This window comes from Plectropomus leopardus, chromosome 24 (assembly GCF_008729295.1).
Source record: "Plectropomus leopardus isolate mb chromosome 24, YSFRI_Pleo_2.0, whole genome shotgun sequence".
NCBI classification, from domain to species: Eukaryota; Metazoa; Chordata; class Actinopteri; order Perciformes; family Serranidae; genus Plectropomus; species Plectropomus leopardus.
In genome coordinates, this window is record NC_056486.1 from 5,916,515 (window position 1) to 6,059,231 (window position 142,717).

The 142,717-nt window shown below is 39.9% G+C and overlaps 2 protein-coding genes and 1 pseudogene across 2 annotated transcripts in view; 2 read left to right on the top strand and 1 right to left on the bottom strand.

The window, feature by feature from the left end:
- The window catches only part of LOC121963006 (angio-associated, migratory cell protein), a 7,481-nt gene extending 5,634 nt beyond the window's left edge, over positions 1-1,847 (bottom strand). The window contains exons 1-4 of the mRNA XM_042513364.1: positions 1,676-1,847; positions 472-612; positions 272-391; positions 1-133 (exon numbers count right to left, since the gene is read on the bottom strand). The exon at positions 1-133 is cut by the window's left edge and continues 7 nt beyond it. Coding sequence (XP_042369298.1) covers positions 1-133; positions 272-391; positions 472-612; positions 1,676-1,766 — 485 coding nt within the window. The 5' untranslated portion in view covers positions 1,767-1,847. The remainder of the gene's footprint in view (positions 134-271; positions 392-471; positions 613-1,675) is intronic.
- Positions 1,848-13,632: 11,785 nt separating this feature from the next.
- Positions 13,633-92,273, top strand: LOC121962721 (annotated as a pseudogene).
- A 4,407-nt stretch (positions 92,274-96,680) lies between these two features.
- On the top strand, positions 96,681-108,730 carry LOC121962744 (ribose-phosphate pyrophosphokinase 2). Its single transcript, XM_042513031.1, has 7 exons — positions 96,681-96,976; positions 100,643-100,826; positions 103,969-104,067; positions 104,524-104,648; positions 104,845-105,018; positions 105,341-105,500; positions 107,595-108,730. The coding sequence occupies exons 1-7, from the start codon at positions 96,855-96,857 to the stop codon at positions 107,685-107,687; spliced, it is 957 nt and encodes a 318-aa protein (XP_042368965.1). The 5' UTR covers positions 96,681-96,854; the 3' UTR covers positions 107,688-108,730.
- The last annotated feature ends 33,987 nt before the right edge of the window (positions 108,731-142,717 follow it).

Consider the following 142,717-nt stretch of genomic DNA (forward strand, 5'->3'; position numbering starts at 1 on the left):
TCTCCCACTTCGAACGACCAGATCTCCTCTTTGGTTTCTACTTTCCACACTTTAATCATGCCGCTCATGTCACCCGAAGCCACCATGGAGGAGTCGTGACTGAACATAGCGCACGTCACAGAGTCTTTGTGACCTGCAGGGACAAAGACAAACAAGTGCTTTTATAGATGTAGCTTGAATGTAGTCTTATATTTCTATTCTTTGTATTTTCTCAACTCATAAAAGACATAAACTAAACAAAAGGTTGTGAAGTTGACGTGAACGCTCTCACCTGTGCACTCCAACAGAACTTCTCCATCGCTCACCCTCCACACAAAAGCCTTATCATCCTCTCCTCCGGTCACAGCCATGCTGTTGGTCGCAGGATCCAGACTCACGCAAAATACTGAGCCTGGACGGAGCAATGGTCAGTGTCATTTTAAGGTTTGAATCTGCCTTATATGAGAACAGATAATCGAGGCAAAATGCTACCAGTGTGTTTGGAGAAGGTGAGCTCGCTGTCATCCTGCTCTGCCTCCGCTTCCATCTCATCCTCGGTCTCCCAGCCTTCGTCATCACCTGCATTTGCGGCATCTTCGAAGTCAACATCCTCCAAGTCATCAGCCAAGTCATCTTACAGTGAGAGAGAAAGACATTTTATTTGAGGCTCTTTCTAAGAATCAAAATGAATTATGTGTAAAAAATTAAAAAGACGATTAGGCAAGTAAAAACAAAAATTAGAATCTAACCAAGAGAAATTAAAAATAAGGGACAAACTTTGACAAATTAAATATAAGTAAGGTCACATAAATTAGACAGTGATTGCAAATTGATAGACTGAATGTAGACAGATTCATAGAAAATGTTATAACAGTATCAGGCCCTGAGCCTGGTGGTGCGAGAGCAGAAGTTATGATAATTAAAGTAAAGTTGAGGATCCTCTGTGTCATATTTCTCCGTTCAATTAACAATTAAGATGAAAGGTGATTATTGAGCTGAAAAATGTCCCACAAATCCTGACATATGCCCCTGAACATTTGTCAGACAGTAATTGTCAATTTAGATTATCATTTGAAAATAGTTACGGTCAGAGTCTGTTCTGGATTCATGAGTAGGGAAGGGGTGGTGCAAATAATTTTTGAAGTACTTGGGAATAATTATGTTTTATATTTTGGCTTAGGGGAGGGGCATACAACTTTAAATGGCTGTATTTTGCATTCATGTTAATGTGTAATTGAATAACAAAGAAAATCTTCCAGATGTTTTCTGGCAAAAATGACAACAACTATATTGGCAAGAAATATTATTTTTTTAAACACTTTTTTACAAGCCATTTCATTGACATTTTTTTTTATAATTTTATTTTTTATTTTTTGCTGATTTTCAGGTTTTGTTTTTTTTTTTTTTTTTTTCACTAATTTCTTGCTAATTTTTGGATTTGGATTTTTTTTTTAAAAAGAAGAAAAATCAAGGCAATTTGCTCAGGTCTCTTTTTTTAAAATTTGACATCTAATTTAGCGTAGATGGAGGACTGTGCAATTCAGGGAGGCTCAAAGAAAAAAAATGTGTACATTTAGGGAGGGTAAAAAATACACAAACGAAGTCACGCAGCTCTCTGATACATTAATAACACTCCCTGACCAAACAAATGTCTGACCCGACAATACCTGTCAAAAGTGACAGTTTTTCAGTCTACCTGGACAAGGCTCCGCCTCGTTTAGATCGATGACTTCGATAATTTCTTCATCTCCGTGGAGCTCAATTTCATTTTCCTGCGTGTTATCCATGCCGTTAGCCGGCTAAAGGCTAGCAAAACAACCGAAAACTAGTACAACCGCGCGAGGAAGGACAGCCACCTAACTCACTTTAGGCTAACTTAGCTAGGCGACTAGCAGAGTCCTAACGAGGTTAAAAGTTACACTTTCACTCGTCGGTGTTATGTTAATCTGAATAAAAGGCCGTTAAATATCCAAGTAACTGTGTCCCATGTTTTCCTCACATGCCGCGGTGACTGGAGAGACAGACGCGTAATGATGATGCAGAAGACAGCGTCACTCCCTCAGCACCGTTGACTTCCACTAGATGGCGGTGTTCTACAAAATGACCATATGGGATAATAATAATAATAATAATAATAATAATAAATAATAATAATATAATAATAATAATAATAATAATAATAATAATAATAATAAATAATAATAATTATAAAAAATCAATATATTCATTGATATTTTACATACTGCTTTACAACCGCTTACACTTTATATACTATATACTGTGTAAAAACATATTATGATATACTATTATATACTATTGTAATATATATATATTATGTTATATATATATATATATATATATATTTTTATATTATATTATATTATATTTATATTATATTATATTATATTATTTATATTATATATTATATATTACACTGACATAACAGCTCCACCAGTCACAGAGACACGTAAACCCCTTCATCACGTTAAGGTGGCGATTGTGGGATATGATATGAACAATATAAACATAAGTTGTATCGGGTTTTTTTTAAGTTTAAGAAGTGGTATTTTATTTATTATTGTGTAGAAATGTATATAACATCAATTTATTTATTATTACATGCTGCTTTACAACTGTCAATACTTCTACAAACAACACAATATGATGTTGCATCATATAATATAATAATAGTAGATATAGTAGTGGCAGTAATATTATCAATATGAGTATTGTTATTACTATTATTATACTATATATATAGTAGTCATATTAGTATTATTGTAATTTGTATTAAAACTATAAAAATTTCTCTATATTATTACTATTGAGTAGAAATATATATTTTATTATATATTATTTTATTAATATTATGAATATTAATAATACTACATGTGAATGAATGAATAGTAGTATGATGGGGGTTCTTGATCAGCTTCTGGTGGATCTTTGTAAAATCCAACAGGGCCTGGAGACATCAACAGAGAGCTGCAACCACAGATGCTGATGTTGGCAGCAGCGGCCTGTCAGAATCTGCAGGTGAAAGCCGCCGCTGTAGGTTGATGGCAGAGGCTGTTGGTGGAGTTTTGGGTGCGTTGGCTGCAAGTTTCTCGTAGAGGCTGTGGGTGGAGGTTTGGCAGCAGCAATCTACCCAAATCTGCTGGTGGAGGGAGTGGGTGCAGGTCCCTGGAAGAGGCTGCTGGCTGAGGTCTGGCAGCAGCGGTCAGTCAGGATTTTTAGTTGGAGGTGGCGACTGCTGGTTGTTCGCAAACGCTGTCAATGGAGCTAAAGTGGCATCTATGGCTCAGAATCTACAATTGGTGGCGGTGGCGCCAATGTGTTAAAGAAAATTTTGGTGGAGGATTGGCAGGGGTGTTTCAACATGAATTTCAGGTGTAGGCAGTGGTCTCAGTGTGTTTGCAGAGGCTGTGGGTGGAGGTTGGCAGCAGTGGTCAGTTGGACCCTTCAGTTGGAGGTGGCATCTGCTGGCTTCTTGTAAATGCTCTTGATATAACTAAAGGGGTATTTGTCTCCCAGAATATGTAATTGGTGGCAGTTGTGTCCATTTGTTTGAAGAGGCTGTGGGTGGAGGTTTGACCGTGGTGGTCTATGACAACCATCAGGCGGAGGCGGTGGATGCAGGTTGCTGGCAGAAGCTGTGGGTGGAGGTCCTGCAGCAGACGTCAGTCAAAACCTTCAGTTGGAGTTGGCGGCTGCTGGTTGCTCGCAAAGGCTGTCGATGGAAGTAAAGGGGCAACTTTGCCCTCAGAATTTGCAACCGGTTTTGGTGGCGTCATGTTGTCTGAAGAGGCGTTGGATGTGGGTTGCTGGCAGACGCTGCTGGTGGAGGTCTGGAAGCAGGGGTCAGTCAGAACCTTTAGTTGGAGGTGGCCACTGCTGGTTATTCACAAAGGCTGTCGATGGAGAAAAAGGGGCATCTGTCTCCCAGAATCTGCAATTGGTGGTGGTGGCGCCGAGTTGCTTGAAGACGCTGTGGGTGGAGAGCGTGGCGGCTTTTACAGGCTTTTCATCAGCCGCCGAGTGCTAATGCTATTTTAAGACATGCTACATTTTGATTTTGAATACACAAATTCAGATAATAAAAAATTTAGAAACATGAATCTTAAAGTAAAATATCTCAGTGCTATGAACTCTGTGGTTTTAAAAACAAAGAAGCATGCTCTGCGGTGCTTTGCAGTGGGACTACAGATTATTGATTTAACCAACCAGTCTCAGCAAGTGGCAGGAAACCACATCACAGATATGTTTACTATCATTCATTTTATTATTAATAATTGATTTATTAATAATTTCTTATGTGGAACGTCTGCTGTTGGGTTACAACTACCGCTACCACTACCTTTTCACTATAATGTCTCACTAATTTTTCACTTTCCATGTTTAATTACACTTTACTACCTTGACCCAGTCATACCAAACCGAAGCACTACCAATTACCACTATAAGCATAATAATAATGATAGTCAGTTACATCATCAGTGGCAACATGTAGATAATAATTTGGCTCCTTATTTTCCTTTAGATAAAGTCTCTATTTTGGTGTTGAGTATTTTATCCAGAAGCACCCCAGGAAGCAAAACTCTATTTAAAAATTCTTGGCCTCTTAGTACTTTTGAATTATTGCTGTAAAGTATGCCTCATAGTGTGACTGTAATAAAAACTCTGATCATGATATGTTTCCTCATCTTACCTTGTGATTATTCTGTGTTGAATCTTGCCGGGAGAACAGAAATCTCTTGTTCCCTCCATAATTAACACTCAGTGGCCCGCTCTGTAGTGAGGAGTGCATTGGGAGTTCAGACACTTCTGAATCATCACGCCTTACTACTGTCGCGTGTAGTGTCAAAAAACTGTAATTTACACATCTATTATTACGGGAACAAAGGTTAAGCATTACATTCTGGGATTTTAACTAAAATAACATCATAACGAAATTGTGCTCCTTTTAACAAAATATTATAAATGCAGTGTGGATGAACAGCTGCATTTGTAATACAATAACATTACTCAAAATCAGACTTGCTCTTTTTTGACAGAGACTTTATCATAAATGATTTGACACATCACACACGTCTAATCATGATTTTAGCAGATGTACAGTCATATGATATGTTTAGAGAGATTTAAGAGACTAATTTACCTCAAATTTGGGGGAGATGTTAAAAGCAACACAGCAGCAGAGGGCCAGTTTTCAAATTTTCAGGTTTTTTTTTACCATTGACCAAACATTGACTTTTGTCTGCCAAACATGTTACTTTAGATTAGCCGATTTGATGTCATAAATGCATAACATTTATGACATCAAATCGGCAAATCTAAAATAACATGTTTGTTAACGTTAGTATACCTGGCGTGCTTTATGCTTATGCTTGCCTGCTACAGCTTATAGATGCATATACTAAAATGTGCATCTACTAAAAGTAAATGATGGGTACAAGGAACAAAATAACAAAATACATATTCTTTTACAGTAAATTGTTGATACTGTTTCCAGCTTTCCACCATTTCTGATACCCTGAAACATCATGCAAACATCACAACTCGGCAACTTGTTCTGGAGACTCCCTGAGAGAAACTGCCCAGTGTCGCCATGTACCTTTATTCCTGTTTGAATGAGTGAAATAATAAATAATTAAAAAAAATCTATAAAATAAAACAATAATTCTAAATATTTTTTTCTTAATAATTTCCCTGGTTATTTGATAATTCACTTATTCTCTCTTTCTCTTTTTAAGATAAATTTCTTGTTTCCTCATACTAACTTTTGCTATTTGTGTGCCTTTTCATTCCACGTTGCTAAAAAGTTGAAATCAGCAACAACAAAAAAAACCTACAAAAAAGAAAAAGAGAGAGAGAGAGAACAACAGAAAATTACCTGAAAAAAGTGCTGAAATAAAACAAAAAATAATAATTATAACCTTATTTTAAGTGTTCAGTTATAATAATCATAAATACTGTTTGCTTTATACATGTTTTCCTGGTTGTCCGCTGATGATTCTCCCTCTTTTCAAAGATTATTTTCAGGTCATTTTCTTGTCATTTTTGCTATTTGTGGGACATTTCATGCCAAGTTGCTGATTGCCTTCTTCCCATGTTTTTGAAAGAAATTAAAGCAATTTTCCAACATTTCAAAGGTTGAAATGCTTGTGAAAGTAACAGACTTTAATCATGTTTATTTCTGCTGTAAAGGTGAACATTTGAACATCTGCAGATTGACTCGCTCTTAGAGTCAGCCTCAAGTAGCCATCGGAGGAAATGCAGCATTTGACACTTTAAGTTCCTGACCTCTGACCTCCTCTGTGCATTCAGGTACAACTGTGAGACTGCAAGCACCTGAACAATATTAGAAGCAGAACAGTAGTTTATTTTAAAAGGAGCCCTCCTCTCTTCTTTCATCTCTCCATCAAAAGTTCCTCAGTCTGAGATATTTTATGAACACTTAACCTAGTTTGTCTACTTCAGGTTTTTGGGGGTTTTATGTCTCTTGCTATATGCTGCTGGCAGGGCTCTGGGTGCACTGCATGCCCAAATAAGTTTTACTGGCAGCCCAGGCCCTCCTTTTCAAGCCGTCCCTGGAAAAATACAACCATCTTATGATGTGGTAAGATGTGGAAACATCAGGGTGTACGTTATTTAGACATTTTAAATCTGCAGTGAGTGAGAGATTTATAAACTCTCTGTGAGTAACGCTGGAAGGAGAAGTTGAACTTTCAGGATGGAAAGTTAGATGACATTAGTTACGACGCTGGTTATAGACGCTTCATTTCATCAGTGTGTTTCAGCAATTTTTGTTATGGCAGTTGAGCCAGCAAAGGACTTCATTCAGCTCCTGTTCGCATTGCCTAAAAGCCTTTAATATTGTTAGATTAATTTGGCAACATTAATCAAGTTTTTGGACATTTTTACCACAGTGGGTAGCAGCTGATTAAGACCGATGATACAAATACTGATCCAAGAGCTTATATTTTCCTATATAATTAAATTAACTAATTTGCATACCAAAACATGGCACTGTTTTTCTAAGAAAACGCCTTTAAAACAGCTCTGAGACCATCATGAGACACTCAGTCTCCATTAAAACCCAGACTTAGGAAATTCTTTTCATCCTAGCAGCTCCTTGAGGCACTGAGGGTTCACAAATAAAATTCAGAAAATGTCCTCATAAGTAAAAATAGACTGGTCACATCAGGACGCACGACACGACTGGATAAAGTATGAGGAGGCAGATACATCTACAGGTTTAATCCTGGTCAGGAGCATAAACTGTATTTACTGTCTGCTCAGGAGGAACAGGAAATACCATATATGCAACAGAGCTGGTTTGACCTCAGAAAACATGCGATTCAATCCCCTGAGCAACCAGGACATCCCATAAAAAAAATCAATCACTGGCTGAAAATAAGCTGGGTTTTTTTGTGCTCTTTTTAGTTATTTAGTGTGTCTTTTTCTTTGTTATCAAGATCTGTTGTGATGTTATGGACACATAATGATTTTCTTCACATTTTACTGATTATGCTTGTGTATTTTTACTTATTGGAACAGAGTGTGAGATTTAAGGGGATTTAATGACATCTAGTGGCAATAATTGCAGATTGCGACCAGTTGAGTTCTGGTTGGAATTCCTTCAGTGTTTAGGAAGTTTTTACTGGGAGCGTAATTATCCACAGAAGTGTATTCCTCCCCAAAACAAGTGGACCCAGTGATTTAAACTGGTAAATACATGGAATAAAGTAGTTTCAGGTTACAAATTATAGTTTATTCAACGCTGTTTGGCATGTCAGAGCCAGGCCTTTAGCCCTGCACCTCCTAATGTGTGCAGCCCTTTTTCTGATAGTCTAAGATCCAGACGTTACAGATGTTTTAACTGGGATATCCTGACGGATCTTCTAAAGGTAACACATTTTAAAGAAGCAAAATACATGAGAGAATAAAGAAAAAGATGACATTTGAAAATGTTCACACACTTTATTGTTTTATTTTTTGTTTTAGTTTATTTGTGCCGGTTTCTCAGTAGCTCATTTTCTGGTTCATAATAAATACAATAGAACAGATAAATAAAAATGGAATTCAATTCAACAATAAATAGGACGATATAAAATAAAATAAAATAAAATAATATATTGTGAGGGCCTAGGGACCTGAATTTGATATGCACTGCAAAGTGGGATTTTAAATGCAGTACTTTTATTTGATTTTTTTAAAAAATTATTTATTTATTTGATGTTTCCATTGTCGTTTTGGTACTTTTGTAAAAATAGCAGCTATTCTTCCATTACTGAACATCAACCAAATTACAGTCAAATTTATAATCCTAAAACAGGGAACTGATTTGAATAATAAATATGTGATTGGCAAGTCTGGAAATCTTTTAACCACTAATTCAAAGGTGATTATGCTTTCAAGTTTAACAGCAAACTGAAGGACTGTTCAGCGCTGATAGTGGAGTTTTTTTTTTTTTTTTTTGCTCTGAGAGCTTTCCACTTTGGTTTTGTCTTTAGCCTAATTTTACCCAGACACTCTGGAACAGCACATTGGGTGGGCTTCTCTCTGCCGTCATCAGGACAGCAGAGGCAAAGAGCGACCCGTCATAAAAACATTTCTCGGTTTATCACTCCAGCAAGCTGGTTTATGTCTGCAAAGCAGGACACTCTGGGGTGCTGTTGCTATACAGGCACACACACACATGGAAACACACACTCTGTCTGACCAGGACGTGGAGCCATATTCATCTACTTTGTGTGTGCGTGTGCACCTTTACACACATGCACACACACACAAACAGTATCAGTAATAAGGCCTGGGAGCTGTTGCTGTGTGAGAGGTAATTACTCCATGCAGCTCCGCGAGGCTTTGATGGAAAGTTTTAGACTAACTGGCTCGACTGTAAGTAGCCTTGACTCTGCTTCTTTTTAACAAGAACCCTTTATGGCTCGTTTTGCTCTCTTTTCTCTCTTAAACGCTCCAGTTTCATGGTATCCTGGAAAGATTTTATGTCTCGTTTTCAAATACAACACAAGAAAATGGCTTAATTCACATAATAGTATCGATTAATGTCGGAGGCTGTTGTTGCACAGCCCGTCACATGCTGTCAGAAGCACTGTGAGACGTTTGCTTTCTTGCTGGCAAAGCAAAGCTTCTTTATGACACTGAGGTCTGCCTGCTTTGTCTGCATGCTGCGTCTGACTCATGTGGGAGCGCGTTGGGTGAGATGACGGCTTCCCTTTTCTAACCACTAACAGCCAGTTGTGTGTGCACTGCAAGTGGTCTGGTCCACAGCCTGTGTGTGATGTGTCTGCTGTGGTAGCAGAGCGGTAGTTTGTGCAGGCCGTACACGCTCGCCTGTTGACTTTCTAGCCTGATTGCTGCTCCTTTTTTAAGCCAGTGGCCAAAAACACAAAGTATTTTTGGAACATCATCACTCAGGATCTGTGTTTTTGGCCGGAGTCATGTAAGGTTCTTTGGTTCAGATGCTTTTAAAGGCATCATGCTTCAAATAAAAAGACTTACAGCTACCTAAACGGGACATAAACATGAAATGGAAGGAGGTGACTCCCCTGGATGCAAAATAGTTAAACTAACATAATCAGCGATTTGGCAACCCGAGTGTGATGTTCACTGAATTGCAAATGTGCTGCTCTGGGCAATATAAGCCAATCTAATCCCTGCTTTGACATCACTGCTCTGGACACATTCACTCACACACGCACGTATACACACATTTGAGTGTTTTTTATGCATGTCTGCGTCAGCAAAAGCTAATAGACAAACAATACGGAGGTCCAAGACTGACAGAAAAGTATAAACTTAATGCCTTTGTGTCACAATGATGGAGATTGTTTCTGAGAATAGGATGAGAGGGTTGTGTAAGCTTGTGTTAGAGTTAACATTAAGCTTTTACATGAAAACACACTTCAAAGCTTTTTATTATTGTTTTCAGTATTAATTTTTTCTTTTTTTAGATATGCCAGTGCCGTCCACCCCTTTGGTCCTGACAAATATCTCTCTACCTGATGAACTGACATTACAGTTAGTGCAAGTACTCATCACTGATTGATTTTGATTTGATTTTTTGATTTTACCTGCAAAATGTTACTCAAGTGAACCTGTACTGACCACGAAGAGACTGAAAAAAGACCACAAACAGACAAAAAAATAATACAAACAGACAAAAAAATGACGACAAAAAGACACAAACTAACTTCAAAGTGACCTCAGGAGACACAAGTACAAGCAGACTCATAATTGTCAGAGAAAGAAAAGAGAAAATGACCTCTAAGAGACATAAATTCAATACAAAGAGACACAAAATAACCTTAAAAAGGCATGCAATTATGACAAAGACACAAAATCACAATAACACACAGAAAATCACCACAAAAAGACACAGAATGACCTCAAAGAGACACAAAATTGCCACAGACACAAAATCAGTACAAAAAGCACCAAATGCCCTCAAAGAGACATATATCACTACAAGAAGAAACAAACAAACCTCAAAGGGACAAAAAATCACTACAGAGACACAAAACTATCTCAAATAGACACGAACAACCACAAGGAGACAGAAAATGACAATTTAGAGACACAAAACGACAAAAAATACACAAAATGAACTCAGAGAGACATAAACCCACAGACAGATGCATAACACCACCAACTGATGCAAAACAACCATAAAGTCTGTGTGTCTTGTGCCTGTGTAGGAGAGGTGATGGGGCCTTTTGTATATCTGTGCGTCGGGCCCCGTTGTCTCATAATCCGCCCCTGATTGAAAGTGAATATGGTGTCCAGCACATAAACAGAAGGATTACAAATGGAGCCCGTGGCCTCTATGATATGTATCTTATGTTTGTTTTCATAAACAGCACGTACAGTTCAGAGGGAGATGGTCTGCAGCCGTACAGGGTTTAGCCCTAAAGAGCTTACTCAAGCACAGCAACATCAGAGATGCCTCCAAGACCGACTGCCTTACGTAACCGATGCTCATCCACAGAAATTATAATCCTCTGTTGCTATGGATACGGCTGTCCCAACGGGCCTCCCCTGTACTCCAAAAGAGGAGCGACCTCGATTAATAAATGCAAGCACAAAGCTGGGACAGAGCTAAAAATAATAATAACTGAAGAAAAGGGTCTTTTGACAGTAATAAAAGTGGTGAAGTGACGGGGGGAAGGTCAGGGCTCAAGTATGTAAGAGTGCACCTGCTCTGCTGACGTTCCCTTGAGCAAGATGGGAAACTGCCAGAGGACCCTGACCTCTGATCTCCCTGTAGAGGAGTATAAGGGAAAAGATGGTGTTTGCCTTCTTGCAGGAGAAATGATAATGAACTATGTGAATATTAATGTTTTAATGATGTTATTATAATCATGATAAATAGTGTGATAAAAGCGATAGTTCTACCTTTCTGAGGGGTTGCTACGTGGAGAGACTGTGGAGTAGCTAATGTTAGCTCTTTGAAATGTCCTAAAATCTAAGAAACTCCAAAAATTCGAGAAATGTCCCAAAATCCTACAAATGTCCTAAAATCCTAGAAATGACCTTAAATCTGAGAAATGTCATAAAATCCGAGAAATGTTCTAAAATCTGAGAAATGTCCTAAAATCCTAGAAATGAGTTGAAATGTTGAGCTTTTTCCACTCCAGGTGGTTAAAGTACAAATGTAAACTTGTCCAATCAGACTGAAATATTAACAGTTAAATACGTTATTGTAACAACTATATTGCTTTTTATATCATTAATAGTATTAAATAATCCTGGTCAAAAAAACACAATTGAACAAAGTTAAAGTTAAAAATATACTAACAAATAATATACACTATATACTGTAAAAAGCCTAAGGATATTACAGTGACACTAAAGCACCTGACCTTTGACCTAGATGAGGGTTTGAAAATATGAAAGCAATGTTTCACTCTAGCTACAAATCTTGGCAGTGATGAAGTTAAATCATGTTTCAACCACTTCCTCTCTTAGGTGGGTTGCCCTGGCCCATTCAGGTCCAGAATCAAATCCAAAATTTCTTTGAGAATGTGAGTGAGCCAGAGGAGCCTAAAGGTATGAGAGCAGATCAGAGCTGTGTAGTCTACCTGCGCTTGGTGAGTAACACCCTCTCTCCGCCTGCAGACGTAACCTATATAGAAACTGGTTAGCATATTACAGTAATCAAGTCAGCTAAACCAGGCAGTGGTGTTGCAGTTTGCCTGTGGGCGGCTGCTGAGATGCAAAATCAAATATAAAGTAATGGAAATAAAAGCATATTGGATTAGAGAAGGCAGCGGGGAAGGCGTTTAATGTTGCAATGAGCAAGAATTGGATAAAAACGTTTGTTTCATTTTGCCACTACTGGTTATGGAAAGTGTTGAATAATGGAGGGAGGGTTGGTAATGTTGCAGTAGATCTCAGGCAGCAAAATGCTTTCTATCATTGGCCATTACAACACAAACGCTATAATAACAAAATGTGAAATGTGGAGTTGATGGGCATGAAACGCTCTCTGTAACTTCTCTCAGTTTCCTTTAAAATGGCCTGTTTGTTCCTTAGTAAACAATTATAGCAAACAGTTTTGCAGTCATAGTACAGAAAAATCACAACAGAACTACACTTCATTCAAATGAGCATATTCTCAGAACATTAGTCATAAAAAAGGACTAGAAGACACATATAGTAAATTTATAGTAATAACATAGGAGACACATAAATTAGGAGACAAACATATGCATGTTTAAAATACAGGATATACAAACATACATGTATTATAACTGGAGACAAAAACATATATGTATAGTCATTGGAGAAATAAACATACATTATACGCAAAACCATAACATAGGATATAAAAACATATATGTATTCATGATAAAATTATTACAAAAGTTGTACTCAGATCAACTTGAATATCTTGGACTACCACAGGAACATTTAAGCAATACAACAATGACACCACTGTATATAAACCAAAGGTTTATAACTAAGGTCAAAACTAGAATAAGGTAATTAAAAACACACCACTGAGGTACGCAACTGTGTGATAGCCTGTTATCATTATGACAAAGCATATTAAAGCCATAATGGTCACAAAGGTATTATTAGGTTACTGTAAACTAAACTCTGAGTAGCACAGACACACTAATTATTAGTGTAAGTCTATTGTATATTATTATGGATAAAAAAAAGACTAAAAGTCAGTATTAAGAGACAATAAACTTGCTATTGTTACACAATAAATCCCAAAATGAATAAAGTAGGAGTGTTTAGATACTTTATTTTAGAGGTAAAATGCCAAAATGCCAAAAAGCAAGACTAAGAGTACTCATTAAACCAGGAACTGGGGAAACGCCATCATAAGTAAGTAGTCACCTGAGGCAGCATAAAACCTAACGATAGAAAGATAAAAACGTATAGATATAAAGACTGATAATAATAATAATAATAACAATAATAAATAAAAAAGGGAAAAAAATACATAAAAACAATTAAAAAGAATGATAGACCAACCAGTAAAAGAGACTCAAATATATAAATGAATGAATGAATTAACAAATACATAAAGTTAAATTCAAAGCCAAACTAAAAAGTTAGGTAATAATGGTTCTCTGGTCATAAAATGCCACAGAGCAGGATAGGATTGTTTATTGTGTACCACATATATACAAACTAATATATGTATATAATAGAGCCGTTACAGGAGATGAAAAGCAGTTATTAAAGTTATTGAAAACAAAAAAAAACATTAGAGCTATTGGAATATCCCAGTGATAGTTCATATCATATAGGACACGCCCAGAGACATTTTCCTTATTCATGGCCATAACACACGCTTTCATCCACCACATACAGGCTGTATACTCGTAGATAATCACATTTTCATCAGGCTGAGCCCGCCCCTGGTAAATGCAGGGGCGCTCCATGTGACGCTGGGGCTGTTACAAAAATCCAGTATGGCGGAATCTGTCAGGAGATGAATTTTCTCGTCTCCCCTCTTCCTTGCGCGGAGAAAAACCCCGGAGTCTAACATGGGAGAGAAATAAAAGCCCCGCGGGACACATGTTGGGACGTTTGGCTTCCTCGTGGCCCGTATAGGTGAGCTGCTGGTGTGTTTGCGTCCTCGCGGGATGAATGTGTAGCCGAGCTGCGCTGCTTTGATGTTGATATTCAGGCAGGGATGCGATGCACAGACAGGATTCATCAAAACAATGTCCGGCTGAAGTTTCCACTCTGATCCGCTTCGGCGGCGGATCCCCGGTCATTTTTTCGCGTCCCTCTCGAGCCCGAGTCTTTTCGACTTCTGGTAGGAGCCATTTCTCATCCTAAAAGCATTAATCGAAACATTTCCACACGGTTTGTTGCACTGTAGCGGGCGGGAAGTGTGAAGGCAGCGGAGGGGGGGAATAGACAGGCGATGTTTATTATGCCGATTGTTGCTGAGCTATTTTTAGTGCACGGCCGAGCCTTAGGCTTTAATGCAATATACGTAGTGCAAACACGCCTCTGTCGCCTTGTATCCGTGTTATTGGCGAGAAAAAATGCGTAAAATGAAGGTACAGGCCTGCGTAAGTGTGTGTTTGAGTTTTTGAGTGTGTGTGAATGGTTCGGGATGGGCGGTGGTAATTCTCTGCATGCGTCAATCTTTTTTTTGTGAATGGGGGCGTACGGGTTGTTGGAGCTGTTAAAGCAACATCAAAGCAGCATATTACGGCTTGTTTAAAGTGCTGTTATGCAGACTAAATGGTTTGTAGCAGGAAACATTAGACAGAGGTGATGCATTTTTGTCGTTAGATGTGTTTTGGAGTTGGGACTGGAGTGCATTAGGACAGCTGAGTGTACCCACCTTTTTGTGACAGTCATAATTAATGCATTATGTGCTTAGATTTTTGAGAATTACAGCTAATTTCCCCCATAACTGTTTTTTTAACCCATTTTTTCCAGATCTGTGTTTTTATTATTCCTCCACTTTGGGCTTCAGGGCTTGTCTCCCCAGATCTGTCACCCTGCATCAAGCAAGCTCTTTTTAGGGACAATGGCCTAGGACACACACACACACACACACACACACACACACACGAATACCCCTCCCGAGACAGATGAGATGCCCTGGGAGAGTGGCGTTGCATGAAGCCCCCCTGGAGTGTCAGCTACTCCCCATGACACACACGTTCACCCCCGCCCCACCCCTCCTCGCCTTTGCTTTTACATCACAAAGCGCAAGTGTGCGTGCACTGTGCAGTGACCGACTTTTTTGGGGGCAATTTGTCCTGCGGCTGCACTGTCTGGCCCTCTTGTCTTGAGACCCACCCCCTCTAAATGCACACACACACATGCCTCCATGCTGCTTCAGAGGACCTCTGCAAACAACACACACACAAGGGCGTGAACATGCACGCTAACCCCACGCCACCACCGCCCCCCTCGCCCCCCTCGCCCCCCTCACCCACCTCGCCCTCGGGCAGTTTTACCCCTTTCTATTTGTGGTGGTAGAGTCGACTTGATGCTTTGGGCTCGAGCCGTGATTACGTCTGACACTCCTGCTCCAGGCTTGAGGAATTCAGGCTACTTTCCGAAAACAAAGAAAAGAACAATCATTTATTTTCAGAAAGGCAAAAGGACATAATTTCTCTCCAAAACAATAAAAATAATCAAATGTTTCTGCTAAAATTTGCATGTTCACGATTCTAACAGCACATTCTAGAAGCATTAGTCATAACATAGGAGATACAAACAATAATGTATCATAATGTTTGTCTCCTGTGCGGTGATACAAACACATGTATCACAGCACAGGAGACAAACATAAATGTATCATAGGAGACAAACACAGTGTGTATGTTTCATCATCATAGGAAATACTAGATTCTAGTATCACAGTATTTTTCTGCAAAATCTTGTATTGATGCAAAGACCCTAAGTATTGTTTTTATTATTATAAAACTTATTCATATTGCAAATGCAAATTAAACTTTTGGTAGCCTATTAGACCGATTGCTTTTTCAGTCCACATGATATATTTTGCTGCATTAAAAATTACTGAAGTAAGAAACTTAATTTTTTTTTCTTTTTTCAAATCAAAGTTTTTATTATAGTCTTAATTATTTATAGGACAGCACAAGCATGAAAGGGGGAGAGAGAGGGGATGACATGCAGCAAAGGGCTCTAGGTTGGAATCGAGCCCGTGGCTGCTACGGCGAGGACATAGCCTCTGTACAGGGGGCGCCCGCTCTACCAGGTGAGCTAACGGGCGCTCCATATAAGTTGTGAGAAACTTCTTAACAGATAAAACAGACACTGGCATTTTTTTCCTGTGGTTAGATGATTTAGAGTTGAAAAAAGGTAATAAAGCTCAATTTATCGCAATATATATTATCACAATACTCAGCATATCACTAAATGTTTAAAATTGCATCCATCACGACTAAAGTATTGTAATAATAATGTAACGTGGGGCCTCTGGTGATTCCCACCCCTAGGAGTTACAAACACACATGTATCATAACATAGGAGGTACAAACGTATGTGCATAGTCACAACTTAGGAGACACAGACACAGTATGTGTGTAGTCATTAAGGAATTCAGGATAATCTCTGAAAACAAAGACAAATACAATCATTTATATCCAGAAAAGGCAAGGACATAATTTATCCCCCAAAAATAAAATAATTAAATGTGTCTGCTAAAATTGACATGTTCATGACTCTAACAGAACTGTTCCGCCTGTTTCAACAGTCAAAGTCGTACCTTTTCCATATTTTTCTTGATCTAGTCAAAAAGAAACTATGTCTGGGACAGGCAATTTATTGCCCGATTGGTTTACAGGTTCTTGCAGTGTAAGCACGACGTCGAATTTGAGGTCGTATTGAGTTTTCAGCGGTGGTCTTGGATCTTCTTTGCAACAGTATTTTACTTTTAAAAGTTCAGAGTGTATTTCAAGGGGCTGAGTTCCATAATTGGCCAGAAAACAGGAAATATAAGCCTCATAGGCATCTATAAATTTTAAATGATACTTTTTTACAAACATAGTGAATTTCATGTACTTTTACTAATGTCAGAAGACAAGTCTTTGGTTGCTTTTTTTCAGTCATAATCCTTAGTTGCAGGCCTAGATTATATAATGGCTTTGATGGACATAAAACTGTATTTTTTCACAGTTATTTTAACATTTGTGAATGTGCAGGCCATATCAGCTCCATGCGAGTCCGACAAGAACCGTTGTCATCTCCAAAGTAGTGTCAGGGAAAGATCAATACTATAAATAACTGAAAAATGAGCTCTGTGTGTGAGATGTTAACAGGGAAGCACCTCAACTCATACCAATATCAGTGCTCTCTTTTTTACACATTTAAAATCGTTGTTCCTCATGCTCCTTTTTTCCCCCGTATAGGTTGCATCTAGACAGCGAGCTGCCACTCTGATTGGAGTAGCCAAATCTAAAGCCTCATGGGGATTGGCTGCTGCTGCTGGAGGTTTGCTTCCCATTTCCAGCCTTGAGGGATTCTTGACGGACCGAGTTTTGGATCAGCTTGAACACAAGCATTCAGAAACCTGACACACTTCACAGTTTTGGCAGGATAACAGACTGCCACCCTGTAAATCACATCTGCACTTGCACAAACACACATCTGTTCTGCAAGACACACACCAAGCCGGGCGCTCACCTGCCGCACTGAGTGGACACCCACCTGACCGACCTGTCAGCCATGACCTCACACAGCCACCAAGGTAAGATCTCTGGCATCACCTTTGTACTTCTTGTTTCCTTGTCCATCAGCATGAATCTGTTTTTTGTAGGTGGAAATAAAGATATTTTACACACTTCTTTGTGCTAATAACAAATGAATGATACAATATTGCAATGTGACTAAAGAGTTTATTTTGGGGTAATTTCAAGTTTTATGTGACCACAGATTGCATAGTAAGATTTTGCTGATATTGGCCTCTTATCAAACAAACAAATATCAAAATCTGCAGTTGAGTTTTTAGCTGTTTTTTTATGTTCTGGGAAATTCATTTTGGATAATATTTGGATAGTCAGAATCATCTGAATTAACTTTTTTTTATGAAGTTTTGTATGAAGGGGATAAAATCTCTCATTTATTTTGTCTTATTTTTTTCCTTTAATCTGACCCGGTAGCATCCAAACTGTTGCAGAAAATCTCCGAATCTGCCTGTAATTTAAGACCAAGATTATTCATTTACATCTCATAGTTTCAGAGAAACACTTGGGCATAAGAAGCCTGAGCCAGAGGTTAAGGATTCACTAATGCTCCCTAGATTTTATCAGTCTGAGTTTTAGTAAATACTTTTTGCATTTCAGGACAGTTTACAGTCTAAAAAAAACTTTAAATACTTGTAATGTGTTGACACAAGAAGTGCATAAATACCACTGTGCAATACTGACAAAATATGCAATATTAAGCTGGAAAAAAACATTGTTAACACTTGTTTAAAAAGTGGCAGAGCGGCAGACAGTAGATGACATCTTGCAGCATCCTCTCTGCCGATGCACTAGCTGTTACGTGTGGAGTAATGAGGATTTAGCTCCTCGATACAGTCGCATTAAGGGATATCTCTCTGCAGCTGCCATGTTAATATATATATATATATATGCACATTTTGATTTTGAGCACAGACAGATCGCGGCTCGCTAAAACGCAATAAAACATTTTAATCTGGTCTTATGACTGTTAATTGGCTTGATTCAATATGAATGAGCTCCAGAGGGCGAGAGGAAAAAGTCCAGAGCGCAGGCTCATTAAGAGAGCCTACTTTCCTCTTTGACACCCAATCAAGCTCAGTTTAGAAGCTCGGGTTTTGGCTAGCTGATAAATTATTCGGTAAGCAGCTGGCAGATGAAAAGGTTAGCTCCCTGGCCTGGTTGGTGTGGTACCTGACAGAGTCGACTGTGTTTACTTTGTACACCTGGGAGTGTGTGCACTATAAATACCACAGCTGAGGTAACCACCGGGCCCCGAGGGATACGAACGAGCTGCAGCCTCAGCCGGCGCCCTCAGCCCTCCAACATCTCCATCACTGACACATCTGAACACACCGCGGGCGGCACAGCGGATATTTAGTACTCTGCCGCACACGTGTATGCTGAGAGGAGACACTTTGTCCACAGACGTCTCGCTGCAGTGTCATCTCACTTTCCCAGTCCCCAAGCAGAGCCAATTGCATTACATTGTTAGATCAACCTGGGATTAGTGTGGCTCAACAGTTAACACTAGACAGCCCATTTTAATTCCTTTACATGTTCACTCATCTCTTCGCCAAACACAGCTGACAAATTGAAACCGTGCTAAGCCGAAGAAATGACTGACAAAAGCAAAGTGATATGTTAATGGTCAGAGGTGTGTTTATCACCTGGAAATAAATTTATTCAAGACGCATTCAAATAATATTTGGTAATCTGTTTCTGAGCATGTTTTAACTGCACTATTTGAGTTTTTATAATCAAGTCAGAGAACAAAAATGTGCATCTTTCTCTGATTGTTTAGGAGATAATTTTATGGCAAATCCCTACTTTAACAAAGTAAAAGTTCCTCCCATGCTGACACTTTTTTTTGCACTTTTTGATGAATTTATTTTATTGGCAATCATTAAAATAAAACTCCGATACAGATAATCGTCAAAATGCCAAATATTGGCCCCAATAATCGTCCAGGCAGATAATCTGTTGACCCCGAGTGTGGATCAAGCTTCAAAAACAATGGATCCTACATTTCCCATAATGCATCTCAATAGCATCTTTCATTAAAACAGCCTTCCTCGACAAGCAAACTAAACTCGTGTAAAATTGGCAAAAAAAGCCCCAAAAAATCAAATTAAACCAGTCATGCAGACTCATGCAGTCTTTTTATAGATCAATAATTGCTTTTAATTTCTAAAATGTTTTGGAGATGATACCTGTATCATTATTTTATCACAATATGACTCTGTTGGAAGAAGACAAACAGAGGTATTGAATCAATGCCCAGATCTGCTCACAGCCAAGGCAGGAAACTTCACTCTTTCCTGGCCAGGGGCTGCAGCAGCTGATGGAGCAGATAAACTAACCAGCTCCTGTCAAAATATAATAAGATTTAGCCATTTTTAATTTCCCACGCTGCTCTCCTCTACCTCTCATCTGCTTCCCACTAGAGGGCCAAACTACCCAGAATCTGCTTGTCACCCGCGTTAACTCACCCCTCACCAAAACAAAAATAGCTGTGATCTTGTTTGAGTCCAGGAGAGACGATTCATAGCAGCAGCCGCTGTTTCTCACTGTCTTGTTTGCCTCTGAAAAGCCTTCAGAGGAGACGATCTCGGTCCTCAGAGTGCTGCCAAGTGTGGGCGTCAATTTGAGGTGTTGCTTCTCTTGTTTGAATGACAGCTCAGAGACACACTTGTTGGATGTCGGTGTACAGAGAGAGACAGAAACAGGCAGCCGAGAGACATTTAAAGATATGAAATGTGAAAAATGTGCAACAGTATGGCCTTGTGGCGCTTGTCGGGCTCCTTTTTTTCCCACTGAAATGTTTATGGCAGTGATATTTACAGAAGTGAGAGTGTGCAGGGAAAGAAATCTGTTGTTTTAGAGACACATCAATTGTTCTTTTTAGAAATGGATGCAAAGAAATTGATCTTGTGGCTTCAGGTTGCGTGGGGGTTGTCCGCCACTGACACTTTTTAATTGAATATGTTTTATATTGAGTGTAATTAAACAACATTGGCTTTGTTCTCGGGGTGAACAATGAGACTTTCAGATCCACGGCTTTGTTGTGCTCTTGTATTTTCAGTGCGATCCAAAGCTGCCAACTCTTTTTTTTCGGAGCTTGCACTTATTTCCAGTCATGTACCAGCCCTCTAAGTAAAGCCTTGAGTGTGTGTGTGTGTGTGTGTGTGTGTGTGTGTGTGTGTGTGTCTGCATGTTCACAGTTCATGCAGCAGCTCCGGGAGCGTGCGTGTGTGCCTGCCTGCTTGTGTGCCACTTTTGTAATCTGTAAATGAGCTTACTAGCACGCACGTTTTTTTGATCCAGGACTTACTCATTTTCTTTATTACAGCAGCAGTGGGATTTTTAGATTAAATATCATTTACCATAAATCTCTTCCTAGAAAAGTGAAACGTAAAATGCTTTGTCTGGGGTTTATGTTTCCCAGAACAAAAGGGGGTCAGGCTGGCAGGGCCCTTCGCATCAGTCTTTTTTTGCGGGCATATCAGCAAACATGCTGGAGTGTTTGCACAGGAGTGATTACTCTGTGTACCCAGAGCTTTAGCACATTAGCCGGCGACATTTGTTTTACACTTGTGCTTAGCAATGAGCTAACATATTGACCATGTTTGGTTGAACAGGGCGGTTTCTGTAAATGTCACGCTCAGGGTGGATTGCACTTGTCGATAGCAGTTTGGCTAAATATGGCGGATATTCAATAAAAGCTTGAACACGCTGCAGCACAGATTCAAAACGAAACATGTTCATTAATTAGCGCCACCTGCTTGCCAAAAATATTTGCGAACTAATTTGTCTATGAATCAAGAAAACGGTTATAATTTTCAAATGTTTTCATCTACTTGAGAGCTTATCATAGCAAGTTAGAAGCTGAACATCATATTATGTTTCTGTGGTTACCGCTCTGTTGAACTTTGGTTTTGAGCAGGTACATAAGTGACAAACTTGCAGCAAAATCATTTAAAGCATGTTTTGTCAATTAATAATTGTCTTCTGTTTGTGATTCATTGACTCTTTGAAGGTTCATTTTGCTGTACATTAGCATTTAAACAGACATGTCTAAACTCTGAGTCTGACACTGCTGTGCACCACATAGGGCCCCTGAGGTGAAGACGTTTTCCTGCGGTTAATAAAGGGTGACTTAACAGTGTGATATGTAGTGTTACAGCCATTTTTATTGTTTTTGCAATTTACTTAATGTATCCTGATTTTAGTGCTTTGTAAGCAAGTCTTTGTTATTGATATATGCTTTTATAAATAACAAAGATTACACAGTTTTTAAGCACATTAAAAAAGCTGTTAAATGCAGAACTAAATGAGGTGCAATAAGGGATGCATTGCTTTTTCCGGCTGATGCTTTATTGTTGGGTTGCTATGATACAAAACATCCAAAGAAGTAAAAATGTTGGCACAAGGTATAGTAAAGTAGTAGTTCTGGTCCAAATAAATGCTAAAGCACATCGGAGAGGGGACGGACTCACCAGTTTTTGTGGGTTCAGTGCTCTGGATGTCTTGGTAAAAAGTGACAGTTATAAGCGGCTGCAGTGTTTTAACAAAAGCTGAGCATTTTTCAACTCTTGTCGACTAGGAAACAATAGCAAACGTGCAACACTCGGTGCAGAATAGACACTCAGTAACTGGTCATGCAGCTGGCATTTGTAGCACAGTATAAACATGCACGCTCTTTTGAAAAAAAGAAAATACATAAACGTAGCAGTGGCGGTGAATGCTCACCATTCCCTGAGGTTAGCATGTTTGCAGTATTGTGGTTATTGGTTTGTAACATACTTTTGTGTACATAAACAATAGTAAGTATATTTTCTGACCCCCTGAGCTGTCATGACCACGTCACCTCCTCAAAGTCTCTGTCAGTCTGAGACGCAAAACCATGGTCGCCTGTGCCAACCTCAGCTCTACCGGGATCTGCAGGCATAATGAACCTCTCAAGTATTTGTTGTTTTGTTACTTCACGTTGTGAAAACTCATTATGTGGCATTATGTCACATGCATCGTCTTCCCTAGATAACGCTTGAATTATCTAAATGGTAACAACAGCTTGCTAACAAGCTAATGTTAAGCAGGTATAATGTTTTTGTGAGTATAAAATTTAATTGGAAGCCATACAAATAGTTAATGAGATATTTTATTGTGGATCCAATAGGTGGATTGACTGACTGACACCACTAGTATGACTCACAAAAAGCCCAAACCATGTTGGACCAATAACTACGCTGTCATCCATCTGTAATGGTACCACAACCACAGTGCTTCATATAGTGTGTCCCAAATTGCACATCAGGCAGAAGACTCATGACCGAAGACAATAAGTATTTATTACTTATTGTCTGGGTTGCTCTTCGCTGTCATGAACGTTATTATCACGACTGCATTGATTCGTGGGATAGTTAGCCCGGCATAGTGTCTAGTGTTTGCATACTGTAATATCTCACCAAAAATAACATGCAAGTCATGAACTAATGGTTTCATACGAAGGTTTCAGAGAAACTAAAAAAATCTCAGGAGCTAGAACTCTTGTGCTGAATAGCATGTTTGAATGGACTTTTGGTCACAGCCAGGATCATCATGAACTGTTTCCCATGATTCTCTGGGGCCCCTCTGTGGTTGTGGTCACTTGCCAAGTACCCCTTATCAGTTCCTGGGGACGATCTGGGTGTCCAGATAAAGAGGGGGACCACACAAACCATAATCCGGAGAAAAAGAAAGGACAGTGACAAAAAAAGATCAACATGTGTAGATGTGTGAAAAATGTCCTCAGTGATAAATTAAAGATATGATGGTGCAGTGGAGGTGAAACACATGTCAGAGAAACATAGAACCTTTTTAAAAATTTAAAAAAAGGGGGGAAAAAATGACCAATATGTATATATATATATATATATGCATTTACTGGACATTTCCCTCCCACTTTTATATAATTTCCTGGTAATTTTTCTGTAACTTTTTACCAATTTGTTAACAGTTTTTAGGTCATTTCTTGCTAGATGTTCATTTCCTTCCTCCAGTATTATTGAAAGAAATCCAGTGTGCTCAGGCTTCAAAGGGCTGAGCTTAAAAATGCAATAAAAGACATATTTTTTTTAGATGAATATGTTTATTTTTACGAGCACAACTCCAATGTTTAGAGTGCCGTTACCATTCCAGACTCGAATCTAATAACGTATCTGTCATATTTACATGGAAAGAAAAGAGTTAAATCCAGATGACAGTATTTAAATCATGTTATATTTAGTGTTGTTTTCCCCTGTTGTTCTTGGAAGGATTGCTCCTTATTCATCATTCACATTGTTCGTTTACCGTCGTAGCAAGCCAAACTGCTTCACCTCAGATGCCTCATTGTGAAATTGATGCAGGCAGGATGAACTGTAATTGGAAATGAAGACATAAGTTTTAAAGAGGCGAGGCAGGCTCCTCAGGTGTTACAGCGTCTTAATAAAGAGGGAAGGTGATGCCACGAGCTGGCAAAGATTTGTTTTTGTCTTAGTCAGAAGTGCACCGGCTTTCCAGGAAAGTCTGCAGTGTTTACCACTGGAGCAAGAACTGGGTCTGCACATGAGTCATACACACACACACACACACACACACACACACACACACACACACACACACACACACACACACACACACACACACACACACACACACACACACACATACACACACACACACACACACACACACACACACACACACACATATTGAGGCCAGTAAGTGGTTAGTAAGTAAGTGCCAGGTACTGCAAGTGATTATTTGTGAATGAGAGGTTTGAACTTTACATTGTCGTATGCAAAAAAAATTCAATATTACCACATTTCCACAAACGCTATGAAAAGCACGTCTGCAGCAGGATGCAAACTGTTCAGATTAGATTTTTTTACTGCTTTATTTTGCAGGGTCTGCGTGGGTGTGAGCGCCTTTTATGGTTCTGAACCGGTGAACTTGACACAGTGCTCCTTTCCTCGAAGGCTCAGTGGTATCTAGGTTACAAGCGCAACCGTTTCGAGGTTTATACAGCCTTGAAAAACAACAAAAACAGTGAAAAAAATAAAGTAAAATAAACACTAATGAGTGAGGTCAGGAGATTGCATCGTTTGGGCTGGTACCCAAGATTAGCCTCTTCAGGCTTCAGGCGCTGGTAGATTTATTTTATGGACACTGGTTAAAGAAAATACCATCGCTTTTGGAGTCGACACAGCTCTGTTTGTACACCCGCCAGCTTCCTGTACTATTTCTCGATTGCATGCAGTTTCTTCACTTGAAACTAAATTTATACACAAGCTGCTGTCCCAGTCAGCAGATGCACTAAATCAAGATGTACAGTATGAGGTGACAGTAAAGCTTGTATGGCCACATGTTTATTTCCTGGTATTTTCTTCCTATTAAGCAATTTTAGGCATCTAGTAGGTAGAGTATATGCATAGAAAGAGAGGTATCTGAGAAGTTGATCTTAAAAATCAGGGAAAAAGGTAAGTAAAGTAAAAGGTCAAATAATATTTTATTATTAATTTCAAGAACCTGCAATCGCAAAATACATGTCATAGTTTTATATGTCAGTGTAAATGTAAGTTTGCCTTCAAATATTCAGGAAAAACTAAACAAAAATGTCTTTATTTGTTAACAACCACAGTAACCGGTAACAGTTTTCACTCTCAGCCATGCTCGGTATTTCCATTTGCAACAGTATGACGTCATTATGTCAGTTGGACTATTGCTGTTATCACTATATGAATTTTTCCTATCGTATTAGAAATTATACCAGTATACTGGGAACAATATGATACGGCACAATCCTGACTCATAGTTTTATTTACTTACCTTCATCAAGGCAGTTGATTTCCCAGATTTATTAAAGTAAGATAAGCTTGTGAGTTTACAGTTTAACTTTCTCTTAGAAAGTGAATAAACTCCTCAAAATGTTATACTCTTCCTTTTAAGTATCATCATTTGTTTTTGTCTGAATACCAGTTTGAAACCGGGTCTGCAGCAGATTGTCTTTGTGTGTGTGACTGTGTGGCACTTTTACTATCTGGTCAGTGGGGAGTTTTGGCAGGAGTGGCGAGGGACTGCTGCTGACGTTAACAGTACTACAGACACTGTGGTGACACACACATGTAAATACCCTGGTGGAGGTGGTTCCCTCGCTGGTGGGAGGAAGTTGACACAAAGGACACAGAATGCTGTAACACATTGCACATTACAAGCGTGTGTGTACTTACTAATACACACCGCTTTTACTGAGCTTTAATAAAAGGGACCCAGACGTGTTATAGATATCAAAGAGGACCGATTATCCTCATTTTTTAGGTTCATAATTGTATTTTGGGTTTCTGCTAAAACATGTTAACATGTTTCACTGTTCAAAAACACTTTAATTTACTCATACTGTCTGTAAAATGATTCGTGAGATCATCACATAGCCTAAAATACTGAGCCTGATCCCGACCGAGCCCGACCAATGCCCAGTTATTCACATTTCATGAATGAGACCCTACGAGTATAACGGTGCTTTCTACCCTGACAAATCACCTAGTAAAGCTCAAAACAGGAGGAATATGATCGAAACCGGTGAAACTTTAGCAACATGAGCAACCAAGATTTCATGTTTCCCTAACATTATCATGTAGCTATATGTAGTGTCGTCTGCATAATGTAAACACAAGTAACAGAGCAGATGACCAATGAAAGAAATCATCGCCAGCTGAGAGCAGCTTGTCTTTAAAGCGGAAAAAACATTTGAAACCGAGTATTCAGAGCAGTCTTTACTCACAGGGATTAATAATACATACTTTTACCTTATTAATGAAATCTTTAGGCCACATTTAATATTAATATCTGACAAAAACAGAAAATAAGGAAAAGTCGCCTTTAAAGCTTGTGACCTCTTGGATTTTCTAGCTCTCTCTCCCTCTCTCTCTCTCTCGAAGTCTCATACTTTCAAGGTTATTGTCATGGCCAAAATCTAATCTTGTAGGTTTATTAGGGCAGCCTCTAATAAAACTCCTGCACCATCACTCTGCTGCTGACAGCCCTGTATTTTACACTATCAGACATGGCTGGGACAGAGAGAGGATTTGGCATTACCATTAATGTTTACTTGAAAGTTCATATTTTGTGATTTTGGATTGTTATTTTTGACAGCCAGCAGCTTTGGGTTGCTTCGGTTTAATGTGACGGCCCACTTTTGGGTCTCAGCCCTGCATTTGATAAACACTGCAGTACAGTGCGCTCACAGATCTCCGGATGCCTATAAGTCCATATTATGGATTTGCTTTTTATTACACCTGCCAGATACTATTAACAGGGCAGCAGTGGCATAGAGATTTAAGGAAGAGACTTGGGACTGGAAGATCACTGGCTCGTACTGTCTGCTAAATGGAAAAAAGTGAATGAAAGTGAGGAACCTCAGGTGCCCTTGAGCAAGACACATAACTCCTGACTGGTCCAGTAGAGCTGCCACAGTGAGGCTGTGGTTTCTGTAGGCATATATCAGCTATTAACCCTCTGAAACCTGGAGCAACATCACTTTTCTTGTGCTGCTTTCAGATGCCTTTTACAAGCATTTAAGGTAGAGCTGTCAGTGTTAACGCGTTATTTGTGATGTGATTTGAGTCCGTACATAATATGTGTTTTGTTTTGTTTTAAATTGCACTAATCGGTGACTGACATGTCTGTCTTTAGAGGCTGTACGGGGCTGAGTTGTAAAGCCAGTGTCATGAAACTAGAAGACCTGAGGAATCCAGTGGTATCAATCATGTCGTGCTGCCTTGTCAGGAGGGGGGGGGGGGGGGGGGGGTGATTTTTGTTTACTTTTTACTTTTTTGTTTTGTTTTGTTCTTTTTTAAAAAAAATGGATAATTTTGTTGTAATTTTTACTATTTTTTTTCTAATTTTTTGGGTCATTTTGTTTTTTTCATTGCTCTTTGCCTTCCTCCCATGTTTTTGACAGAAATCATGCTAAATTGCTCAGGTTTTTTAAAACTGTGAAAAAGGAAGCTTCTTAATCAATCATCATCTCAAAATTTTAAAGTACGTAAAAGCGTCTCTGCAGTGGTTGCCTACAGAGACATGAATACAAGGCCAAAGTGTACGATGGTTCATGCATTAAATTTACATTTCTCTCATCCTACTCTCCATTCTGGACCCGTTCAGTGACCCCTTTTTATCCTCTTATCCAAATGCACGCCATCACACATCACAGCGCTCAAATCCAGGGGTGAAGGGGTTAAAAGTTTTCACTGCAATAAAGAGGGCCCGGCTTATCCCTGAGTCTATTTTTAGCAGCACACACACAAGATATGCGCACGTGCATGCATGGCGAACAAACAATCATTATATTTGGTCTCCCGTGTTGATTCTCCTCTTCACGACTGAGCGGTTTGCTGCCGTGTGTCGTGCGGCTAAAAATGGAGCACGGGACGAGTGCATGCGTGACATAACCTGCCTCTTTTGTGTGGCGGTCAGTGTGATACGAGCATGAGCCTCATCAAGGGTAATTTTGAGCCTTATTGTCACGTTTTTGTCTGCCATCCACTTGTGCCGACATGTTTCTCTCCTACAAAAACCAAATTACGAAATTGTGGCAGATTGCAAAATGCACTTCAGCGGCGTGTTCCCACCATCGCTGAACCGAGCCTAGGCTCCTGCCAGCCAGACAGTGCGTCAGTTCTGTCCTCCCATGTGCCACCAACTTGGCTGAACATGACTAACAGTCCATCCCAGAACAAACCCAGGGGGGGTCTCTTGTGCAACGAGCGACCCCCTCGTGCACAAGCTCTGCTTTGTCCTTGTGCAAATGGAGCGCAGCACCCATCTCGTCCTGCCACACCCATTCCCCCACAAAAACAAACATCTAATCACGGCCTTTTAGGCTTGTTTTTAATTGGTATTAGGACAGAGACAGCACAGAGGGAACATGAGCTAATGAAAGGAACGGGACGCATCTTTTGTCCCTGTGTCTTTTGTCTCGTCCCAGCCGAGAAACGGGATACACTGTGTTCTGCCAACGAGCTGTCAGCGGCAATTACGGTTTACACTGCCTCCTCGGAGCCCTATCCTTGTGCCTTTTGACATGTCGCTCCACAGTGCTTGACACGGAGCATGGATGACTGGCCTAGGCACCAAGAGACTACCGTTATGCAAGCAGACCAAAGTGCGATCACTGCAGGGACTAAACACACAAACACTTGAGAAAGTCACAAAAGATATAACAGATCTTAAACGCTGTACCTGTTACTCTGTATGCATAGTAGCTGCAGAGCAACTGTCATCTCTCATGTTGTGGGTGTTTGTTATTGTGAGGCATTAGGCCCAGCAACCAAGGCTTTATAGTTGCATCACAGATCTCCTAGCAACCATGTGTGGCACCATCATGGACGTCCATTCAGAATCGGCTGTTCACAAATAATCATTAAAATGCATAAAAAACATTTTGTGCAGTGTATGTGGAAAGTGGCATGTGCAGATCAGTTCAATTGTTTATGCATTTATCCACTTTTATATCTAATTGTTGCTGCGCGGAGTCGCTGCAGTCCATCCCAGAATGCACTGGGCAAAAGTCTCACAGATCAACTTATGTGGTTAGAAATGGCGTTGTGGCATTGTTTGATTATGTCGCTTATTCACCAGCAGCATGCATTATACTGAACCAACAAAAACTTCAAATCTTAAGGAAAATTAACACAGAAAAATGTTTATACTGCAGTTTTAGATGCAGGAAACCCACCAGTGATTTAACTGGTAGTTCAAGTTGTTTTTAGTTTTATATAGATAAAATACTGCTATTTAAAGGTCCAGAGTGTAGGATTAAAGGGGATATATGGGCCGAAATGGAATTTAATATAATGAGTATATTTTCTTTAGTGTTTAATCATTTAAAAATAAGAATTGCTGTTTTCGTGACCTTAAATGAGCCATTTATATCCACATAGTCAGCAGGTCCTCCTCTACAGTGCCCGCCATGTTGCCCCTTTGCAACAATGATCAGAAAAACACTGATCAGTGTGCATTCCTTTTTTAAACCTTCTGTGTCGCCTCTCTAAATTGTGCTTTTTCGGGTTCATGAATGCATGGTTCTTGCATAAAATGTTAAACTTTTGTTGCAGTTTGGCACTTTGTTGACATGATAACGGCATTTAGGGGGCCTGAAAATGCAGACTTTTGAAATCGGGGCCCTTCTGTCACCATGTAAACTGGCAATGCAAGGATCCTGTGAGGAGGGTGACGTTCTGGCCACACTTCATGCGTCAGCATTTCATGTCAGACAAATAGCAATACATGAGTAACAATGGCGGACTCCAGAGCTGTGTTTGTGCTGCTGACTCTACTGAGTTAATGAACGCTCCTCTGCAAAGTGTAGATTTTTTGCACCATTTCTGTGATCAGCGAAGAGGTTTTCCATCGTCTTCTTGTTAGTTTATACTAGACGCTCTGTAGAAGAACGGCTTTAGCGCAGGTGAGTGGTGTTCTTCTATGGTGTCCTTACACTGCCAACTAATGGCCCGGCATGCATACTGCAGCATTTTTGGTTGCTTTTGCGGATCCGTGTACACTACGATCGTTCTCACAACGCAGATTTTTTTAAAAAAAGGCAAAGGAAAAAGTTTTCCATTTTTAGTAGGGCGGTTCTCATCTAAACGTGGCCTAATTCCCCCTTCGTCTAAACTTGCACTCCTTAAATCAGGAATAAGCTAACTAATCACACACAAACCCAACAGTCATTGTCATGTTAAATTCATAAATCTGACATTGCCATAAAACAAACCTTTTGAGTCTGAGTCTCACTTGAATGCATGTTTTGGTGACTTAAATGGTGCATTTCTCGCTCCAACGTCAGTCTCCTCATTGGTCCACTGACCTTATGACTGTAATGCATTTTGGACGAGTAACAGACACCCGCAGTCTAATTACCAATTCCCAACTAATTTGTGATTTTATATCAAATGGCAGCATTCACGGAGTAGCACAAAGAAGCACTTAGACATCGCACCAAATTGCATTACCGCTGTGTTTTTCGGACGCTCCCAGCATGAAATGAGGGTCAGATGGTCGCTTCCGACTGTTCACAGGGCGCAAACTGTTGGCGGCTCACACAGGGGTCACCCATTCTCTTTTATCAGCGGCCATGACGTCAGCCGGTGCCCTCGGGGGAAGCAAATTTGCGACCCAGAGGAAAAGGCTCTTCAAGGAGAGGCGTGTTTGATTAATCGTATTGTTCCTGTCTGGTTCACCTTGCTTGCCGGAGTCACCCTGGACGAAGCAGCCAGAACGGAAGTGCGCTGAATGTAATGAGGCCGGAGCATCCTTCCTCTCTTTCTCTCCGTCACTGTCCCTCTTTGTAACAGCGGCACAGACAGACATCTCATTTCTCCCCGCACAACAAAAGGCCTCTGTCAACATACAGTCCGGGGTCAAGTCTCGCCTGCCTCTCTGTCACAAAACTACATTTAGCGATGCAGCAGACGGAGCTTTCCACCATGTAGCTCCTGCATCCCTCGCCATTCACATCATAACATACATGTTTCCAATGAGCGGTAGCTGCATTAGCTCGAGTTGACTGACTCTCTGCCTGAGGCTGGCCGAGGCTATTTATAGCTCCCTGTCTCCCGATGCTTGCCCAGTGGGACCAAGAAGAGAGGAGGATGGAGAGAAGGAGAGAAAGATAGAGAAGGAGCTGGAGGGAGGAGGGGGCTGCTGGGTAACTAGGCTACATTCAAGATTGATGGACGCTGTTGCCAAGGTATAGGGCACTTCTGTGAGCGCGCGTGGTGGTTATGTATGTTGTTGCTTCATTACGTCCCTCTACACAGGGTTCCCACAGATCCTTAAAAGTCTTAAAAGGCATTGAATTCATTAAAGATAAGGCCTTAATTTGTATTAAATTGTCAAATCAACCTTTCAGAAATCTTAAAACATGTTTAGGACATGGAAAGTAGGATTTTATGGATCCTTTTCCTCATACATTGCATTTTAACCCTTTGAAACCTGAGCAAAACATGTGAAGAAGACAATGAGCACCAAAAATGACTCAAACTAAGCAAGAAATTAGTGAAATGAGTAAGAAAAAAAGGATGAGAGATGAGAGAGAAAGATGAGAGAGAGAGAAGGGGGAATGACATGCAGCAAAGGGCCGCAGGCCGGACTCGATGACGGGCCCCTGCAGAGGCCTCAGCCATATTCACACTCTGCCTGGTGAGCTAGAGCTCGCCCCTAATATCTATTTTTTTTATAATTTGCCTCGTGCCTTTCGCATTAACTTTGGGCAGATCAAGGTCAAGAAACAAACATTTGGCTTATGTTGTCCATAACCCTCATTTTTTGTTTGTTCATTTTTTTTGTTTTGTTATTTTGGTTATTGTAAAATCTGTCTTAAATTCAATTCAGAATGGCATTTAAAAAATCTTAAAAAGTCTTAAATATATTGTGCCACAAACTGTAGGAACCCAGCTACACACCTGCGCTCCCTCTCCACGTGCGTCTCAGGTATCAGCGGTTTGGACTGGAAGCTCACACACTTTGTCTAACCAACCGCAGACAAAGACATCCGTCCCCCCTAATTCCCCACACTTGAGTTGGGGATGTGAAAGCGCAAAAGCTGGCGTAGAATTACTGCGAGCCACAGGTGTCATCACACACCTCATTTACATTGCAAAATCCGGTAGCGTGTGTGTCATTTGAATTGGCTCGTCAGGAGATATCAACTATCATTCATGTGTTTGTTTTCTCTTAATATTTCCTCGCCTTTTACATAAAGTCTGACATGCACAAGACCACAGATTTGACCTGCATGCCGTCTCCAAAATTTGAATTCAGTCGCACTGGCTTTGAGGTTGTTTTTATTATCTTGATACACCATTGGGTGATATATGGCAGCTACTGGTGAAAAGATTAACCCTCACAAACCTGAGCAAATTGCCTTGATTTTTTTCAAAGACATGGGGAGAAGGCAAGGAGCAACTTGAAATGAAATTACTCAAAATTTGCATGGAATTTTATAAGTAAAAAAAACAAGGAAATGACCTGAAAATAAGCCCAAAAAGGGTCAAAATAAGAATTAAAAAACTGGAAATTAACTGGAAAAAGTACTATGTACACTTGCATATACATGTTAAAAAATACTCATGATTTTATCTCTCTTCTAAACTAATTTAAGGACATTTTCGCATCACTGTTTCCTAATGTATTGCAAAATTTGGAAACAAATGGGCACCCGAAAATAAGCCAAAAAAACAAATACAAAAGAAAAATGCTCAACAAGAAGAAAATGTTGAAAATTAGCAGAAAGGGTAAAAACAATAAAAAAGATAAAATTAAAAAAAGGAAAAAGAACGAAAAAAAAATGTGAATATACATGCACATACACATATTTAAAAGAAACTTTATAAAATTTTATGTGTTTTCTAAACTAATTTTTAACTAACATTTTCTTGTCACTGTTTCCTAATTTCTTGCAAACAAATCTTTCTTTGCTGTGAGATGTCTCTTGCTCCTTGGCTTTTTTCCCCAAGTTTTAAAAGATATCAAACCCATTTTTTAGGTTTCAAAGGTTTTAATGCTTGCTAACAGCACAAGAAAGCTGATTTCAGTCCAGGTTTTAAAGGGTTAAGGTAAATAAACACATGTGCGGGACCAAACATGAGGAGTCCACACCCAAAGTCCTCACAGGGATCAGCGCATCATGGGGTGCAGCCATTCATGCAAGGTGGTGCGAGACGAACACACACACACACACACACACACACACACACATAATCAAGGCATCCTCCAGCTTCATGGCTAATTAAGTGTGTGTGTGTGTGTGTGTGTGTGTGTGTGTGTGTGTGTGTGAGTGTGAGTGTGCGCGCGCCAGTCTGGTCCAGAGAGAATTCCAGAAATAGATCATGCACAGTGAGACGCTCGCCTGTTTTTTCTCTCTTTTATTCCTCCAAAGGGATTTTACATGGGTTTTCATCTTGCATCCAAAGGAATAATTGCATGTTTGTGCGCCTCAGATGTCTTATAGCCTTGTGCTGGGTATATAAATATACGGATCAGGTGCTCATGATTGCTAAAAATACATGCATATATGGGGAATGTGTGCAAGAAGTCGCAGATTTGTGCTGTTGTGATGCATGTCAATTCCATGCTCTCCTCCTTTTTTGCGCCTTTTTTTTGTTTTTTTCTCCATCGCCTCACCTCCCTCTCCTTACCTCTTTCTTCCCCCCTTCCTCCTCCTCCTCCACCTCCTCCTACTCCTCCTCCACCACCCCTCTCTGTCGCTCTGCTTTTTATAGCCATGTCTTCCCAGGGCTCGGCAGCTACAAAAGCCTTTTCATGTTGCCACTATAATTACAGCCTACACATTTGCACACACACACACACACACACACACACACACACACACCCACGGACACGCATGCACACAAACACGCGGATAGGAGCGCAGCAACAGAGCTGTGTCTTTGTGTCTGCATGTGTGTGCGCTCTCCACATGTGCTGTTATACACAAAAGGGTGAGCTATTTTTACCTCTCTCCCTCCCCTCGCCACCCCCCCCCCCCTCTCCATCCCTCTCTGCTGCTGCCAGCCACATTTGCTATGCTGAGCACAGGCAGTATCAGTCGAGCCCCAACATCCCTCCGCTCGCACACTGAACTCACACACAAGCACACAGGAGCCGATGAAGGCTGCTCCCTCGATATCCTTATTTTAGAGCACCTCTGCAGCCGAGCATCTCTGCACATTCACTCCGATAGCTGGTCATGGATCAGGCGGTCGCTCAGGTGGCGGTAGCCGCGCCGTGGCACATGCTGCAGATGACCTGAAGCCCGCCTGCCCGCCAGCTCGCTCGCTCACTCGCTCGGACTGTGGTCTCAACCGCCTGATTTGCAGGTTTAGTTGCTCGTCTCAATGTTGCGGACCATATTTGAAGCGGAGTGTGCTCTCTCTCCCACAGAGGGGATCCTGGGAAAGGAGCAGCCGCTGGAGGTTCTGAAGACATCGGCGCTCAACCACATCCCAACAGGTTGGACACTGTGTGTGTTTGTGTGTGCATGAGCTTCTGTGAGCCTGTGTGTGTACGCACCTACGTGATTTCACTGTTAACCACATCCTGTGTGACTTTGCATGCATAAGTGTTGTTCCTGTCCGATTGGCGTGATTTTTTTCTGTCCAATTATTGTCCTCACTGTAAAGACAGTTGACTTTTTTAATGTCAAAAACAAAGATGGGTTTTGTAAGTCTTAAAAAGAGTCCATGCTTACTCCTGTGTGTTTTATTTATGCAGTGCCATTTTGTTGAATGGGAACACAGCCGCCTGAATGTAGGCGCTCTGTTTGTGAGCTTATGTAAAAATTGTTGTTGTCTCAAGAGGAACGGCTGCCAAAAATATATAGCAAAACAAGCATTTGTGCATATCTTGGTGGTGTGTTTGCAGAAACTGAGATCGTCCCAAAACAAACCTCAAAAAATAGGTTTCTCTCTCCAAATCTCCATCTGCTGCAAATATTCAAAGTGTGCTGTATTTACAACACTCAAGCTCCAGTGAAAATGAAGATACAAATCATAGTGAGTGAGGCAGAGGAAGGAGCAGAGATGAAGCTGTTTGGAGGGAGGCAAGAGTACAGAAATGAAAGGGGCACAGATGGAGATGAGGTAATCTGAAGGAGAAATGAGTCTGAGGTAATATATGCATAATGCATTATCTAAAACCATAATGAGGAAGCTTAAATTGTTCTGTGTGTTTCATTTTTCCACCACAGAGAACCATTTAGATTTAAAAAAAATAATGGAAATAATAAAACTTGCTCCCCGTGCTGCTCTTTAACTCTGTGTTTGTGTGATGCCACAGAGCAGCAGTGAGCAGCGAGGTGCCGTTAAACACCCGCCTGTTGCTTTGAAAGAACAAATAAACAACAGCTTCTTCCTCATTTTGACCCAAAGTATCTTCATCCTATCCCGAACCTCACTGAAGCCTCACATGTTCGCTCATGTTGTTGTCGGGGTTGTGTTTTGCGTGCCTCCGGCAAGGCTGATAAAATATTGAAATTCACTGGAGTGACTTCATCAGATATTCTTGAAATCTGTTGTCTTGGATACAGAGCTGCCGGGGGCCTCCACGTTGGTAGCGTGTGTGACCCGGACTGTTTTAGAGAGTGCACCTGTCGTAGAGCATTTACGCTGCAGCCCTCCACTACAGCCTGGAACTGTTTCCTCATAGAAAATGCAAAACCCAATTGTTAAATACTTTGACATCTAATCTTTATGTAATCAAATTCTGGTGGATGCATTTAGGCACAGAACATGAAGTGTTTTCTTTGGGGATGCAAAGTAGAGGTCGCTGCACCTGCAGGGAGCTTCATGCCTCAAAGTAAACACCTGAGTTTCACGCAAAGTAGTGCTGATTGTTTTCAATGCTTCTTTTGACACCTTGAACTTTTTATAATTTATTTGACTACAAACTTTTTCTCATGACAAGGAAGGAGAAGCGTTAGTTCATGAATCAATGAACAGAAAATTAACAATTATTTCGGTCCATCGGAACATCTAATTCTTTAATCAGGCAAACATGTAAATCAGTCGCTGGTTCCAGCTCCTCAGCTGTCAGATTTCTCTCTTGTTATAAATTAGATTTTTTTGCGCTGATGGTCTGACAAAAATATAATAGTGCCGTCTTTGGATGGGCATCATCCACTACTTTCAGACATTTAATTGACTCAAAAATGTACTGCTACAGCTGATAAAAGATCAATTAGTCTGCTGATAACCGTCATGGTTGATCATTGATCGCTTAACCACTGAGAATATATTTTAACCGGTTATGAATGTTGGTCTGCAGTTAAATTTTTCTACTTTTCAGTTTACTGTGCTGCTCTTCGACCGGGTCTGGTGGGAGCTAGCTAGTGGCACCGCTCATTTTACAATTACTGCAACTCTTGACTCACCAGCGTTGCCGTGGAAACACTGTGCGCACTCGCCCTGGTGAATTAGTGGCACAGTTTTAAGTTGCAAACCCGCTTCTACTTTATCACTGTTAGTACCGGGGTCGTACACACGTTGCGTTTTTTGCATGCTCATTTCTTGTTTCAATGGAGAAACGCGGCAGGCTCATTCATAAGCTGCACCGATATCGTCACGACGTGTACGTGCTGATGAGGCCTGTTTTTCAGGGCGTGGCAGCTGCGCCCTGAGATAAACAGAGTTGAACGCAGCATTGCATGTCATGTGATGAGGAACAACCAATCACATCCGGCAGACATCATTACTTTCTTCCAAAAATATCAGACTGAGAGCAGTGGGCTCCGTGTATCCGCGTATTAACATGGCCAGTTGACTACGTCTCAGCAAAGACAATATGCAATAAAATAAGTCAACACATTTTCATCACAAAATATTCCAATTTCACCACCTTTAAATGGATAGGGATTCAAACTGCGCTTAAACGCTCAATCTCACAGAGTCAGTGGAGCACTTGACTTTGAGGAAAGGCCTTTTGTATTTCACGTTATTTTGTTTTTATCTTAAAATTCAGCGGTTTAGTCACAGGTTTGTTTTTACAGTTGTTTTGATTAATAGTGAGGATGTTTTTAGTGTTTAATCTTGTTATTTATTTTTAGATTTTGCACCTGAGATCTCTGAGAAACACTCTCGTTCTGCTCTGCATGTAAATGTAGAGCAAAATAACAATAAAGCTAAACTGAATTGAATTGGTTAATCAGTTTTAGGCTATCAGAAGCAACTATTAATCTTTGGTCTTTAAAATGGCTTTGTGGAGTGCAAAAGCTTTGCATTTCATAACATTGTAAAATCACAATTTCCGTGAAGCACAGGACTTCAAATTTTGTCTGACAAACAGTTCAAAAGTGTGTTTCATGTGATCAGTTTGCTTTTCGCGGCCAGTGCTTGACTACAGGACTCACCGATCACTGAGGCCGGACATGGTTAAAAAATACAGAACCATACTCTCAGACCTGAACACGTTCCTGCACGTACTGCACCTCAACCTTCACACGTCGTCCCCCTCTACGTCTCACGTGTTATGTCTCTGCCTCGCACTCACCCGTCTCCTTCCTCTTAAGCTGCGGTGCTGCAGACCGTTGCATGATGTCATTGAGACCGAGACAAGTCAGAGCTTGCTTTTGGCGCAACAAGACTGGCTGCACCTCTGCACGTCCCTGCGTCACGCCCTCCTCGTTCCTTTCCCTTCTCTGCCAGAGTTCTGTCTGGTATTTTAAGAGGTCACAGCGATCACAATCTTGCTGTAACCAGGATTATCATCTCCAAGAGTTTTGCATGGAGGCAAAACTCTAATTCACAGCAGCTGAGAGAGGCAGCGGGAGAAAGTAACGTAGGCGGATGTTCACGCAACCCACCCTCAGAGACCAATCAGTAAGCCGACCGCAGCTATTTTCCACCATCAACAGATGTGCTACTTGTTGCCTTTCATCCCGTCCCGCTGCTAAATTCACTGTGAAGCCCTGCGCAGAATATCTCCTCTTCTTTGTCATCTCTTTGACAAAAAAAAGATCTCAGGCACATTTCACTGAGGCCGCTCTAAACAGCAGCGCACTGCTCAGTATGACATCTATTAAGCCTAACGAGTGCGGAGCTCAGGCAGTCGGACCGTGGGATATACAGTCGGCGAACCGAGTCTCAAATCAGAGACGGCAGCCCTCTGCATTGTCTGGTATAAATAGATCTGCAATTGGAGCCAGAAGAGTTGTGGAGTGCGCCCGAGGGGTTGTAAACAGATTGTGATTTGTTGCGGGGAGATGGAGGGAAGAAAGGTGGGAGGGAGCTAGTGAGCAGGCGAGGACGCAGAGCAGGGCCGGAGGAGAGGGCGAGGAGGAGGATGGAGGGAGATAAGGAGAGGAGCCTGCTCAGAGGAGAGGAAGAAAAAGCTCCAAAAAAGAGTGAATTAACCCTCAGTAATTGCATTAATACACACAGGGTTCCCACAGTCATGGAAAACCTGGAAAAGTCATGGAATTTCACAATTGGATTTTCCAAGCTTGGAAAAGTCACGAAATTTGGTGTTTGTAATAAGTTAAATGACATTAATGTAACATTACGCTGAATTTATTTTCTGTAGCTGATGACATAATGTAGCTTTAATATGTGTCTACGTGTCGCAACGTTTTTTGTTTTTCTTTTTGCTTTTTATTTATCACGAAAGTTTCTTCATTTCTCCCTGCGTTCGTCTCTCCCTTCATGTCTGCCCAGGGGGAAGGTCAAATTATTTTTAGGGGCATACACTTTTAAGTGGCTACATTTTGTATACATTGTACAGCAGATTTTTAAAGTGAACATGCATTTTTTCTATAATTGGTGTTATTTTTTTCTTGCTTCTTTTTTTATTCAGTATTTGGGGATTTTAGGATTTTTTTCCCTATTTTTTTCCCCAAAAGAACATCATGGGTTTGGAAGGCATTTATTTTAAAAATATTTTTTAAAAAAAATTAAAAAACTATAGAACTATAGAAAACTATAGAAAAGAATGCTGTCAATTAAGTATTTATTAAATTTATTTTGAATTTAAGAAAACTGGTTTGGAGGGCAAGTTTTCTTTAAAGCTCACCAAAACTGACACCATTCATCACAGCCAGAAACTTAAAAACAAAAATTCGCGAGCTCGATTCTGGCCTCGGCACTTTGCTGCTTGTCAACCCTCTCGCTCTCCACCTTTCACACTTGTGCTGTCCTATCAATTAAAGGCAAAAACGCCCCAAAAACATCTTTAAAAACCCAGAAATCATTTGATTTTTAAAATTTCCAGAGGTCCTTGAACACATCATTGAGGAAACTATGTGTGAATAGAGTTTGAATTTATATGTTTATCTTATATGAAAAATGTTGGGTATGTGGTGCAAGAAAAAAATATTTTTCGTCCTTGAAAAGTTATGGAAAAGTTTTGAAAGTTTGTCCATGTAAAATGTGTGGGAACCCTGTGCATAGCAGAGGAGAGGCACTTTTGTGCTGAGATGTTTAAATCATGAATTATCATTATGCAACCGTTGTGGAGATTCCCTCTCATGCTTAAAAAATGTTCCATATCAAACTGAAGGAAACTTTTAAGCGCTCAAAGGAAAGAAGAGAATAGGAGCAGACGTGTGAGGTCTCTGCTCTGTTTCTGCAGATTCTAGAGTTTGACAGACTGAAATTGAACTGAAGTACTTCAAACTCATGTTGGTCCGGGTGTCAGTTGTGTAACACTCCTGGAAGCTCCTCTGCTCTCCCCCGAGACGGCACGTTTGTCTTTGTTTTGGTTTTCTCAGAGTGCCCCCATATTGTCTTGTATCTGGCACAGATCAGTAAACTGAGGTACGTGTTTGACGTCACCGCTCATACACAAAGATGTGCTGATATCAGAGTTTATCTTTGTCAAGTGGCAGCCAACTTCGTCTAATGGGATTCTCAGTGCACCGTCATGCGCGGCTCTGGGCTGTTCAGTTTGTGTTGTGCGTGCTTTGACCTTTGAGAGAGCAGGATTTTTTCTTTTTAATGAACTATTGTGTTTTTTGTTGAGCTTGACCTGTGATTGGGCTGCTGCCAATGATTATTTTCATTATTGATTTATCTCCTAATTATTTTTCTCGATAACTTAATCATTCGTTTGGTCACAAAATAGTGAAAAAAAAAAACTTGTTCACATTGCTCAAATATGTCCAGGCAACAGTCCAAGACTAGAGCTTTGATCAGGCTCAAAAAAATTCAGGGAGAACCTACACAGACTCCATAGTTTCTGTGCAAGCCTGATTAAAAACACACAAAAACATATTTAAACATTTTTTATAAGCTTAAGTAAACTAGGGATGCACTGATAGTGAAATTCCAGGCTGATATCGATGTTTATAAGAACAATTTTCATGAGGAAAAAAGTAATGCTTGCACACTTACTCAATACCACACAAGTTTACTGAAGACAGCGTCTCGGTCCTGCTTGGATATTCTTCAGGTCAAACATTTCAATAAATGTGTGTGGCATGGTGTAAGTGTGCAGGCATTAGACCTTTTTCCTCATGTGCTGTTTTTTTCAACCTCTAAAAGAACGATTTTTGCCGATGGCTTTTACTGATGTTATTATGTTGTTTTTCTTGTTTATCGTGATTATGTTGTGTTCGTCCCAAACACGTTTTCTATTGTTCTTGGGCTATGACGTGTGCCCTTAGTCTCGAGCACTGCTTTTTAGCCTGAGCAAACTCAACCTGACGCAACAGAAAAACACTTTCACAAAAAAACACTTAAATCATCAATCGATTATCAAAATAGTGCCAATTAACATTTCTGTCAATCAAACAATGAATTAAACAACCAACATTTTGTCTCACAGTTGTTCTAATTTTAGCCGAAACAGTATGAAGGTAAAGTAAACGTTTTCCAAACTTACTTTCAGCAAAAAGATTTGTCACTAAAGATTGTGATTAAGGACTTTTCTTTAGAGGATTTGTTTTTTTATTTGCATTTCATAAAACCAGATATTAGAAATACAGCAGATGTGGTGATGGGTCAAGGACAGGGAAAAAAGAAACTTTAATAACTTTATTTAGCAAGATACAAATTTATCAGTTAAAATAGAATCACACAAAATTACCAAATCAGTACAATAATCATGTAAAAAGAAAACAAACAAAAATAACACGTCAGTCGAAATGTACACATGCATGTACACATATATGCTTAAACAGGAACAGGGTTCCCATGGTCATGAACAACCTGAAAAAGTCATGGAATTTCACAATCACATTTTCCAAGCCTGGAAAAAGTCATGGAATTAGTCAAAATTCTTCAAAGTTTTGGATAAGTCATGGGATTTTCTTCTCTATAATGAAATTATAACAATGATCTTCCCCTGATAATCTTCTAATCTAAAAATAGATTATATATCTGATATACGTTTTGTTTACTATCACTTACATTTCTACATATTCGTCCTTAGTTTATCTCTCCCTTCCTGTATGCTCGTTAGCTGAAATTATGTTTGAAAAGAATTTGAATCTGAAATGTTTAAAAAAAAAAGCGCCGGGCACGTGGTGCAAGAAAACAAAATCTGAAAAGTTTGTCTTTGAAAACATGGGACCCTGAATGACATAATTGTGTTTAAAAGAAACAACAAACCTGTATAGAATACTTATCCCTCGTTTTATTATGATCTCCAGTATTTAAATGTCTGGGGAGCCTTCCTGCGGGGAAAGTCCTTACTCGGCTTCACCTGAAACCATTTTGTGGTTTCATTTGTTTGGGAAATGCAGTCAAATTCCAGGCCAGGAATTTGAGCACACGGTATTAAACCACTCGGGAGAGAGAGAGAGAGAGAGAGGGAGACAGAGAGAGAGAGCGGTGGTTATTATAAGTAGAGGAGGGGGGAAACCAGAGGAGACAAGCAGCTGAATGGGACGCCTGCGAGCGAGTGGGAGAAGGAGGCAGAGATATTCGATGCACTACAAGCGGCGCAGAGGGTTTTCCTTGGCCTTAGAAGCAAGGAAAGCAGGTCGAGCGGGGAGAAGAGCAGAGAGGGTGAGAGGAGAGAGAGTGTGTGTGCGTGTGTGTGTGTGTGTGTGTGTGTGTGACGTTGGTTCCTGGAAAAGCAGAGGGCTGCAGAATAAACAGGCTGCATGCCTGAGACTGCCCTGTGATGTCACCACTGGGCAAACGAGGGATGAGGGGAGGAGAGAGACAGGAGAGAGAGAGAGTGAGGAGAGAGACGCCCATCAGGTTAAACAGGAGAGGGGATGAACGAGGAGCAAAAGAGGTGAGGAGCAAGGGGAGAAGTCAGATGAGCAGGAAAAAGGAGTCATTCCCTGTGAGAGACTGACAGAGGCAGGAAGGAGGTGCAGTGATAAAGAGGAGGCTGCTGAAAAGAGGAGGAGGAGGAGAGCACTGATGGGTACGTTTAACGCCACCACCTCTCTTTCCCTCTTTTGTGCAGCGAGCAATTAGCGCCGCCGGTGTGACAGAGATGCCACGAGAAGGTGTGTTTGTGCATTTGCGCGTGTCACCGCCAGTAAGTGCGCGAGGCTGTTTGTGTTTGTGTCAGGGACTCAATACCCGTGGAAGAACATTTTGTCCAGGGAGAGTGTGTGTGCGTTTGTGTGGATGAGTTATGGATTTGCATTAGCCACGATTGGAGCCGCAATGCTTTGACAAGTGCAGTTTTCTGTCATATTCTCTCTCATGTCCTCTTTTTCTTTCTTTTCCTAAAAGCTCTGATGTAAAATGATTGACTTGCTCTCATACGAATGATACAATGAATATATGTTATGAAAAAATGGCAAAAAAGAAGCAAAAGTTGCCCGTTTATAACAGACGTCAGCGGTCACAGCGCCTGTTTACCTTTGACGTCAGCCTGTAACTGACCCTGAAGTCTTAATATGGAGTCCTTGCTACTTTCTGCCTTCAGCCAGGACTCCCTAATAGTCAGCAAGACTCAGGAGCTCAAACTGCAAAGTGACTCATACTTGTAGGTAAGATCGTGACAGAACTGCAAGAAGCTTTTCTTTTTAAGCCAAAAAACCGAGAAGTTAGTGAGAAAACAAAATCAAATGTCGTCGAAAATGAGATGTTTTCTATAATTTTCAGATCCGACATCAAATACAAACTTTCTTTATAGAATGATTCACGATTGTAGGAGTCTGTCGACACTACAAAGCCTCCTCTCTCCTTCCATTCTCGTTTAATCAACTGCCGAACTGTAACTGTCGTCGCCTCTGAAACGAGCAAGGGCCAGAGAACAGCCAAACCGAGGGCGTCACTGCATTTGATTAAATATTGGGCACCTTTTTAGACAGATTCACAAATGGCAAAACGATAGATGCAGATGAGATGAAGTAGATGTCAGTCGGCACACCGAGTCCGGCATGGAAGTTAAGCAACCTGCTGCTGTGGAGGGATCAGCAACAAATTGTATTATAGCCAACCAAAAAAATGTCTCATAGAAAAAAAAGCAATATGAGCTCTAAGTGTATGCTGTATTGAGAGTATTTTCACCGCTTTACCTTAATGTCAGAAAGTGATTTCCAACTAGAAAATGAAGCAGTTATATCGCTCTCTTTAAACCAGACTCCATTGAGAAAAACAGTGATTTAATGTGCTTCGATCAGTTCGTTTATTTGTGCTTTGTGTGACTTATAAAAGGGTTTATTTGAATTCACCAAAGCAACACAATAAAACATAGAAAGCGAGCTGATTGAGGCAGCAGTAGACCAGCAGCTCTTGTGTTTAGTGAGTCGAAATCACTGATTTTGTCAGTGGAGTCTGGCAGCTTAGACATTAACGGCTTTCCTATTGGAAATCTGTCCTGTAAGGGTCAGTTATTTCATGGGTGTGTCACTATATTTAGGAATCATTCATTCACTGTCAGGTGTTGCGAGACGGAGGAGCACTGGCAGTTTTTTGACTGAAGTGTAGTGACTGAAGTGAAGTGTTTGAAAGTGAAGTGTAGTGTCACGCTATTGTGGTCGTGAAATATCGTTATTTGTATGTTTATGGACACAGACTGGAGGGTTCTTGCATGTTTCCATAGAAGACCAAAATAATAAGATTTAAACTGCACCAAAGACAAGTAGAAGAAGTGGGACTCTGTTTTCACCAGACCAACAGCAGTTGGAAAGTATTGAGGTTTTTTATTATGCCAATTTTTAAAATTGCAAGTGAAACTTTTGGTAGCCTTCTAGAAAAATAAAATCAATGGCATTTTCAGTTCACTGGATATATTTTGTTGTAATAAAAATGATTTAAGTAAGATAAAAACAGATACTGACAAAGTTTTTTTTCTTAATTTGCAATTGAAAAAAATAAATAAATTGGAATATATGGTATCATTATACTAAAAAAAAATATTTAAAAAATTATAGTTGTGTTGTATTGTGACCTAAGTATCATGATAGTATCTGGTGATTCCCACCCCTACAAACGATCCCTTTAATAGTGGAAGAAAGAAGAAGTCAGAGGTGAAAAGTGGAAAGAAAGAAAGCATCTTATGACAGGAGAATGTCAGACCTCGTGTCCTGAGGGTTGAAACTGACTAATTTTCCCTTTAGTCGCATTATAAGCAGACAACTTTGCCACTGACTCACTCACATGTTGTCATCCCCCACATGACGCAGCCCTTAAGGACCCTGTTGCATGTTGTTGCTGTGTTCTCCTATAGTGTGGATGGCCATAGCGGCGGGGGTGCATTTCACCTGCTGCATGAAAACACAAAAGAGGAAGTAGGGTATTTAAAAGCACCATATGTCTTTATTGGCGAGTGTTTGGATGCACAGTTATAGTTCATCTGCACTGAGAGTGATGTTTCCAAGCTGCAGTCCATTTAAAGGATCTTCTGCGAATGCTTTACGGCTTTATTTTTCAAACGTGGCACGTCCCGGAGAGTGATTTCTCATACATCAAGCTGCGGCCCAGCAGATGCAGGATACCTGCTCTCAAAACTTGGACTGGAAATGAAAAGATATCAGCATTTTTCCAATAAAAGTGCTTCTAGCAAGAGGGATGTGTCTGTTTTTGTTTCACATCCCTCAAATCAGCTTGTCATAGCGGGCCAGAGAGTGGCTGTTTGACAAGTGAAGCATATTTATGATCATTGAAGCTTTCTTAACCCTTTGAGACCTGGAGAGACATTTCTCCTCTGCATTCAGACGCCTCTAACAAGTGTTAAACCTTTGATCTCAAGGCTAATTGGCTTGATTTAGTGTTTGGCAACATGGGAAAAAAGTAATGAGCAACTTGGCAAGAAAAGGTCCTGCAAATTGCAAGATTTAGCACATTTAGAAGAATATTTTTAAAAGAACATGTGGAAAAAGTCCAAAAAATTACTATAATAACACATTTTAAATTAAGTTATGTTTTTTAAGCACAAAAAAACAGGGAAAGTAAAAATACAAAAACAAGGAAATTAGCTGACAAAAATGACAAAAAATTACATCAATAATGATGTAAGATCTTAACCAATGTTACAGAATTCTACTTATTTGTAAAGCATTTTTAAAGTAATTTCCCTGATGGTTTTTTAAGTTATCTTTCTTTTTTGTGCTTTTTTTTTTTTTTTTTAGCATTTTTTTGTTTTTATTAATTTCCTGATAATTTCTAGGTAATTTCTTCTTAAGCTGCTCATTGCCTTCTTCCTGTTTTTTTTTTTTTTTCAAGAAATGAAGCCAATTTGCTCAGGTTTCAAAGAGTTAAAGTAGCATTCTCACTTCACTTCTTTTGACTATATCCAAGTTAGTGTGCCATACTAAAAATAATCCTGAGAAATCTCTCCAGTGCTTCAGTTTGCCACTGGACAATGCTCGCTGTGTGTTTCACATGTACAGTATAAGTGTCTCAATGTAAGTGTGCATGTGGCTCCTCTATTAAGTGCGGCAGTGATGGTGTGTTTGCCTCTTTATTAACACAAAGTTCCAGGCAAGTATCTCTGGCTCTCGCCGCGCTCTCTGTAAACATGTAGGTAAATAATCAGCCAATCGACTCCTATTTATTCAGATTTAATGGGGAGGAAGCTGCGTGATTGGAGGGCTTCCTGTGCAGTGATTTGTGGGTGGCTGGTCCGGCTCAAGGCCTGCACCTCACGGGGTCAATGCAATCTTTGTCAGGTGTCGCTGGGCTTCATGTGTAACTGCAGCATCAGTCATGGGTTGTGTGTGTGTGTGTGTGTGTGTGTGTGTGTGTGTGTGTGTGTGCAGCATATATATATATATATATATATATATATGTATGTGTATATATATATATATATATATATGTGTGTGTGTGTGTGTGTATCTATATAATTTTTTTTTGCAAAGAGGCATCAGTGTCACGTTTTCATTGCTACAGATGTGTTATTGATTCCCATAACAAGATTATGTCATTAGCTCATTCTCAAAGAGGTCAGAGGTCAGGGTTAGCTATCGAAAAACACTCTACTATGAGTTCAAAAATAGAAGATGGATGCCAGCATGGGGGCCACAGCACCTTTAAGTGCCAGCTGATTGATTACTTTTGACAGATGCTAAAGATTTACGCCTTTTGTTTGGGATGGCGGGTCAAATAACAGTCAATACTTCTCAATTACAGACATCCATCATGTTGCACATGAAGGCGTTTTTTATTATCAGGTGAAATTTGATTTAACACTCTAATATCATTATCTGATCAGGTTTGGTGTAAATCTTGAAAGCAGTTGTAATTTTTTGTCCGTATACCGTTAATTATGAATTAAAAAGTCCTAATTTGTGTTTTACATACTGAGGTTGTGTCGGGTTCACATTTGAACTAATACTGGTTCCAGTTGGGGTACATGGAATTTGTTACTGGTACTAATGGTACCTTTATTGGGTACTTTACTTTCTCTTTAATAACAAAATTTATATTTTTGGACAAGCTGACATTGTAAATTAAAGACAGTTCTGCTCCTTTGCTATTTTCTAATCAAACAAGAGATCAGACGCCGAAGCTTTCACTGCAGATCAGCTCTGCGGCGATACGTTTTGGAGGAGGAGCCATAGAGCGCCCCGGTGATGACGTTTTTTTTTGTAGGCCAATCTGGAAGCTAACGTCGCCCTGATTCTCGCCTCATAAAGCCTGTGGGATTTTTCCATTGTATTTAGGATTCAGTCAGTCAGTCATTTTCTGTAACCGTCATGGGTCACGGGGGGGCTAGAGCCAGTCCCAGCTGTCATCGGGTGGAAGGCGGGGACAGGTCGCCAGGCTATCGCAGGGCCGACACATATAGATAGATAACCATACACGCTCAAAGTCGCAAACCAAACAACCTGAGATGCCTGTCTTTGTGCGTTTGTCCGGAGGAAGCCGGAGACCCCGGAGAGAACCCACGCAGACACGGGGAGAACATGCAAACGCCGCACAGAAGGGCCCCCGGTTGGTGGTGGGGGACCAGGGACCCTCTTGCTGTGAGGCAATAGTGCTAACCACGACGCCACCGTGCCGCCCTGTATTTAGGATTATTACAGAAAATAAGCTCTGCGTTTAACAAAGGTTTATGATACTTTGATGTTTTGTTCAGCAACATAATGAAGACCACTTTTGGGGGTTTTTGAAGCCTAAGTGCAGTTGCCAGAAGCAAAAAGCTATTGCCAGGCTATAATGAACTATGCTGCGGTCGCATCGCCACTGCTACGAGACCGTAAAGCCATGTTCACTGCTGCTTGATATGATGACATTTTGTAGGCTCATTTAGCCACTTGTTAGCAACCACCATTTTTGATATATAAAAACTTCAAAGTTTGCATATGGAGTATTTAGTGAAGTATTTTATGTCATAGAGCATCCAGATGCACACTCAGGTCCCAATGCTTGACATAGATGGATTTAACATTAATCTGTACCCTGTAGCACGGAGTGTGATGCCTAACCCTAATATGTAGTCACCATACTGTTTCTAAATAGTTGCAGCCATGTCGTTCCCTCTCTTGAGTTGCAGAAAAGCTGGTGAAAATGAGAGAACTTAGTAATTAAAGCCTCAAAGCTTTGAATCTCTAAATGACGATGCTCAGTTCTGAATCTCTGAGCAGGTACACTTAAAAAAAACCTTTTGAAGAGCTTTCATTTAATCCCATCCAGCTGCACAACGCCTCTTAATGCAGTTGTGCTTACGATGCAAACAGCAAGGTGTGATAATATACAGGTGCACTGTATGATTGCAACACCGTTCCAACATCTCCCTCCTTCCTTACAGTGGACATCAACTCGGCGCTGCCCCTGCGTCTCCCTCCAGCCGCCATCCCCATGGACCTGCGCGTGGACCATCACCAGCAACAGCAGCAGCAGCAGCAGGTGTCCTCGCTCTCGCCGCCCGGTCAGCAGTCGTCCGGCCCGGGCCAGGCCGGCGGGGGCGTGGTGGGGGCGTCGGTACGCGAGCAGCAGCTGCAGCAGGAGCTGCTGACCCTGAAGCAGAAGCAGCAGATCCAGCGTCAGATCCTCATCGCCGAGTTCCAGCGGCAGCACGAGCAGCTGTCCCGCCAGCACGAGGCCCAGCTCCAGGAGCACATTAAGGTAAATCATTTACATTTCCGGAGAGTTAGTTGATAAGAACATTGGTGGAATCAAGCAATTTTAGTTCAATTTTGAGGTACCTTTACTTTAGTATTTCCATGTTATGTCACTTTCTACTTTTACTACACTAGAATTTGCATTCAAACAGTGTAATTTTAATCTTACAACTTTGATTTGACGGCCTTAGTTATTAGTTTGTTTGCAGATTAACATTATTGATCAAACTATAAAATATGATGTATTGTTGTTGCTTTAGCTACCAAACTCTATAACGCGTAGTTAAAATTGGCCGAAACCTTGACCAGCTTATGCATGAATTCATTCATTATTATCATTAAATAATATATTCATTATTTTAAAATGGGCAATTCTTTGTAACGAGTACTTAAAGTTTATTTTAATGTTCGTACTTTCACATAAATTCCTTTTTAAATGTGGGACTTTTATTTGTACACTTTTACAGAGCGAGATGTAGGATATGAGTCAAGCCTTAATTTTTGTTTTAACTTATTACATGTCCTTAATTTTGGTTTTGACTCAAGGATATCAGTTTTGGTTAATTTTGCTTTCAATAGCTCAACACTCATTTTCCAAGAAATAACTGATTTAATTTGTTTTTTTTGGTCTGGTGCTCCATTAACTCAGAGAGCAACATTTCAAAGCGCTGTCCATTTGGAGGTGGTGAAATTTTATTGTTCTTTGTTGTAAATGTATTGTCTTTTATTGTAAATATTATTTTTTATTTCTCAATGAATATGACAACAAACTTAACCAAAAATAAACATCAAAAACTTCTCTCATTATTATTTAAATTATTTTATTTGATCTTCTTTAAAAAAAAAATGATGATATATTTTAAAATATATTTTAATTTTAATTTAATATATTTTTGATATATTTTAAAAATAGTGTAATGTGTTATCTATCACATAAACCGCCTCAGCCCTATGCACAACACAGAGCAGCCGTGTCTAGCTAACCTGTTGCATGAATACCTTAATGGCTTTGTTGTGGTACAGCGTAGTACTAGTACTACTACTAAACTGCAGAGTAGCAAAATTAATCTAAAGATCTAGTTGTGTCACTGGTCACTAATATTTGTATTTTGACAAATAAATTGGATTTAGACAAAATATTTTGAGAATATTTTTCTTCAAAATTGAGTAAAAGCTGCATTTTTACATGAAATTTTCTCAAATTCTTCATGTTGATATGCAGCATATCAGCTTCCTCAATGATGGTAAATTGGGTAAATTTGGTCTTGGTTTTCCAGGAAAAACAGTATCTTCAGTCATTAAAGCTGCACACAAACAGCAGCTAACATTGTACGTAAACAAATACAACCAAATCTAAGGTTTCAAATGAACTCCTCCAAGAGGCAACAGTCCAAAATCACAGCAGCAGCCTTGCAGCCCAAACCTATTTCAAACTTTACCAAACAAAGCCGAGGCAGCGCTTGATTTAGTCTGCCACAGGATTCTTCATTAACAGAGTGAACTCACCAACGCAGAGCAGCTCCGTCAGCTTTAAATCACTTTGTAAAGAGGGAACAAGGAGGCACTTTGGCTTCATTTGCTTCAGCTTCAGGGATGGATAACAGCAATAAAAGGATGTGTTTAGATCCAGGAAATGTGTGAAAGACGAATTTTTGTAGCGCTGGCGATGCGTTACATAACTGCACCCTTATGCAGTAGCCTTACTTTAAATATCCAGTAACACTTGCTGTATGTTCACAAGGAGCATGTTTGAATATGAAGAGCAAATGTTTGACTCTTTCAGCGGACAGAATGTTTTCAGAACATTATGACACTTTGACTTGCTTCACATGTCGAGCAGTATATGACATATAACATTTGAAGCTGGGATCACACGCCTGTATCATAGTGACCTGGAATTACAGAGCGAATCTAGATCAGCACGCCCACGCTCTGAAGCATTAATACATCGGGGCCCCTGAGAGCAGCGCGGAGCTCCTGTGGGGCTGAAATGTCATATAAAAATATTCCAGTGTTTGTTCTTTTTTAGAATATTACGGCTGTAATATGAATTGTAACGTACGCAGATTCAGCTGAACTATTTTCTTTTTTCAGGACTCAGAATAAAAAGTCTAAAAATGGATTGTGGGGGCAGGAGATTAGATTGCTGTGTGCAGGATTACATTAGTTTGAATGTAATGATTTTAATTCCTCGTGCAGCTCAGTTCATACTGGAGGTCTCTTTTCTTTCTTTCTTTCTTTCTTTTTCTTTCTTTCTTTCTTTCTCTCTTTCTCTTCCCTTGCTCTCTTTTTTCTTAACCCTATAACACCTGGATTAACATCAGAGAACAATGGTTTGATTTCTTCCAAAAACAGGGAAAAAATAATAAGTTACTCAGCAAGAAATGTCCTGCAAAATTAAGTATAATAATAATTAATAAAAAATAGTAAATAGTAACAAGTTAATATAAAATGATCTAATATATATATATATATATATGTAAAATTATAAAAAAAAAAATAAAATGTATGGCAAATTTTTGGTGTAATTTTTTTTTCTTTTTTTTTCTTATTTCCAAGTGATTTTCTTGCAACTCTTCACTAACTTCTTGCAAGTTTTTGGGCAATTTCTTCTGAAGTTGCTTGTCTCTCTTCCAGCCAGTTTGCTTGGTACTCAAATGGTTAAGCCTCTTTCCCATTGCACAAAAAAACTTAACATTTGGGGTTTTAATGTAACAAGAAAGCTAGAAATCGGCATTCACGCTCGGGACAAATGCCTGCAGTAGTCACGGGTATTTATATACTATATAAATACTATACTATATTATATTATGATTAAAAAATTGTCACAAGCCGTCTAATGTCACAAATCTCTCCATCACCTGATGCTAAAGCTCTGAGGCGCAAGGTGTCTCTCCAGCCTCATTCCCACGGCACAAAACCCCCACAAACACCTGCTAACATCTGGCTTTTAAATGCAATGAGAATGAGCACAGTCTGCATTCACACCCGGGTCAAATGACTCTGGCTTTGATTGGTATTGGTGGGAACAAAACACTCGCGTGAGCGGTTTATGTGTGTTTGAAAAACCCGTGTGCACGCGCTTGTTTTGGTGGTAAAGCAGTATATCACGTGACGCTGACAGCCTCCTCCTTTCCTTCTCTGTAGTTCATCTCCTTCACATTTATGGTTGCTTTCCTGTTTCCTCTCTTACTTTCTTACTGCCTTTCTGTCTCCCGTCTCTCTTCTTATCCTCCATTTTCTCTTCCTTCATTTCCTTTCTTGCAGTCATCTTGTCTTCCTTCTTTTCTTCTTTTCCATCATGCTGTTGTTTCTGTCCTCTCTTTCTCTCTTCCCCCGTCCTCCTTGTCACTCTATCCACACTTTCTACTTTCCACCTTTTTCTTTCAGTTGTCCTTTTTTGTCCTCTCCTGTCTTCTGTCTTTAACATTTTGAATGTCCTTCCTCTCTTCCTTCTTTCCTTCTGCTCTCTTTTTTCCTTCCTGTCTGCAATCATTTCTTCTCCTCTTCAGACCATCTGTAATGAAAAAGTCTTCTGCAGATGCTTCAGGCATATTTCACATTGTACTTTGCTCCTGCTGCTCTGTAGTATTTATGTCCTACAGTCTCTGTGCTTTGTCCTCTTGTGGGACCGTCATGTCCCTGCTGTCTTGTGATGTTGAGGGATGAGTGATGCTGTCTGAAGGGGCCGTCTGGCTTGTGGTGGGGCTGCAGGACCACTCAGGTGGAGACCTGTGACGCACAGCCTGAGCAGGGAGGCCCGGCCTCAATCAGCCCCATTCACAGCCCGCTGTGTACACACTCACGCACACACATCCTCTCGAATGTCTGCAAACACACAGTCACATGCAGTTTGCTCCCACACACACTCAAATGTGCATTTCTTGCATGTGGACAACAGGGAACCCTCATGAATTGAAGCCTGAAGCTCTTCACAGTCAAAAGGGGAATTCTGTGTGTGTATCTCCGGTCTTTCGAGCCACAGGGGTTTTGGGTGTTTGTGTGTGTGTGTGTGTGCATGTGGGTGGGGAGGTTACTTTGAGCCTTCCCACCCACTCAATCCCCTATCCCCAACGTTGATTGAATGGCAAAAAAAAGTACGGAGGCTCTGAGCTGGAAGCGAGCCAGAGCGCCGATGTGCTTTTCTCACGAGCCCCGCCTCACCTTCCTCTCACCTTCAGCCACTAATTTATTCTCAGACTCGTCTCAAACATTTGATTGGCCCTCACAGCAAACACAAGAGCATGTCTCGGCTACTGAGCGCCTATTTACCGCGTTTAAAAGAAGTTGATTACATGCAGTTACAGTAAACTGATCAAATATTGCCATTGGGCGTGTGATGATAAGGCGAAGAAGAGGGTTCCTTGGCACGTCAGAAAGAGGTCATTATGGAGTCGGCGAAGTGCAAGCGCAGACAGCTTGCCTATTTATTGTATATTACAAAGACATTAAAGAGTAATTGGGACTCTTGATTTGGTGCTGTAGGTCGAAGACATGTCTCAAAGCAGCTTTCAGTGTGCGTTTGTGTAATTGATGCTCTTATCCACAGTGACTCACTGTGAGTTCTGGGTCTCGTTCAAGGACAGGACAGGATGAGATGAGGAGGTGTTTGTGAGCACATTTTATTTTTGACCTTTTCGGTTACAGGGCGAACGGAGTCGTGTTTGTTCCTTCAGTGTAAAAGCCAGAGGAAGGTTTTGCATTTAAAGCATTTAACAGATGCTCTTCTCGCTCTTTTCTGAAATGATGAGGAAGTGAGCAGATTGGATTATGTGTCTTGCGAAAGCCTCATCGCCGGTTAAATTGTTTATATTTATTTAAAGGCTTAAGCTTGTGGCCTGAGGTTTTTATAGAATTGCAAAGGTTTTATTTTATTGCTTCAAACAGCTGTCAGAGTTAATTATATCAGATGGCGACTTAAGCAGACCATGAGTTGAATGTAAATAGATGTTTAACCCTTTGAAACCTGGATTGACATTAGTTTTTCCTGTGCTGCTTTCAGACGGCTCTCTTGTATTCAGGTATTTAAACCTTTGAACCCTGTGCTAATTGGTGTGATTTCTTTCAAAAATGTAAGAAAACAGGACATGAACAACTTGGTAAGAAATGCTCCGCGAGATATTTTTTTAAAAGCTAGGGTAAAATGTCAAGGGCAAAAAAAAAGAAAGAAAATAATATTTCTATAATTACTGTTATAACATAATCGAAAAATGATGTTACAGAATTATAATCATTTTTAGGCAGTTTTCCAAATCTTGTTTCCTTTGGGTTTTTTTTTTTTTTTTACTTTTTTTTATTTTCTAATTTTCAAGTAATTTTCTTCTTTTTACTTACTTATTGCTATTTTGGGGGGGTAATTTCTCCTTTCGTTGCCTTCCTCCCATGTCTTTGAAAGAAAAAAGGCCAATTTGCTTGGGTTTCAAAGGGTTTAGGAAAGTAATGAATTAACTGCATCGGAAAACAAGAAGTTATCCCGACGAAATGATCTTATCTCGCAGCTAAGAAGGATTAAAAAGTGTCTGCTGATATACAATGTTTGCAAGAAGTTTTAATATGTTGCTGGAAGTTTTTACTGACCTCATTCTGATGTGTCTTCCTACAGCAGCAACAAGAGCTCCTGGCGTTGAAGCACCAGCAGGAGCTGCTGGAGCACCAGAGGAAGATGGAGAACCACCGTTTGGAGCAGGAGCTGGAGAAACAGCAGCGGGAGCAGAAACTGCTGCTGCTCAAGAACAAGGAGCGGGGACAAGAGAGTAAGTTTCAGAATCAGTAATGAAGCAAGATGGTAAATTTAGAAGCACTAAATCCTAATTTTGTCCACCAGAACACTAAAACAGCTCAAAACTTTTTTTTTTCCATATCCGATATATTAACATATAACCTAAAGTGCACAGTTGAAATTGAAAGGTCCAGTATGTAGAATTTGGAGAGATATGTTAGCAGAAATAAAATGTAGTATAATAAGAAAGATTTCTTTTGTGTGTTATCACCTAAAAATAAGAATTGCTGTGTTTTCGTCACTTTAGAATGAGCTGTTTCAACGTTTCCTCAACGTATCCAATGGTTTGCATGCTAACCTACGAAAAGGCGCACACAACAGTTTGAATAGTTTTCTATGCATTAGCGCCCAAGCATGTTACGTCCTTAAAGGGGCTTTCACACCACCACGTGGTTCTCGCCCTGACAACCGCCTAGCAGGTGCTGGGCGAGCGGCCCGTCATGTGACATGCCTACCATCATCGGAAAAACAGTGATTTGTAATGTGAGACTGTTTCATTCAGTGTTTTTAGCTGTTTTAATCACCTGGTCTGTTTGTATTGGAGATGAAGATATCTCTGCAGGTTATTTGGCTCCCCAAACTTTTAACTTGGAGAAGTTTCAGCTGGTTAAAATCTGCAATTCTTACTGCGAGCAGCCACCAAATCCCCCTAAATTTTACACACTGTTCCTGTAACCCTTTAAAACTTGTATTGACATTAGTTTAGAACAGCAACAAATACTGGAGGAAAGAAAATAAGAGAGAGCGGATGTTAGCGAGATGACTGTAGAAGGTTTGATGCCTCTTCTGCACTAAAGATACCAGGGGAAACAGAATAAGAAACAACCCACTGTTTTCACTCTTTAACCTGAAACTGCCTGCTGTCTGAATGTATCAGTAGATGTTTTCGGGACCCCCACACTCCACTGCAGACGATACACAAAAGTTGAGTTTCCCCTGTTTGGTGGGTCTGAACTGCTCAGCAAGAACTCTGCATTCAAAACGCTCCATGGTTGAAAGGACCGTTGAGATCAGTATTCACTGTGTGTGTGTGTGTGTGTGTGTGTGTGTGTGTGTGTGTGTGTGTGTGTGTGTGTGTGTGTGTGTGTGTGTTTACATGTCTGTGTATTTCCATTTTACTTGGAGAACCTGTGTATTTACCGTGGTAAACGAGCTGTATTAGCCGGTGGCCTTGGCGAGGGCTAAGCCAAGTTATTACCGCTGCCTGCTGGATGTCTCTCAACAGTTCATTGAAAGCGAGTGGACAGGAGTCCTTGAGAGCAGTTTACACACTATATGGAAAGTGGTTACAGATCCAGGCTGCATCCGTGTGAGTCGTGTGTTTGTGAATGTGAATTACTCATGTTGTGGGGACATAATTTTGCTTTCACAGTCACATTATGAGGACAAAATGCAAGTCTCTGTAATGTACATCAATACATTTCAGGGTAAAGACTTGGGTTAAAGTCAGGTTCAGACAAATTATGGTTAAACCTTTGAAACCTGAGCAGTTTTTTTTAAAAACAATAATGAGCAATGAAAGAAGAAATGTAAAAAAAAGAAGAAGGAAGAAATACGCGCATGTGCATTAGTAGAAGAGCCAATACAAAACGGCCTCTCTCTGAAATGACCTGTCATTGATCAGAGTCTCCCTTCACAAGCTAGAGTTTCTAAACCCTGAAAACATAGCAAAGAGGAGCTGCAGAAGTCTCTAAATTGAAATATGTTCAAAGTTTGTTTTGGGATTTTTGCTAAATTACATCAGAATAAAACTCCCTACCTCAGCTTTAATCCACTTATTGTGTTCTTAATGGATGATTAATTGCTTGGTCTTCAAATATCAGTTTTATAAAGCCTAAGGTGATGCCCTCAGACAGTACAGAACCCAAATAATTAATTTACACTTACAATAAAACAGAAAAAGGTAGCAATTTTGCAAAATGGAGAGGCAGAAATTTGATTGAACTTTTATCAAAATATTTTCAGATAGATTTTCTTCCAGTGGCTCTTGATAAGGTCATCGCCTGATATCGTACTCTGCTGTCCTCAATGTAATAAATCCAAGAGATCCCTGCAAAAAAAAAGTCAAAATTTGAGTTATTATAAAACTTTTGGTGGTTCAGTCATTACAAACTCATGCTGTTCAGTTAAATTTAGGAATCCTAAACTTTCCTGGGTGTGGGTTGTGGGTTTTTTTTATTTATTTCAAATGAAAAACTATTTGAAAGGAAATAAATTGTGAAAACTGGATGCTGAGTTGAAAATGTTCCTTGTTTGAGTGTAATTTTGGTGATTGAATCATTTCAATCATTCAAGTGCCCATAGTAACGCTGCTTTTTTCACAGGGCTGTGACAGTCAGTTGGTGCTACTAGTTATTGCACTTAAAACATGCTACAATTTTTAAATTGTAAAAAAAAGAAAAAAAAAATGTTGTTTTGGGGCCAGCTGGCCTATAAATCTCAATTTCTTCTTCTCTTTTTAGGTGCTGTGGCGAGTACGGAGGTGAAGATGCGTCTCCAGGAGTTTGTCCTGAACAAGAAGAAGGCGTTGGCCCAGCGGAGCCTCAACCAAGGAGGCCTCCACAATGACGCGCCCTACTGGTACCGGTGAGTCACAGTTATTTCTTGATTTAAGTAAGCTGAAGAAGCAAAGTTGAACCTTTAAAGCTGCTTTAAGATTGAACTCTCAGCTGATGATTTTAAACGGTAGAATACGGTAAAAGCTAACTTTAGATCATTGTTATTTCTGTCTGATTGCAGCTGAATAATGTATCATATGTGTCATAATCTATCAGTGAGCCTCCCGTCTTCCTCACCTGCCACACTGTGTGAGCCTGACAGGGTTATGAAACAGATACACTCACATTCACACACAGGAGGGCAGGATATTGGAAGCTGATGATAGGGGCTCTAACACTGAAGGCTCAGCCTTGAATGCTTATTGTAGCCTCTCTGCAGCCCTTTGCAGGTGTGTACACTTGCTGTTTCCTCTTTGTTCGCTCTGTCACGTGCTTTCATTGTGTGAGTAACATGGAAACATGGTTATGCAAACCAATGGAGGTTACTTGAATTAAATACTACATTTCTTTTTAGTATTTGTATTGCTTGTCTCAGATTAGAGGTTATTTGTCTCCCTGGTTTGCAGCTGTGGAGGAAATATTCAGGTCCTTAACTTATGTTAAAGTAGTAATGCACTAATGAAAATCTTGGGGATTGACTGATATGTTTTTTAGGGACGATTGTAAAACCGATTATTAGTAATCACCAAGACTCATAACTGATATTTGGAATCAGTATACATTTGGAATAATAATGAAAACCTTAGTGCATCCTGTTTAATTTCATTTTAAAAACCAACCAATTAGATAGTGCTGTTTATGGGATACTGAACAAGTCAGTGGAGAGATGACTGCAGACAAAGGCAGGAGATTCATTTATTTTATTGGCTATCAGATGAAAAAAAGGTGAGATGATCATAAAAATGCTGAATATTGCAGCCAATAATTGGTTGAGTAAAAAATACTAATAGCATCATGCTTTAGAAACTGATTATTTGTTTTGTATGAGAAAAAATTACAAACAACAACAACAGAAAATAGTTACCATCAGATCAGTGTAGTGGAGTGAAAAAGTACAACGGCTGATATGTATTTGAGTACAAGTATTGTAAAACAGTAGACTCTACAGTACAGTAGGGTCGGCAGGTGTGAAAATGTTTCAACCAGTTTGATAGTGAGCCAAACGTGGGACCAGTATACCAAATTGTACCACAGCTCCTGAGTGAAACATAATGACACCGTGTCTTACGTGTCCACGTAGCTGTCAGCTGTGTGCTTGAGATCAGACCAAAGACGTAGACGTTTAAAAAATGGGTTAATAGCCAACTTTCTCTCTCTATGTTTGTAACGTTACTGTTTTTAAACAGAAAAGACATGTTTTATATTGGAATATTTACTGGAAAGTTCATACTATATAGCTCAAGATGGCACTTTCAGCCAGTTAGGTCTCCTTTTTCATCAGCTTAAAATGTGAAGTGTTGTCATGTTGGCACAGGTTTAGCTTTTGTCCTCTCGTCACCCCAAAAAAACACATGCGCATTCTGGCAAACAAACACAGTGTGGCTGCTCAACCCTTCCAACTGCAGACACTGACATGAGCTCAGTAGATAATTTCACACAGCAGACAGTAACGGCTCAGTTAGTCTGTTTATAATCATAATATTATATTAATCACATTATGAAATTTGCCAGAACATTTGCATAAAATCATACAGTTTTAACTTCCTACACCACACTGTAACAACAGAGCCGCAAATCGTCACAACGTGCAGTAAATACACCAGACACTTTCCACTACCGCTGCTGAAATAGCTAAAAAAAATATTTTAACATCGTAGTTGAGCGTTGGACATAATTTCCTAAGTATTTTCTCAATGATTATGCATTTCATTCGGCACAATAAAAGTACTAACACCATAAAATGCAAACACATAACAAGATAAACAATGTTACATAATCTTGATGTGTGACCCAATGAAACACCCACAAGCACTGACTTTCAACAGCTCAAAGTAATACAAACTTTCTCTTTCTATATCTGCCCGTCTCTCCTCTTCTATGCCTTTCTCTCTCCACTCATTGGACTCATCTGCCCCCTCAGTTTTGGAAGAGATGCGTGTGTACATCCGCTTGTCAGGAACATGCATTTGGTCCGAAGCCAGCTCGGCTTAACTTTGCCTACAAACACCACCTTATTCTGTAGGCAGCGAGCAGATGGCAGCACATGTCTGCGGCCCTGCCAAAGGATTTGCATGATGCGTTAATCATACAGATCTTTGACAGCCATGAAGTTAGTGACTTTGTTTCGGATTACTTGTGCAGTCACATGTCCGCATAGTTATGAGCCTTGTCTCATATGATTTTGTGATCTTGATCACACCTTTAACACTGTGTTTTTGTTTTGCAGCAAAACTCAACATAGCTCTCTGGACCAGAGCTCGCCTCCACAGACTGGTGTTTCCACCTACAATCACCCTGTGCTCGGTGTCTACAACCCCCGGGACGACTTCCCACTGCGAAAGACAGGTACATCACACACTTACACACTTCGTTTTGGATGTGCAGAGCTGTCTATTTCACATTCAGAGAGGATTACACACACACACACAACTGTAACGCCCAGTAGCCGCTATGCAGACTCACGTCTAGCATAATTTAGACGGCATCAGAGCTCTGCACCATTAATCACATCCACATTAGGCTGTCAGGGTCTCCCAGCGTACCCCACATGAGAGTGTTAGAGAGAGTAGAAGCGTAGGTGGTTCAAGAGTTCAATAGAGTGAGAGTTCGATCGAGGGAGAGAGGTTTTTTAACATTTTAGCACCTGATGTTTATTAGATTTTAATAGTTTCTTATCCTCAGGGGTTGTTTTAAATCAGCTGTTGTTCTGCAGCGTCTTTAGAAACTTGTTCTTAACACTGACAGTGCTAATAATTACAGATTATATCAAACTTGCTCTTTTTAGAAAATAATTTAGAGAGGACAGTATATGTATTTAGCTCACGTCCTTTCAGATTTGAGGCTTTCAGCAGCAATCTGTTGTTTGCTGTTGTACTCTTCTGTGTTGCTGGACCTTTCTGCTGCCTTTAATTTGTTTGATGATTGCATAGTAAAACTACCTGGCTCTGACAGATCCTATTTGAGGGCTGCGTCTGTTGGGAACATCTCTTCAAGCAGTGCAACAATTACTTTTGGGGTTCCCCAGGGTTCTGTTCTCGGCCCTTTATTGTTTTTAATCTGCATGATACCTCTGGGTCAAGTAATTCACAACCGCAATATTTCTTTTCACTGTTATGCTGATGATTCACACACAGTAAACCCATTAGACCTCTGTTCTGTTTACTCACTGTCTTGGACATGCAATATTTTTTATGTTAAATGCTGATAGGAGATGTGGCCGAAAACAAATATAGAACATGCAAGAATTGATCCACTACTAATGGGTGTATGCTACAAAAATGAAATCTTTCTGTGTTTTTTCATGACGCAAACTCTTATTTGTGTCTTTGTGTCCATCCATTTAACTCATTATTTGTTGCACTTTATAAAGATAGCATACCCTATGCAATTTGAGCCCCTTTCTGAACCCAGCTTTTAGCCACATGATAAATTTTGGTGGCAGACTGAATTTTAGCTTCGTAGGACGCTGTTTTTTTTTTAAGATTATTTTTTGGAGGATGGAGTAAAACCAGCGGTAGCGGCACAAGGGGTAGCGTGAATCAGTCAGGTGAACCACACCGCCGTCAACTGGCACTTGGATGTTCGGATGAATTTCTGACATGTCAGAAAGTTCAATCAGCCATTGTAGGCTCTTGCACAGTTGAAGCAGAGGGCATGAGTCGATTCCCCAAGACCCTGCCTTTCAATCAATCATTTGTACATTGTAGCGGATAGCCGGCTAGTTTGTTGATGCGACTGACTTGCTAACTCGTGTGTGTGTGTGTGTGTGTGTGTGTGTGTGTGTGTGTGTGTGTGTGCATGATAGAGAAAAATTGACTTTTTAAGCCTTTTTGGAACATCTGTCTCTCCATCGTTGTGAACCATATCACTGCTAACAAGCAAACTTCTGCCTTTCTCCAACCCCTGAGCTTTCAAACAAATCTTTATTGACAGTTGTCAATAGACTGAATGGTCCAAATGAGCCGTCTAACAGTTTTATGGCCTATTTTACACATACAGTGTGAGCACTCGGGTCGTGGATTGATGATCGCACATAAATCGGCTTTACATCGCAGACAGTTTACACGTACAGTAGGAGATGGAATTAAACAACACCTTTAAAATGGGCTCAAATTCAGTTCAGTGTTTGCCCATCTGAAGAAATCAACTGATCTCTTTCATCTTGTAAAAAAACAAATTTCAACTATATTCTGGTCCAACAGGAGGTCGTAAATACTCTGGGGGCTTCTAAGTCTGATTTGAATTTCACAGCAGCCATTTATTAACTCAGGAGCCTCAGCAAGAATGAATCAATTTCTTTAAATTACACTTTTATTCCTGTTTTTTATGCCCAGACATGCACCTCATAATTATTTGCTGTATTTTCCAAGAACTCAATTGACCACCTTGATCTTACAAAAACAGGAGGCAGGGTAATTACATGTCCTGATTTAAACTGGCTTTAAATTAGTTTTATTTCACTTTTACTGTAATCTTATTGTCCTTTATCTGTCCAGGACGTTGTAATCTTGTGCTGTACATAAAAGTGAACGCAGAAACACTGCTGTTTCAAGCAGTGACTGTACCCATGCAGAGAGCACCATGTTTTCTTTTAAATGGGTGACAAATCTTGTCAAAAGTAATTTCAGCGCTGCGGAACGTACCACTGGAATAAAATTTCCTTGCAGCCTACAATCTAACGTCTTCTGGCTTCAAAGTACAGAAGCCTCTACAGAGTAAAACCAGCTGTTTGCAGTGTGTTTTTGTCAGGTGTGTGTACAGCTCTGTGTGCGTAAAGTGAGAGTGGTGTGTGAGGTGGTGTAGCAGTGAAGCAGCGGTCGTCTTACAGTGCAATTATTCACTTAGCGCAGCGGCGGCTGCAGGCGGCTGCAGCCAGCGCTCCAGCCCTGTTGACTCTGCCGTCGGGCTGCTGGCTGCGACGGCAGATAGACCACAGTTGACACTGGCCCACACAGCCACATTCCACCCCGGGAGAGAAGAGAGGGAGGAAAGAGGAGAAACTGAAGAGTGAAAAGGGAGGGAAGAGGAGACCATACGACAGTGATAAACAGGAAGATGGAGAGAGGAAGATGAGACTGGGAAAGCTTTTGGTGGCTTCACTGACCATTTAAATGACCTCAAAACACTTTTTTTTTGTCAAGCAAAACCAAAGCGGAGCAACAGAACAGGAGAGTACAGACCAGAGGAGCTTGCAAGCAGGATTTAACCATTTGAAACTTAAACACACTGGTCTGTGCTCTTTCAAAAACATTAGGGGAAGGCAACTCAACAAGATGTAGCCCAAATATTAGCAAAAAAAAAAGTAAAAAAGCATTTAAAAGCTTTTATTGTAGTGGCATATTATGTTATGTTTCAAAGCCCTGAGGTAGACAAAAAATGTTTGTTTTTTTTAGATTATTTTTTAGCTTTTCATGTCTTTATTAAAGCACAGCTTTAGAGTGACAGGAAAGGGGGATGACATGCAGCAAAGGACTGCAAGCTGGAATCGAACCTGGGCCGCTGCAAAGGATTCAGCCTACATGGGGCAGACACTTTAAATGTTGATAATGATTTAGCCACTATAATAAAGGCTTTTTTATTGTACTTCCCCCACGTTTTTCTCACTTTTGTGCCTGGATTTCCTTCCTAATCAACAAGTTGTGTCACATTTTCCATGAGCACCTGACCTACCTTTTATTATACAGAGCATCTCTCCTTCTTTCTAAGTACAAAATAGACAGAAAATATAGTTTTCTGAATTTTCTTTCCATTAAATAATTTTTTTTCCAATAGTGGTCCCTTCTTTTTGAAATCTAATTTTCAGGGTAGTCCCTTGTCACTTTTTACTTCTTATTTTTAACGTGGTCATTGCCCCTTTCCCCCCATGTTTTCAAAAGAAATAAAACCAATTTGCTCTGGTTTCAAAGGGTCAAATACCTTCTGAAACGCATCTAAAGGCAGCTCAAGAAAACTGATGTCACTCCAGGTTTCAAAGGGTTAAACTACGTCCAGTAAGTGGTAAAATTATGCCACACTCCCGAGAACTTGCTGCCTGTAGAGAAAGGGAAAAAAAGGCGGGAAGGTTGCAGGGAGCGAAAAGATCGTCCCTGGAGTGTCAGTTCGTCGCTTGCTTTCTATAAGGCTGAGGATTGTGAGAGAGGAGAGAACCTGTGCCACCCTGATATTTGCCCACAGCGATGACGTGCTTTGCGGGGTTTACTTATGGTAATGCCAGCTCCGGAGAGGTTAGAGGCTCTTTTATATCACCGCCGGGCCATAAAGCAGAGGACTGGCACCCAGGGCTCCCAGCAACGGTCAAAGGAAGTAACAGCGCTCTTTTGTGCATCTCCCATCTCGTCTTCTACATTTTAGAAATTTAGTGAAGCCGTTAAATCTCATCCAAAGCACAATGAGAAAAGCGCGACAACAGATTAATATAAAAATGCTTTATGACAGTAATTGGATACAGCTCTGATACGGTGTAAGCAGAGTGAACAGTAAACAGTGAAATAAAATTACAAACAGTAATGCTGAATTATGAGCTGCATCGCTCACTTTCAGTCCAACTAACAGTGAAAAATACTGTAGAAGAAGGATATTACAGAGTATAAATACACTGAATGGATACTGCTGAAAATATGCAGACCATAAAAAATATCAAAAATGTCAATCTTAAAGGGACAGTTCACCTCAAAATCAAAACTACATATTTTTCCTCTTACCTTTTTATTTTTATCAGTGTAAATTGTTTTGATGTGAGCTGCAGAGTGTTGGAGATATCGGTTGAAGAGATGTGGGGATGATGCATGATATCAGCAAACCTCCCATTAATTTTTACTTTATCTTGTGTGTGTTTGCCCCTTTTTTTTAATCATTCTGTGCCCCATCTCTAAATTTGCACTTTTTGCAGGTCCATGAACGCAGTGCAGCTCCTCATGATTTATTTTTATTCCTCAGTACCAAATTGAGATGTTTTATTTGTGGTGGCTGCCACGAATAAATGAATGTGTGGAGACCCTGCTCATGATAAACATAAGCTGCATTTACACTGCCTGTTCAAGGTGGGAATCTCACACCGTTATGCCGCCTCGCCGTTCTGTATATGACGTCTGACTTTGTTGCGGCCCTGTAGCACAATCTCTGTGTTCAAGCGCCTATATAGAAAGAGAAAGCGGGTGGATGAGTGAAATAATGCGCTGCATATGGCACAACAGTGAAATGAGATATTACCCATTTTAAATAGTCAACTTTGCATTAAAGTTGCAGTGATTGGGCAAAATTGCAACGCCATGAAGAATTCACAGAGATTCGCTGAATCTGTGTCAGTTGCTGCAACATGCTGGAGGGACGGCCTCATGACAAAATGTGATCATCTGAATGTGTAGTAGGAAAAGAGTTGCGTGACAAGAGGTGTTTCCTGGAAAAGTGGAAGCCTTTAAAATCATTAACTGTTCATATACAGTGAACATTTCAGGGTGAGAGAGCATCACATACAATATGCCTTGTCTGGAGCATGTTCTTACATACACATGAATGCCTCTGAAAGATGAAGACAGGGTGGGAAAATTTGAGGCCCTTTGACTCTGTGCTCTTTGATGAGGCGGAGGTAGGCATACTGTTCCTGTCTTTTCACTGATGAGCAAATGTGTCTTTTTGTAGCCTAACTGGGGCAGCCAGCCCTTCACATGGACACAATGGCACATAGGCAGACTGGTACTGTACAATACATGGCGTTGGTTGATAAGCAGACTGAGAAGCCCATCCGAGAATACAAAGCAACATGCGGCTGTCTGAATGCAGGATGTCACTCACATATGCAGCCTTTAACCTCTGCTGTGAGGCCCATGTCAACATGCCGACAATGCTCCATCTGTGCATTGATATCATGTATCTTTGCAAGTGCTCATGCTTCCCTACTGCGTGTAACCAAGCCTTTACATTTGCACAAAGTAGTTCAAAAAAGTGATCAGTTCATGTGGAGGTCATGAACTAAAGGTATGAGTTCTAGTTATAGACTGCAGTAATATTCATGAATGAATTTGAACACCACCTTCTATCTTAAAAGTTGTCTTTCTGTTGGTACCACCTTCAGTTTTTTCTTCAGTCGACTCAAAGAGCAGTGAAAACCTCTGTCCCATCCATTTTGTTTCGACTCTCCCTTTTCTCTCATGATTTGGGGTACATTTACACTTTTAAATTTTGTTTTCGAAAAACCTAATTAGTCCTCCTCAACAGCCTAATTACTGTCCCTATTTTCTCACTACAGACACAGATATTCCTCAGATAAAATCGTGGCAAAATAGCTTTTATCATTTCACATTAATTGCTGGAACTTTTTTTGTTGTGACATCAAGGTTGTAATATCATATATTCAGCCTTGATCGTGACCAGAATTGTGTAAAAAAATGTCCTCTTTAAAGTCTGCGTGAAGTAAAAAGAAAGGTGTTCTGAGTTTGTCTTGCTGCAGAAAACATGTGTTATTAACCACTGAGCCAAATTTGAGTGATTAACCCTTAGGGCCCCCTTTAATATTACGCACACTCGCCTTGCTCTGCACACAAAATGCGCTTTTTAAATCAAGCTTTAAAAAATATTATACATTAATATTATTCACTACTTTCATTGAGTTAATTCTTGAACCAACATCAGTCCTAATCATAAATATTAAATATTAATACATTTTCTGAATTAAATCATTTAAATACCAAGTTTTTAGATTTAAAAATTCCCCACAAAAACTGAATTATTTTCAATATACGCCACATGCAAAGGTGTTTTTTTAATATTATTGTGACAGCCTGGGATATGTTAATGATTTGCAGCAACATCGACTGTGTCTGTTGTAGGTGCTGCAAATTTCACTTTTTCTGTTAGAATATCACAGTATAATGGTATATGGTAAAACAAGTCAAAAAGTCAAGTTTTTGATCTTAACTTAATTTTGACAAAATCTTTAGTCACAGTGTTTTGGCTTTGTTAGGTAGAGTTGTCCATTATACCCTGTTTATCTAGATTTTTGTGGCCCTCAGTTTTATTTTTTACACAATACTTTGTCATCTTAATTGTTTCCAAAGATCTGAAAATCAGATTCAGCGAAAGGCAGCTTCAGAAATGTTTATTTGTAGTAAACTGTCTCTACTGACATTAGTTGGTCTGACTCCATCTGGACTGATTTCTCTCTCCCGCTTTGTGCTACTGTACTTTCACACTTTGTTCACACTCCACTGTTTTCCACACATCTATTTTTACCTGACACTGTGAATGACAGCGAGTGCTTGATGAATGTTTCTTAAAAGGTTTTTTTGAGGAAGTTTGCAGCAGGTAGAGAAGCGTTTCAGTATCTGTCCGCTCAGTTTAAAAGAGATATATTAGCAGATTAATGTGGTTATGTCATTATCAGTTAGTGGATTTAGCTTTCCTGTGATGATTAAAAATGGGATAATGAATAGTGAAATTATCTCAGGCTGCTGATTGGCAGAGTATTCATTATCACTCCTTATTATTCATATTTTGACACTGAGCGTGAGCCTCCATGGCCGGAGCAAAGGTGACATGCCGTTCCCTTCTCCATTGAAAACTCTGTGACAGCGTTCACAAAAGACCAGAAGGCCTTTAGGCAATCAGACATGGCTCCCAAATTGGAGGTAATTGCTTTTTAGCCGCAGTGTCTTTGGGAAAGTGGCTCAGAATTTGGCATGTTCAGAAAGCACTTAAATAGGCGGGAGGAATCGTACAGTGAATGAGCAGCGGCGTGTAACAGTTTGTCCACCAAACAGGTTTCGTAACAGAGCGGCTCTGTGACAGATCGATGTGCGGAGCTCCCAGTTTAAGCTGAAAGCCTGTGAGACTGTAGCTCAGGTAACTCTCCCCCCTTTGGATTGATTGGTCTAAAGCTGCACATCTGTCTGTTATCTGTTAAACATCAAGGAGGCCTGGCAGGGGTGTTGGCGTCTGAGCTTGAGCTGCAGGAATCAAAAATCACCCAGTTATCAGAGGTGATAGAAGATGCTTATGTTGTAATTTAATAGCTGACCCCACAGGGAGTCATTTATTTGCACAAATAACACAGCAGAGTTTGACTTTTCTCAGGCTGCGACAAGAACCAGTGACACACCTCATTATGAGTACAACAGGTAATCAGACAGACACAGGTGCGGCTCCCATTTAACAATCATTAACTAAGGCTACAATTAGTCTTCTCATAGTCTGTTTTAGTCAAACTTTTCTGCTTCCCTTTCAAAATAAAAGTTTTTGGCCACGTCTTGTTGACAGAATCCCATAAGTTGTTGACGCAAGGCATTTTATTTTAAATTATTTTCAGGTACGTGTAGTTGAGAATGCAGGGGCTGAACAACTTCATAAATGAGCAGAATATGTTCTTATAAATGTGGAAATACAGCACCCATAGCAGCAGGTGGCCCTGTAGAAGCGCCACAGCAACAACGCTGAACACCACAAGCATGAAACACGCTGCAGTTCGGCGAGGTTGCCATCATGCACATCTTATGCAGCCAGTGTGTTTTGGTGTGCCGCTAGCTCAAAACTAATTTACTTAAGGAAATCCCAGAATTGGGAAAAATAAAGTTAAATGTGGTTCTTAATTTTGCTCTTCGGAAGTGGAAAAGGTGGTGCATCAGTAAAAGTTTTGTAATAAATTATGAGAACGTGAGCTTTGTGAAATGAAAGGAGAGGCTGATGCTTCTTTAGATGGTATTTACTGATTGTCAAACCCCCTCCTCATCCCTGTACCTCATGATAATCATGTTTTTACGCATTATTCCAAACTGGTGTATGTTTGGACATTGTTTTAGGCATCATTCCTGCTCCGCTGGACAGAGCAAATTCTTTTCACCATGAACTGTATCAGTGTATCATTCAGACTATGAACGAATGAATGAATGAATGAATGCATTAAAATGTTTGGCTCGTCTCTCTCCATCCCTCCTGCAGCCTCGGAGCCCAACCTGAAGCTGCGCTCCAGGCTGAAGCAGAAGGTGAGCGAGCGGAGGAGCAGTCCGCTGCTGCGTCGTCGAGACAGCCCCATCACCACCGCCAAGAAACGCTCGCTCGACATGGCGGGTGAGCAACACACTCACACAAACATACAGTTGTCAGATGTTCAAAATGCTGTTTTATTTACGGCTGCGGTATTTTCCTGTGACTGTTTGATTCGTGTGTGTGTGTGTGTGTGTGTGTGTGTTGTGTTTAGACTCTGCGTGTAGCAGCGCCCCCGGCTCAGGCCCAAGCTCCCCGAATAACAGCTCCAACAACATCCCCAATGAGAACGGCATCACTGTGTCAGTCTCCAACAACTCGGAGGTAACACACTCATAACTATGATACATGAATTTGCTGATACATTGAGCTGTTATTAACTCACAGACATAAAAAACATTCTGTGAACTCTTCACTTACTGTACATTTTCTACAGTTTATTCTTGAAGTCCTACTTTCATTCTTTATTAAAAGGCAGTTCTAAAACCCTCAAGTCCTCAGCAGCATCCTGGGAGTTACGACTCATAAGGATTTGCAGTTTTTTTTGCTTTTACTGGAAGTTTTAGCATCAAGTGACGGCCAAGGTGCTGATTAATTTCTCCCCTGCAGCAAATAAAACAGTTGGGAAACACTAAATACTTTTCATTTTAGCATAAAACTTGCCAACATTTAACTCTTTGAAAGCTGGATTGCTTGCAGTTCACTTGTGATGCATTCAGACGCCTTTCACAAGCATTTAAAACCTTTGAAACTTGAGCAAGCTGGTTTGATTTCTTTTACACACATGTAAGAAAGGCGCAGAGGAACTTGCCAAGAAACATCCTGTAAATTGCAAGAAATCAGTGAAAGGGGACAAGAAAAATAATTTAAAGAGATAGAGGGAGAGAAAGAGAGAGATGATTAATGATTAAGAAAAATGATATATTTACTGTATAAATATCTTTTTAATTATAATTATATATTTGAAATATATTTTAATAATAATATTTTAAATATTTGTACATTATGTTAAAGAAAAAAATACATAGCATACATACATAGCATATCAATATTATTTAAAAAATGTATTTTATTTTTTTATTTTTTCAGGTACTTTCCTTGTTTCTTTTTCCTTTTTTTTCTTTTGCTAAATTTTCATGAATTTTTCATGTAACTTTAACTAATTTCTTGCTAAATCTTTGAGTCTTGTAGAGCTGCTGTTTGCCTTTTTCTTGTGGAGTTAAAAGAAACAGAACATGAACAATAGACAGCCTCGGTTCAAACGTCTTTGCGTCTAACATTGGGAAGCAGTCTTTAGTTTTCCTGCACACGTATCAGGAGCTAACCTGCAGAAAACTCACGACTTTGTGCTGTAACTTTTATTCTTGTTTTTTATACTTGTCTCAGTTTGGTTTGTATTTTCTGTTTTCTCGAACTTTGATGGCGTATTTAACTGTGTTTAAAGTGTCCTTTTAGAATGTGATTTTTTAGCACTTTGTCTCTCTGCTTTTGATGTTTTATGCAGAGCACTTTGAATTACCTTTTTGCCAAAATATGCCGTATGAATAAACTTGCCTTGCCTATGAGATGACCCTTAATAAGCCAGAATTATGAAAAATAAACAACGCTTTCACAGAGAGTGCATTCACCTAAATTATAAACACATTTTGCTGCCTTTTGCTGTCAGAGTTGCTGTGCTCTTTTACAGGTGCTTTAAATAGCTTTTAAACTTTGCAGGCGATAGCAGGTACAAAGGCTCTGAGTGAGGGATGATGGGTCTTCAGCAGGAGGACGGCCAAGGAGCTGGCGAGATGCTATTTGTGGCAGCCATTAGGGGCACTCAGGTGGTGTGGAGGAGGCTGATGGCCGTGACGCCAGCCGGGTGCAAACTCTCCTCACGTGTGGACGTCGGCTGGTGGCGTGGTTTTGCTCGCTTGCTGTCCTTCTTCCATGATTCAGTTAAATCATTTAAATGTGCTTCCCAGGCGTCTCTGGCCCAGAGGCTGTGCAGCGGTGCTGAGCGGGGCTCCGTTAACCAGCTGTCCCTCTACACTTCACCATCCTTACCCAACATCACCCTGGGGCTGCCCGCCACTGCCACCGCCACTGCTGCTTCCAACGTAAGGAGGAATCTGCTGCCAAGCTGGTGGAATTACTCGTATTTATCTGTGAATCTGGAGTGTGAGCATTTATTTAAAATCTCCCTGCTCTGCTTCTTTTGAAGGTGACCTCGGCCCAGCAGGATGGAGGTCTGCAGCCGGCGCTCTCCCTCAGCCCTCCCTTCCTCTCCGGTGGCCACTTGACCCCCTACCTGGCGGAGGCTGGAGCGGGAACGGGCGGGCACGGCGCGCACAGTCCGCTGCTTCAACACATGGTGCTTATGGAGCAGAGCCCGGCACAGAGCCCCCTGGTGACAGGTAGGAAGAGTTTTTGTGCCTTAGAGACGGCGATAACCGGGGCCGGAGGCATTATATTTTATGGGTTGTCCATCTGTACTAGGGCTGCAAATTGTCAGCACTTTGCTTAATCGATTAATTGGTAAATTAACAATCCATTAATCGTTATTTGAAGAAAACATAAAAACTTTTCTGATTTCAAACAATGCCAAATGCATTTTTTCCTCAGTCAAAGCTAAAATTTATTTATCACTGAAATTTTACATGTTCTATTAAATCCTTAACGACCGATTAATCAATCATCGATTATTGTAATCATCTCTAATCTGTATGTACATTCTTGTGAACACGATATCTCAAGAACACCCCGGGGTCACAATGTCCTCATAAAATGTGTTATAACTTTGGTTATATAGCAAACGGTGCTGATTGTATGGATCTTCTGTGCTGCCGTGTGGAAAATGTGAGTGAAGCATCCATGTTTTCTTACTCATTAATGTAAACTGTAAGTGCATGTTGGCTGGTGAACGGTGGCAACAACCGGCAGTGGGACTTCCAGTTATAGTAGTTCTGATAAAAATTGAAAGTAATGAGATAAAAAACAGCAAATCACCAAACACAACTGTGACTAAAAGTATTATTCAGCGTTGAGATGTGTGTCCATGGTACACAGTGTGCCCCCTTACGCTGACAGACGTCCATTCACAAGCTCAAACTAATGAGCTCCTTTCATATGTCAGCGTATGCGACGAGAGTGTGACACGGTTTCATTGTGCGCCCTTTCCCATCAGCTCATTCATTGACTACCACTTTGCTGCTATTTTCAGCGGGGCACTCGCAGTGAATGGGCAGTGACGCACAGAACAGACGCATGCATGCACAAAAAACTTACGGAGATGGACGTGTGCACGCCCACACATGGGCCTGAGCAGACAGTGAGTTTTCACAGCCCGGATGAGGGAAAGTCATGTTTTTAGCTCCTCCATAGCTCCACTATACCACTTTGTAGGTATGCATCGAGCTTTTCCAGAAACAATTTGCAAACACTCTGCTTGTCAAGTCATTTTCTCCGATATTCACTCAGAAATCAAGCTTCTCAGATCATTTACCCGGCTCCACTGAGTCTGTTTTCTCCTCACCCGGACGATGCGCCGTAAAATGGACTAATCTGTTCACTTCTTCCTGCTCGTATCATCACAATAGAAGAATCGCAGTATGGCAGCACAGATGGCAGTTTTTATTTGGTTCACAAATACATCTGCTGACTAATCTTAGGTCCAACACTAAGAAGAGTGAAAGTAGGAATCCATGTGTTGATGGGAACGAATCATATATTTATCTGGCATTTTAGGATTTTGGCTGGAAGCTTCATCAGGACAGCTTTTGATAAAATATCCTGGTTTTCTTCACTGTCATCTGACCTCTCATCCTGGTCCTGGCTCAAAATGAGGTCATGGCTTCAGCCAGCTCAAGCATCACTTTTTTAAAAGCAACATATTTAAGGAATTCTTATGATTATATGCATGTTTGAAGTGATTTTGGTGACACTACATTGTATAAGAATGTTTTAAAATATTTTTTTCCAATGAAGAATCCCCCAAATTATGCAAAAGCACATTTTTCAAAATTTATTTTTGTAGTATAAACCAAAGATTACCATTGATGTGTGATTTATTACAATTTATAAAAATGAAGTTACTGAATGTTTTTGTGGTAGTCTCTCTTTATGGTGTTGTACTTTGTAGACGTTTCCTGCACATAGAGCGCACCGTTATTTGTCCAGCTCAGAGGACGGCTTGTTTTGATGAAAATTAGGTTATTTCTCGTTTACTTGACTACAGTTGGAAAAAGGTGTTGTTGTGTGTTTTAACAACATTTTCAGGAAGTTCGAATATCTTTCTAACTTTACTGACTTGCCAACTTGTGTTTAAAACTCCCAACTGACGGCTGAAGATGAAAACTATTTTAAAACATGGAACTGTAGAGAGAAGGAGACTAATGATGAAGTCTGTCTTTCGTGTCTGTAGGGCTGGTGACAGCTTTTTTTGCTGCGGTCCAGTCAAAAACAGACAGCTCTTTTCTACCTCTTTGGCAGTTTTGGTAATGCCTTTCCTGTTGCACTGTGCTGATTATGATACAGTGCCACTACAGCAGCGTAATAATGCAATCGCACTTACAAACAGCAGATATCCACCAATTGCAGATCTTGTTATGAATTGTTATCCATGAAGACACCCCTCAGAGTTTTGGCAGGGTAAAATTGGACACCACCTCATAATTCTCTATGAAGGAAAAACGCTGCTCAGTGTGGCTCAAAAAGACAATGAAAGCTTCTCCTCACTGTATGACCACGAGACGGTGTGTTTCGGGTGTTCTGGAAATGACATGTTTCTTTAAAGCAGTCTCCAAAAGAGGCCTTGCAGACACAGACATATGCATCACTAAGACACACAGTCTAAATACTTCATAAGGTTCGAGGTTGTGGAGCGGCGGCAAGTCAAGTTATTATCAAACACTCGTCACGGAGAGCTGCAGCTTTCTTTAACAGCTACATGACTGAAAGTAGTTTGGGCTCAAGACCTACCTCCCCCATATGAAACGTTTTGTCTTTTATAGCATAAAAGGCCGATAACATCTTATAGTAGAAATGGAGCTGCGCTGTCACTGAGGTCACTGACATGAAATCTGACCGTGACTTCTGTGTAGCCAAACCTTTAGAGATATATGTGACTTTTCTGCATTAAAATACCTAAAAATGAATAGAGCAGTGTTATTTGTGTTGTTGAGTTGTGTTCTTCAATTAGAAATCTGTCATTTTAATCGGTGACAGTTTGTTTCATTTGGTCACTGTTGCTTGTCAGTGGCGTCATATCCCCTTTGCATTGCCTGCGTCCAGTTTGAAGCCACTCTTTTATGATGCACTTTGCAGATATTTGTTGTTTTCAACTATATATTTTAACTAGATAAAGGATTTAATGATTTACTGATTTGTAACATAAAACTGCTTTATTCAGTGTTTTTACCGGTTTAAATCACGTGATCTGTATTTTTGGAGAGGAAAGGACTTCTGCAGGTAATTCAGCTCCTGGTAAAATCCTCCTAAATTAACACAGAAGGAATCCTAACTGGAAGAAACTGACTGCAGCATTAGCGGCAGCTTGGCTCCTGGTCCTGCTGTGCCAAACAGTGTGTGGAAGCACTGATTTTTAGCATGAAACTCCTTTTGTCAGTGTTTTTGCCAGTTTAAATCACCAGGTTTGTTTGTTTTGGAGAAGAAGAGACCTTTGCAGAAAATTGGGCTCCTGGTAGAAACCTCATAAACTGACTGCAATGACAGCATTGCTCTGCATTTTACTATTATTTTGACAGCACGTCGTATATTTAAGTGTACACAGATTCTAGAGCTTTTATTTTTTGATTTAATACTTGAAGAAAGAAAGCTCCCCTGATGGATGCCAGTTTACGCTCTGTGGTCTTGTGCTTCACTTCCTTATGTAACCAAAGTCCTCCCTGTTTGTGTCCCAGGTGTCAGCGGCCTCTCTATGTCACCAGCAGCCTCCATGGCCAAGCTGCAGCGGCAGCACCGGCCCCTGGGAAGGACGCAGTCGGCCCCTCTGCCCCAGGGGAGCGCCGCGCAGGCTCACGCTCAGGCCCTGGCCCTGCAGCAGCTGGTGGTCCAGCAGCAGCACCAGCAGTTCCTGGAGAAGCACAAGCAGCAGTTTCAGCAGCAGCAGCTCCACATCAACAAGGTAAAAGAACTTTTCTCCCGTCCTCTCTGTTGCCACAGTGGCAACACTTACATGCACACCAATATTTCCCTGTTATTCCGAACATGACAATATCCTGAATTCGATGTGGGTCGTATAAACAGCATATTCCGTGTAAATATTCAGAATTTAGTTCAGTTTCTGATTAAGACATGTGGAATATGCCGACATGTTTTGGTTTTAGGAGCGTTATTTAGGCATGCATGCAGCCAAATCGGAATATTCGTCTCAACCGTGTTTTTTTACTGCAGTTTGTGACACCAACCGGACTGTTTGCGATGTTTGTTGCCATGGATACGTTGTACACAAACCAACATGCCAACAGTTTGCAAAGCTATGGGGTTGAGATGTATGTAAAAGAAAATCCTAGTCTGAAGGAGAAACACGCCTGCTTTTAAACTTTTTTAAAGACTTGGACATCAAGAGGTTTTGGGATATCACCGACCTTTTCAAGAAGATGAAGGAAGAGAAAAGGGCGAGTCAAACAAGTCTGCCACCGGTAGAAAAAAAATCTTATTTTGATGCAAAGAAGCAACATGACAAGCAGCTTTTCCATATTTTGATGTGATAAACAACATGGTAATTCAGTTCTCTTCAGTTCAATTCAAATCACTTTATTTGTTCCTGAGGGGCATTAAAAGGCACAGAGAGTAGCACACAGAAACAGGACAGCTTACGCAGAACAATTAACAGAAAAAAGGAATAAGACACAAAGAAGATGAATTGCATTGCTTTTGGCAAACCTTAATGATGTGATTTCTAAAGTGCACATATTTATTAAAAAGTTCAGTTACAAACGAGTTTATTTGAAAAAGTTCATGTTAGTGCACATCAGTCGAAGTGTGCACAAATATTAATTTTTATTAGACATGCAAACAGTTTACAGGAATATTGTAGGAATATTGTCTTTTTAGTAAAAACTGGACTATTGTGTGGATGTAAACACACTCACTGTTGTTAAAGTAAAACAGGGAGACTTTTCTGTGACTGTCAGGCTAAAAATAACAAATCTTAAAGTGGAGCACGAAGCCTCCAGTGTGCAGGATTTTCTAAACTCCCATGATTCAGTTTGAATGCAAATGAAGATCACTGTACTGATGGAGGAGGCCACAGATCTGACATCACATTCAAATAAGCTGATAATGAATTAGGGCTATAAGCCACCGTGGGCCAGCACAGCAGCTGTAGTGTAGTTGTTTGTGTAGGCGGCAGCCAGTAACACAGCCAATAACGTGTTCACTGTGGAGTCTGTGAAGTCCTTGATTTTATTCTGCCGCTTTCTTTTCCCTCTGTAGTATTTTTGTTTGCGAGTAGGCGGAGGCAGGTATGGGTTAACGTGTATAGCAGTGTGTGTGTGTGTGTGTTTGCATCCACGTCTCTGTGACCGTGGCCGAGACAGTTGCCACGGACTGCGAGGTAAATGTGCGCTGCCATGGCAACAGAGCGGAAGCCCGTGCCTTATATGGTCACGGAGGAAAGCGAGCAGCCGCCGCTCTGGACGGCTTTACCTATTCGAGCAGAGTACTCGCTGGAGGAGAGGTGGGTGGATGAAACAAGGGATTTCCTCTCCTCCTCCTCCGCCTCCCCCCTGCTCCGCTCTTCTCTCACTCCCTCCATATGTTTCAGAGCTCTCCAGCGGCAGCTTTTCACACAAACATCTCTATAACAGCCTCTGGCACGTCAAGGACGGATTCACAGGGAGTTTTTGTGAGGACAAGAATGAAAATCTGCACTTCAGACAATGTTTTATTCTGTGAATTGAATCAGACTACGAGATGTTACTCTCAATTCTTTGATGTGAGCAGTGATGTCATCTTAACTGCTTTTTAGAAAATAAAATGACAGCAGTTCTGATCATCTTTTAATCCGGTTTCAAGTCCTCATTTATGAGGATATGCTGTTTCTCCACGTAAAGTGATCAAAACTGAATATATTTCAGATTGTCAAACTAGGGATACACATATCCGATGTTTTCTCTACTGTTTAGAGTCTGATACAAAAACATTATATAGAAAACAAGACAATAAGAGCTCTCTTTGTCTTAAATTTAAAGGAACAGTTCAACACTTGGAGGATTATATTTTTCTGTCTTCCATTTTTCTGTCTTTCAACCTGCACAAAAACTAAAGTGTAATAAAAGGACAAGTTGTGGTTTTACTTTAGGGTGGGTTGTAAAACAGATTATTTTGTGGTTGGGTGCCGTGATTAACGGAAAGTCTTTGGGTTTTGGAGTGTTGGTTAGAAAAAAAAAGATGTTATGTAATGCACTTTGGGTCCTGTGAAATTAAAATGGCATCTTTAACATTTTATAGATCAAATAATTCATTATTGAAGTGCTTGAATTTTAATAAGGGGAAAAATCAAGTACTTGAATACCTTGAAAATAGCCCCTTTTCATGCCTCCACACCAGCGATAGCTGCCACCAGAAACATTATATTTTTGGGAAGTCCATTCATTCGGCAGTCCCATGCGATATCTCAAGAACACCTTTAGGGAATGTCTTCAAATTGGCTTAAATGTCCACTTGAACTCACAAAGGGGTCTTTAGGATTTGGTGGTCAAAGGTCAAAGGTCATTGCTCCCTTTTGTGTGTCTCATTCTCGTGAATGCGATATCTGAAGAAAATATTGAGGGATTTTTTTCAAATTTGGCACACATGTCCACTGGGACTCAGCAGTGAACTGACTAGTTCAACAAAGTGCTTGAAACATAAAAATGAACACATGCTGTCTTATGTTGGGACCATTTTTTTGTTCATCAAGAATCAGAAATTGCTCTGCTTTTTCTGTATTTAAATCCACATGTCTCCTGGCGTGCTCGCCCTCTCTGTTTTTCTTGCCTTAACAATGTCCCACCTGACACTTTAGTTTACTATTACTTCGCTCAGCTCTTAAAACCCAGCAAAACCTGTTCAGCTACATGCTAAACTTAGCATGACTTCACTTTAACAGCCTGCTTTTTTCTGTGTGATTTGTTTTCCTCTCTCCTCAGCTGATATCTGATATAAAAGGGCCACTGAAAACTAAACGTGAAACTTCAGCTCCACCTGATGTTGTTTCATTGCACTACTTTGAGATAGTCCTATCATAAAGATGACTTTTCATCATTGAGGTGACAAGTCTGTCCGTTTCAGGCAAACACAGCGGCGGCAGGCAGGGGGAAACGCCTCAGTTGTAGTGAGTTTCTATGGTTACGCCAATGCCCTCGCTCTGAAACTTTATCTTGATTGCAACTTTTGGAAGGGCGAGAAAATAGCGCATTAAAGTTATATAAGCAACATAGCGCTGAAATGTTTAGTTGAGGATTTTATGTCGTTATGGCTAAAAAGATAAGTAACCATTTCATGAAAAAAGAGACTAAACAAATCATTTCTTTGTGTTCAATAAAGTTAGATTTGAAAATGAAGTATTTGCTATGACTTCAGTCATACCAAATACTTCATTTTCAAATCTAACTTTAAAAATAGTGCTTGAAAAAGTACTTGAAACAGAAAAATCCACACATTATTTATCAATTTAACCAAAAGTGTCACTCACAGAAACGTTTTGTCTTTCTTTTGTCATGAGGGTATTTTATTTTTTTCTCTGATTTATGATGTAACGACAGACACTGGCTGCATTTGTGATCATGAGGGAAGGATCAGATGAAGAGGAGGGAAAGTGGAGCAGAGGAGGGCAGCAGGGTCGAGGGAGGAGGTGAAAAATGGGGGAAGAGGAGTTTGTTTGGATGCAGGAGAGACAACAACAGTAGAGTAGAGGAGGGGGAGTTGATGAGAGCTGGCGAACGCTCTGACGTCAATGCTGCACCAGATCTGTGCCAGGGGACCCAGCAGCTCACAGCTCTGGGAAACACACACATACACACACACACACACCTGTAGCTCACTCCTGAGACTCCCAGCACACCCTCCTCTGTCTCACTGCTCTCTTCACATCATAAACACTCACACACTATAGAGGCGAGTACTCCGCAGCCTTGAATGGCACTTTGAACGCTTCATGTCAGCGAGAGTGAATGAACACACAACTGAATCACCGCTCGGTGAACAGCAGGCCCCCAGAATGAGTCGATGAAAAGCAGCACAACAGGGAGTGTGGAATGTCTCTGTTCGACGAGACACATTTTGCCCCGGAGTACAGACGGCAGAGCGGCCACTCACATTCAATTACGACGGCTAGGTTTGAAATGAGCAAGACACCCAATCTGACTGAGTAATCCAAATTAAGCTTGTTAAAAGAAGAATGCTCCAGAGAAAGGAGTGATTTGCCAGGAATTTGATTCAGAGGAGAGCGCGCCCGTTTTGTTTGAATGCAGCCGCACACGTTGGAGGGGATTTGTCACATCCTGCTGTTCGATTGTGAGTAAATTTCACATCGGAGCATCATCTTTTTCTCCCCTGCGGTGTCACACAGATGATGACCAAGCCCAGCGAGTCGCCGGTGGGCCGCCAGCACCAGAGCCACCCAGAGGAGACGGAGGAGGAGCTGAGGGAGCACCAGGACGGAGGTGCTCTGCCGCCGGGGGTCACCATCAAACAGGAGCCGCCCGACCCGCAGGAGCTGCAGGAGGAGGCGCTGCAGCAGCACAGGGAGCGGGAGAGGCAGGCGGAGCAGGAGCTGCTCTTCAGACAGGTGGGGAGCTGGAGAAGTTAAATCTGCTGTGAAGAAGCGTAGGCTGAGAGAATCAATACGAAGTTTGGGAAAATTGATTCGGCTCTAATGTATTGTGTTCCTGGGGAAGTCCTGAAGAGGTGAAAACTGAAAAACAGACACACAAATGTATTCAAAGGTGTCAACATGCTCCTCTTCATGTGTGACATTTTCAATCATGCTTTTTAATGTTTCCATGAGAAGAAACAGAAACTTCAGCAACCTGAACTATGATAAACAGAAGTACGTATGAAAGATGACAAGATGGCAAAAAACATTCAAGAACAAATTGTTTATACAAAATAATAAAGTAAAACAAAATGAAATAAAATAAAATAAGAAATAAATAAAGTTAAATAATTGTAATTAAAAAAAGCTCACCAGAATCTGCATGGAGCCTTGTCATCCTCCCCCAGCATGAGCTCTCCTGCACAGGATGTGTAAAAGGCCACTTTAAGCCACATCAGTCAAAGTGTAAGAAAAATCAGTCGATCAATAATCAAACAGAATAATAATATTTAAAAAAAGTATAAATTCATATAATAGATATATAACAAAATAAAAAACAGATAACAGAAAAAAAGAATTACAAGAACAAACCTTATACAAGTAAATTAAATATAATACCAAGTCAATATAAAGTAAATATCAAAACTATTATAAATAACTGTAAATTATAAATAATAATACCAAGTCATGAAAATTCAGTGACATTTTGACATTTCTCGCCAAGTTGTTTATTACCTTTTTGAAAGAAATCACCCAATTTGCTCTGGTTTCAAAAGGGTTAAATAGCTTGTAAAAGTGTGTGTGAACGCAACACAGAAAACCGATGCTGATTTAGGTTTCAAAGAGTTAAAAAAGTGAGAGAAAATCGAAGCTGTATCATTTGTTTTGGCTGCCATCTCTTGGCCATAACTTGCACTTGCACTGGAGAATATATTGAAGCAGTTTTTTCCTCCTGTAGCTTCTTAATGTATTTACATTTTAGGCATTTCAATGAACAACTCAGCGTGACAACTGCAGAATTCATCTTCTTTATTCATGTTTGTGTGTGAGCAGCAGGCGCTGCTGTTGGAGCAGCAGCGGATTCATCAGCTCAGAAACTATCAGGCCTCCATGGAGGCTGCCGGCCTATCGATCTCCTTCCCGGGACACCGCCCCCTGTCCAGGGCCCAGTCGTCCCCAGCCTCGGCTCCCTCTTTCCCGATCAGCGTCCCAGCCTCTGATCCTCCCGTCAAACCTCGCTTCACCACAGGTCAGCATCACCGTCCTCTTTCACTTTCAAAAAAACTGCTGTCAAACTGCCAGAAATGTTTATCTCCAGGCCTCCCTCTGGTCTGCCTCAAGCTTTCATATGAGAGCTTTTTGGCTTTCAGTTTCACTTCCTTCCTAATTCACTGGGGACTGAAAGGAGACGTTTCCATCCAAAAAAGCAGGTGAATTGGCCAAAAAATGGTGTAATGGTTCCAGCCTCCATCTGGTAGCTGTAATAGTTGAGCTGGAGGAGTTCATCTCGCCAAAACCATTTCTCTCACTTTTTTCTTCTCACAGACATCTGACTCTTTAAACAGAGATAAAAAATATAAAAGGAAGAAGTCATTCTTGAATAAAGAATGAAGCTCCAAACAGCAACTTTTTGTATTGTTGTTAAAATAATGTTAACACCATGAAGATGCCACACACTGTGGCAGTTTGTGCATTCATGCACCAGAGTTGAAGATATTTTTAAACCAGTTTGGCCTACTTTACTCCCACTCTGTTCCAAACTGCAGCGAAAATTTAGTAAAGTTTCAGCAGCTGTTTTATATGAATGTGTACCGGTGCTCGTTGAAAACGTGCCGGTTCAGACTCGAGGCCTAAGGAAGCTCGAGCTGTCGTCCCCCTCGGAGTAAACCACTGACTGTTTTATTTTAAACAAAAGTGTCAGAGGAGTGCTGCACAGTTATGATTCAAAAATGTTTTAATATTGAACATGTTGTGTGTCCAAAATGCACAAAAGTCGACGCTGCACATCCTTGGGTCCACACTCATAAACCCGCAAGGTGTGAAGTAAATTGGATGAATCGTTCTCAAGATATTTGAAGGACACACAGACAGAAACACAGGAAGACACACAGACAGGCAGACTGCTTTATGCCGCAGAGTATCTTCTCCCAAATCAATATCTTAAACGATTAGCTGACTACCAGATGTCTGTAGCCTTTGAAGTGAAAAAAATGAAAAAATGTTTGTTTTCACAAATATTGCTAAAAACAAACGGCACCATCCGTCTTTCCTGGAAACATTTAGGCAACTTTACTCATATGAAAATTGACTTTTAAACATTCTTTTTCTATAATATAATTTAAAATTTTATTATAATTATTATAAATATAGATTGGGGATCTCTACTAGGACAATATATGTCATATCCCTTCAGCAACTTCAATAAAAATTTGACTTACCATCTGAAGAAGAATTTCTTTGTTATCATCAAGTTCGTCATTTAAACAAAGGTGAAAAATCTCACCACAAACACTCCCTTTTTAGTGACAGATTTATTCCTACTGAAGCAAAGAGATACAAGACATTTTCTGCCGCATTTATACTCTTTGCTTTATGCCATAGATCCCTCAGATATACTATTATTATATAATGTTACACAGAAATAGGAGCGAGATCTGAGTAATGAATATATTGAGGATGAAGCAATAGCCTCTGCCAAAAACACTTTTATTTGTTACTGTATGACAGAAACTCAATGTAAAATACTCCACAGATCCCACATAACACCTTTTATTCTTAATAAAATGAACAACTAGATCTCTCAACTTTGTATCAAAATGTAAGAATAATATTGAGACATACATTAACAATTTTTGGGAATGCCCTAAGATCTAAAAATTCTGGAGTAATATTGCGCAGGAGGATCCCTTACCCTAAAAACTCCATTTAGAGGAACATAAAAATAAATAATATTGCTACATTGTCACATTTAAGAAGCTGGAACTCAGGAATATTTAGCATTTTGCATGAGAAAATGACAAATAATTGATTAGAAAAACGGTTACTGGTACATTTTCTGTCAGTTCTTGTGTATTGTAAGTAAGTTGTGTGTTTCTGTGTGTTTCCTCAGGCCTGGTGTACGACTCTCTGATGCAGAAGCATCAGTGTATGTGGGAACACCAACAGTCACCCCGAACACGCCGGCCGCATTCAGAGCATCTGGTCCCGGCTGCAGGAGACTGGACTCCGAGCACAGTGTGAGGTATGTTATCAGAAGAAAAAACTCCACACTTAACAGCAAACCAAAGTTGTAAACTGCATATGAAAGTTGTATCCTCTGTGTGTGTGTGTGTGTGTGCGTGCGCGTGTGTGTGTAGTGTATCCGTGGGAGGAAGGCCACTCTGGAAGAGCTGCAGACGGTTCACTCTGAAGCCCACGTCCTGCTGTACGGAACCACCTCTCCGACAGAAACTTGATTGTAAGCTCTCACACAAATACACACACATACACACAAACACACACACACACACACACACACACACACACACACACACTGACTGTCCCTAATTTAATGTTTATTTCCTAATCAACAGGTTCAATCACCCCCATGTTTGTACGGCTACCGTGTGGAGGGGTGGGGGTAAGTGACTCACATTCACATGAATTAAAACACAGTTCTCTCAAGTGATGCAATCTATCCAATAATAATATTAAAAATAATCTGCAATGTAGTAATATTTAAAAGTAATGCAACTTACAGAGATAGTTCAAGACAAATAAATGCACTAGAGCTTCTTAAAAACTGCTGCACTGCACACCAGGGAGCTCTTCCTTTCAGGACCAGTTTACCAAAATTAGCCAAGTAGCTTTATATGAGCAGATATTTGATAGAAATACTGAGAGGTGGGAGAAATGTGTTCAAGAATGGGGAACAAATATGGCATATCTAAGTTGAGATCACAGGAACTGACCCCTGCGTGTGCTGGTATCACAACAGGCCTATTTATTACTTGAAATGTTTTACTCGTGAGTGAAATTTTTGGTATTTTGATATTATTAAGACCTGTAGGTATTTTTTGGTGATTTTATTTATGTATTTATTTTATATTAATTTGTTTAATTTATGTGTTTATTTGATCTTATTAATTAAAAAAAAGTATTTTTTATTTTTTATTTTGTTTCTTTATTTTTGGTTTGTATTGTGCTAAAATATGTGAAAGTCTTTATAAAATATAGATTATTTAAAAAAATGCTCTAATATTGTAAATTAGTATAATAAAGCTGCTGTGTCACTGCAGTAATACATTGCCTTAAATTTAATGTAGGGAAAAGTTAATTAGAAAACCGTTTCTAGAAATGTGTCACAAAGTGTGTGTGTGTGTTTTGTAACCTCATAGATGAATTTTCTTTCCACCGTGTAGACGTAGCTCAGGTGTGAGATTAACACGGTTCTTCTTTGTGTTTCTAGGTGGACAGCGACACCATTTGGAATGAAGTCCACTCCTCCAGTGCCGCCCGACTTGCAGTCGGCTCTGTTGTGGAGCTTGTTTTCAAAGTGGCGACTGGAGAACTGAAGGTATCACACCTGTTTGTTTACATTATTTATCACCACAAAACACTTCTTTAACGTCTTCAAGACATTATGGGGATCCTATCAGCTTTGAAAATGCTCTGAAGTTTGTTGCTCAGAGGAAAATAAATTGAATGCGTTTGGTAGGCTGTTTCAAATGATTCCAGTCGGATTTATTTTATTGTAAGTGAAAAAATAGGCGTCTCTCTGAGGCTGCAGCTACTTGTCATTATCCATCACTCTGTTGAGTACCACATCAGTTCATTTAATACAGTTCTGTTTGTTTCCTCTGATTCAATGCTACAGTGGTGCTGCAGATAAAACAGTTGTGCTCTTAGTGCTTTAGTGCTTTATATAGGATTGCTTCCCATTCAGAATTTTATCAACCCTTTGAACAAATCAGCTTGATTTCTTTCAAAAACACGAGCAACTTAATAAGAAATTCGCCTAAAATTTAAGCACAGAAAAGAGTAAATTTGCAAGAAAATTACCTGAAAAAATATTCATATTAAAATGTATAATTATAATAATCACAAAAACAGTTTCTGAATGTTTTTTAATAGAATCTTTTAATAATTATCTCTCTTTCCCTTTTTTAACATTGATTTCCAGTTTATTTTCTTTTATTATTATTTATCATTTCCTTTAAGCAATTTCTTGCAAATTGCTCATTGCCTTTTCCCATGTTTTTGAAGAGAATTAAACCATAAAGGAGTCTGAAAAACTGATGTCTATCCAGGTTTCAAAGGGTTAAAGTCACCCCTTGTTGTGTTCTTGGTGTGTACTTGGCTACATTACAGTGTTTTTAGCGTTGGTTCACCACTACTCAGTAAACAGGGGAAACACTGAGTGGTGATCATTGCCGCTGTGGCTAACAGGTTCCTGTCGCTCCTGTCTGTCTCTCCAGAACGGTTTCGCTGTGGTCCGCCCTCCTGGACACCATGCAGAGGAAAGCACTCCCATGTAAGGCCACAGCCGTCACCACACTCAGCTGGAGACACTTAATCTACGCATACACAAATACCAGCGCTGGAACAGGCTCGTCTGGAATAGAAATGACATAAACCATTGAGTTTTAGCGCAGAAAGCGTTTATTCTGCTTTATTTATTTTTCATATCCTCCTGGAACATTTTTTAAACTGTCTGTAAAAACATAAAAGTGGAAAGTGCTTGATAACCAGCAGGACGACTCAGCCCTTCCTCTCCTTGCTGCTGTTTCAGGGGTTTCTGCTACTTTAACTCTGTGGCCATCGCAGCCAAACTGCTGCAGCAGAGACTCAACGTCAACAAGATCCTCATCGTGGACTGGGTACGTCTGTCTCATGTCCGTCATGTGATGTAGTGAGAATGTTATGCAAAGTTTCCTCTATATATATCGGCACACAGTAACCATATCATGTGTACTATTTATCCTCAGGATGTTCACCATGGCAACGGCACCCAGCAGGCGTTCTACGATGACCCCAATGTCCTCTACCTGTCCATTCATCGCTATGATGATGGCAACTTCTTCCCTGGAAGTGGAGCACCTGACGAGGTGAGAATAGTCTGTGACTATTATCTCAGTAACTGTCATCAGACGTGAGCAAAATTTTCCCAGTGCATTGTGGGAAAGATTTTACACAGCATTCAGCATGGAAACGTTAAACACTGACAAGATGATTTTACTTTGAAAAATCTAGGAAACCGATTGCCTTAAAAAATGTAAGTAAATACAACTTGAGTTAATAAAATCTTTTTTAGTTTTGACAAATTTAGTAAACCAGCATACAGTGGTATATATCTGTATTCTGCTGGCTGAATATTAGTCATATTTGTATTTTTTAAATATTAAAACACTAAATCCTCTTGTCATGATCAAGTTAAGTCAGACTTACTTAATTTACTGTGGTTGCAAACATTTAGAAAGAACAAGGTAATTTCACTTGTCATTTTTAAGTTGCAACATCTACATGAAATTAAGTATATACAGCTTAATTTCAAATGAATGTAACACTTAGCTCAACTTGTCAGATTTTACAGTGAAGTTCGCCAATTATTTTGCTGTTGTGCGTAATGTTGTTTAGTAAACATCCTGTAATGTAATAAATGTGATGTATATGTCTTAATGATATTTAAAGAGCTGTAAAATACAAACAGCAGTATTCTCATATAAAGTTATATGAAGTGGTATTGAAAATCAAAAGCAAAGTAAGCTGCTAACAGCAATTTGACTTGATATTTTTCAGTTTGTCGTGTATGTGTGAGTCACTCGTGTGCGTGTCTCTTCAGGTGGGCAGCGGGCCCGGAGTCGGGTTTAATGTCAACGTTGCCTTCACCGGAGGCCTCGATCCACCCATGGGAGACGCAGAGTATCTGGCTGCCTTCAGGTACCAAATCACACAAAGATGAACCAGCGATGACAAATTCTCTGTCTTTATAGCCGTTGTCATAATTATACTTCCAATACTTTTTCACAGTCATCATGCAAGTTTGGTCAGTATGTTAAAGGCACAGTTTAGCCCCAAATCAAAATTCATATTTTTCCTCTTATCTGTAGTGCTATTTATCAAATTCGGATTGATTTAGTATGAGTTGCAGAGTGTTGAAAATAACGGCCGTAAAGATGTCTGCCTTCTCTCCAATAAAATGTAACTAGATGGTACTCGGCTTGTGCTCAAAGCACCAAAAAATACATTAGAAAAACTCAAAAGCAATGTCTCTTTCCAGAAATCATGATACAGTTACTCAAGGTAATCCACAGAGCAGTTTCATGCTGGAACTATTTTCTTTCTAACAAACTACATCCGCCAACTGTATTAACTGTATTGAGGCAGCTGAATAAATTAAATTCATTCGGACAAAATAAATATTCAGCAACAGAAGCTACTGTTTATACACTAAATATACATTTTATGTAACTGCAGAGACACTTTGCAAGTCACTGTGAAAGCTATTTACCTCCCAAACTTTTCACAACTCGATAAAAACATCTTTGCAAAACAGTGTTTTTCTATAAATGCAGTGAGTTTTTGAATGGTTTATTCAGCTCAAGTACTTATGAAGAAACACTTGTTTATTATTATTATTACACTTGTTAATATTAAACATCACCAAATTTAGAGATAGATTAGTTCAGTTTGACAGCAGTGTTAGTTTGATCTCTGTCCGTAGAGAAGTGCTTTATTAGTGGTAGGGAAGAAAAACTAGTGAGGATTATTTATTATAAAAATATAAATATAAAAATTATATATTTTTTCTAATGAACTCATCACATAACAACCAATCACATGGTCTTTCACATGTTAAAAATGCTCACCTCAATTTCTTAAATTTAAATTTAATTTAATTTAATTTGATTTATTATTTATTTATTATCACAAATCACAATTTTCCTCAGGGGGCTTAACAGCATACGACATCGCTCTGTCCTTAAAACTATTTAAAAAAATCTTTAACAGGTAAAAAAACAGTAGAGACTTCAAGAAGAGCACCTGAGGAGGGATCCCTCTTTTAGGAAGGACAGACGTGCAATAGATGTTGTAAAAAACAATAAAATTACAATAGATGACAAAATGATACATAGGAGAGAAAGAGAGGGAAGGAGAGAGGTGTAGAGATGCATCACAACAATAATAGGAAAAATAACATATAACAGTAGTAACAGACATCAACATTAAACAGTAGATTATGCGATCAAATGTCTAATTTTCAAAACTCAAAGACATTGAAGGTATAAGGTAGATTTATTTGGTCATTTTTTCAGCTCATAAGACAAATAAAAGCAGCAAATGTTTGATAGTGGTCGGTATTTTTGGTTGAAAATGAGACAGAGGATTGACAGATAATAACAAGACACGCTGCTGAATGGATCAGCTGAGGAAGGTGTGAGAGGAAATGTTTGCAGGATGCTGAAATGAAGCATTTGTGCTGCTTGTTTTGCTTTCATGTGAAAACATTGTCAGTTATTCTTTATAATCTTCAAACTCCACCCTCCCGCTCTCAGGTCAGTGGTGATGCCCATCGCCAACGAGTTCGCCCCGGACATGGTGCTGGTCTCTTCTGGCTTCGACGCTGTGGAGGGACACCCTCCACCACTGGGCGGCTACACTTTGACGTCCAAATGTGAGTTTGAGATTATCTGAAGTGTTTCTTATCTCGGGTTGCAGCAGTGACCACACAAAACAAATGAAAACGTGGTTTCTGACACACTGCTGAAATGTAAATGAAATTCAGCTGCAGATTCATTTGCAAACGTTCTCATGCTTCCTGTAACCTCCCCTCAGGTTTTGGCTATCTGACCAGGCAGCTGATGACCCTCGCTGGAGGTCGGGTGGTCCTGGCTCTGGAGGGGGGTCACGACCTCACCGCCATCTGCGACGCCTCCGAGGCCTGCGTGGCCGCCCTGCTAGGCCAGGAGGTAAGGAGGTCACTTTGACAACTCACAAGATCTGAATCCTAATTAATGTCGTTTCAAAGAGCCGCTGCTGGAGAGAAGTGCTGCGTGTTTGTCTGGTTATCTGCGTTATCTGCGTTTACTCATTGAAACTGAAACTAAATATGTTTGTCAACAGCCTTTTTTTTTCATGACTAAGACAAGAAAACCATGATGTTATTAAGCATTAAAAGCAACGTGGCCACAAAATATTAACTTTCTCTCGACTATGTCGACTGAAATGTGCAATATAATCTAAAGACCAACAAAAACAATAAAATGTTAACAGTTTTTATTGATTAACACTAATAGAAAAATCTTTCTTTAAATAATATAAGACTAAAATGTACTAACTCTTCGTCAGCTAAAACTAGACACAAAAATATCACAATGAGGTTGATAAAATATGATAAAAACTAACCACACCTGCAATAAAGGACTAATACTAAATGAAAAATAGGACTGATGTTTTTTGTATTTTTTTGTGTGTGTTTGTTTTTTCACACTTTGTTAGATTTTGAAGAAATATAAACGTTACATACCCATATCAATACACAAACATACACAAGACAAATAAAAAATGAAAATACATTAAAAAATAATTAAATAGATGAAAAATACTTAAACAAAATAAAACATAAAGAAATAAATAAAGATAATTAAAATACATTAAAGAATTAAAATTAAATAGAAAGACAAATATGAAGATAAAAAATAATAATGAAAAACAAACAAGATAAAAATATGTTAAAGTGATAAAAATGTTTGAATGAATTTTACATTATTTTAACAGACCAACCGCTTGTGGAAAGTATTGAAAATGCAGCCTGTTTAATATTGTGTGTTTTTTGTCTCGTGCAGCTGGATCCGCTGCCAAAGGCCGTCCTCGAGCAGAGGCCCAACCCCAACGCTGTTCGCTCTCTGGAGAAAGTCTTAGAGACTCACAGTGAGTTCATCACACAAACTGAAAACACTGAAACACACAGACAGACACAATGTGGGATTATAGAAATCTGTAAAATTATAACAATATTTCTTTGTCATTGACTGGATAGTGAACTTTTCTAATACTGTACTTTCTGTACCATTTAGGTAAGTACTGGCGCTCGGTGCACCGCTACTCGCCGCGGCTGGGACTCTCCCTGCTGGAAGCCAAACGAGGAGACTCCGAGGAGGCTGAGGCCGTCAGTGCCATGGCCTCTCTGTCTGTGGCCAACACCAACGCCATGGACCAAAGGTAAACGATCACTGCTGGTGTGGGAGAATCATCTCAGTGAGTCAGCATCTTAATATTTATAAGCTCTTAACTTTCAGCTCTCAGAGCTCTGTGCTCCTCTACAGATTCACCGACTAATTTTCCTGTATATGTCGGTGTGTTTAAGTCAACTTAAGAATCACCTTGTAACAAATAACACATCGGAAATATATCTCACCCAGAGTTTTGGATTTATTAGTTGGTAAGATGAAAATAAAATGTTCAAAACATTAAAATACAACCTTAAATTAATATTTAAAAGATTAAACATAGATTATTATTTTTTAAATGTATTTTATTATTATTTTTGTTTATTTTTATATAAATGGGAGAGTGCACATTAATTTTAATTTTCAAAGTTGCCCTTAAACAAGTCTTTATGTGCTGCTATTACTGCTTTTTTTAACTACTTTTATTTATTTTTTTCACTGCTGACAGAAACCAATTTCATTGTCCCCGAGTACAATGACAATAAAGATAATGTATTCAAGTCAGCCTAAAAAAAGGATATTGAGTTGAAATAATTTCTAAGCATGCATAGCAATTATAAAAAAGTAAAGAAAATGAATAACACTAGATAGAGATAGATTAAAACATACAAAACCAAGCAATAAAATTGGAAAATGACAAAAATGACTGTTGGCCTGAGTGTAGTCAAAATGAAAATCAAAAGGCCCAAAAATGTTCCTCTCCTCTTGAAACATATTTGAGGTTTTTCAGAGGAACCTTTCTGTATGTCGGTGAAGGCTCAAACTTCTGTGAACAGAAAAAAATGTTGTAAAATGATTGGTAACAAATGATTGGTGTGTGCAGGTCAGGAGGTTATTTGTCGTCGTTTAGTTTAAGACGTCAGTCCGCAGAAGGTTTGGAGGAAACGTGACGAGCAGCTTGAGGTTTAAAATCTGTGAATGTGTGTTTGTCCAGCAGGCCGGAGGAGGAGCCCATGGAGGAGGAGGAACCACTGTAACGGAGGGAAACGTGAGGGTGTTACCATTGACCTCTCCGGAGAAGAGTCTCGACTGATCCCTTCATTTAGTCCCCCTAACCCCACTCACCACGTCAGTCACCTTGATTGGCGGCCCCTCGGCCGAAACGAGGGAGAGGGGGTGGGCTCAGCCTCAGAGTAGGGAGCCAATCAGGAGACAGAGGACTGAATTGGGAAAAAAAATTAAACATAACAGCGCTGCTTGGCAGCACTCGCGCAGAGACACTCATTTTTTTCTGTCAGTCTTCGCACCCCCCACGTTAGCCCACGGCGGCTAACCAAGTGACCACAGCAGCGGGGAGAGGGGCGAGCGTATTTGGGGCGAGATCTGGTCTCGTCACAGGAAGGTGTGATGAACTGCGGAAACATACGGTGCTTTACACAGCTGCCCTCCGACCACAAGGACACCAGGGACAGCAGACGTCCCCAGCTGTCGAGCACAGCTCGGGACTTTCTTTTCTCTTTTCTCAACTATTTTCCCGACGAAACAAAAAGGGCATCGCGGCAACTGAGATAATATTTTACAAGTTCACTGTGGTCTTTGGTCGGCCGAAGTTTGAGTAGGCTTTTGCAAAGATTTGATGACGAGACTTGTCGCCTCGCCGGACCAGCCTGTCGTTGAAGGTTGACGAGTGAGAGGAGTGCCTTGGTGAGGGTCCGCTGGATTTCAGGATTGTTCAGGAAAAGATTGCCTTAAGTTAAAAAAGATTTTTCTCGCCGAGGTCGTGAGGGAGGGAGACGGAGCGTTTCCGGTCCTTTCGAGGGCGAGAATGACAAAGCAAACAATCTTTCAGCATGTTTACTTGGAACGTGACGACGACAACATTTATGTCTCTCACAGCCTCTCTTGAAGACTTTACTTTTGGATGGATCTATTTTTCTGTAAAAAATGGAAAAAAAACGCTTTGTAAAGGTAGTTGCCAGCTTAGGTAGAGAACGGTGCAAACATGGAGAGCTTCAAACAAGGAAATTAGGTTGTCAAAAAGGTTTAGCCTTTGATGTAGCTTCCCTTTAACTGAAGTCATTGCTTTGTAAACACATAAAGCATGCATTTGAGCAGAAAGACCAGACATTTCGCAAGATTTTTGAATGTTATCCAAAAAGAGAAAGCCAAGCAAGAAAAGCCAAAGCATGAGTTTGCATATACAGTAGTACTTTCACTCCACTTAGCTGGCAAACATTTCTCGTATTGGCCCTTCAGATAAGGCTCCCAGTACCCAGTTCAATGTTTACTAATTTAATCTCCACATCGAGCGAGCGTTTCTTTACCCGTGCCGATCGGCCTCCCATGCTTTGCCGGTTGGCAACTACCTTGGTTGCTAGTGTGAGCTAAACATTAGTCATGTATATTGAATTGAATATATTTTGAGGGGCAGTAATCGAGTATTGCCTGTTTGTATCTACATGTATGATTTCCACATCAAGTTGTCAATTTACAATATCAGAAAAAAATGTGTTTGGTAAGCGTGTCCACTTTTTATTTTTTATCGTATAAGATTATTTTTCTAACTTTTTTCATCCATAGATTTGTGTTTTTATCCGTTTTCTGGATAGTTATAGGGCTGCCATTCACATACTTAGTACTATCGTCTTCAGAACTTTCTTTCTTTCTTGTATTTATCAGAAATAAGGAGCAACACTTTCTTTCTTTCTTTCTTTCTTTCTATGGCTCTCTCGGCCTTCCTGCATTTTCATCAATTGTGTATTTATAACATGTACTGTTTATAGGAGATTTGTATATGGAAAATTTATAAATGTACTCTAACTAATGACAGCTATGATATTGTGAGCGAAAAACAGTATGGTGTATGATATTACTCCATGGACTTTTAAAAAAACGCAGCATATTTAACTCGTCATCGACTGCACTGTTTTGCCCTCAAGTGAGATATGTGGTCATTACGCGGCACTGCAATTGACTTTTGAACACCTTCAGAGTAAAACATTTGATCACTTTGTTGCCTAATTGATACATTTTCCTCTTGTGCGTGGGTGATAATGCACTTATGTATGGAAGCAAATGAGAGACAAAAGTATTTTGATTTTTACAATCAATTAATACTTAATATTGAAATTCAAACACCACTGGACTCATAGCATTGGAATATTTTACTTTGAACACCATTTTTAAATGTAGTTTTTCTTGTTTACCTCTCTAAAATTCAACTATTTCTAAATCTGAATTTGTGAGAACAAAAGCAAATCAAGAAATTTCAATTTAGATCAAAAAATTAAAGAATTTACAAAACAAGACAAAACAAGATTTTTCAACTCAGTTTTTTTAATCTAAATTTGACCAATAAATTTTCAGAAATCTGAATCTGTTTATAATTCTGAAATTATAATGTTTGTATTTAATTTGTGAATACTGAGCGTGTGTCACTTTTTATTTTTTATCGTTATAAGATTATTTTTTCTAACTTTTTTTTATCCACTAGATTTGGTGTTTTTATCCGTTTTATGGATAGTTATAGGGCTGCCGCATTCACATACTTAGTACTATCGTCTTCAGAACTTTCTTTCTTTCTTGTATTTATCAGAAATATAGGTAGCAACACTTTCTTTCTTTCTTTCTTTCTTTCTTGGCTCTCTCGGCCTCTTCCTGCATTTTCATCAAATTGTGTTATTTATAAACATTTGTACTGTTTTATAGGATGATTTGTATACGGAAAAATTTATAAATTGATACTCTAACTAATGACAGCTATGATATTGTGATGCGAACAAAACAGTATGGTGTATGTTATTACTCCATGGACTTTTTAAAAAAAACGCAGCATATTTAACTCGTCATCGACTGCACTGTTTTGCCCTCAAGTGATAGTATCGTGGTCATTACGCGTGGCACTTGCAATTGACTTTTGAACCACCTTCAGAGTAAAAACATTTTGATCACTTTTGTTTGGCCTAATTGATACCCTTTTCCTCTTGTCGCGTGGGTGATAATGCACTTTTGTATTGGAAGCAAATGAGAGGACAAAAGTATTTTGATTTTTACAATCAATTTATACTATAATATTGAAATTCAAACACCACTGGAACTCATAGCATTGGAATATTTATACATTTGAAACACCATTTTTAAATGTAGTTTTTCTTGTTTACCTCTCTAAAAAATTCAAACTATTTCTCTAAATCTGAATTTGGTGAGAACAAAAGCAAATCAAGAAATTTCAATTTAGATCAAAAAATTAAAGAATTTACAAAACAAGACAAAACAAGATTTTTCAACTCAGTTTTTTTAATCTAAATTTGACCAATAAATTTTCAGAAATCTGAATCTGTTTATAATTCTGAAATTATAATGTTTGTATTTAATTTGTGAATACTGATATATATATATATATATATTCCAAAAATTAATTTGGGCAATGTTACATGAAAAATCTTGAAAAAAATAGAATTATTTAAAATTCATATTCTGAAACTTTAATATCTAGATGTGAACTGAAATCTCTTAATTAACAATTTGAATTTTATTTTTTGTCAATGTTCACAAATTCAGATTTAGAAATTGCAAATCAAGAAATCACATCTTCCAATTTTAAAAATTAATTCATAACAAATAAATTCGGATACATGGTTTTCAAAGTAAAATAATGCAATGCTATGCAGTCAGTGGCTATTAAAGCAGAAATTTTTTTGTCTCTTTTTTGTTTTCATACTTACCTTACGACTGTGACAAAATCACACATCCAGAAAGAGGTTTAGAGGCCATTTTATGTAGCTAGCTGAGTTTTCCTTGGAGGGAAAAGAAAAGTAGGGGACACTGACGTCCAAAATAAATGGATTTTAACAAGTTTTGGATGGAAAACATCAGCTGACAATTTAAGAATCTCTCTCTGAGCATGCGTTGCACTATCATGTATGACTGTCTGTAGCATCAGTGTCTCCTGCTTCTCTTTTCCTGCTCTGATTCAACTAATCTGACAGTAGTAAATCTAATTACGTTTAAATTACCCCCCATTTTTCAACTGCTTTGTCAAACACATGATTAAAGATCATATTTATTTTATATCATTTTATAAACTTGTAAAATTTGAGATTAAGTTGATATTTTTTCATGTCTAACACAACATTCCACTTGTTACTCATTTAATTTGGCTTAACTTTTAATTTAACAACATTTTTTTTGTAGAAACTTTAATACTATATTTTTTTGCCGTCTGCTCGCGCCAACTTTAACTCTTTGCATGGTTTGTGAGTCAGCATGCCTGCTTGTCTATGTAACAAAAATGTATTTGCACAATAGAAGAAGAACACTGGAGGACTTTTGGAGAAAAAAAAAATAGAAAACCTCCCACGGCAACTCCCGAGAGCACCAGGCAGGGCGGTTTTCTTCCTCTCTGGTGTGCAAACAATTCAGAAGACTTTGTCCAAATGACTCCACTGAGAAACATTTGATATTGTTCTTATTGAATATCGTTTCCAATAAGTGATTTTAACATGATTCAGCACTTATGACATGTATGGACTGTGTTAAAGAGAAACATGCTCTGCCAAACCTCTGCTACATCCACAACTTACAAAGACTCTCCCAAAGAATGTTCCTCTTTCAAAGATTTCAGAGCGGGCGCTGTAGAGAAATGACGGTTGAGAAAAAGGTTTGGAGACAAAAAATAAAGGGCATCGTCGTTTGATTGTCACACTCACCTCGGCCAGTTCTATATATATAACCACTGTGGCTCAAGAGCAATTCTTGGTTTACATGTAAATGGATAAAAACGTTATTTTTTGTTTGTTGTTTGTCTCTATTGATGAAAAATGTTATCTTTCTTTGGGACCTACGCTTTGGACATTTCATCTCTGACATCATCTATAAAATATATTTCTGAAAAATACAATCTGTGATTTTGTGTTTTTTCTTTTTTATCATATAAAAGCTGTCAAAATGTTTAAAAAAAACAAAAGGACAAAAACGGTCAGGATTGGGGAACTTTGGTGCCATTTCAGGAGTTTTTCCGCATAAATAACAAGAAATCCGGGCATGTGAGTTTGGGTGTCTTTCTGCGTCCATAACTGATGTGAAATGATTATTCAAAGTCCATGTTAGCACAATGCAAGCGTAAATAATCAATAGTGCTGTTTTTTGCTGAATTCCTGAAATGCATTTAGAAAGAGAACAGCTGCTTTACCTTTGTCCCATCTCAGATATCTCCACTATGAGTCCTCGACGTTCTGACCTGTGCTGGATCTGAACAGTAAATTAGTGTCCCAGCACATGACAGCAGTAATGTCAGAAAGTATGTCACCACTGAAACAGAGAAGACATACGGAGGAGCATCAAGTCTCAGCTGACTCCTCGTTAAGAGGAAAATTTAATTACAGAATCCAATATCACAAGTGTCCAAAGCAGCAACAATCAGGTGACCTCCTCCTCTCTAAAATGTCACCAAAAATCCTGTTATTATTTCCAAGAGCCCAAGCTGAAATATTTAAACAGCTGGTTTTGCTTTACCAACTGTCCAAAAGCTAAATAATTTCATGCATTATTATAAAAATGAAAGAAACCAGCAAAAAATAGTATTTTAAGAAGCTATAAACAGAGTATTTATGTATTTTTTATTTAAAAATTACTAATTCAAATATATTTTGTATGTAAACAAATATGAGACATAAGCATTTTAATTTTAATAATCACTCAAAAAGTAATATTGTAATTTAAGTACCATTGAATATGTAGCATTGGAATATTTTTCTTTGAAAAACATGTCATTTGAAAGAATAAAGAATTATTTTTTTGTCATCTAAATTTATAATCATTGACAAAATTATATTCATATTCTGCTTCAAGAATTTGAATCTAAAAATGTTATTGCTACAAAAACAGTGGTGTTTAATTTTCAGTATTTCTTTATTGGTTGTTAAAAAATAACTGACTATGTCTCTTATTTGCTTCAATAGCTTTTGACAGCATGCAAGCACTACATTTCCTTTCTCATGAAATAATAACTACAAGCTCAGAGGGAGGAGAAAAAAAAGAATAAATAGGAGAAAAAAAATAGCATCACATGTACAGGGCCACATATGAATAAAAAGATAATGACAATAATATGAGAAAACACTTTATACTAAAATGTATTGAAGAACAATTGAACGTCAATATCTGCGTGTTTCTATTATAATGAATAATAGCTGCATAATGAATAATTCATATATTATGTTCAATTAATAATTAGTTTTGGAGGTTTTTAAGGCCTACATCCTTTAAATTTTCAAAACAAAGTTACAAAGTGATTTAAAAATAAAAACGGGATGAAAATAGTAAAGCAGAAGGACTACAGAATATAAAATATTCCACTTTAGGAATAATAAAACAGTACATCAAAAGGAAAAATGTGATTTTTTAAGATAGAAAAAAACTAGACATTTAAAACGATATTTTAAATAGTTTGAATTCTTTCCTAATATTAGAAATAGGTCTCTGTATCTATAGTAAACAATACAGCAGCGTAATAAGTGTACATATGTCAGTGGACTCCTACACTGGCCAATAAGGGGAGGGCACTTCCCTTTTACCATGCAAATACTAACCTGTTATTTCCTCTCTGCCCACTGTCCCCAGTGCTGCACCAGTGCAATGCCAGAGCTGCAACATTAGCACCATCATTTTCCCATTTTCACAACCCTTAAGTGGGGCAACCTGTCGTCTTTTTTTACTCTCCTTTCTTTTCTTTTCTTTAAGCAAGCTGCTGCGTTTTTTCGGACATGCCTAACATCGTGCTTTTTAGCGGGAGCTCGCACCACGACCTGTCCCAAAAAGTGGCTGATAGGCTGGGACTGGACCTGGGAAAAGTGATAACGAAGAAATTCAGCAACCAGGAGACATGGCGAGTAGTTTGTTTATTTGTACGCGACGTTTTTGATTGTGTTGGTTTGTTAACAGTAACATGAGATGGTTGTGTCTGCTGCTAGAGCTGCTCGTGTAGCTCCAGCCTCGGTATCACATGTGGTTAGTTAGCTTGAAGCTAACAATAGTTTACTATTCAGCGGGTAGAGCTGTGTAGTCTACACGTGACAAGCTAGCCTCATGTAAACACACCAGGCTAGTAGCTGATAGCAGGCTAACATCAGTGCGTCCTTTACCGGACAGCTTTACCAGCTCCTGTGATAAAGCATTATTTTAGCTGAGTTTTTAGCTAACGTCACCAAATCTGCCTTTTACAGCTGTTAGCCGTTAAATGACCCAGAATTAGGGTTGTCGCGAAATCACGTAAAGATGTATTTTTGCGTAGCATGCTAACTACGCTAACGTGTGTTTCTCCGTGTGACGGGGTGATTTATGGAGGAGGCACAAAAAAGTGAAAGGCCAAATTTTTTTTTAACATGTTTTACAAAGTGTTCCCCACAAGCACCCTCATGTACTCCCAACTATGTGGACTAACCCTTAATGGGAGACGAATTAGCTGCTTTTTGTTAATGCCCCCCTTAAAATGTTAGCTTAGAGCTAGAAAGCTGCTAGTTTTGAAGTGGGAACAGATTGTTCGGGGATACAAAATTTGACGTGACACCTCTTAGCTAGACGGACAGCGTCAGCTAGCATTAGCACTGAAACCTGTTGGTTGGATTAAAAAGGGATTAAGGCATCGATGCACTTTATTAGACAACGTGGTTAAGGCACAAATGCTGTCCAATATATGCCAAAAAAAACATTTTAAACGGAGGGAGAAAACGCTAACTTAAGCCATGTTAGCTGCTCAGACAAATGTATTAAATGTCAAATATTGTCAATAAACTGAAAGAAAAACTTGCAGTTCTTAAACGACAATTAAACGACAACCAGTTGCAAGAAAATATTTTGGTGAACTGATTTTTTAAAATAAATAGACTTAAAAAACAACTGGAAAAAAGTTGTGCACTTAATAAACTAACTAAAATAAAATGAAAAAGGTGTACAGTAAATGTCAACAAACACAAGGAGGTATTGGTGCATTTTTTTTTATTATTGTTAATATTATTGACTTTACTGTTCTAAGCTTATCAAGTCTTGCCCTTGACAAATACTGCAAAATTATATATTTTTTAAAACAAATACTAAAACTATTACTGTTACTATACTATAAAAACATAGTTAGCTGAAATAAAAATGAAAATTACTTTGGGAAAAAATAAAGACTAACTAAAAACGATTATGTCAACTAAAATAATTGAATTTGTCTACACAACATGCATGAAGAGGCATTGGTGCATATTTCTTGTTACTGTCTACATGACTATGAGTCAGTTTCCACAAATTGTTGTTTGAATTTTATGTTTTTTATTCTTTCCTCTCACAAATACCTCTCACACAATAATTGAACAAAAAAGTAAAGCTAAACCAATAAAAACTAAATATTTTGAACAACAAAAACAAAACTGAAATTCCACTCTAGAAACTAATTGAAACTGAACTGTAATGATAAAAAGAAACAAAATGAAAACTACTGAAAAATACAGAATAACTCTGCATTTTTTGCAACAGCTATCTTAAAGCACATGCACTTAATTTGTTCTCATTTCTAAAGCAGCTGAGCTAACCATGAGTTGAATTACAGACTGCACCCACAGCATTTTTAATATTAGCATAATAAATTACTTAATTACTTTTATTGCTTGTTGGCCTCCATAGGAGTCAGTTAAGGTCAAGTAGGGCTGCAACTTAGAACTATTTTATTATTTATCTCCCTATTAATTTATTTCTTAATATATGAATTGGTTTGACAATAAATGTAATTTTCCAGAGCCTAAGGTGACAAATGGTATTGTTTATTTGACCAACAGTCCAGAAATCCAAAGAATCATTGATTGTTTAGTAATGGCTGCAGCGCTCGGACCTTGTTTGAACCCTTTTGCAGGATGACCTTTCAGCATCTCACTGGCCTGTTTGCTCGACTTTGTTATCTTGAATTTATCATTTCACTGTGAGATGCAGCTGTAAAGTCAGCATGTGTTTAAATGTATCTGTGGCTTTCGAACCGTCTCATCTAAGTGGGTTTTGTTGCTTTGATTCAATAACAGGAAACTCAGTGAGCAGGGTTTTAACATGTCAGAGTTAGATTTAATTCCCTCTGCGGTTGCTCACTGATGCACTCACTACATTGTAATGCACTCTGGAAAAAGCATCCTCTGAACAGCATATGTTGTTTTCTAATCTTTGTTTTGCATGAAACTAAAAAGTGCTTCCAGTTTCCTCGTTTTAAATGGGGCTTGTAAAGGTGTCTTTTTGACCCCTTTATCTCCTATCAGACCCTCTCTGCTGCAGATGTTTCCACCCACGACTCTAAAATCCAGGGAAAAACTCAGATTATCTGTGCACATGTTTCTCTCTAGGGAACACAGCTGTTTGGACGACACAAAGTGCAAAACAGAGATTATTTTCTCGTCCTCACAGACTATCAGGGAGGTGAGAATGATACATTAATTACGGCTCTTCTCACAGGTTTTACCAGGTGACTCGCGGGTCAAGGACCAAACACTGAGGGAGTGGATTCCTGGGAAAGACATTTTGTTTGTTTGCACAGAGGGAAACTTGTATGGCAGCTTGTGTTTTAATATTAAGCCTTTGAGAAAGTTGTCTTATTAAATAAAAAAGGCTTTTGCACACAAAAAACATTATTCTTTTCAGAGTAAGGTATTTAAAATTTTTGTTTTTTTATTCAGAGTGTCTATAAATCTTAAAAAGTCTTCCTATGAACGCCTCAGCACAATACCTTTAATGCTAGAATAAGAAAAAAGATTCATTTGTCAAAAAAATCGGTTTTAAATCTGCTTAAAAATTTTATTGCAAAGGTCTTAAAAATCATTCAATTTAAGTGTCTGATATCTGAAGAGTAGACTCCAGTAGACACACGGCCTTTACTCAATGAAATACCTCACCCATATCCTGCAAGTTCAAACAATGCGAGAGTCGTCCTTTATTCACAGCGTTTCACTACCTTTACAGACAGATTTGTTCGTGCTTTAAATACTTAAAAAAAACAAAGGCCTTGTGACTGCAGGCTCTTTATTACTGTACATGTCCAGTGATCAGGTGACCGGGGAGGACCCGGTCTTCCCCCCACACAGGAATGTTTCACACACACATGCTGTCTGCTTTGGCTGCTCTGTGTGTGGCAGGTTGACTGTGTGTGTGTGTGTGTGTGTGTGTGTGTGTGTGTGTGTGTGAGAGAGAGACTGGCAGCTCAGTTTTTACCTCTTCACAAGTTTTTTTTTTCTCAGTCATCCACGGATGAGCGGAGGGACTCAGCCCAAACTTGTCTCTTAACATTCACAGCAGCTCAGTCATACGTAACTTTGTGAACACTCACTGTGCATACATGTGTCACTGGAGCTTAATTACAAACTTTGTGATATTTAAATTAGGAAATTGATTGTTGCAAGATATTATAATTGCCGTCCAGACGGTTTTTCATAACCTGTCATTAATAATGAATCAGTTTCATTTAGACATGAAGTTTCCAGGTTCACATCAGCCTGAGATCTCTGCTGACACGTTTCCCTCTTTATCGTTCAAACAGTGTGGAAATTGGCGAAAGCGTCCGCGGCGAGGACGTCTACATTGTGCAGAGCGGCTGTGGAGAAATCAACGACAACCTGATGGAGCTGCTCATCATGATCAATGCTTGTAAGATCGCCTCCTCGTCCCGCGTCACTGCCGTCATCCCCTGCTTCCCCTACGCCCGGCAGGACAAGAAGGACAAGGTACACACACACACACAAACACACACCACCGTCCTGTTTCATCTCGTTAAACCTCTTTATAACGACACTTTAAACTCCCCTATTTTAGCCATTATAATAGAGCTACTTCTAATGAGTATGCTTGTTCCTAATTAATATTTAGATTATTTTCTTTATCATTTTTTCTATGAAACATTAAAAAACAGTGTGAAAAGCCTGCTACAATAGCCTAGAGCCTCAAGACGCTGACGCAACCAACATTTCCAAACCCCAAAATATTACATTTAATATAATGTAAGAAGAAGGAGGGCAGCAAACCCTCACATTTTAGAACTTGGAAATATCACATATTTACTTAAAAAAAAAATGAGTGAAACAATTTACTGATTATCAGAATAGTTGCCAATTAATTTTCTTATCATTGCAGCTCTAATTTCATAATTGTCTAATAAATCATTTTTTAACGCTTATCTACTTGTAAAGTAAGTGGGTTTTAGTGTTTATTAATGTGTTTGTGTACATCTATAACTCCTCTTGTTGAGGCTGCTGTAGAGTAAATGGAGTAAACCTTTTTTTATGCTTCTTTTTAAATACATAAATCTGTTTAATTCACATGTGGCCAGGGTTTCCTCAATCTTGGAAAACCTGTAAAAGTCATGGAATTCCACAGTCTTGTTTTTGAGGCTTGGAATCAGACATGGAATCTGTAAAATTATGGAAAGTTTTGGAAAAGTCATGGAATGTTGTTGTGTGTAATGAAATTGTTGCTGTACTCCTTCATAGATAACCTGTCATGTAACGTCGCACAACGACAAACTTATTTTCTGTCTGTTGACATAACGTAGCTCGAATACGTGTCGATATGTGAGTTTCTTTATGTTCTCTCTGCATTCTCTCTCAGAGAGATGGAAGTTGTTGCTTTGATCGTGGTAGTTTATAGGTGACATGATCATATTTGTTTCTGAGAAAGTAGAAAGTGGTCTGAGGTGGGACCTTCAGCTGCTCTTATAATAATTTGAATTCAGCGAGCCCAGCGAACTTTCTGTTGCCATGCTGCCATGACACACATTTGACCGAGCTCACTTTGAATACTGGCGTTGTGGTTTACACCGGCTGAATCTGAGTTTCTGCAGCCGTCTTTGAGGCTCTGTTTTTGGAGCTTCCATATAGTCTCCTTGCGGTGGTGAGAAGTGGAGGACCTGCAGGTCTATATCCTCATAGAATTATAACTCTTTCACAAACACCTCAAATGTCCTGACATCTGCTACATCGCAGGTTTTATGAACATTTATACTTTGTGCATTCAGGCTAAGAATGAGTGAATATGACAAGCATTGCGGCTGCACCCTTAAGATGAACATTAAAAGTTCACATTTCCCTTTCAGCGCTGCAGGTTGACATGTTACGTAACTTTACAGTGATGTATTATTAGGAAAGCTTGCATGTACACTGTGTACACGCTGTCACTGCAGCCTCCACTTTGCAGTTTGAGCCGTTTGCCGCTCTTGGAAAATCTGAAATTGAGATTCCAGTGGGCTGAGAAACTGGTTCACACAACCGGCTTATCTTGTAAATCATTATCTTGTGTTGCCTCAGTTGTTTATGCAACGACAGCCGCAAATCAGGTCCATGTGAAGCAACAAGAGAGCTCCACGAGTCGGCACCTGAAGAGAGAGTTTTACTATGAGTCCTCTCCTGTTACTCCTCTTCTCTCTCTCTCTGCCTGCACATAAGTTATTCAGTATGTTTTCTTTCATTTTAATCACATAACTGAAGCATCTGAGGGTCAGAGCTCTGCAGACACTTTGAGACTTTGGACAAAGATTTCACTTTGTAAAACACTTGCAGGCGTTCTGCAGGACTGTTTATTCTGTATACACGTCCTTTTCACATTTGATCCTCCTGTCATTATAGTGCATTAATATTCTTTTCTTTTAAACATGTTGTACAAAAGTAAGGAAAAAAGAACACCCTGCAAACATTTTCAGTCAACAATATAAGTATTTTATGTCCCAAAAGGAATAGAAAGAAGTGAGTACTTATCATGTCCTTCCTCTTCTTGAGTATATTTTCAATAAACCAAACCTGTATATTCCAACTTTCTGCTCCAGGTGTCACCAAACACCTCAATAAAATCAATAAAAACGGTGGGATTTCTTGGCACTAATACTTCAGATATATCGGATATCCGTGTTAATCGATAAACTGCTGAGAATATTTCTTTAACACCCTGCTGTACTACAGCAAAGCTAATAAGGTATTTATGATACACCGGTTAGTTCGGTGCTGCTGCTGCATTTCACCACCTGCACTGGTTTGGAACTAGCGAGCGGCGCCACTCATAGGACGGTGTTGCTGTGGAAACCTTCAGTCTCCTCACAGGTCGCACTGATGAGTACGCAACTTCATTTTGACCCGAAACCCCCTTAAGCATCGTTAGCTGTCTCTGTTAGCAGCGCAGCCAGTGCCGCCAAGATAGTTCGCATTGCTGATAGAGTTTAGCAGCTCAAAATGAAGTTGCTTACTAGCTGACGCCACCTAGGGGGAGTCAGGAGGATGGCCGCCATGTTTCAGCAGCAAGGACCAATCAAAACTGCAGAGGGAGCGGCCCCTAGCTACCGTCAGGCTGGTGCACAGTGCAGAGCAGCCGAGGCTAATGTTGGCTAACCAGTGTAGACCAGCCGGCTGTCTGCCTGCAAAGCCACAATAAAATAAAAGACAAGACATCATAATATAAAAACAAATATAAATACAGTTTTTGCTTTGAAATGTGGCGCTAAATCTCACCGAGTTGATTACCGGACTAGAAGTGAAGCCGTCCTGTATTTCACAACATTTTTTCTTAAATCTTAACCAGCTCTGAGGCTCAACGCCTGATGTGTACGTTTACGCGGCTTTGGCTTTTGTGCAAACAAGCCTGTTGCGAAAGGTCTGGTTTCTAGAGTGACAGACCGTAAAGGAAAGACAAAGTGTCCTTCAGTAAAACAGAGCCAGATGACAGAGCTCTTACGGAGGAAATCGCTTCTGAACTTCCCATAAAATCATTTTGACAATTGATTTGCATGAAAAAGAAAGCGGAAAAACCTTCCAGTCTTTTTAAAGCTCCAATATTTTTTTTCTCACTTACTTACCTCAAGCGACTGTGTCTTGATGCTTGTCCCAGAGTCGAGCACCCATCTCAGCCAAGCTGGTGGCAAACATGTTGTCTGTGGCCGGCGCCGACCACATCATCACCATGGACCTCCACGCCTCACAGATCCAGGTCAGTGCACCGCTCATCCGCTTTAATTCTGTTTTTAAACGTCTTCTTGTGTAAAGAAGACTGTATAAAGTTAGTAATATATTGAGTCGATGTAACAAACTGCTCTAAGCTTTTATTTAAACTTTTGTGAAACTTGGTAGATATTTCTTTATGTTTATTTGTTGTTATAACCACTACAGTTAAAAGACCAGGACTAATTTATAATGTAATAAAATAACTATACGTATCATTTGAGGAGCTCTTTGGTTCGCTGTAAAACGAGGGAAGGTGGCATAATGTTTTATTATTATTGTTATAATTATTATTATTATTATTATTGTTATTATTGTTATTATTATTGGAGGTGCAATGAGTGCCACAGACACATCTGTTCCTAAACTGAATTTTGTAAACCTAAAATTGAATGCAGTACCTGATGTAAAATTGTCAGTAACTGTTGTGTTTTTTTTTTTTAAGGGCTTTTTCGACATCGCTGTCGACAACCTTTACGCAGAGCCGGCTGTCCTGCAGTGGATCAGAGAAAACATCCCGGAGTGGAAAAATTGTATCATTGTGTCTCCAGATGCAGGTGGAGCAAAACGGTGAGACGCAGTGAGATTCAGTGACGCCTGCAAAACGCTGCTGATGTGCAGTTTGTTTAGATTAACTTGGTTTGCAGGTTGCACCTTTTTGAGGGCAGCTCCAGCTGATTTCTTCCTCAAGGTCAAATCAAGAGTCAATAAGAGTTTTTGTTTGACAAGCAGTTAAAGATTCTTTCTTCCTGTTTCTCTTGTCCAGTGTGACGTCCATCGCAGACCGTCTGAACGTGGACTTTGCTCTCATCCACAAAGAGAGGAAGAAGGCCAACGAGGTGGACCGCATGGTGCTGGTGGGTGACGTCAAGGACCGCGTGGCCATCCTGGTGGACGACATGGCCGACACCTGCGGAACCATCTGCCACGCCGCCGACAAGTCAGTGTCATTTAAAGGCTTTTATTGTGTTTGAGGAGTTATGGACATGTCAGGCCTTTAACCTGAATTGAAACTGGATCACAGTCTGTTAGCTTTTGCACAGCAATGTTGTAACTGCAACCTGTTGACACCAAACTGATAAGCTGCTTTTATCAATTGAGACGTTGCTCTTTTGATCCATTAAAGAAATCACTGCGTCATGAAAATGTCACAGAAAGACAGAAGACAGTCTTTCTGTGACACAGAAGAAATTGCATTATAAAGCAAATAAGTTCTGCATTTCAATGATTATTTAATAATTTTATTTTTCCTTCTTTTAAAGGCTGATTGATGCTGGAGCGATAAAGGTGTACGCCATCCTCACACACGGCATCTTCTCCGGTCCGGCCATCTCCCGCATCAACAGCGCCCCGTTTGAGGCCGTGGTGGTGACCAACACCATCCCACAGGAAGAGAAGATGAAGGCGTGCCCGAAAATACAGGTACACACATCACACACACAGGTTTCTGGCTTCGGACGTGTGCAGTGTGTTTGTTTTTAAGGCTGTACCAGCACTTGAGCAAATGTTGTGTTACGTATGACAACAAAAACTACATTTTGGGCACCTAGGAGCCTCTCTGCGGTAAGCTGCACTACACGTCTATGGAAAGCAGCAGTGGCGGCTTCGAGCTGTGTCTGTTTGATTCTGCAGCAAAGTGCGGCCAAACTAAAAGTTTGGGATAGTTTCACTTATAGCTGCAAATTTTGGCCAGAGAATTCCTGCAGCCAATCACAAAAGCCCTGTGACCTCTGCGACATGCTGACCGATGTTAAACCTTCAAAACCTGAACAAATTGCTTTGAGTTCTTTCAAAAACATGGGAAAAAGGTAACAAGCAACTTGCCATTTGGAAAATAATTTCCAAATTTTAAAGCTAAAAATTGAAAAATGTCCAGAAAAAGTTATTATTATCATAAATATGTATTTAAAGTTATGTTACAGAATTTATTTCTCTACAAGCACTTTTTCAGTTAGTTTTCTTGTTGTTTCATATGGCAAATTTTCAGATCATTTTCTTCTGCTTTTTACTAGTTTCTTGCAAATTTTTGTGCCATTTCTTCTTAAGTTGCTTATTGCCTTCTTCCCATGTTAAAAAAAACAAACAATAAATCCAATTTGTGCCAACATGCCAACAACATTGTTAGTCCCTCCGTGACACTCATTGGTCATTTTTTATTTCCACCAAGGAACCGCTGTTTTCTTTCACAATGCCAGATGAATCAGTCAGCGCTGCAGAGTCAGCCCATTCAAAGGTGTGGATCCAGGCAGCCAGTAGTCAAGCCCACGATATCACTGCAATACTGATATCAAATTATTTGTTTGATTTTCTATTCCACCCCAACTTACAATTTTGCCATGAAACTGAGCTACAGTACCTCATCTGTAGTGAGTAATAAACAATAGGGAAAAAAGTATAAGCTGATGAAATTTCATCAAATATTAACATTTGTGATGTAGAACTTTGTCTCCCACAAAGAACTTTATTTTAAACGACAACAGTGACATCAAGTGGTTTAACCGTAAACTGATATTTCTCCAGAGTAGAAACTGGTTCCTTTTTTGTTTCAGTGTTTGTTTCTTAGTTAATTTAATTTACTACGCTAACAATGTTAATTTTCATTTAAGTGGTTCACAGACCTGCTTCAGGTTTCTTGTGCATTCTGTGCTCTGTTTCTTTCTCAGCTCCTCGACAAGTTTTTCCACCTCTGAGGCCACATTTACACTCGGTATCAATGTCCTCTGTTACTGGACACATTTACGGGACATTCACATCTGATCTACAGGTCCCACAGTTACTTTAACCTCAGGAACACCCAAAAGCTACAAATACTTTTCCTTCAGTGTCCCTGAGACGGGGAAAAATGCATGAAGTGTTCGTCCCACATGATGTGTTCGCGGACCAACAGAAATTTGAAAATCTAATGATAATTTCTGTTTTTACAGTTTCTGGCTGTGAAAACTTAAATTTTTTTCATTTTTTAAAATTTTTTTTGGTGGGCTCATGGGTTTGGAAGACATGCTTTCTTTAAAAATGTCCAAACATTTTAAAAGATAAAAAAGATGTATCGAAATGTTTAGAGAAATGGAGAATTGCCTTTTTTTTCTTTTAAATGACCCCAAAAAAAATTAAGGAAATAAGCTATTGCCAAAATGTTTTACAGAAAAAGACAAAAAACATTTGAAGAAAAAAATTGCCCACAGTTCTAATGAATCTATTAAAATTTTAATAGTAAAAAATGCCAAAAAAAAAAAAAAAATTGCCTACAGAGGTCCTGGCTAAGCCCCTAATATCCTTAAATCCTACAAACGCACTTAATTCCTGCAATATGTTTTATTTCATTCTGTTGTAAGTTCATGTGTGATTTAGATTTTGTCAAATAAAATTGAATATGTGGTCATTTCTCTTTTGTGGCTGAACAGCTGGGAACCACTGCTGTAGACGTCACATGAGCAGAAGAGACTGAAATGAAAGATGTAAAACTCAATGTGAGAACGAGGCTTTATTTCCCTCATGCGTTCGACTCGTTTCCTCCAGGTCATCGACATCTCCATGATCCTGGCCGAGGCGATCAGGAGAACCCACAACGGCGAGTCAGTGTCCTACCTCTTCAGCCACGTACCTTTGTAAAGAACAGAGCCGGCGGCCTCCAGCTCTCTCTCTCGCTCTCTCCCCTCCTGTCGGGCTGCTCTGCTGGCACTTTCCGCCACATATCCTCCAGCAAGGCTCGAAAAAAAAAGGCCTGATGGTTTTTGGCCATGTGACTGTTTCAAGGTCACGTCCACATATTGTCTTTGACATTCTCACCCAGGAGACAGAGGGAAACATCACCTCCTTCTCTGAAGACCAAGTTTGTATTTATGAGTATCTCTTCTTTTTTTCTTCCTGTTTATTATTTCCTCATGATCGGCACGGCCTTCACTTCAACCAAAGGCTCCGTTATGTGTTATTTGTACCTCATGTTGAACTCACTTTGAATGAAGCATCCCTTAATGTCTGATTAGAAATATTTTGGCCCTTTTGGCTTCACAAAATCAAAAAAAAGATAAAAATGTGAAAAATTTTCTCCCTTAAGTGTTTGCTTTAACAGCACCTAAAATAACAGATTAACCCTGTACGAGCTAATGCTATATGGATTGTAATGCTTAGTGCTATTATTGGAGCACAAGTGGAAATGTGCCGACACAAAAAATGAAACTTAATTTACTCACTTTTTATTTTTAGTGAGCGTCATGAATGTGCTGAAGCCTCGTACCTCTGCGGTGTCATTCCTCCCTCAAAAAGCTGCTGTCGCCCAGTGGTGGCTCACCCCTACAGCAACCTTCTCCTTCAGTAATTGTGCTTAAAAAAGATATGGAATTAACTTTTCTAACTCTGACAGGTCTGTTGTTGATTCAAAGTGTTGAGTACGAGGTGTTGTTGGGTGCTTCACCCATATTCCAAAAGGTCATGAAAAGAAATTGAGCCCAAAGCTTGTTATAGTGTTTAAGGTTTCAGCAATGATGAAAATGGTGTTATTGTCATCGTGTTTGAATAAAACAGGTTTCACATGTTGCCTGTAGCTGGATTAAAAAAGAAAAAAAAAGATGGGAAAGCGTGATTTAATTTTTTTTTTTATATATGTAACACTTCGAACTGTTTCTTTGACAATAAAGCTTTGACAATGGCTTACAGACGCTTGCCTTAGCTTTTTATTTATCAGAAGATTTAAAGGGATATTACAGCAATATTGTTTTGTGTATTTTAAAAGTTGGTGACTTTCTGGGAGACACACTTTCTTTCTTTTATTGTAAAAATGAAGAAGTGGATGTCAGGATACCCTGGCTTCCTGAGTTGTCTTGAGCACAGATCAAGTCTCTAGTCTCCCCCGAAAGGCTGCATCCTAAACATCCCATAATGCAACTCAACATTGTCCCTCTCTCGTAAATGCTGTCTTTTAAGTCAACATCCCCAGTTTGTCGTGTTAAAATTTGTGACTGAAGCTGAGATAAGCCTGATGACATCACATTATCATCATACCAGGTGTCATTAATACATTTTTGTAAAATCAGCAGTTTCCTTTTATTAGAGAAATAATTAATACAATTATTTTAACACATTTTATACAATTATTTTAACACATTTTGACAGCTTTTAAGCTGTAATTTTGTCACTTCATAAATTTGAGCTTGAGGGTTGTGGCTTAAAGCTCTGGAAAATTTGAATTAAGTTGACCTCATGCAAAGTGATTTTTTTAAATAACATAATTTGAAATAGTCATACCTTTATTCAAGTCCTGCATTCATATTCAATTTTCAGGTACTCGAGTGTTTCCATTTACCTCTGCTTTGTATGTTTTCCTCTTTTTTAGCTGACAGGGTACTTGTTACTTTAAAGTTTCAGTTAAATAACTGAGGCTCAAAGAGGTAAAACTGGAGTTTAGAAATCTTTGTATGGGTATTTAAAACATTTGAATACCTCATCTAGAAATAAAGAAGAAATCACATGCAAGAATCTAAAAATTGAGAAAATTCTTGATGAATTAAAGTCGCAGGGGTCCACATTTAACAACAGCATAACAATTTTATAACATTCATTTATGAACGCCCCATGAACGCATGGACAAAAACAGAGATTTTAGTTTACTGAACACTGGATGCTGGCTGTGGAGAGAGCATCAATGAATTTTCACTTGTTCTTTAGTTCCTTGTCAGTACTAAGAATACTGAATAAATGTGTGTGACAGTTTGTGAACGGACATTTTAATATAGTTTTGCTGCTGTTACACGTGGACCCATTTGACTTCTATTTATCACGAATTTTTGGACTTCAAAGGTGAAGGCTTGCAAGGCAGCATAATGTGAAGTATGCCTTTGATTTTAAAGCATATACTTCAAAGCAAATGCTTGCAAATGTACAGTTTTATACACAGAGCTAGATGGTGATAGCAGTCTTACATAGTAAAATACATGTATTTTTTTGTTTGAATGCATGACAAAAGAAACACTGAATTATCTGCTGAGACATGAACTGAGGATGAATGTGAAGCTTCCACCAGGGGGCGCTCTTTCTGCATAAATGTGCATCCAGAGCAGCTGCAGACAGATCACAGTGATGAGGAGACATAATGTGCCATTCAAGTCAACAAGAGAGTCATTTTCACACCAAATGCCGATGAACTAATGGTACACTTTAAATAAAACTACCATGTCTATGTTTAACTAAAGTGTAGGGATGATGTGCTGACATAAAACAGAAATAAAATAGTTCTGGAGTGAAAAATCCAGCTTCAAATGGCTGCTGTAGAGCAAAAAAAAAACAGAAATAAACCCGTTTATTTACATTTTACGCAGCGGGAGATGATTTGAGGCTCCTTTCAGGGCTGTTTCAATGTGCTTTCTGCAAAAGGATGGAGGGTTCATGCCTCTCCAGCAGGGGGATGCAGGAGGATGGGAACTGGTGATGTCAGATGTCATTAGCATATTTCTGACTATATGTATTGCTTGCGCAAAGACGCGCCACTACTGCTGCAACGCACTGACCAGAGACCATCCAGCCATCAGCCAACACTTCGGTAAGATCCATTCAACAATTACATTTTATTATTTGGGCTTTTAACGCGTGCAGATAGAGGAGATTAGTGAGAGGAATTTGGCACATGCGCTTGGATAAGATGCTGCGCCAAATTAGGGACAAAATATTTGATAATGAAAGTTTTTTTGCATATTGATGAATAAAACAGAGCTAAATGTGACAGCAGATGAGACGTGCGGTGCGTCTTTGTCTTACGCGCACACATTCACGCATACCAGCCTATTTCCTTTGTTTGTGCTCGAGCTGCATGGTTCCGTTTTTATTAAAATGATGCTTTTACGCGCATTATTTGTCTATGAGTAAAGCATGGAGGGTGTTTGTGAGTATATTGTTGAAAAAGTGGAGCTGAACTTGATTTTTTGGGACTTAATGAATGTGCAAAATGCCAATCTGGGCGGTGGTTCCTTCAGATCGCACCCCAAGGGGAGAAGTACGTGACAAGTGAATTTGCGGATGTTGCCCAGCTTCCATGTGGACTCTCATAAATCGACATTTTAACACTGGGTTGCATTATTTTCCCCACGTTTAATGTTATTTTTATAGAATATTTGCACACAAGTAAGCGTTTTTTCTCCCTTTTTTGCATATTTTTTTCTCGGTCAGCGCAGCATGGGAACTCCTGTTGTTATGTAAATGTCGAGTTTGGACTGGCTTCATTGTCTGGAGCAGCCTGTGTTCAACATCCCGTCTGTGTGTGTTGGATAACGGGGATGGATGGCAGGCGAATCACGCCGGGGCAGAGCCGCGGGCGAACAAAAGGAGGCGGATGCACATGAGAGGGAAAAGTAGTCCGCGGTTGCGCATGTAGTTTAACTGATTTTTGGTCACTGAGATTTCGGCAACGCCCTTCGACCACATGCTCCTGTAAAAAAAAAAAAGCATTGTTACCGCATATAATATATACACATTAGGGTCTGTTCGTTATTCATGATAAAGGAGGGGGTAGTGCCAAAAAGGGGAAGCACTTAAGATGATTTTTTAAGCACTTAGGACGGAGTTATGGGTTTTGGTTTCTTTTTATTTGGCTTCATGCAACCTTAAATGGCTGTATTTTGTATTTATTTTAAATACTGTAGGGGTTTTAAGTAATATTTTCTCTAATATTCTCCAAAATAGCACCATTTATGATAAAGAAACTGTGAAATATAGTTCTTTATGGTGAAGGGAGGGTCATGCGTTTTCCCTCTGGCACTCAGGAAGGCTTGAAGAAAAAAATATTTGCAGCTTCAGGGACAAACCCCACTCTGATAAATAATGTACAGTCCCTTATCAGAGTGGCTTTTAGCATTTAATCCGACATGTGCTCTTTGTTAACCCTTCAACACCTGAGCAAATTGGCTTTAATTATGTTTGAAAAAAAAAATGTCAGTAATGAGCAATGAAAAAAAATGACCCGAAAATTAGCAAACATTTGGGAAAAGGTACAAGAAAATTAGCTGCAAATTATTTAAAAATAAAAATAATAATACATTTGAAAAAAAAACAACAAAATAAAAGACAAAGCCAAATAGTAATTAAAATGAAAAATTTATAATAATTCTGTAATATAATTTTAAATATGTAAGTAATTAAAATAATTATTTTCAAAAATCCCTAGCTTTTTTTACTTTTTTTCCCTTAGATATTTTACCCTAGCGGTTTAAAAAAAAAAATTTTCTAAATCTAAGAATTTCTTCCAGTATGGCAAACATTTCTTAGTAAACTGCTCATTGCCTTTTTTCCATTTTTTAAAAAAGAACTCACACCCATTTGCTCAGGGTTCAAAGGTTGAAATACTTGTGAAAGGCAGCTAAAGGCAGCACAAATAAAGTGATTTTGCTCCATGTTTCGAAGGGTTAAGGTGTCGATTTGTGATCTTACAGACTACCTGCAACAATGAGTGACAAGCCCGACGTTACAGAGGTCACCACCTTCGACAAGTCCAAGCTGAAGAAGACGGAGACGCAGGAGAAGAATCCCCTGCCTACAAAAGAAAGTAAGACTGAAATTCCTGGGGAGGGGTGGGCATCACATCATTTATTCTGTTTCTGTGCTTGTTGTTGGCACCTGTGTTGTAAATGGAGGTTGGTTCAGGAGTCTCATATCTTCCCTCTCTTCTCTCCCGCAGCCATCGAACAGGAGAAGGCAGCGTCATGAAGCCCCTTCCTCCCGTCATGCACTGTACACCCCCTCCTCCTCCCGCATTGCCTTGTTTTCAGTCACTTCTTTTAGCTGTATAACTTTGTAACCGAAATTATGAAACGACAACAATAACCAAGCTGCACAGCCCGTGGACGGGTGATGCTTTCGCCAGGGCGGTCGGCCCCGTCCCCTTCGGCAAACACCGCCTCGACCGCCTTCAAGCTTTCTGATGACGAGGAGGATCTGTCTGAGGCGGAGGAGGGGAGATGCGGAAGGTGCACGTCTCTTCTTCGCCGTAACATCAACGTGCAGCAGTTAAGAGAGGCCTAAAGGGACGGGGCGTGGCCTGCGTCCCAGGAAGCTCATCACCGTCTCACACACCAACCACCGACACCCAACTTCCTGTGTGGCTGCTTTTGCGCCCTGAGCTGAGGCGTCAAGCTTTTTTGTTTTTATTGTTTCTTCGTCTTCTAATTTACGGAAATGCACAACTTTGTTTGTACGCTGGCCAAAATGTAAATGCCCCAAAAATTGTTGTCTGTCACAATGTTTTTTTTTCTTTTTGTATGTACACAAGGATTGAAAAAAGTGTAACGGATTCCATCTAGATCTGGGAGATGCTTAAATGGACCTTATTTACGGTTAAATTTGAACGCCCTTTTGTCGGAGTGATTCGGGATAGCTTTTGTGTTGCAATCTGTCTCAAATGAGGAAAAGGAAAAAAAAATGAAACACCGGCAATTGATTCCATTTGTTTGCTTTGAACAGATCGAAATTCTTTGGAGTTTCAGCAAGTCATGTTACTCTGCCACAAACCATTATCAGAAATGGAAAAACCGTGAAATGTTGTAATAAAAAAGAATTTGTTACTAAAGAATTGTGCTGCAGAGTGCTTCTTCTGAACACACAAATCCTCACACACACTGCTGCACAGTTTCGTAGCTTACAGTTAGACTGCTCGTCTTAGTCTAACCCACTTTTCACATTATCTTACACTCTGCAGATGCCAAACAATCCTTTAGCATTACTTAAGGGATGAGGCTGCGCACTATTAAAAGGCTTAAATGTCTCGAGCCGTACAGGGATTTACCAGCACAGGAGATGAATTTTGTATTGCTGTGTGTGTGGAAAGAGGCAGGGAAACTTGTCGGACCACCTGCCATGAGGGTCTTTTCCTGACGAGGTTGTGAGCACCACTGTCAGCACAAAGCTCACTTTTAAGCCAGTTGTTATTGCAGAGAATCCTGATATCCAGCAAGTAGATTCATCCCACTGAGGACCTTAAAACCTCTAAAAGTAAGATTTACTTCCTCGCTCTACCCTCATTTTAAAGGACTTAGGGACTGTACTTATCAGAGTAGTGGGGTGGCTGGGTGTGACTTCATTTTTTTCTTTCTTTTTTTTTTTTTAATATCATGATATCCCTGGAGCTACAAATATGTTTTCTTGAGCCTCCTTGAATCTCCTCTCCCACTGCACCAAAACCCCACTAACATCTGGCTTTTTTAATGTCATGGTAAAGGTTATAATCGGCTTTCTCACCCAGGTCAAAAGACTCAGCAGTAGTCAAGGGTATTTAGCTCTGATTGGCTTCAATTGGCATTGATAGAAACAACATCCAGGTGAATGCGCTAATTTTAGCCCCTTACTGGAAAGGTGTAATGGTATGCCAATGCAAAATGCCCTCTGATTGCGTCAAACATCGATCCAAATTAGTCTGAGTTTGAAATAAAGATTGCATGAGTAAGAAATATATAAGAAGAAACCACTGTAAATTTTTCACTACTTTTAGCCTGTTTACCCACAAGATTTAATTTTGCGCCACCACAAACTAGATGTCTATGTATAAACAGCACTAAAACGTCAGTCCAAATTATTCAAGTTTGAAGTTGTTACAATTTTTAGCCATGCAATGGCACGTCACTGCAAAATACCACCCGTCTATGTCCAAGCAGCATACCCATATCAGAAAGGTATACTCGTCTGCTGCAGAACCGTGTACACAGCTCTGCTCTACTGGCATTGGGAAAGGACATATTTACCCAGTTCAGCTGTGTTTAAATAACCCGTGTACATGCACCAATTTTGGTGAATATCAGTGACTGGGGAAAATTCATTCATTCACCGTACAGTGTCTGGCGATGACAAATGGTGTGTTTTTTTGGAAATTTTTTGAGAAATGTGCCATAAAAATCACTTTTGGGTTTTGGGGTACTGAGCTTATTTCAATAAATAAAAAATACAACAATTTAAAGCCAAATTTAAAAACTTATCTGAAGTGCCTCCCCTGTTTTAAATCACCCTCTCCCTTACTGTAAATAACGAGCAGTCCCTTAAGTCCCATTAGTTAAATGCATGAAGAAAATAGGAACAAAAGCGCATCAGCATTACTCATGCATCTATTAGCTGGTGTCATGTACTGGTGAGCAGTGGCAGTGGCTTATGGGACAGCATGCCTTGACCCAGTGTACAGCCTCAGCAGGGAGATTTACTCAGCCCTTAGTCCTAAATTAGCCACCACCTACAGAGCCTTAATGTCATTAGCACGACATTGCTGACATTTCCTGTAAACTCCATGCATTTAGACAGTATCTATATGGTAATGTGCTTTTTTTTTTCAATTGAGATGTGACTGAGCTTTAAGGGAGGAAATGCCACTTTAATGTTAGTCAGCATGGATGTTTCTATTGAATGCTAAAGCTATCAGCAAGGATCACGTGGGACACGCATCGACATTTTTAAGCCTTTCTGTTAAGTTGCATTTGTGTTTTTGCATAATTATCAATGCTAACATCAATCTCAGACCACATAATAGTTCACAACTTGTACATGTCTGTGTAAGTGGATTGGCACTAAGTCAGTTGCTCTTAATAAGGCATTAATCTGCACGGAGGAGGAGGAGGAGGGGCGGACGTGGAGGTTAGTGGGCTAGCAGGGAGCCTAGGCCAAAGCCTTGCAGGTCCTCCCTCAGATGGGATTAACGCGTATGCTGCATGGCATGATGCAGGCCCTGCATTACAGAGGAAAGTGACGGAGGATTTAAGGTGGAGCGGCAGATGGGGTGGAGTCACTGTCCAATGCCTGGTAACCCATGGCAACAGCTGCTGCTGAGTCACTCATGGGGTTTGGGAGGCGGATGCCTGTTATCCTCGTGGAGGCTGTTTCTCCCTGGAAAGCATTTGTCATTAAAAAGACATGTTGTGTCGAACAGTTAGGAGATTATGAATGCAGCACATTCGACATATTTGACCATCTGTCTCCTGCAGCCTTTTGTCTCCACTAAAGTCATGTTATTGAAACTGGCCCCATTAACCAGGCGATTGATTAATACTGGTTACAGAATGTGCCACTGTTGAAGCTCCATCAGCAGGCTGATGCAGTACCAGTTAAATTGTGGCCACAAACACTTTTTATAGCCTTCTGGTGTCAGTTTGTTGATCAACCACTTTGGTCCAGACTGAAATATCTTCCAACTATTTGATGGATTGACATAAAACTATAGTACAGATTCATGATTTCCAGATGATACTGGCTTTGGTGATCTTGACGTTTCATCGAGTGTCACTATGAGGTTGACATTTATGTTGTTTGGATAAATATCTCAGCAACTTTATAAATGGACTGGCACAAAATTTAGTACAAATTTCACAGCCCAGTCACCAAAAGAATTGTTGATATTGTACATTTCCACACACCATAGCTACATTACATCTGTACGTTTTATACAAATCATACCAACATTTCTAAAGTGACAGTTAGATTATGTGAGCCGACTCTGACATCAGGAGGTGGAGGGAACGGTGGGTGGTGTGACATGTAGATGAGATGGCTGCCAAGCTGCAAACCACTGTTTAAGACCTACAAAACAAAACAAAACAAAACAAAACTGGTAATTTTTTAGAGACATCAGCAGCTTTTTCAGTGGCAATTGCGCCTCCAACGCGGGTTGTTTTTTAGGGTTTCAATGCACCATTTCCTGCTGTGTTTTTTGGCACCAGAATCAGGTGTTTTTTTGCATGACATAAACTGGGTGTGTGTTAGCAAGAGTTTGGCAGCGTTTACAGCTGTGATAGTGAAACGGGTAGCAGGTGTTTTTAGTGAGACACTGATGGCATTTCCAGTTGTGATTGTGCCATCAAAAATAATTGTTTTATTGTGAGACATTTGCAGTATTACCATATGAATTTAGCTACCAAAACTGGTTGTTTTTGGCAATATGTTGCAGCATTTCCAGCAGCAATTCTGGCACCAAAGCAGTTTTATTTAGAAAGACAATGGCAGCATTTCAAGGTGCAATTTTGCCACCAAAATTGTTTATTTTTAGTGAGACGTGAGCAGCATTTTGAGCAGCAACAGTGGCACCAAAACTGGTTGTTTTTAGCAAGATGCCAGCAGCATTTCCAGCTCTGATTGTGCCACCAAAACCAGATCTATTTAAACAAGACATTGGCTGCATCTCAGTCATAATTGTGCCGCAGCATTTCTAGCCATGATTGTGCCACCAAAAATGTTTTTTTAAGCCAGAATTTGTGCCTAAACATGACCACGTCAACCACAGCATTACTGAAACATCAACAAATGTAAATGCTCAACATACTGACTACATAATAACATACAAATGTTACATATCTATGTTTACAGAAACATATCATGACAACATGTTAAGCTGATTGGGTTGAATTTCAATGTGTACAATACTTTGGTTTGTGACCAAATGCCTGCACAACTAATGTACCAATCAGACTCAGACGTACTTTCTGTTTGCTGATAATTATAATTTCCTAGCTTGCTGAAATTCTGACGTAAGACAGCGAACATAGTAAACATTTTATCTGCTGAACGCCGGCTGATAGCACATAGCTCAAAGCGTCACAGACACACCAGCATGTCTGCAGAATCGTCTGCAGTCAGCTGCTTATTGTTGGAGAGGAACTGAATTAACAGCCACACATCAATGCAGCTCATTCACCAAGTCTTCTCTTGTTATCTGCATTATATACGTATAATCTGCAGGTGGGTTTTCCACAGACCCGACCGACCAAGTCAATTATCTTCCTATCACTTGCTCGCAGAGAAAAACACAGGGTCTGCCGTCGATTTCCATGGCAACAACCCACCCAGGAGCTACATTTGGCATTGCGAGAGAAGAGGGATGTGCTGCACATTAACACCTGACCATTAGCTATAATACTGAAATATCCACGGTGGCTGCAGAGGTACGAACAGATGTGGGGGACTAAAAAGGAAAGACATGTTTATAACGTAGTTTTTGTGTCATTATTACGATTTCCTGTCCAAACCATATCTCTGTCGATTGCCTGCGGTGTCAGTGTTGAATGCCGGCTATCTCAGCTGTCAGCAGACCACATGTGAAGTTAGCTGCACCCTGCAAACATGCAACATTTGTTCCGTGTCTGCGTCTGTGTTAGAGGTCACCAAGTACAGACGCTGCAGCTTTGTAGCGACACATGGCCATGACAAGCACATGAGGTATGAGCAGCTATGCTTTAAGGCTCGAGTTTCGTGTGTATGTTAGTGCAGAGGATGTGACATCAGAGTGTAATTTTATACAGACATCAAAGTGTTTAGGGACACTCACATTGACTTATGGGTGAAACTGAACCTTAGATCAACAGAGGAATGATTTTTAGGGGGATTTTATGATCATGTGCATAACAGAATAGCATGACGTATTCATCCACACAAGTCAACGCTGCTACAGATGTTTATCCACAACACATGTAGAATCAATCGTGATGTTTTTTTACCCGTCATAATTGTCCTATGAAATCCATGTATCTCCAGGACATCAGGAGCCATATCTTTAGTATTGTGACGTTGCATTTTCAGATATTATAATATGTTTTTAAATGTTTTGCAGTTGAAGATGCACAAGGCTTTTTGAAACCTATAAAAGAACGTTTAATCCTTTAGTTTATTTTAGAAATTCTTTCATGTTTCTTACTGGACAGCATCAGTGTGCTACATTAAAGAATAACTTTGGTATTTCTTCAAGCTGGGCCCTATTTTCACCTGTTTTTGTCTCCATATGACTGATTAGAACAATCTTTTTTGGTCAAGTATTTAGGGGGGGGGGCGCCAGCAAAACTAGCTGCAATGTAACAACTTAAGAGAATTGCACACCTTCAGTGTACGTCCACTATAAGTACTTGTTTTTGCCACTGACTCAGATTGTTATTGTAAGTGCCAACAATATTATGGAAACTATCCCTACAGAGAGAGACCTTTTTGTTTCACAGTATGATCCTTATTATTTGTCCAGAAACAGCATGAAAATCTCCATACCCACTGGTCTCCATTTCAATAAACAGTCAAGTTATCATCGTAAAACACACTTCATTCAAAGTTGACAGAAACAAAATTATACTCACAAAAGTCTTTTCACTATTACAACAACCACCAACTCTTATTTGGATGAAATTTAAACTTAATTCACCCAATATATTTTTGTCTGTTAGATCTGAAGATGGTTCCCTTTTTTGTGATTCTTCCTGAAGTTTCTTCCATATTTCATCGGGAGGGATTTCCTTTATTCTTGTCTAATGTGGACTTGGAGTTGCTATGATTAAGGGCTGAATGGTCTTATGAAACATAACAGCGAGTAATTCTGGTATGTTGACTTAAGAAAGTTCACTGGTTCAATTTACTGGAAAAAGTTACCGTCTTACCTTTTTAGCATGTGTATCGAGTCAGTTGTTGATATTGATACTGGAATTACTCAGTGAATAAACATTCATTGATATGTCTTTGTGCAACAAAACAGGCCTCGAAATGTTTCACCAGTCATGTCCTCTTTGTGCAATGTGTTTACAGATAAGTGCAGCTCTGTGTCCGGAGTTAGCAGGAAAGCAGGAACTAACTTTTTATAGCTTTTTTCTCAACAAAGACACAAAGTGCTCTGAAATAGAGACGAGCAATGAACCGACTCTGAGCTGTGAGAAAGAGCAGATGTGCAGCGTTAGTTACAGAAAGAACAGAAACCCCTCTATAATGTTGGTGTGAACTCTCTCATTGCATAAATGATAATTACATCAGATCCTGTTGTTTGGTAAAAAGCTGTTACATTAATTACACCATCAAACTGATGCATCTGCGTGCAGCTAGCTTGTTAAGAGTCGGTGGGGCAGAGAGCGGGCGTGGTCCTGCATTATGGCGGCCTGTCAGTAGCTTGGGTTGATTATCCCAGACATGCTCTATTAGTGTGGCCCCAGGTGGGGCCCGATCAATGCTGTCTAAATGGTGTTCCCCATTGCCTGTAAATGCATTAGTCAAAGCATTGCACGAATCGATGCAGAGCAGAGCGCAGCACATCACAGTACGTCACATCGACTCGATGTGACTTGATGAGGTGAAAATATCCACTCTGAAGTGACGACCGAGAGTGTGAACAAAAGAGTGACTTCTGCAGACGTGCATGCGTGATCACACATGATCCCATTAACATGCATGTGCGACTCGCCTTGCACGCGTGCATGCGTCACTTCTGTGCACCCGTGAGGTGTAAACACAGAGAAGCTCTCAGTGGCTGCTCTCCTGAGGGCTGATACAGAGCGACAGCCCTGACATTTCCTCCGAGCAGAGAGGCGGTGGCTGCCGCGGTGCAGACGTGACGCTCCCTCCCTCGCCGCAGGCACAGATCTGGGCCACTCTCTGCATCTTTTCTTCCGCCTCCTCTCAGGAGGTGATGTTGCTGCAGACACCTGGCACTTTTGATTTCTCTTTTGCAAAATGCCACAGAGAAAATGTCGACTTACAGAGCATTGCAGCAGAGCCTCTCTTATTAATGAGACGCTTTCAATACTGCAGTTTAATTTTTTATACGTTCGACATATAGGCAGGCAAGATGTTGCATTTTTTATCTTTTTTACATTTGAAGAACCAAAAAAGTCCTCTACAAAAAGACTAATTTCTGGAATCTTTAAAAAGAACATGTACTTTACTACGCAGCATCACAAAAATGCAACTTCCTCTTTTTATAAATCTTAAAATAAAATATTGCTGCTTTACATGGACTAAAATAACCAGGAAGCCTTGATTTAAAAATGTTTTTTTTTTTATAATGTTTGTTAATCAAAATGGAAACTCCATCAAAATGGAAGTTAAAGGCGCCAAGAGACTCTCGAAGGCCGTCGCTTGCTGGAAGAATGTTGATCATGAGCGTTAATTACTCTGTTTGTCCCAGAAGAGAACTGCTTAATTACTGCCCCCTTGCTAATAACAAGCTCATTCATGTCACGTCCTAATTTGAGTTTTATTCATCAGTATGAGAGCAAAGGTCGGGAAACCACTCTGCGTATGTAAGGGCTCATTCCTATTTCATATTTTTGCCCCGAGCCCTCATTGTCAAGTGCCACCTTGCCCCTCGGAACAGAGTTACAAACGTGATATGCCATTGCTATGCTGGCATTTATGATTTCTCTTGTGAGGGCAACAGGAAGCCTTTTGTGGTTTTGTAACTCATTCACAACTTAAGTTTCACGCTATCAGTCAATCAAATTAAATGTTTATTATCAAATTGAAAATGAACACTGCTTCATTATCCAGCCACTAGCGGTGCTCTGTCAGTTGAGTGTTGAGTTCACTGCTACGAGCTGCTTTTTAACTATCCTGTGGTGGGCAGCATGCAAAACACATCATCAAAACGTCACACCCGTCCCGCCTGTGGTCCTGTCTTGTCGGGTGTCCTTTTTACAAAGATAACAATTTCATGCTGTTACTACTTCCACTGTTGACTAACTCTGTACCGTAATTCCACTGTGTACCTTTTATACAGAACAGTGAGGTGGATGTCTTAAGACATTACAATAGCTAATTTAATTTCTAAATCTTTATTAACAAGGAAAATAAATTTGTAGTGCAGCCATCTTGCTGATGATTTCACATAACACTCAGTTTGGACTGTGCCGTAGAAAAATGGAGCGCCATGTAACCCATCCCAACATATCCCCCTGCAACAGCCCGTATCCTGTCCTATGAATTTGCAACCTGTGAGTGACATTATGTACTGAATGTAAAGACACAGAGATTAGGTTTGGTAAAGTTACTGTGGTTGGATTTAGGGAAAGAAACAGGGTGAGGATGTACCTTAATAGTGCAATAGTAGAACAGACCGCCCTTACACTTCGCCCTAACCCTTGACGTGAACGTGTAAAAAGGAGGGTTAAGGACGAAGTGGTGGGGGCAGAGGTGTATTGTGATTGGGCCAAACTCTCAGCTCTGACTGAAAGAGTGAGATCACAGATATAAGGTGGATGTTCTTGATGCTTGGGTACATTTGTTTTGCATGGACAAGTGGTGAAAACTTCAGTCTGTATGTGCCTCAGCCAGACTGATATATCTCTCTGTTCGGCTGTTTAATATCGGGATTTTTCAGCTCTGCTTGCAGGTGAAATGCCCAAGGACACCTTTTCAACCCACGGTGTTTGTGTTCCCACAAACAGTGATTGATGAGTCAGTTTTGGAAAGGCGCCTGAGCTTTTCACACTGTCCTATCTCGAGCTGTGGGCGCCTGCGTGTGCTTGACAAAGTTGCACTTTCATCCTGCTGTAATTAAGAGAAGTTGCTGGCTGTTTGCCTCAAAATAAACCGGCGATGAATGGTGTCTCTCAGTGGAGGCTTGTGTTTGTATCATCTGGGTGACACTACCTCTCTGTTCTTCTCTCCACACGCCTAAAGAGAGGGTTGTTATTAAAAACATGAAGCATGTAAAATGTGCTTTTTGCCATCTATCAGCTCATTATCTTTATTTGCAGGCCCTGGGGTCAATGCTCATGCTGCTCGAGATAGCACTCAAAGACTGCCGAGCCCGCTGCTCCTCATCTCATTTTCTCCTCAATAAAGCCTCCTCATGGTGTTACATCATATGTGACATGAGACGTGCAGAGTTGCTCAAACAATGTTGCTCAAAGGCTCCATTGTGCAACACCTCGCTGGGGTTTGAAACACACACAGGAGACAATCGCCACGGGCTTCAATGAATAAGATGTAAAATGGTGTGTGTTGCACGACATCCTCTGAGAGATGTTTTAAATACAGTTTAACTAGAACTCAGACGGCTCCGTCGACACCACACCCATAATCCACTTAGCCTCTCGCCTCTTTAGTTGTTCGACATGGTGTTTATTTTCTATTTCCCGTTGGCGAGGTCAGTCCAGTGGCGGTAACGCCTGCTGGCATGGCAGTGAGTCACAGTGGGCCAAGGTCGGGACCGAAGCTGTATCAACAATAGCAAAGCAGCACACTTACAGTGCAAGGTAAGAAAACAAAGAGGCTGGACTCCTGCCATCGTTCAAGAGGCTGCGAGCATGCACAAAGCATTACTGTAAACGTTATCAGTGAAGGTTACCCCCAAAATCTAGAGAATCTGCTGTTTGTATAAACTAAGCCAAAGATGACTGATGTAGTTTGATCCATAAAACGACAGCGGCTGTGCGAATCTGTGGTCGGCCACATATCCCACGTTAAAGTGGGAAATGTTATCTTAGGTATTTAACTTTAGATGCCATTTGTGTCATCATACTATATTTCTAATTAGCATAAAAAATACATGTAGAATTATTTTACATAATTATTATAATTTTTAGCCTGTTTTTAAGGTAATTTCCCTGTTTTTGTTTTTGTTTGTTTTGCTAATTTTCAAGTATTTTTCTTGGGTTGTTTCTGCACATTTCCTGCAATTTCTGCAAAATTAGCTACGGGGTATTATTAGATATTGTCAAAAACTAGGGGGAAACTGTGTTCTTTTACTTCTATATTTAAATTATGTTACCAAAAAATGTTATTTTTTAGACTTTAGGGTCGTTTTTTATTGCCTTATTATCAAGAAATCAAGTAACGCTGCTCAGCTACAGCCAGCAGACAGGTTTCTTAGCATAAAGACTGATAGCAGAGGAAAACAGCTAGGCTGGTTCTGTCCTGCACCTCGAGACCTGACTAATAAACACTTTAGGTTTGCAGGTCTGGTTTTCTTCAATGTTTTAGGACAACAGTGGCTCGTTATGCAGCAAAGACAGTCATGGTCGCAGATATTTAGGTGTGAGATAGACTGAAATGTGGCCGATCTGAGCTGAATGCATTATGACCGCCTCACTATATATGCAGGGAAAGTAAATGACCAGAGTGTGTTCTGCTGTGCTGCGAATAAGATTATACTTAACACACACACACACACACACACACACACACACACACACACACACACACACACACACACACACACACCTGCGTTCATGCCCACAGACCCAAACACACTGGCTCCTGAGTGCCGAGAGATTTTAAAAGCTGATTTTCCCCTCGTTAGTGGAAACTTTTGCCTCATCCTGAGATTTATTGAAGCGTTTACATCAGAGAGCAGGACGCTGGGAGTGTGTGCATTGAAATATAATGATGTCATTGATGTTGTGGCTCGTTCTCCCTCTGCTACGTGTGCAGGTTGGAGGCTCATGAAGGCATTTTTTTGTTTTTGGAGGCAGTTTTATTCATCGCTTTTACTCTGGTAAAACAATGGCCGAGCTGGTGTGTATTTTGTTGAGCTGGAGGTCAGCTGCTGCCTTCGCTGTCAACAATCCAGTGCAGTCAAGGACACAAAAACATTAATTTACCAGTCTCTCCAGGCATCCGAGGAATTCTGCACCACATGTTGTTTTGTCTAAAGGAAGCGAATACTCGCACTGAGAACGCTCAGGAAGCTGCATGTGTGATAAATGTGGAAAAAATGACAGTTTTGGGATCATCCGGCACATAGAGGCGTCACACTGAAGCCCCGTTTGAAAGTTACTGAATCTCTTTCAACCTCCTGGATCTCTGAGCCTGACCTTTGACCCTGCTGTGGTTGGCAGTGACTGAATCCAATTTCCCAATAGGGATCAACTGACTGAAGATTTGTTATCATCACAGTAGTTTGCAAAATTGATTTGGAGCCGATTTTTTCTGTCTCAGCAACTAAAAGTCTACACTTAATCTGGATGGTGATTTTTCAGATGTGGTCTTTGTCTGCTTTGATGCTGCCAGAGGTCACAAGTTGAACCCAAACCCACAACTTTCCAAATAAATTTTCTTGTCTTAGTCCACTTCGGGGTTTTTACCCCACGTGGAGGAATGATCGTCGCCAAATCTGCTCGGCCTCCTGAATGTCCCAGCATGCCTTTCCAGCACTGTGGTTGTGTAAAAAAATGAATAAGGCCTTTTGTGCGCTCACGGCGTCCAAAAAGGGAAGTCTGGCTGCACTTTACTTCCTCTCACATTGTATCAGTTGTTGCTTTTGTTGCTGCTTTTAGTTTGTGTGATTAAAAGAAAGAGTTTCACCTCTATGTTAAAATGTCACAGTGTTAAATTTTTTTAGGGATAGAGCATCCTGCACGGGGATGATTAGGCTGATAAGGTAGAGGAAGTTGCAACATGATTCAGATGTCTTACAGGTTTTTATACTTATTTGGTCCAATTTGTGCTGGCGCACATGTCAAAGGGATGTGAAATAGGCATGGGCAGATAATGAGACAGTGGGCTCCTCGGCACAGATGTGCAAAAGGCCCCACCACCTCTCCTACAGAGGAGCCAGATATACAGACATTGTGGAGGTTTTGCCTTTTTTTCTCGCTTGTTTGCTTCTCTTTTTAGTAGTTTTGCAACTTTTGTGTTGGTCTGGTTTTTGTGGTCATGTTGTATTTCTTTGAGAAATATCTCTGTCTGTTTGCAGTTGTTTTATGCCTCTCTGCAGTTCCTTTTCTTTAAAGTCATTTTTTGTCTCTTTTAGGTATATTTTTCTTTGGTCCCTTTGTATCTCTTTTATGGTCATTTTGTGTCTTCTTTGTAGTTCCTTTGCATCTCTTTCTACTCATTTTGTCTCTTTGAAGTATATTTGTGCCTTTTTTAGTCATTTTGTGTCTCTTTTAGGTCAGTAGGTTTAAATTTGGGTGACATTTTGCAGGTGAAGGGCAGGGGGCCCCTGACACTTTTGGCCCCTGAGCCTGTGCCCTTAGGCCCGTTCAGTACTCCATCCATGAAAATAGCCATACTGAAACATTCTCACCACCTATTACATTGCACTTGATTCAAGCAGTGACTGGCATCATGTGTAGCTGAAGTCAGAGTGGTCCATACACTGTCTCCATGGCAACAGACATGGATACGTGGTTGAAATGATGTGCAGCCTGTCGCTGTTTGATACCCGCTGTTAAACAATGGCTGTATCTCATGCAATGTGTTCATTTGGAGAGGATTAATGCCTCCTCATCAGGGACGAATAGTGTGTGTGTGTGTGGAAACTTGTTCTGCAGCAGCAACAAAATGCTTTCTGTTCACTTTGTATGCAAACAGAAAAAATTGCAGTGTGCTGTCTGTTACGTCTGCACTGCAGTCTGAATTAGCACCAGTGTGCATGCTTTACATGAGCTGTTTATTGATTTATCGAGTCACAAAAGAAATGACTTCACTGGCTACAATCACCAGTGTTTATAAAGAAAAAAATCCCCAGACTGTGACTCACTGATTCTGTGTGAGCCATTTAGGTCAACACCCAATCAATAAAGATAACGAGACCTGATTAACTTACAGTGAACATAGTAATCTCAATTATAAGAGTACAGTCAGTATTATCTCGGCTGTTAATCTCGGAGGATAAAAGTAATGTGGACCTGAACCAGCAGATTTATGTGGATATGCTGTGTTATTCTCATTACAAAGAAATCATAACGGCCTCTACTCGTGAGAGTTTTGTGTGTGCAGTTTGGATTATGTGCAATTATATTGCAAATAGTGCTTTTTTGTTCATATGTGTGCTTTGCTGTGACTGTGAGGGTATTTATGGGTGCAGCATCTGACTCCATGACAAATTTTTTGTTAGGTTGATGATGTCATTTCCTCTGTGATTTGCTGGGTTTCTTCTTCTGTTATGAGGCTAAATAGTTTTTGGTAAAATGTATTGTGACACACACCTTCAGTGCATTATTATAATTATCTGACATAAGGTAATGATAATTTATAATATAAAAATAGAATTGAAAAAAAGGATTGATCCTTTGGTGACACTGACAAAAAAAAAAGGTCTTTATTGCCAAAAACAACAAAAACAACTTACAAGTAAAGTAAATTCCTTGGTTAAGGAGCAACTAAAGCTTTAAATGTCATTCTTATGAAGCAAACTATGTTGGAACCTGCAGAAGCTCTCAATGCTTCTGCAGGTTTCAGCATAAAACCCCCTGGACTAATTCTTCTTGTTGTTACTTCACAAGGAAGTCAAGGAGCTGATTGCTCTTCCTGTTTTTGGGTGCAAGTCTTTGGCTTAGCTGCGCTCCATTCTGCCAAGTTTCCTCCATCTGAGTGTCAAAGGTGAAACCACGTCGTTTTGAGGTCGGGATTAATGAATTATGGAGGTTTGTGGTTTGTTTATGGTGGTAAATAGTTCCCATGAAAACAAGAAGGCACAAAATGTGAAGAGGTTACACATGACTGAAGTAATGAGAGAGGAGCGTACTGAGGATCCACACTGACGCTGATATGTGCAGAACACATGCTAATGCTGCTTGAACTGTAAATCAGGACTTCCAAACTGCAGTAATTCCCTGAAATGTCCGCTTTAAAGATTTGGGCCGTTGCTGGGTGAATAGAATCCCAGATGCCTGAGTGCCCCTCCATCTTCGCAGGGGGAAACAGCTGGTCCCTGTGTCTTTTTGTCCGTTGAGGCCCCCTCCTTACATAAAGGCTTTAGTCAGACGTGTGCCTACATTCCCTCGCCCCCCACCTCCACCGTCCCGACCCAAGTTCGACTGGACTCCTGCCCAGATGAGCACCGACTCGCCCTCTTTGTCTGCAGATCTGGCACATGACCTGCTCTGGCAACTGGCACCGTGGGCCGAGATCCAAACGCCACCCACGCCCCTATTGTTCCCAGTGGCCCCTAAAAAACTCCCTGCGCCCCGGCGTAGGCACAAGGCCAAGGCGGGCACAACAACAATGGCGTCAGTGCTCATGTGTTGTGAGTGCGCAGTAACCGCTTCGTTGGAGAGTCGCAGTGGGCACGCTTTTTGCATTGTTGTCGTCTGGATTGTCTCTGCGTGAAAGAATTAAGACAAATTTTCTCTTGAAATGATGAAAATATTTTGACAGCAGCAAGACTCGCATTTAAATAATCGCGATGTCTTTATTATGTCTGCCACGGAGGTTATGTTTACGGTTTGTTTGTTTGTTTGCCAGCAGGATGACGAAAATCTTTGGATTATCAGACAATGGGCCCCTGGGCACAGAGATGCAAAAGGCCCCAAATGTCTCATATATAGCAGCAAGGAACAGCCTTAATACTTGTTTGGCGTCAGTTTGTGACATTGTTTTAGCATCTTACCGTAGTTTTAATGCATCTTTTTGTGGTTTTGTGTCTCTTTGATTTTTTTTTTTTAGGTAAGGTAATTTATTGTCCCTAATGGTCTTTTTGTGTCTCTATGAGGTCATTTTGTGTCCTCTCTTAGTCGTTCTGTGTCTCTTTGTAGTAGTTATGCATCTCTTTGAGGTCATTTGTTTGAGTTAATAAAGTGTCCTTTTCGGTCTTTTTGTGTCCGGTTGTAGTTATTTTGTGTCTCTTTGTAGTCGTTTTGTGGCTATTTGAGGTCATTTGTTGTCTCTTTGTAGTAGTTTTGTGGTTCTTTGAGGTCATTTTGGGGGTTTTTGAGGTAATATGGTGTCCTTTTTGGTCTTTTCATATCTTTATGTGGTCCTTTTGTGTCTTTGCAGTTCCTGTGAGTCTCTTTGTGGTTATTTTGAAACTTTTCAAAATTGCCTTTTCCTTCATTTAAAAAAAATCAAATCAGAAAATTAAAAGACAAAAACCATCCAGGGTGAGATACAAAAAAACCCAAACAGATTTAGAACAGAAGAAGCCACCATACAATATCGTCCATTTGGTTTTTTTTTTTTTTTTAGTTATTTATTTGTCTTGATTTCTCATCAGCTCTTGTCTGTGATAAATACAGTAAATGTAAAACATATCATCATGTTTTATATTTATTTATTGTATATATATATATATATATGATACTACTACTACTACTACTACTACTAATAATAATAATAATAATATAATAAATAATAATAACACTACTGCAACTGGCCCCCGGCCCTGGGCAAACAAAGTTGAGTATCTCTGATCTTTACAAAGGTGTGTTTAGTTTAGAGTGGCGGTCTGCAATCAGGTGAAAAACCAGGTGTGCAGGATTTTGTTTAAACCAGCCCTTAAAGCATATTTTACAGACCCAGTGCCTGACACTCAACCTAAAAGCAATGCATACCAAAACCAAAACCACTCGATTCAAAAAAAGCACCTAAATATCGCAGAGTTAACCACCTTTTACCACAGTGACCTGTTGAAACCTCGGGCTGAGCTGCCACTGTGCACCGCCATGACAGCAGCTCTCACCTCTCCAGAAACAGCTGATCTATGTCAATACAGGCAGCGTGCATTCGATAAAAAATTTGACACCACATTAGAGGAGACGTGAAAAACACATTCTCTCAGGAGAATGTAAACGTTTATGTTGGCACGGAGGAAACTGAGGTTTCATCCCATCTGTTACACAATAGATTAGCATTCCGATGTAGTTCGGACCGTGCTGTGGATGTAGGCGGGAATAACTGATGTGGGAGAGGAGGGGAATGTCAGCTGTGAACTGGAATGCCCCCGACATGTTGGAGGATCTATGAACAAGAGAGATGATGGTTGGTTTGTCGAAAATGCTATAATTTTCCTTTAAGAATGATTTAAATCTAATATAAGATGCCAAATGCTGTGAGAGCATGAGGATGTGTAAAATGAAACGCATGCAGCCAAAATATTTGCCAGCGAGCGCCAACTGAGTGAATCCCAGCTCAATCTCCCTCTTGTTTTCATTTGATTAAGACAGAGTATTTCTCCACACCACGGCTTGTTGTGAGCATTATCTGGCCCTCAGCTCCGATGAGAAATCTGAGACAAAACAGCAGAGGATTAACATGAGAAACAGAAAGAGAGAAGCCGGGCGGGGAGGAGGCACAGCGACACAATCCCAACGAAGCCTCCTCTCCTCCTTCATCCACCCTCCCCCAGCCTCTCCTCCTCAGAGGTCAGAGTGGGGTTGATTCCCAGAAACAGGCCCACCCTCGATCTCTCTTTCCATAACAAATCTTCCCAAACACAAGAGCGCTCGTAGCCCGAGGAGCTATGAAACCAAATACAGCTCTGGCATGTTGACGTTGAATTTGAGGAGCGATACGTGTCGTCTAATGCCTCTTTTGGTTGCAATTTTAGGGCTCGTTACACAATGCTGCTTGAAGTGATTACCATAAGTCATAAAAATTATAAGACTTATCCAAACAAAGGGCTTTTATCAGCGTAACTTAGCATGGAAAAAATGACTTAGTGAATCCAGAGTGTTCTCACCGACTTTGAAGTTCCTGTTAAAGGAACAATGATAAACGGTTCAGTAAGTGTGTTGACATTTTGATGGTGAGTGGAGACGAATACAAAAGCAGTTTTAAACAGCCTGGAGCTAAAGTGGGCAAACTCAGCAGGTTAAGCACAGTGGTACCCCTAACTTTCTTTAAAAATAGATTTTTATAGATTTAACTTCACAGTACAGTGCTCTCCACATTTTCAAAGACACTCAGATTAAAAACAAACAGACAAAAAATAAATACATTAATAATAAGAAAAATAATAATACTAACACTTAATAAATAAATAAATAAAAATTGACAATAATTTAAGTAAAGAGAAAATCGACTAAAATAAACTGAAACAAGCAGATACATTAAGAAAGGTGACCAATTTCTTTCAAATTAGTTATTAAAGTTTTGTGCCAGCGATGCGGGACTGAGGAAGGTTTGTCATTCATCCAGTGCTTTAAAACGCAGTGAGTTTTTTGCGTAGTTTTAAAATTTATTCAATTCCAGTGCAATAACAGTCCATAATTTTGAGATCTAAGGGCATTCCCACAAATTATGAAAGTATATCCCAAGAAACAAGCTATGCGCACATGATTGTAGGGGTGTAATGATATGTTTTTAAAAGGATGCGATGCATGTTACGACACATGGTTAGCAACACGATAAAAAAAATGATATGGACTCATTTAGAGCGTTATGATATGATATGATACGATTCACTGACTAGAAATCAATATAGTAACATATTTTTTTTATGGAGGGATTATTTCCTCTAAAACTGTTGCATGCTGGTTGACCATCTTGCATGCTGGTTGTTGTCTTTGCAGTGTGTTCATGTGCAACTTTTGGGGCCAAGACACAGACGACATGAGGCAACGTTCAGTTGGCTTCGCCGGCTCTAGTTCTTTGATGTCGATCTGGTGTGTCTCTGCCTTTGATTGTTTCCAAATTCCTCTCAAATCATGTCAGCTTTCTCTCATTTGGAACAATATTTGGATACTATGAGTTGATCTTTTGCTCTGTACATTATTTGAACCGTTTTGAAGTCAAATCTTTTAATTTTAGTGCTTTCAATTTGATAAAGTGGGAGTTTGTTGTTTCTTTAATAAGTGGTTTTATTCAGGCAAAATGGATATTTGACCCTTTAACCTCACGTTTACATTCCACCCAGCTAACAGAGTGATGAGATTAGAGGTCGACTCAGTCCTGAAGTTTCCCCACAATGCTGTCTCTATCAGCTCCTCAGCATCTGATATGGAAACAATAGGCTAATGTTAGCGGCTGGCAGCCTCTCACATTCCTGCATCCAGCAGACGCATCGGCCCGTAGACAACCTGAAGCCATTAGAAGTGAATCAATTTGCACAGTGACGGGAACAGCGCCGCTAAATGCATTCTGTCTTTTGCACATCTATGTCATATCAGGGCTCTGCAGCAGGAGCGCCTGGTTGCCGGGGGGGTGTAATGGTTTAGTTGGATTGTGAGGCCCGGGCTCGGTGCCGATAAATAGGACAACTGGTGCTTCTAGCTACAGAGAGGCTGCATGTCGGGGAGCTCTCTGCTCCGCAATGGCTTTACTTTTTTTTTCTCTAACTTTGAATAGAAGGGACATGATGATGCATGTTCCCGACAGCAGCAAGAGCTCAGGATGCTTTTATGCTTAATAAGATTTTAAGTGTTTCCTTAAAAGTGTAATGTTTGATGTTTTCATTCTAAATGAGTCATTGGCTGCCAAGTGTGTTCTTATAGCGACAGATTAAAGGGAGGGTTAAGTTTTTTTTTAAGTGGGTTTAGATGCGGTTGTGTTTTAACTGGCAGTGAGTTCCTCAGCAGACATCAGACTGTCAAAGAAAACACTTATCCACCCTGACAACATGCTGATCAGATAGAGGAAAGTGTTGCCAGATATTTCAGATAGACGAGCAGGTCCTGTCGAGCTCATGCCGCGTGTGTGTCTACGTGTCCTCAGGCTGGATCTTATATAAGTCCTGACAGACAGAGAGATAGACAGTCACAGAGATGGTTTCTGAGGTACCCCAGGCTATACAATCCAACCAAGCTGTCAGAGCTAATGCTGACATGACTTGCCGACATTTCAAGTATTTTTTTGACACTGTCACCCATTGAAATGTATGTCAAGTTAGAAGACAGGGCTCCCAGAAAGGACACAAATACGAGCTAGGAAGAAATGTCAGACTACTTTGACTTTGCTGGAGTTTTAATGAAGCATCAACCCAATCGCCATAATTATGCGTGGCTGGGTTTAAGCACAAAAACCACTTGGTCAGGGTTTGGGAAACATCATGTTTTGGCCTAAAATACCCAGTTTGGTTGCCGCAAACAAGGCTGAACATGTGTTGAACCATCGTTAAAAATATCCACTTTTTTGGTCTCTAACAGTCGTCCTCTGCTGTCTGCTGCTTGGTCACCGTCTCGGCTTGAAGTCCTGCCATCAGCAGTCTCTGCCTCCTTCTGATGAGAAACTCAGCTTATTCACATGTAATCTGAGCTACGTAACACATGCAAAGCCCACAAATGCGTCATCTGTGTGCAGAAACATACAATGCCAACATTTTATTCTGGTAACTGGAAAGTAAAATGATCAATTAAAACTGACTCACCATTAAGGGTTATTTTAGGAATTACACTAACATCTAATTCAGCAGCTTGCAGCACTATTGAATTTGACTGAAGGCTTTAATCTGTAAATAAAGCAGCTGTACATGAGTGGGAGTGGACGAAGCCTGGAGGAATTGAAAGCTCGTGGTTAAAACACGAGAAATAAAGGTCACAGGAAAGAGGATCTCCTCGCAGACAAAAGGAGAGCAACCTGTTTTCATGGGAACTGGAGCAGCGGTGGGGATGTTGTGTTTTGTTTGCTGGGCCTGTGGTGCCCTGCCAAAACCACTGTGTAAACTTCCTCTGAATATTAAATCATACTGGGATGTAGTTTTGATTTAAAACGAAGCAGCGGGGTAAAAAGCAAAGTAAGTAGGGCCGTTTTTGAGATCATATTTCAGTGAGTGCCATGCCTTCGACTCCTTATAAATTATACTTGTTAAAATCCCTCAGTAGGCCTGTTACGTCTCCCCCTCTGTTTCTGAGATATGTTGTTGAATAATGGCCACAAAAGTGTTTTTGCAGAACATTATGATGTCACAGTGAATTTGACCTTTGACCTATGACCACCAAACTCTAATTAAGTGGACGTTTGTACCAACTTTGAGGAAATTCATTAAATGCTTTCTTGAGATATTTGGTTCACAAGAATGAGATGAGCGAGGTCGCAGCGACCTTTGACCACTGTGATCTCATCAGTTCATTGTTGAGTGGACGTTTGTGCCGAATTTGAAGAAAAATTCCCTTAAGGCGTTGTTGAAATATTGTGTTGACGACAATAGGACGGACGGACAATCTGAAAACATAATGCCTGTGTCCACAGCTATCGCCAGCACCAAAAATCCTTGGTTAAGTTATTTTTCATTCCTGGTCGAAATATGTGTTTATATTCCAAAAAACAGCGAGTTCCTCTCTGTTATGAAAATGTTGATCCAGGATTACAGCTCAGCTCTGTCAGGCCATATCAGCGGCCACCGGCAGTCATTTTAATAAACATACAAAGGAAGCAGCGGAGAATTCACTTCATCACATGAACAGATTGCAGATTTAAATAAGACTCTCCTCCATTTATCAACACTGCGTTGTCATGGAAATGCTCGCCAGGGCCAAAAGTGAGCAGATGGCTCGAGAAATCGATGGCTGCGACTCAAACTAGCTGATCCGCTGATTTGCTTCGGGCCCAGGGGGAGAGTGTTTGGGCTCGCTCTCAGCTTGTGTTTCACCGGTCATGTGTGGTTGTGTATGTGTGTGTGTGTGTGTTTGTGGTGTAAGACGGGGGACCAACATGCACAGACCTGCCGCTGTGACCCAGTGCAAGGGTTTGTTGTCTTGTCATCTTGTCTGGCTCAGAAATTCAAACAAGTAAGAAACTGTAAACAGTAAGTTGACACACCTTTTAAAAGGTTTGAGGTGAAACTTTCTGAGCTGCTTCAAGCTTTAAGTCAAACTGAAATTAAATGTCATGGTTGAAATCAGCATATCTTGAGTAGACTTTTGGTAAAAAAAAGAAGACATTTATTTCATGTTTGTAATAGTGCTTCAGTTTCCACGACCACAAATGCACAACTTGGGGTTTATGTTGTTGTTGCGTTGTCACATCTGTGATTTAATGGATTTCTGAGCGGATGCATGTTACTGCATGTATGTATCCCACTGGCTTGCTCATTGCTGCCACTTTGCACTGCGTTCATATTGCGGTTGACACTTTCATGAGGAGATTGTCCGCAGCGTGACATTTTCTGTAGGTTCACATGGAAGTTGGCTTCGTCCTGGTTCCCTCGCCAAAATGCCTTTTGGATTTTCCCATTGGGTTCAGGATTATTGCAGAAAATAAGCTCTGTCGCAAACAAACATTTATGATACATACACATTTTGTTCAGCAAGATAATCTTGACAAATGCACACCACTTTTGCAAAAAAAATGCAAAATGCAGAAGCCAGATGTAAAAAGCTAACGCTGAGATATAAATGAACTACACCACAGTTGCATGACTTTATGTCACCACCACAACAAGGCTGTAAAGCCGTGTTCTGCGTGACGATGCTCTGTAGTCTCCTTTGGCCACATGTTAGCAACCTCCGTTTAAAGACAGATAAAAGTGAGTGAGTGAGGTATTTACTGACATATTTTATGTCATGGAACAAAACATGAAAGTCTCTTAAGCTATTATTTTAGGTATTGAACCAAAAGCCCATTCAAAAACCTGTTGACTTCGAGGGGACGGAAAACTCATTTTTGGGTTTTACTACTTATTCCTGCAGCACTGCAGCCTGAATCACTGTGACGTCACTCTATCAAGAACAATCACTTCTAAAAAAATGGCAGTTGATTACTTTTGTTAGATATGTGAAATCGCCAACATGTTGATTTCTGTTATAGTTAGTTCGTAGTCTATTGTATGTGCTGTGTTGCTTTGCTATCATTTTTAAATCAGATCTACCAATATGGAAAATAAACAGTGTACCGCTGTGGATGAGGACTGTAGAAAAACATATTTTATATGCCAAAAAAATCTGCCCAGCTTTAACTTACACAGTAATCAATCAGCGCTGTGGTAGACCAGCAAATCATTGTTCTGCTAAATAGAATGACTGTTTTTGTCTGATGGTTTTTTTTTACCTTGCCGATTATCTAACGGCAAGGTAAAAAAAAAAAGATAAAAATATTTTAAATTTAGCATACACTTAAATTGATATTGGTGTTTTAGGTGGGCCTTTCCTAGGTGGTGAAAAACTGACTAATTGAGGCAGTGTTTTCTGAGTGCAGTTTAATTTTCCGTACGAAATTCAAAGATTTTCTTCCTGTAAGTTATTGTAAATAAACTTTGTGATTCGTCTATAAGTGCACGAAAATCAAGCAAGCTAATCCACTGTTTTCCATGAAAATGGCTTTATGAAAAAATAATTGTAACATCCATGCTCTTATGCAGTCTTTTATAATCTGCTCTTATCACTGATACCGTCCCTATCAATCACTAATATTTTCCCCTGAAACACTGTGGCACTTTTATTTTGAAATCTTCTGCACAAATACAGATTGATCTCATCCTTTTTCTCTTTGTTTATTGTATTAATATCAACAGTGCTGACAGACAGAAAAGCAAACAGACAGTCTGCCCCTAATGCAACTTTCCAATATTACCCATAATCCTCCGGGATGCATCTGTGCAGTTTGGCCAGTCCCAGTTGTCATGCTTAGAAGCAGCCAATCAGACCTCATCTTATGTAATCCCTGCATCCATCTAGCAGCACAGGCATGGCAGACAAACTGTGGAGGAGTGGTTTGCATGTGGGAGCACACACACACACACACACACACACACACACACACACACTCCCATTATTTTATATTTGAAGTGATCTTGAACTCGACTGCCATTGTCCCTCAAGACACATTTTTCTCTCCCTTTGTCCGTCAGTCTTTCAACCCTTTTACACACACTCTTTCTCTCTCAGACACACACACACACACACACACACACACACACATGGTCCACCCAGACCAGCCATAATTGCGAACATTCCTCCTCCCCGAGCCAGCGTCTCCTGTTGTGCATTCCTCAGACATTAGACCGAGCCGCTGCGGCAGATGGGAAATACTGTATGTGAATTAAGAGTGACGTATAATTCTCTGCATGTTTCAGATGCTATGAATGACGATTGTGTTTTGCTGACTCTGTGAGGCACTGGGCATGTGCAGTATGATGCCGTGAATATATATGTGGAAAGTTACACTTTTATTTTATATGCAGCAGGGGGATTATGGCTGTAAAATGGTTTCATAGATTCTTCTGCTCACAGTGATTCTGAAGCCCATTTTCCATACATTAACATGCTTTTAGAGGAGAGACAGTTATCACGTGCCTTATTTTCCTACCTCTAAATACTATTTGCCTATATATGATTTAAGTATTGCGTGTTCGTTAATAACTCTTGAACACAGTTCTAAACTACAACAACTAAAACTACGACAGGATGTGCACCATTTTATCTTGAGATAAGAAACTGAGTTTCATTCCCTCCTTTGTGCTCTTCCATTGACAATGCCAGACCAGTTGCAAGAAGTTCAAGAAAGTATTGTACATTTCCGGAAAACCAAGGATGCCTGATGGCATGACAACCAGGCAAGGCAGCTGCAGACCACTGTTTGAGACCAGTAAACAACAAAACTGGTCATTTTTAGACATCTGGACCATTTCCAGTGGTGATTGTACCACTGGCATTTTTTTTTTGTAAAATATAAGTGCATTTCAAGCCATAATTGTGCCAGCAAAAGCAGATGTTTTTTTTTTTCACAAGCTTTAATAGTGCCACTAAAATGTTTTTTATTTAGATTTTTGCAGTATTTCAGCTATTTGTGCTACCGAAGGCTTTTCCAAGACATCCATAACATTTCCAGCAGTTATTCTGCCACTTAAAGCAAATTTTTACTGCGGCATTAGCAATTCCAGCTCTGAATGTGCCACTTAAAGTGGAAGTTTTTTCACAAGACTTCGGTAGAATTTCCAGTTGTGTTGGTTTCACCAAAACGGTTTGTTTTCTGGTGATATTTGACGCCATTGACAGTCATGACTGTGCCACCAAAAGCAGGTGTTACTTCGCGAGACTCTAGCAGCATATCCAGGTGCAATTTTGCCACCAAAAATTCGTATTTTCAGACAAAACATAATCTTTTCTTCATCATTACCAAGTGTTTTTTGTGCCTAAACATAATCACACATAACAATAGTGTTGTTGAAATGTAAAGAAACCGAAAGTTTCAACACATCTGCTTCATAATAGCATACAAATGTTACATCATGTATGTGGTTTGCAGAATATTAAAATTCAACATTTTTTTCTGCTGATTGGGTTGAATAACGCTCCTCAGTAGTCGCTGTTCTTGACCCATATTTGAGGTTTTATCTGCAAAGTTAATCCTCTGAAGAGAAAGTTTCATCTCGTGGCAACTGAAGTGACTCATCCGTCTGCTCACCACCTCCCCTCCTACTCCCCCGTCAGCTTCTTTCTGCCCGTTGTCCTTTTTTCTCGCACTGTACAGTATTAACATACCCGTGGCGGGAAAAGCCAGGCGTGCCATTGTCTGATTGGGGGGCACCGTTGGCTGCGGACAACAGCCGACCAATAAGAGGGACCCCATGCTGCGACAGCTGTCGTGCTGTTTCACTGATCTGTGGGCATTCCTGCTCATTAGCAGCCTTTGTTGTTCATCCTGAATGAGTGTGTGTGTGTGTGTGTGTGTGTGTGTGTCTGTGTGTGTGTGGGCGCACATACATGGGTGATGAATTGACTGTGGCAGGTAAAGTAAGAGGAAGAAAATGAATATGCATGACTTCCTGGACTGCCAGAAAATAAGTGTGAGGGCATCTTTGTGGCTGAAAACAAGACGCCTGTTTGTGCACAGCAGGTGCAGCGAGCATTATCAACGCTTTTCACGGTTTGGAGTGTCACCGCTGTGAGACTCCACCTGGGGTCAGGGGTCCGCTCTCTTGTTTTCATAGCCTGGGCGTCCAAAAAAATGAGCTTTTCTTCCTTCTGGGACGTCCACATGGAACACACACACGCTGAAATCTGTCGCTCTTACCTCATTTTCAGCTTCTTGCCAAGTGCCAGCGTGCAACCATATTTGGACACAAATGAGTGTGCTCCATTTTCTGTGCAGGAATTTCCCGATCTGGGTAGTTTATCTCGGGTAATCGAAGCCGTGATAAGAGTAATAGCCTTTCTAAAGGAAGAGGAAGAAAGTGGGGAATACATTCTTCTTCACATAGCTCCCATCCTGTAGTCTGAGAAATTAAACTCACTTAAAAAATCTAGCACATTGATGGCCGTGAAAAAGATAAGTTAATAAAGCTATTAGTCCTAATATCTGCTATGGTCCGAATATAATATATGTAATTGTTAAGTTTACTTAAAATTAAGTTGAATTTACTTCATTTTGTGAACTTGTTGTGATGTGAAAAGGGCTAAGGCAAGTGAAATTAACCCTTTGAAACCTGGATCGACATCACCTTTTTGTGCTGCATTCAGACGCCTTTCACAACTTTTTAAACCTTAGGGCCCTTAACTTTTCTTGTACTTTTTAAATACATTTTAAAGTGCAAAAAAAGCAATGCCAAATATTTGTCTATCTTCCTTTCTGTTTGCAGAAAGGAGGAATACTACAAGAGATTTCTTTTATTCAGTACTCATCCTTTACACACTTTTAGTGTGAAATTGTGGCTCAGTAAAAGAAACAAGGAGCAATAATTGGAGAACTCAGCTGGTTTTTGAATTTACATACCCTCTTTTTGGGGTTTCAGGGCAGATATAATGGTTTCCAAGCATGAGGTCAGCTCTAAAGAATGTGGGCTGTCTCTTCCTCTGTTACACTGAAACCAGCCAGATAACCTTCCCATTTACACGGACAATATGTTACCACATCAAGAGGGATTTTTTCATTTTTTTGACTGCACCACACGTCCCTGAGCTGAAGAACCTCTGTTTTTGGTACAGAGAGCAGTCATTGTGTCAGGAATGTGGGAGGAATGGTGGTTTATTAAGGCGAGGACATTCAGTCACCCAGCAGCATCCAGCTTTGTGTTTTTTAAAAGAAAATACCAAAAAAGGCATAGCTTTTTGCCATCCGATATATTATATCAGCATAACTGTATTTCTTTCATATATTTAGATGACTCTGTGTTTGTTATTTATCATAAAAAGAAAGAAAAGTGTGCAGTTTTCACAGTAATGTGTCACCCCGTTTGTTGTGATAGTGTGGGCGTATTAACAATCTCGATTTTTTTTAAATGCTGCTGTTTTGCTAGGTATCATGATAGGTAAAACCTGCTTGACACCAAGCTGTGGTTGTTTTGTTTTGATTGGCTCACGGTCATAGAGATGTTCAGCAACTTCTCAAGAAAAACACAGAGACTGAACATGTAGTCGCCACTGTGTGACTGATGCAAGTGTAATACGCTTAAAAGGTTACCATGAAAGTGTGCAGGCTGTTTTCATGCACTGTTAGTTTGCATACCTGAAAAAAGTAATTCACCAGAATGCGTGTACAACCCACCTACTCAGGAAGGCTGTGATCACATGATCAATGCGTTGATGCGAGTAAGAAGGAATTTGTTCATAGAGCAACATGCTGCATAAAAAGGCAGTTGGGGTGGTGGATGTGTCAAACACACATAGGACTTTCCCCTAAGAGACCGCTGTTTGTGTCCGGTGTAAAACCATCTGAACTTGAGTTTTATTTATTTTAATGTGCGTTATGACCATGTTTTTTTTTCCTGAACTAGTTCATTTTTGCAATCCTTAACCTAACATACGAAACTTAATGTTAAACATGCAAATTTATGTAATGATATGATGCAAAACCATGTTTCTTTTCCAAAACCTAAACTATTATCCTATACTTGCCTAAGCTTGCATTTGTCCTTGTCAAATAAACAACTATACAAGAAAAGAATGAAGAAAGAAAATAAACGAAACTGTGCATGAAGTACGTAACATAACAATGCCAATAATGAGCTAATTTGTTGCATTTGTGTAAGATATCACACAAACCATGCTGGGATGCATTCATTTTTTAACACTTGCACAACCAATACTCCAAGTGGATACAAGATGGTGAGGTGACCATCAAGCACACGCCAAGCATTGTTAAAGCAAGTATACCTCTGGCCTAAAGGTTGGATTATGCTTAAAAAATAAGTCATTGTAGTCTGTTTTGTATAATGATATAATTATTCTCTGATGTTCTGTCGAATCATGGGAGCCTCATGTGTTCCTCAACCTGCCTCATCTTTTTTCAGCTGCACTTGTTAACTTCCTGTTTCACAGCACTTCATTTCTCAAATGGCAACGCATCTTATCTGCAGCTCTTTCAGAATGATTGACTGTAGGAAAGATGTTTGCTGACACCAAAACCCAAATTCTGCTGTAGATCTTTAATGTTCTTCACATGTTTTGTTCTAAGAATTTGCAGTAGTGTTGCAAAGGTCATAATTAATGCGTTTTAGGACTCAGAAATGTGACACAAATGTGTGTGAAAAGCAGAACAAACTGAATTGTTTTTGCCCAAGAGGTTCAGAATGCATTTTTTAGTCAAAATGGCAAAATGGAAGGTTAACAGCGTCGAGTTGTCACTTATTTGTGACTGCTGATAACAGAGAGGAAGAAGGCGATGAAGAGGTTTAGATAGAGAACTGAGAGCGACCTTTCAACCGAGCTAAACCATCTCCACTTCTGCATTTGCCCTCGTCAAGGAGGAAGTGGGAGCGCTGACTTCCTGCTGCCTGCAGAGGTGGGCGGAAGGGGGCGGGGCCTCCTGCATCACCAGTCTTTCCCAGAATCCCTTGCATGAATTCAAGCAGCAGAAAGACAGGAAGTGTGACCCGCGCTTGATAACAGCGGGGGCGGCTATTTCTGAAAACGGGCGAGCAGAGAGCAGACAAGGAGGTGTCTGTTCTTTTTCCTGTTGGTTGTTTTGTCAGATGTGAGCGGCTGAATGTGTCTTTATGTGTCAAAATGAACTGTTTGTGCTCTGAGGTCGCCACGCCGAATCAGTGACACACAAAGAAATCTCCACATGAGCTTTCGAGATGAGTTTGGATGTGTTTTAGCAGCTTGAATCTCTTCTTTTTCTTATCACTGAGGTGAAATCATCACATCTTTGCAACCTGTACAATTAAAAAATTAATACAGCTCAAGTTATCAGAGGCCAGAAACGTCTTTTTTTCCTTGAAGGAGAGACTTCAGGCCTCAAAATGGCTGACCCCATCGCCCCCAGATATTGTCATTCATCTTTCGTAGCAGACAAGCGGAGGTTTAAAGGCTGCTGCTGCTGACTCCACATCAGTCTTGCTTTGATAAAAACCTGATGTGGAATTTTGGCCCTCGCCTCCTTCCTTCCTTTTTTCTCTCTGGGATGCCAAATAAGGCGAGATTGCCACATCTGCTGAAACTCGAGGTCTGCATTGTCGCTCAACGTCTCGGCATCTGACTGAAAGAATGAAGGAAAGAGAAAAAAAAGTGTGATGTTTGCCCTGCTGACTTGATCCCCTTCTTTTACTATGAAATGCATGACATCATCCAGTTTCTTTCCCTCCTCCCCCTTTTTGCTCTCTCCTCTATCTTTCCCCTCATTTTTTTCTATCATCTGCCTTTTTTTCTTTCACATGTTTGCTGTTATGTAACCGTGTCGAGGCAGCCAGGGTGAGATTGTGAACCTTTGCACTAGCGTGGAGAAAACATTTCCCCTTTTGCAACCCGGGCCACAGCTGCTGTGTTTCACTGACTGTCAGTATCAGAGTACACACGTTTAACCCGAGACTTTCTGCACTTCTCTTGATATGTTTATCAAGAGAAGTGTAAATAGCCTAAAATGGTAATTTAGAAATTATCAACAGCTGATGTAACTGCTGGCCTTTAAAGAAGTTATATGATAAATGTGTCTTTGCTTTGACAATTATAAGGAAGTTTGATGCACGAGAAGTGATTGATGCTTACTGGAGGGTTAAGAATAACATTTTGTTGATTTTATAGATTATTGTCAAAAGTTTTCTGCACATTTGATAAAATGATATCACTTGTTCTCAACGTATCCTGATACAACAGTTTGTATGATATCTCAGGATAATGCATGTACAGTGATTACTATGATATCTAACACATTAGGGTCCCATGAATGGCATTGTCACATGACGTACTGAAAGGTTCACTTTGACGATTTTTAACCAGCATTGTGTCATAACAGAGTGGGTAGTTTGTATTAATAAAGTATGGTAAACTTCTTTCCATCTACCAGAAACTCAATAACCCAGAGAACTGCAAAACGTGTCATTTGGTGAAGTTTTGCTGGCTCTCGGGCTGTTGCTGAAACTACAGGCTGTATTTTTGCATTTTTATATTCATTGATTCTATTACTGTGTTGCA

Bases quoted from the DNA above. Each gene is read 5' to 3' on its own strand.
- LOC121962744 (XM_042513031.1), top strand. From the start codon at position 96,855: ATGCCTAACATCGTGCTTTTTAGCGGGAGCTCGCACCACGACCTGTCC. The intron at 104,068-104,523 runs GTCAGTGCACCG...TTTTTTTTTAAG, and splicing joins TCCACGCCTCACAGATCCAG to GGCTTTTTCGACATCGCTGT. The intron at 105,019-105,340 runs GTCAGTGTCATT...CTTCTTTTAAAG, and splicing joins ATCTGCCACGCCGCCGACAA to GCTGATTGATGCTGGAGCGA.